Below are 144,179 nucleotides of genomic sequence, written 5' to 3'. Positions count from 1 at the left end.
TTTTAAATTCTATAACCCACAGATCTATAGGTAAAATCACAACAATCCCAGAGGCCCTTAAGACTGTTGTTTCATTGGAGAGAGGCAATTGGTGATGGTTTAACCTGAGGGTTACCATACCTCTGGTGAGGGAAGAGGTCGAGAAGGTGGAAACTTCACAGTGATCTTAGCTGGTACAGAACTGAACCTGTACTATTGACATCACTCTGCATCACCAACCAACAGAGCTAACCAACACCCCTGCAAGTCTATAGACAAAGAATTGGAAAGTGGGAATAAGCTGTAAAGCTCATTTCGCTGGCACAGAAAGGATGAGTACAAGTGTCAACTTCCTGTGCTATAAATAATTTATGTTCCTTCAGAATGATTCAGAATGGTCCATTGGTACATAGCATGTTGCATGAATAGCTATTGTATCAGTAAAAATACATTCCTTATTCTTGTGAAGTGAGCCAATATGTTAAACATAGAACATTACAGCGCAGTACAGGCCCTTCGGCCCTTGATGTTGTGCCGATCTGTCATACCAATCTGAAGCCCGTCTAACCTATACTATTCCATGTACATCCATATGCTTGTCCAATAACGACTTAAATGTACTTAAAATTGGCGAATCTACTACCATTGCAGGCAAAGCACTCCATACCCTTACTACTCTCTGAGTAAAGAAACTACCTCTGACATCTGTCCAATATCTATCACCCCTCAATTTAAAGCTATGCCCCCCCACCGTGCTCGCCGTCCCCATACTTGGAAAAAGGCTCTCCCTGACCACCCTATCTAACCCTCTGATTATCTTGTATGTCTCTATTAAGTCACCTCTCAACCACCTTCTCTCTAACGAAAACAGCTTCAGGTCCCTCAGCCTTTTTTCATAAGACCTTCCCTCCATACCAGGCACCATCCTAGTAAATCTCCTCTGCACCCTTTCCAAAGCTTCCACATCCTTCTTATAATGCAGTGACCAGAACTGTACACAATACTCCAAGTGTGGCCGTACCAAAGTTTTGTACAGCTGCAGCATAACCTCATGGTTCCAGAACTCGATCCCTCTATTAATAAAGGCCAAAACACTGTATGCCTTCTTAACAACTCTGTCAACCTGGGTGGCAACTTTCAAGGATCTGTGCACATGGAATCGAGATCTCTCTGCTCATCTACACTACCAAGAATCTTACTATTAGCCCAGTACTTTGCATTCCGGTTACTCCAACCAAAGTGAATCACCTCACACTTGTCCGCATTAAACTCCATTTGCCACTCTCAGCCCAGCTCTGCAGCTTATCTATGTCTGTCAGTAATCTACAACATCCTTCATCGCTATCCACAACTCCACCGACTTTAGTGTCGTCTGCAAATTGTACCCTCATCCAGGTCATTTATAAAAATGACAAACAGCAGTGGACCCAACACCCACCCTTGTGGTACACCACTGGTAACTGGACTCCAAGTTGAACATTTCCCATCAGCCACCACCCTCTGTCTTCTTTCAGCAAGTGAACTACTGATCCAAACTGCTTTTTCTCTCACAATCCCATTCCTCCACATTTTGTACAATAGCCTACTGTGGGGAACTTTATCGAATGCCTTGCTGAATTCCATATACACCACATCAACCGGTTTACTCTCGTCTACCAAAGAAGGCACGACCTACCCTTCACAAAACAGTGCTGACTATCCCTAATCAAATTATTCTATTCTAGATGATTATAAATCCTATCTCTTATAACCTTTTCCAACACTTTACCAACAACTGAAGTAAGGCTCACTGGTCTATAATTACCAGGATTGTCTCTGCTCGTCTTCTTGAACAGGGGAACCAAATTTGATATCCTCCAGTCTTCCAGCACTATTCCAGTAGACAATGACAATTTAAAGATCAATGCCAAAGGATTGGCAATCTCCTCCCTGGCTTCCTAGAGGATCCTAGGATAAATTCCATCCGGCCCAGGGGACTTATCTATTTTCACAGTCTGCAGGATTTCCAAAACCTCTTCCTTGTGAACCTCAATCCCACCTAGTCTAGTAGCCTGTATCTCCGTATTCTCCTCGACGACATTATCGTTTTCTAGAGTGAATAATGTTGAAAAATATTCATTTAGTACTTCCCCTATCTCCTCTGACTCTACTACTATCCCTGATTGGCTCTAATCTTACTCTCGTCATTGTTTTATTCCTTAAATACCTATAGAAAGCCTTAGGGTTTACCCTGGTCCTATCCACCAACAATATCTCATGTCCCCTCCTGGCTCTTCTGAGCGCTCTCTTTTAGGTCTTTCGTGGCTACTTTGTAACCCTCAAGTGCCCTAGCTGGGCCTTCACATCTCATCCTAACATAAGCTGCCTTCTTCCTCTTGACCAGAGATTCCACTTCCTTCATAAACCACAGCTCCCGCGCTCTACAGCTTCCTTCCTGCCTGACAGGTATATACTTATCTAGGACACATAGGAGCTTTTCCTTGAATAAGCTCCACATTTCTAATGTGCCCATCTCCTGCAGTTTCCTTCCCCATCCTATGCTTTCTAAATCTTGCCTCATCGCATTGTAATTGCCTTTCCCCCAGCTGTACCTCTTGCCCAGTGGTAACTCCTATCCCTTTCTATCACTAAATAACAGAATTATGATCGTTATCACCAAAGTGCTCACTTACTTCCAAGTCTAACACCTGGCTGGGCTCATTACCCAGTACCAAATCTAATGTGGCTTCGCCCCTTGTCGGCTTGTCTACATACTGTGTCAGGAAGTCCTCCTGCACACACTGGACAAAAACTGACCCATCTATCGTACTCTTACTATAGTGTTCCCAGCCAATATTTGGAAAATTGAAGTCCCCCATGACAACTACCCTGTCTCTCACTCCTATTGATAATCATCTTTGCTATCCTATCCTCTACATCTCTGGAAATATTCGGAGGCCTATAGAAAACTCCCAACAGGGTGTGACCTCCTTTCCTGTTTCTAACCTCAGCCCATACTACCTCAGTTGACGAGTCCCCAAACCTCCTTTCTGCATCTGTAATACTGTTCTTGACCAACAATGCCATACCTCCCCCTCTTTTACCATCTTCTCTGTTCTCACTGAAACATCTAAATCCTGGAACCTGCAACAACCATTCCTGTCCCTGCTCTATCCATGTCTCCGAAATGGCCATGACATCGAAGTCCCAGTTAGTTTCTTAACTCCACAATATTGAAATCCTCTGTTAGTTGATCAGTATTGTCACACTGTGAAATAGTGTTAGAACATAAGAATTAAGAACAGCAGGATGCCATTTGTCCCTTTGACTTTACTCTTCCATTGAGTCAGTTCATCGCTTCCATTTTCCTGCCAGTCCCCATTCTCGTTGACTCCCCTTTCATTCAAAGGTCTATCTAGCTCTTCCTTGAATATATTCAACAACCCAGTTTCCAACTTTTCTTTTGGGGGGAGAAAATTCCAAAGTCTCTCAACTGTCTGAGAGAAAAAAAAAGTCCTTTCCATCTCGATCTCAATTGGTAGACTCTTTATTTTGAAACTGTGTCTCCAAGTTTTAAGTTCCCCAGCAGTGAAAGCATCCTCACAGCATCTACTGTGTCAAACTTCTCAGAATCTTAACTGTTTCAATAACCTGACCATTTACCTCTTTAAAACATTATCAAAACAAAACACTATTTTGAGCACTTTTATATTCTGGACATCTGATGGACCGTACAGCAAGTTCATTGTTTGGATACTAATATTGCTTTTTGATGTCAAAAATATCTCTAGGATGGTTAACACCTTGTAATAAACTATTGGTGTCAGGAAATTAACTAAAAACTAAATATAGTTGAACATTTCTGTTGAAATATAGGCACAGATTGTCAGGTCACTGTGAAAAACTCTTTTTTTTTTCAGTCTAGACTTATGATCCTGGCTGTGTTAGCTGACCTGTTAACATTGGGAGATAGGGCAAATTGGGGTTTGTTTTACGTATGCTGTGGGTTAATTTGTTTAGACTGTTTTAGAATGTTGTGTCTGAACTGTGGTGCAATTTACCATGGTTATAAAAGTGTGGGCTGTTTTCAGAGGAGGTTGTTTAATATGGATTGGTAAGGGGTTCCTCAGTGAGATGGGAGCTCTCATTTTGAAAAAAATGCTTTCCTTTTCAGTTTTTTAGTTAAAAGCAGACAGGGAAGTCCCTCAAGGAGCAGCTGTATAATTGTAATTAACACATCCTGGTGGAGTCATGCATTCCATTCAGTGCTCTCTTCATTTGTTTATAGATGAGCCTTGACTAGAACTTGGCATTGCAGTCCAATTGCAAAACCGTTCACAGTTAACCCTAATCATACTCTGGCCTAACATTTACAATCAAAATCTTCTGATCAGAATTCTCCACCCGAACCAGGGGGATAATTTTAGTATCAGTGCTGTTGTCTGGTTGTGATCATGTGTTTCAGCACAATCCCAAACTTTCTGATCTATTTTAGCTCCATGTATACTGATGTATCAGTTGGTATAGCTGATCATTAAAACAAAAGACATAAATCAGAACAAAGAGATCAGCTGTCACACTGCTACAGTTCGTACAGATTACAAGTGTCACAATAATATTAGAAGGAGCAGTCAAAGCATTGCTATTTTGATTCAGTTCCAGCATATAGATGTACTAAATATCAACAGTGAGGGAAGCATTAGCAAAGCAGCAATTACCAGCAGCACCCTAAAGACTCAAAAATCATAAGAGATCAGATTTTCCAGTTTTAGTACATGGCTTGCAGACTCCTCAAAGGAAGAATATCTTTCCTTACAGTCAAACAAAAAATGCTGTTTATTTATAATTCACTCACATGTGTGTGTTAACTGCTTACTAGGTGGCATTTACTACTTGGTGTGAAGTTCATAGTTAAAAACAGGGATAGCCTTATTGGTGTGACCTTCTTTCCAAAGGTGGCTTGTGTCTCTTTGTTTAGGGTATTGGTTGCAACTATTTTAACAGAGCGTGTCTGGTAGCCTGCAGAATACTTTGTTTCCATGGCAAAGAGAAGTCAGCTACTATCCTTGTTGAGTTATGAAAATTACAGAATTTTATCCTAGTTGTACATGTTAGAAAATTTGTATTTACGGTCAGTTTTCAGGTCAGTGGTTATACACAGGAAAAGACAAAGAATGAGACGCTATTTATTCCCAAGCTCCTAAGGAAAGGCTGTTTTCTCTTAACCTTGGTTTAATCCAGAGCAGTGGAGAAAATGATTTATATTCGAGTGATATTGATACTTGCAGCAAGTGTGCTTTGAATGAAACATTATTACAGACAAGCAGTTTAATTAAATCTAATTCTAAACTTTTTTGAGGCATGAACTGATTTAAAGCAACATTTGCCATAAACTCAGGGGACAATGCTTAGGTCAGACCTTCATAATAAAAAGTAAGTACATCCTCGACTGATTTGAGAGTATAAATAAGGTGTCATATTCAACAAAGTTCAACAGGATCATTCATTCAGCACAGAAGAGACTGCTGATAGCTTTTAGGAAAAAGCACTTGGTGATGCATTAAATTGGCTAGAAGAGGGATTGCAGTTAAAATCTCTCGGTACCTATTCGTGAGAAAAAGGGAGTTTAGATATTATTTGGGTCAATTAGTACAGTTTTGCACATTACATAACCTTTCTTCTGCAAAGCTTATTCATAATGTTGTTTGTGTAAATATTGCTTTCATTAATAATGCATGCTGAAGAACTACACAAATTATCAATAAATGTTAAGAGGCAGAGCAATTTACTAATTAGCATCCTTTAGATAAGTGCAGAGTGAGGAATAATGTCTGTTTAATCCAGAATGACATGTCATAGTTTTAGATAAGGGGTAGCAGATTTAAAACTGAGACAAGGAGAAATTACTTCTCTCAAAAGGTCATGAATCTATGGAAGTGACTACTCCACACTGTGGTGGATGCTGGAATATTGAGTAAATTTAAGTTAGAAATAGGCAGATTTTTAATGACTAATGGGTTGAAGGGTTACAGAGAGCAGGCAGGAAAATGGAGTTGAGGCTGAGATTAGGCTCAAGGGGCTCAATTGCCTCCTTCTGTTTCTAGTCTTTAATGTTCTATGTAACCAAACTAATATGAAATAAATTCCTGCTACTTTTATACTTCACTTGCTTCTCTTACCAAAAGAGCAGAAACCTTTGGCATTATTCTTACATGAACTATAAATGCCTTGAAAAAAGGCACAAAAATTGGCTTTGCAAGTGATGATGCAGCCCATTGTGGCCATTCTCGGCACGACAAACTTTGGAGATGAAGGCAACATCGTAGTTTAGCTTTTCTAGCAGTCTCATTTTTTGAGTAAAAATAGAAATTTCTCTGCATCTGCTGTCATCATCACAATGATAGTCACGTCCACAGGAACTTTATAAAAAGAGGACATGGTGATCATATTGAGGATTTCCAAATCTCTTTGAAATTGAGAAACATCTCAGTCTTGTGTTTCCCCACCTTGTCGTGCCTGAGCTCGGTATCGTGCACACACTGATTTTATCAACAGGCTAACCACCTGCTCAGAAAATCCAAATACAGTCAATATACGTCAATAGGAGAAAGATGTAAAACAGATTAAAATGCTGAGTTGACAGCCACACAAGTTAAAACTGACTGTGTAGAATATCTGATGAATAGTCAAATTGGAAATCTAGTCATATATTACTTTGGAACCACATACATACATAGAACTTTCCTGTGAAGGATTTTTTAATGAGTATATGTGTGCATATTTATAGTGTTTTCTTGACTTTGATGTTCCAAAGTGCCTCACAGGCAATGAGATTCTTTTTTGAGGTACAGTCAATATTACAATTTAGGAAACAAGTAAAAATATAAAGGACCTGCGCATACAGAAGCCTCTTCACGTCATCTAGAAGCTGAGTGTATATTCTGAGAGAATAAAACAAAACTGGACAATGACATGGCCAATTTTCAACTTTCTTTCTGTTCCACCTCTAGATACTGTTATCTAAAAATCAATGTATGACATTAGTTTAACATAAAGCAATCTATACTCATTCTGCTATTGACTTTATCAGATGCTTCACATCTATGAATTGCAGCAGACATTCCAAAAAGCAAATGGGTTGATAAATCTGGCAATCCGCCAATCTATACTTTAACATGAGGGCATTCAGTTCTTAAAGGAGCAACGTCTCAATAATTGAGGAGACACCAAATGGCACAACTATGTCATTTGGAAACTAATGGCCATAACAACAGCAACTTGTGATATTGTTGTGTTTAGAAACATGTTTCTTTGGGATTTATGTCATCATCTCATAGTGCCTGAGAAACTGGCACTGAAATTCTGAAATAAAGACAGAAAATACCCAACATGTCTGGCAGTACCTATGGAAACCGAAACAATTGAAGTTAGTTTCTTTCAACGGAGCAATAGTGAGAAACGTTTAAAGCACGATTGGGTAAAGGAGGAAAGAACAGAAGTGAGTATGTGATAAGGTGGAGGATGGGTGGTAATCAGTGACAGTAGGGATGATGATGCCTGAGAATAAGGTAGCAGTGATTATGCAGTGAAATTGATAACTTGATTTTGATTAGGAGACAAAGGACATAAATCGAGGTTTGTGGAGCAATTAACATGAAAACCATTCCTCTTCAAAGAAAGGCCACATTCTTCCGCGGTATTTTATTGAGTCCTTTGTTTCACTCTAGTAGCTGTTTCTTTGGCTTTAAATGACCTTTATTTCATCTCTTTGTGAGTGAAGGAATTATTTTAGATATTCAGCTGCTAAAAGTGCAATACCACGGTGCTGCTCAATCCTGAGTCTGGTAATGGTCTTTTATGATCACTTTGCTTCTTTTTCTTGGGTTTATTGTGACATGTCTAACTTCACCTTCAAAATTGCTGCAAGTTTTGTGATAATTTTTAATTTGAATCCAGTGCATGTTCCCAAAACCTATGAATTTCAGCTGTTCTCTGCATAATAATTGCAGTGTAAAGTAGTGTAATGACCTAATTTGAGGAAATCTGCTTATTTAAGAGACCTCCATTCCTGTCATTATTAGCAGCAAGCATCAGCATAAATTTTTCATTCCCTAAGTGGTTATTGAGATGCCAGTCAAGAGTGTTATTTTATCTCAAGAAACTTTGGCTGGGATTCAAGGCATTTTTCAGTGCCTGTACCAAAACCTCAAATATATGTTTTTTTTTAAAAGTTTACTGCCAGTTAGGAAATGTTCAAGCATAATCTTTCACCCTACAGTCATTGGAGAAGCTCTCCTGCTCCTCTTGGCCTCAGCAGGTCTCCTCTGACCCTAAACCTCTTCACTATCAAGTTAGTCTGACAAAACAGTTACTTTCTGTTGACTTCAAATTGCAGTTACGTTCTGGTGACATCGTCAGGATCCAAAACATTTTTGATTGCTGTCCAGACTGCCTGCTCAGAATAACAGAGCTATTGAGGACCCGAGTCTGTCAGCTGCAGTAGATCTGTGGTGGTTTGCTAATGCCTGAAATTAACATGACACTCCATTCAGTTTCAAGTAGGTAAACAAGATGAGAATAAAGTCAAAAAAATCACATGACACCATGTTATAATCCAGCAGGTTTATTTGAAACCACAAACGTTAGAAGCACCCCACTATTCCCCCAAGGCAGCCTGAGGAAGAAGCTGGGGCTCCGAAACTCGGCGGTTCCAAATAAACCTGTTGGACTATAACCCGGAGCCGTGTGGTTTTTGACTTTGTCTACTCCAGTCCAACACCGGCACCTCCAGATTAAGATGAGAATAGTCACTTTTTTTGTTCCTGAAAGTATGCTGCAGTTTCCCTTTGAAATGCAAACGTAATAAACCTCATTGCAATTGGATAGTAGACTTCAACTGGCAAATATTTATTGGAGACAAGTCTGTTAATGTTGTGGAAAGAAAAGTTCCAGATAAATATATTTCGACGTTTGTACTTAGAACCATAGACAGACCGTACACAAAAAAAAGACCATTCGGCCCATTGTGTTTGACCAGCTGAATAAACTAGCTATCCATTCAAATCCCACCTTGCTTATAAACTTGCAGGTTGCAGTGTTTCAAGTGCAGATTCAACTTCTTTTGAAATGAGTTCAGGGCTTTCGCCTCAACCACCAATCCTTTTTAGAGAATTCCAAACAGCCACCACACTCTAGGTGAAAAACATTTTCCTCGCGTCCCCCTCAAATCCTTTTCCCGATCACCTTAAATTTTTGCCCCTTAGGAATTGAATGATTTATTTATTTATTGTCACTTGCAATTTACAGTGAAAGTATAGTAAAATACAGTGCAAAGCTTCAGCAGTTACCACAATCTGGTGCCATTTTGAATAGTGTAAGAACAAAGAGGATTGTGAACCCTGAGCTGGCTCACCAATGATACCTGCCCCACCACCCTTCTCCACCCGCTCTTTGCCGCCAGCACCACTCCCACCAATGTAGGAGTTGCCAATCTTTAGGTGCCATTTCTTTGCCATTGGGCCCACCTGTGCTGGACCAACACTTTCCTGGCAATAAGGAGTCCCTGGCTCTTCTGCCACCTCAATGACGCCAGGGGTCCCATGCTGTCACCTCACCAACACCAAGAATCCCACTCCGATCACCCGCTTCCAAGATGTTGCCTTACTGGTGCCGCCATCTTGAAATGTCCGCAGCTGCTGCCATCTCCAGTCACTGGAGGAGCTTTGCCACCATCCCCAAATGCCAGAAGGATGTCCCTGCTGCCACCACTGCCTGCAGTTACTATGAGGAGACTCATCTGCTGTTGCCTCCCACTGCTGAGAGGTGCTGCTATTTTGCGCATGGCCACTGTAGATACCAGGATGGTTTTGCGACTAGTCCACTGCAAAAGGCTCCAAAGAGAAGAGAAATGAAAAGAAATGAAGAAAAAAAGAGCAGAAGCAAAAAGAAAGAACAACGAAGGAAAGCATGCAGGATTGGATGAGCTCGAGAGATGCCCAGCTGCTCCACTGCCATCTTTAATTGACACCTCTGCTAGGGAAATGGGCCCCTCATTCTATTCAAGTCACTTGTTATTTTGTATATTTCATTAATATATCCATTGGCTTCCTCTGGTGTAACTTTACAAGCCCTAGCCTATGCAATCTTTCCTCATAGCAGCATACTGGTCTAACATAACTATAATATTTCTAGCATTACATCCCTGCCCTTGCACGACACCTGATAAAGGAAAACAACCCATTTACCATCTTTCCCATCTTGGCTACGTGTCCTGGCACCTTCAGGAACCTGTGGACATGCACTCCAAGATTTCTCATTTCCTTTGCCCCTCTCAATATACTCCTGTTTTTATGTATTCCCTTCTTGTTTGCCCTCCCTAAATGCAGAACCTTGAACATCTCCAGATTTGTGTCATCAAATTTCCCAATTATGCTGCCAGCATTTAAGTCAAAATCATTAATATATTCCACAAACAGAATGGGAAGCATAATTGAATCCTGTGGAACACCAGATTATACCGCATTCCACTTGCAAAATCATTTGTCAATCATTACATTTTGTTTTCTGTCAGTGAGCCAATTTTGAATCCAACTTGCCACATTCGATTGTATTGTGCAGGCTTGAATTTTTCTTCATGATCTGCTACATGAGACCTTGCAAAATACTTTACAGAATCCATGGAGACATCATCCACTGTAAGAGCTGAAAATGTGTTGCTGGTTAAAGCACAGCAAGCCAGGCAGCATCCAAGGAATAGGATTCCTTGGATGCTGCCTGACCTGCTGTGCTTTAACCAGCAACACATTTTCAGCTGTGATCTCCATCTGCAGACCTCATTTTTTACCCATCATCCACTGTAAGACCATCATCAACCCTTGTTATTTCTGCAAAAAAAATCAGTTAAACCAACAACACGCGAGGTTCCTTAACAAACCGTGCAGACTCTCCCAGGTTAATCCGTGCCATTTAATTCTGTCTCTCAATATGGCTCTCAATACAGTGATGTCAGACCGACTGGCATTTAATTATTTGTTCTATCTAGTTGCAGTGGTTTGCAGACCTCCAGTCCTCTGGTACCTCACCTGTATCTAGTAAAAATTAGAAAATGACCCTAAGAGCATCCAATACTTCCTTTCTGGTTTCCTTTTACAGCCTAGAATAGAATTCATCAAACGCTGATGTTTTATCCACCTTCATGTAGTTCAGTCCCTCTGAGACTTCCCTTATCTTTAAGCTTGTGTTATCTAACATTTCACAGTCCTTTTCTTTGATTACAATATCTGCAACCTCTGTCTCCTTTGTGAAGACAGAAAAAAAAACTCATTTAGCATCCTACATCTCTATGACTCCATGTTCTATGCATTGCTGACCTCATAGGTCCAACCTTTCCACAGTCATCTTTTTGCTCCAATGTACTGAAAAACATCTTTGAATTGTCTTTAATTTTATGGGCCAAGATTTTTTCATATCCTTTGAATCCTTTCCTAATTTCCTTTTCTTTTACTTCAATCCTATCTTTTTAAAATCTTTTGAGCTCCTAAAAAAAACTGGTTTTTGGAAATGCTCATTAGCTGTATTTTTCTGCTTTCCTCTGTTTGCTTCTGGGTGACCAGAGGACTTGATTTGGCAGCATCACCTTTTTCTTTGTGATATAAGTCTACACTGAGCCTGTAGAACTCTTAGTTTTGAATGTTTCCACCGACTTATCACTGACTTTCCTTCAAGTAGCAATAACCACTTTTGCCAAATCATCAGTTTTGTGAAGATTGTCTTCCTCCAAATTGCAACTTTTATTCCTGTTCCCTTTTGTTCTTTTTCATAACAATGCTAAATCTAACTGTATTATGATCACTATCTCCAAAATTGTCACCCACTGCTACTTCATGTGTTAACCCAGCTTCATTTCCTAAGATTAAATCTAGAATTGTGCCATGACTCTTCGGGCTCATGTGTTGACTGATAAAGTTCTCTAGAATGCAGTTCAACGATTTGTGCTATTTGAGCCTTTCACACCGTTTTAATACTCTGAAGTGGGAGTTGACGTGGGGCATGCTGCCACAGGGCACGCAGATACAAGATGGCCGCTGAGCAATAAGTTGGTCACTTAGCAGACAAGATGGTCATGGAGCCATTACGTGGAGAAGTATAGCGAAACATACACAGATACTGCCTGTGGCCAACAGGATGCCTGTACAATAGACACAAAACATAGATAATTAATTTAAGGCAGGTGGGGGAGAGAGTACACACCAGTAATGTCTACTGCCTGCCGAAGTGTCTTAGTCCAGTCACCACCTTCAACAGAAATGTTAACTACCTGAGACTGCTTGTATACAAGTGTTAATACCTTAGATTTGCAGTAATGGAAATGATCTTCCTTCTCAGGAAGAATGATCACAGCCAACGACTGCAGCAATGGACTTCTGCATAGCTGCCGAAACTGACAATGACCCTGTAATGTTTTCTGTAAACAAACCATGCTGCATAAACAAAGGCTTGATATCTGGACCATTTTACCATTAAATGTATAAAATATTGTGACATGTGCTCTGAGGAGGAGAGAAGGCTCACTGCTGATAGCCATGCTGCCGGACATCTCTCTCTCTCTCTCTCTCTCTCTCTCTCTCCCCGGAGCTCTGGATTCTTTGTACAATAAACTCTGTCGTTCAATCCCGATTCTGACGCCAAGACTGGTGATTTTCCCTACAACACTGCCAAGTTTCTCTGTTGTAAATTTTTAACGTCTGCTTCCTCTGTTTTTCAGAATCACTCACTCTGTTTCTGCCTCCTGTTCGTTGCTTTGAATTTTCCCTCCGGTTTCCATCTCACCAGGATTTTGAGTTTAAATCCTCCCAACAGCACTTGCAAACCTGCATGTGAAAGCATTTATTCCACTTCTCTCCAGGTGTATCCAATCTGTACAGGGTCCACAGGACCAGTCCCAAGGCTCACTCCCCTCCACCAGCTTTTCAGCCACATGTTCAATCATTCCATTCTCCTAATTCCATGCATGCTGCATGTGGGACTGGGATTTATCCTAAGCCTATTGTTTCAGGTGTCATGTCATTCGCGTGCAACTTAGCTCTCTGAAATCTGCTTTCAAACTCTCACCCCTATTCTTACCAACATTGACCATGACCTCTGGCTGATTACTTTCCCCAGATCATCCTTGACCCTGGCACCAGGGAGCCAACATGCCATCCCAGTGTCAAGTTGGCAGTTGCAGAAACATATGTCTGATCCCCTGGGTATGGAGTCCTCTATTACTATGGCTGGTTCGTTCTGCCCTCACCCACCATACTCTCTCCCCATTACCTGTACAGCTGGACAACACTTTATGCCAAGGTGCCAGTGACTTGGCTTTGGTATACTTTCCTGAGGAACCATCATCCTCCTCTGTATACAAAATGCATTGTTGATTAAACTCCTGAGATGCTTATCTGATTCTCTTAGATTGCCTGGCAGTCACCCATTTCCTCATTGGCTGTACGCTTCTAACCATGTAGTGTGGCCACCTCCCCAAACATGTAGCCATGTCATCCTCATGGATGCACAAAAGTGAGTCCAGCCACTTCTCAAGTACTGAGATCCAGCATGTGCTGCAGGTGACACATCCTGTGGATCCCAGCTGAGTAAGTGTCTCTACATAGGGTGCATTGATGTAGGATCAAAGCTGTAACTGACTTGTATGTTAAATTTATAAACATTTAAAGAAGAATTAATTTTATTTATAAGTTTACAATAGTTTCCTTCTGGAGAGTGATCAAGCAAATTGAAGTACCCCTAATTAATGTCAAAACTGAGATCAGCTAGTTATAGTATCTGGGACATGAATATCTGTAGTTCAGCTGCACTCTACCATTATTGTGTCATTAAAGTAGTTAAACAGTTTGATTCCTGAATTCCACAGTCACAGATACTTAAGGTCAGCACAGTGAAATGTAGAGATACACTATAGCTTCTACAAATGATTAAAGTAGTTGGAGAGTGAAATGATTCATTTGAGTGATTTCAGAGTTGGAGTTTTATATTTAATTTTCCTTGCTTGTTTTGCAGCCATTCCAGCAGGGGTACAGGGTCCGAATAAAGAACGATATTAAATCTGAGAATAAACACAGCGTTATTTACTCACCGTTCCACGGCTGCCACGGTGGACTCTTCCAATCACTTGAGGCTAGTGGAAGCCAAATCGAACCAGTCGATCTTTCGTTGAACAAAAGACACTCTCCACATATGTCAAGCTCCCCGTCGTCCCCCTATTCAATGACTATGCTAACTTCTGCATCTCCTACGATGAGCAAATCACATTGCAGTTCACCCAATAAGAGGTCACCTCAGCCTCCTATCAGCATGCCATTAACCATCCCTACAGTTCTCAGTGGTCCATTGTTATCCCGCTCTGGAATCCCAGGCTCGGGCTTGTATCCGGTTATTCATCCAGTAGTCGTACAGCCTGTTGTGTACACGCAACCCATCATGGTGCCCACTATGATAAAGGATGAAATGAGAAATAATCAACAAGGTAAGTGCACTCGTTGGGGAAGACATTGTAATATCTGAGGAGGCCATACAATAAGTGAAATTTGCCTTTTTCTATGTTGCTGTGTGCACTAATGAATTCATTGCAGCCTGAAACAGATTATTATTGAAATATTTAAAGTGAAGAAAGAACTTATACCTTTCATTATTCAGTATATCATAATCATTCTCCCACTCGGCGCATTTTAAATAAAATAAAGTTGATAGGGTTGTTAAGAAGGTGTAGGGCGTGTTGGCTTTCATTCATCGGGAGATTCAGGTTAAGAGCCGTGAGGTTATGCTGCAGCTCTATAAAGCCCTGTTAGATCACATTTGGAATATTTTGTTCAGTTCTGGTTGCCCCACTAAAAGATGGATATGCAAGTTTTAGAGAGGGTGCAGAAGAGATTTACCAGGATGTTGCCTGTACTGGAGGGCGTGCCTATTTAGAAAGTTCGAAGGAGAAAAAGGTAGGAGTGAAGAAGGACGAGAGGTGACTTGATAGAGGTGTACAAGACGATGAGAGGCATAGTTAGTGGATGGCCAGGGTGGAAATGCCTATCATGGAGAGGCACAATTTTGAGGTGATTGGAGGAAGGTTTAGGGTAGAGGTGGGGAACCTTTTCATGTTGGAAGGCCGCATTATGTTAGTTGTAATCTAATAAGGCCTCATCCAAGAAACTTCAATTATATATTCTTCAAAATTCACATTATTTTGTAAAAGTCTAACTACTATGTACTAACTAACTAAAAAAAGGAAAAAAAATGTAAATTCTAAAGTTAACTAATCTTTTAATGACTTTGTTGTGACTGCTTTTTGTAGGAAAGTATGTGAATATCTGGTTGCAGCATGGAGGTCTGCAGTTTTAGCTGATCCTCGAGATGAATATCTGTCATTTGTGACCTTAAGGGCGTCTTGATTTTGGTTAAGTAGGAGAATGCAGATTTGCAGCAATAAGTGGGGATTATTTCGATGAAGTTTCTTTTACTCGCTGGTATTTTAAATACATTCATTTTAAGATTAAAATAAAAATAATAAAGGACAAAAAAATTAATAAAAAATAAAAGATTTGTTCTGCAAAATTTTGATCCATTCAAAAGGCCACACACAATGGCCGAGAAGGCTGCATGTGGCCTTAAGGCTGCAGGTTCCCCACCCATGGTTTAGGGGATATGTCAGAGGTAGGTTCTTTACACAGAGAGTGGTGGGTGGTGGAATGCGCTGCCAGCGGTGATAGTAGAGTCAGATACATTAGGGACATTTAAGCCACACTTGGATAGGCACATGGATGATAGTACAATGAAGGGTACGTAGGTTAGTTTGATCTTAAATTAGGTTAAAAGGTCAACATAACATCGAGAGCTGAAGGCCCTATACTGTGTTATACTGTTCTTTGTTCTATATCCCAAAGAACTTTTACCAACAATATGACTGTTGTTATTCAGTAAACATGGCAGGAACTTTGCGCAGTGTAGGTCTCTCAAGTAGCAATAAGACAGGGAAACCCATAAATGTGGTCTAATGATCTTGGTTGAGGGAAGAATGATTGCTAGGATATTCCAGGAAATCTGTTTTTCTTCAAATATTGGCATGAGTTATTTCTGTTCACCCAGTGAGGTCTTGGTTTAGCTTTGTATCTGAGAGAAGGCACGTCAGACAAGATGGAATACTCTAACTACTGCACTGAGGTGTTGCACGTGATTGGTCAAGTCTGAGGGTTTGATAACCAGTGGCTCAGAGTTGAGTGTGCTACCACTGAACCGAAATAGCAATTGAATAGATAACTTTTTCAAAGTACTAATTTAATATTGTTTCATTTCCCAAAAATTTTGAAAACTTTCTTAAATGCAGTTACAGTTTGGCTTGGATTTTCCTTCAGATGGAAGATGTTGGATGGACATTAGAGTAAGGTAGGGGCAGGATTAAAGTGCTGCTGGAAAAGCACAGCAGGTCAGCATCATCCGAGGAGCAGGAAAGTCGACATTTCGGGCTAAAGCCCTTCATCATCAGCCCTCCTGATGAAGGGCTTTTGCCTGAAACGTCGATTTTCCTGCTTCTCTGATGCTGCCTTACCTGTTGTGCTTTTCCAGCACCATTCTAATCTTGATTCTGATCTCCAGCATCTGCAGTCCTCCCTTTCACCTAATCAGAGTAAGGTAGACCTCCTGCATTCATCTTTGGTTTCTCCCATAAGCTTCACCCAGTTACTGTATCTAATTTATAGGCCAATGAGATTCCTGGAGCAGAATGGAGGCTACAATGGTTAAAAAGGAGATTTTGAGCAGTGCTGCTATGGGTAGACTTTGACAGCATCAGTGAGTTAAAGTCCCTTCTTGAAGGAAGGAGTTGCATACTTTTAAGTCTTAGAGACAGACACATCCTGCAAAAGGAGAAAGATTGCAAGACACGAGGCTTTACCCGGGTCTTTCCCCACAAGGCCTACAGTGGCAAAGTGGTTAGCACTGCTGCCTCACAGCGCCAGAGACCTGGGTTCAATTCCCGCCTCAGGCGACTGACTGTGTGGAGTTTGCACGTTCTCCCCGTGTCTGCGTGGGTTTCCACAGTCCAAAGATGTGCAGGTCAGGTGAATTGGCCATGCTAAATTGCCCGCAGTGTTAGGTAAGGGGCAAATGTAGGGATAACGAAAAGGGGCGGCACGGTGACACAATGGTTAGCACTGCTGCCTCACAGCGCCAGAGACCCGGGTTCAATTCCCGCCTCAGGCGACTGACTATGTGGAGTTTGCACGTTCTCCCCGTGTCTGTGTGGGTTTCCTCCGGGTGCTCCGGTTTCCTCCCACTGTCCAAAGATGTGCGGGTCAGGTGAATTGGCCATGCTAAAATTGCCCGTAGTGTTGGGTAAATGTAGGGGTATGGGTGAGTTGCGCTTCAGCAGGTCGGTGTGGACTTGTTAGGCCGAAGGGCCTGTTTCCACACTGTAAGTAATCTAATCTAATGATGGTCTGCACCTCATGCTAGACAATCTGCTAGACAATCCCAACATGCAGAAGTAATAGGAATGGATTGAAAGGCAGGTCCTTAAGCAGTCCCCACCCACAGCCCTGCCTGTGTTTACCTATAATGGGTAGTGAAGGAGTGGCAGTTGTTTTGGACAGTGGGAATGAAATAGAGGTTGCTAGGAAATGATGGTAGACCTCTACACTGCATTTTGCCACTATTTTCACCACTATCTTACCTGCTTTGGGATGGGACAGCAGAGAAATCAGCCTAATATTCTCTATAATGTCCTGGAAATAAATATTCAAATGTGATTCGCCATTTGTTTTATTGAATACTTCAACTTTTTAAATATATTTTTCCCTCCCCAGATGCTCTTATGCAATGTGCAATTTCTGGTGCTCGACATATTTCCAGGCAACAGCACATGCAACTTTGTAACCATCCACGTGGAGGTAAATATGAATGACACCACCTTGGAAATAAATTTTGTTGGTCCTTTACTGTCACCAAATTACAGAAACTAGCGTTAAAATGAGAATGGGGGTGATACAGTTTACCTTTTCTTCATAGAATCCGTAGAACCCCTAGTGTGAAAGTGAGCCATTTGACCCATTGAGTCCACACTGACCCTCTGGAGAGCAGACCAGGCCCTGCCCCGCCCTGCACCACACCCATTCCTATATCCTTGAATTTACCATGGCTAATCCACCTAGGCTGTACATCCCAGGACACTATGGGCAATTTAGCATGGCCAATACACCTAATCTAATGAGCTGATGAAGGAGCAGCGCTCTGAAAGCTAGGCTTCTAATTAAACCTGTTGGACTATAAACTGGTGTTGTGTGAGTTTTAACTTTGTACACCCCAGTCCAACACTGGCATCTCCCAATCATGACACCTAACCTACAGGTCTTTGGATTGTGAAAGGAAACTGGAACACCCAGAGGAAATGCATGCAGTCATGGGGAGAATGTGCAAACTCCTAACAGACAGTTGCCCAAGGCTGGAATCGAACCCAGGTCCCTGGTGCTGTGAGGCACCAGTACTAACCACTGAGCCTATCGTACTGCCCTCTTTCCAATTCCCATTCTCTCTGGATTCATGTGTAATGTGTTACCACATGACTTTAAAAATCTTGTTTTTAATGGATATTTCCTTTTTGTTTTCTATTGGCTAGGTCAACTGCTTCATTCTGGTGAACAAGATCCCATGATGATGAAAGTGATAAAATGTGAGCAAGAATTTGATTCAGATAGCTGCATCAATGAGGTATCTTCTTCAGCCCTCAGTCCTATGCAGTCAATTAGGTCACATGAGTAAGTACTTTGTACAGCTTTTGTATTTTACACATTAATATAAACGTACAAGAATATAAATGATCTGTGTGAGTGATCTTAGGAAAGGAAGGAAGATCTCTTTCCAATTGCCCTTCTCTCCGGATTCTATCATTCCTGCTACACCATATACTTCTGTAAAGTACTGGTTCACTGAGCCACCTGACTTGCCTTTCATTGCATTTATACGAGTGACATATGCCTCAAAGGAATGTAGGCTTGCCGGTTGTTGGAAGTTTACTATTTCTTGGGAAGGCCAATGAAACTTTGCCATGTGGCTCAATAGGTTTATTGGAAGTCCTCCGTGTCGGTACAGTAATGCTGTGGTGTACTGGATCAAGGGTTGTTGTAAAGACAGTCCTAGAATTTTGATTTATTGTACTTTTATTTGCTGTGACTGAATATTGTACTGGAGTCAAGTTATCAGATGGAATTATTAGTTATCCATTGCCAAACTTTGGCAGGCCTGAAATTTCAGCTCTCCATTTCTAAACCTCACTTTCTTCCCTTAAGATACTTAGTAAAACCTTTTTTTTTTCAGTCATGCTTTTGGACATTGACTCCTATCTCCTTTGATGATTTCATGTAATATTTTGTCTTGACGTTTCTGTGATGGGCCATGGATTTTTATAACAACCTGATAGGGATCATGGAGCTTTCCTTTTCCTGACACAAGACTTTCATTTCTGAGTTTGTTTGAACTAAATTCAGGTTGACAAACAACTGTGGTGAGGTCATTGACTCATGCGCTGCTTTGAGTCCAGTATTTTGGAATATTAGTTCTGTAATATATCTGCAGTGTTACAATAACCTGTCCTATAAGCAAAAGCTTAAAGATACAAAGCAAACAACAACTGTAAGCTAGTTAAAAATGGATGAACACCATTGCTAAAATAGCAGGAAGTGAAGTTTTAGAGGGTCATGTATCCAATTTGTAACACTATTATTTCATTAGAATCACAGTTTACAGCACAGAACAAGTCTATTTGGCTTAGCATGTCTGTGCCAAGCAAAGAGCAAACTACCCAGCCTAATCTCACCTTCTGGCGATTTGTGTAACCCTGCACATAACTACATGTGGGGTGCACACTCAGACACCTTTCAAATAAATTGAAGGTTACTGCCCTACATATTTCAGACAGGGTTTCAGACCCATTCTACCCTCAGGATGAAAATAAATAATATTTTCTCATCTCATGTCTCTAATCTTTTTACCAATAATTTTAACTCTGTGCTTTATTGTCACGTATCCCTCTTCTAAGATAAATAGGCCTTTCCCATCCATTTGTCCAGCCCCTCTCAGTTTTGTACATCACAATTAAATCTCCTTTCAGTCCTCTGTGCTCCAAGAAGAACAATTTCAATCTTTCTCATGCCTGCATTTTTATTTGCAACATTCTTGCAAATACAAATCTGGAATTCAAAAGTAATTGGTAACCATGTAACCCTGTCAATTGTCATAAAAAACCCTATCTGGTTCACAAACATCACAGAAAATCTGCCCGTCTTACATGGTCTAGTCTACAGTTGACCTTAAAACCACAGATTCTTAACCACCCTGTGAATAATTATTGATGGGCAATAAATGTTGGCCTAGTCACTGACACCCACATCCCATGAATGAATGAAAAATAAAATCTCCTATACTGAGATGATCAGACTTACATTCAAGCTGTGGCCTGACTAATGATATAAACAGTTTCTACATTACTTCTCTGCTCCTAAGATTTTGGCTAATAAAGGAAAGGATTTCAAATGCTTTCTGAACCACCTTTGTCAACCTGTCCTACCACCTTCAAAAATCTATGGATATATACCCAATATTCCTTTTTTCCTTTATGCATCATTGCAATTTCAAATCAAAGGTGTTATGATTCTTGGGTGGCACGGTGGCTCAGTGGTTATCACTGCTGCCTCACAGCGCCATGGTCCTGGGTTCGATTCCCGCCTGTCTGTGTGGAGTTTGCACATTCACCCTGTGTCTGCGTGGGTTTCCTCCGGGTGCTCCGGTTTCCTCCCACAGTCCAAAGATGTGCAGGTCAGGTGAATTGGTCATGCTAAATTGGCCACAGTGTTAAGTGTGTTAGTCGGGGTAAATGGGTTTGGGTGGGTTTCCCTTCGGAGGGGCAGTGTGAACTTGTTGGGTCAAAGGGCCTGTTTCCACGCTGTAGAGAAACTAATCTAATTGTCGTTATTGTTATCGTTTTGTTTTTGAAGGTTGTTCTGAGGGAGGTGTTGCAAATGCATTCCTACAAATGCATTAAGTCCATCAGTTGGAAATTATCCAAACATTTGCTTGTGGAGAATGGACAGCTTCTCTAAATTGTGTTGTATCTTACTTTTAGTCGGTCACTATGGTACCTTTATAGTATTGTTACATGTCACTGCAGTAATGTGCTAGAAATCAAGTCAAGAAGTACAACATCCCTAACTGGACACAAGTTCTCAGGAAACTTGCAACAGGTCTCTGTACTTAATATAAATTAAATTTTGTGAGAAGATTTGTTGCTCGGGTGCTCGTTGTTGTGATTCTGTTCGTCGAGCTGGGAATTTGTGTTGCTGACTTTTCATCCCCTGTCTGGGTGACATCCTCAGTGCTTGGGAGCCTCCTATGAAGCGCTTCTGTGATGTTTCCTCCCGCATTTATAGAGGTTTGTCTCTGCCGCTTCCGGTTGTCAGTTCCAGCTGTCCGCTGCAGTGGTCGGTATATTGGGTCCAGGTCAGGGACAGAGAACAGCCAGGGAATTCCTAGAGGCATGGCACTCATCCACAGATTCAATCAATAAGCACATCGACCTGGACCCAATATACCGACCACTGCAATGGACAGCTGGAACTGACAACCGGAAGGGGCAGAGACAAACCACTACAAATGCTGGAGGAAAGATCACAGGAGGCTCCCAAGCAATGAGGATGTCACCTAGACAAGGGACGAAACGTCTGCAACACAAATTCCCTTAATACAAATTAATATCTATTACAAATAAGTAGATTCTAACTACAGCTAAACAACTATGAACAGTTGACATATAACCCAAACCCTTTTAAAACTCCCTGCATACACACAACACCAATTTTTATTGTCTGTCTCTTGTAGTGTCAGATGCGGGTATTGGCATAGTGGTTAGTGCCAGGGGTCTGGATTCGATTCCACCCTCGAATGACTGTGGAGTTTGCAGATTTTACCTGTGTCTGTCTGTGTGGGTTTCCTCCTACAGTCCAGAGATGTGCAGGTTAGGTGGATTGGCGATGCTAAATTGCCCGTAGGGTCCATGGATGTGCAAAATAGGTGAATTAGCCATCGGGAATGCAGGATTATGGCGTTAGGGTGGGGGGATGGGTCTGGATGGGATGCGCTTCGGAGGGTTGGTGTGTACTTGATGGGCCAAATGGCCTGCTTCCACACTGTAGGGGTTCTATGAATCTGTGATTCCACATGATCCAATGGAATGGTTCCTTCAGTTTCCCAAATCTTTCAGTTCTTCTACTTCTTTTCAGTTGGCAAAGAGTGATTGGTTCACAAATTATAAAGGCCCTGACACATTAGTTGAAAGTGACAGTTTACAGTAACTCATGTTAGAAAATATCTGTCTTTGTTTAGGCTTTAAAATTTTCCTGTATAGAGAGAGAGAGAGAGACACAGACACACACACACACACACACACACACACACACACACACACACACACACACACACACTTTGCTATATAGAAGACAATTGGATAGCTGTTGTCAGACTAATGGACTTTGTAATTCTGTAATCACAACTTCACAAACCAATGAGCAGCGTGTTGCTGGTCCAAACTCACTTTGTTTACAGACTCCCTGACCCTGAGCTGGACTGTTACACGTCTTCTCCTACTGCTTGAACAAAGCAGCAGCGTAAACACCATGCCACAAGGGTTATAATACAGCAATTCCTTCCTCATTCCTCTATTCTTGTTCCAGTTCAGCCTAGAACTAAAAATAAAGTAGAATAAAAATATATGGTCTTTACAGTATGTCAATTATATTCCATATGGACTGCATGTGAGGTAATGAATGTTTACTGGTAATAGATGTTGCACAATTTCAAATAATGACATATTGCGGGTAACTCCAGATTCATGAATGGTAGCGTTCCTTTCAGATGCTATGAGTTAAAATTGACAGTTAAAGGACTAATTATGATAGAGTTATTTGATGTCATACATCAAGCTCGTTTGGCAAGAAGTCACAGAACTTGCAAATGTTACATTTATGTTTGGTAATAATTTCCGACAATGGAAAATGTCAGATCCATTAGCTAATGATTGCAGGACCACAAATATCCACAAATCCCCAAAAACAAGGACAAGGATTTAGCCTGGAGTCACATGGTCTTTATTGAGTAGCTACTTTGTGAAGCTTCAAGAGACTAGCAAAATTGGTATACAATACATTTATATCTCTAATGCTTTCTGTACACAGTTTCTTGTTGGTACTATTACAATTTAATGAGTTGTTTTGTGAACTTTGATAAGTATTTTACTTGTATTAACACAGCCCCATGTTTACCCTTTGCTCATTTGCTAATTAAACATATTCATATAACTTTGGAAACTTTTACAGTTGAAGATTTGTTTTTCCCCAAAATGAATAAAGCTAGCAGTAACCTAGTGAATTTGATATTAAACATTAGTTCATGGCTCATACCCGAAACATCAATTCTTCTGCTCCTCTGATGTCACCTGACCTGCTGTGCTTCTCCAGCACCACATTCTCGACATCATTAGTTCAGATCCCACCATGGCAGGTTATTAATTTGGGTTTAATAAAACCAGTAAATTATGGGTCATGATGAAATTTGCTACATTAATGCAGAAGTTTGATTGGCTCGGTAAGGTTCTTCAGTGAAAGGAATTGCTATTTTTACCACATCTCGTCTTCATTCGACCCCTGCCCCAGCTGTGAGTTCACTTACATATTCTCAGAGAAACCAAGGATGAGCAACAAATACCGCCTTGTCAATGTTGCCTAATTCTCTGGAAGAAATTTAAAACAAATTTATTTTTAGTTATCACAAATTTGAACATGTCCGTGGACAGTAGCTGAAAATATACATGGCCCGTTTGGTACAATCAAACTCCATTTTGGCAAGACCGCAATGAAGAAACTGATAATGAGCACTGAGAAAGCTTCAGTCAGAGAATCTGTACTCTCTTGAGAACTGCTTTATCCTTCACCCTCTCACAAGGGACAGAGATCAATGGAAGTGGCACGCAAACATTGGAAATGTCCTTGATTCTAGCCCTCAAAGAGATCTAGTATATCAGGCTGTCACAGATTTAGAGTATCTGACTGACAAATTCTTGTACTGGGGCAATTTTATCTCCTTCATCAACAATGATGGTAATGCATTGCTGTAATGTCCTAAACATAGTAAAATATTTCAAGGCACTTCTTCCAGAAGCATTATCAAACAATATTTGACAGCAAGTCACATTTAAAAATAAATGACCAAAAGATTGACAGAAAGAGAGAGGTTTTAAAGTGCATCTTAAAGGAGAAGAGAGGTGGAGATTCTTGGGTGAATTCCAGAGGCAACATCTAGGCAACAAAATGGGATGGATGCCAATGGTGGGGTAATTAAATTTGGGAATGCAATCGAGGTATATGTTGCAGGATTTCAGAGATTGTACGTTCAAAGAGGTTATACCATGTTAAAAGGCAAACTATAGAAAAATCGAATAATAATGAGAATTCTAAAATAAAGGCTTTACTTAATGAGGACCCAATGTGGGTCAGCAAGCAGCAGGTTTGTAGTTGATCTGGTTGGCATCAGCTTCCATACGGGCTGCAGAGGTTTGAATGAATTCAAGTTCATATTTCTCTTTAGAGTTGGCCATTCCAGTGATCATCCTATATTCTATCCTCCATGAAACTTCCGGTCATCTGTGTTTGTGTCCATGTCCTTACTTTCACCAAATCCCGTAAATCCACCTCCTTAATGACTGTTGATCTACATTGGTTCCCAATTAAGCAGAGATTTTTTTCAAAATTCTCATCCTTGTTCTCCATGCCCTTATTCTCCTCAGACCCACAATCCTTTAAGGTATCTGTACTCCTGGGATTTTGACGTCTCAAGTATTCCCAATTTTAAAACCACACCATTGGTAGCTGTGCCTTCAGCTGCCTCAGTCATAAGCTCTGGAAATCCCTCCATAAATTTCTCCACTTCTTTACTACTTTAAACTACTCCTTATAAACAAACTTTGCCTTAATATTTCCAGATGTGGCTTAACGTCAAGATCTGTTTAGTAACATTCCTATGAAGCAACTTGAGACATATATAAATATAAATTCTTGTTTTTGAAGAGTAGAAGATGAAGGAATTGTAATACAATCTGTCTGGTCTTTGGTGTGACAAAGTACTGTGTTTCTGTCAGCTTTGTGATTACTACATTTTGTTCAAATTGTTACTAATTTATAATGCAATAACTAGTTAGGGTAATTGAAGATTTGCAATGTACACAAACAATTTAGTAATTCTTTTGTTTTGAAGTAAAATATGCTGTAAAATGCCCCACAAAAAACGCATTGATAAAAAGTTTCTTAAGCAATTTTTGATAATCAGGAGTGTTATGACAATGTACAATCATCATTTCTATTTTCATGTGTATCTGAAAGGTAAAATTCCCATTCAAACTAATTTTAACAATATAATTTTGCATACAAATCTCTGCTTCCTGCAAACTTGTATCAATTTCTTTTTAGCAAATACAGGCATTTTATCTTAAAGTCTACTTAAACACCTTTTCTGTTAAATACCAGGCTAACAAAAATATCTTTTGGAAATTTGTTTGTGAGGTGGTAACTTTGGTAGCAGACATCCTGTGGGTGGGATCTCCAGCTGCTTTTAGATGTTGACATCAGTGTTTGACAGCAACCACACCCTACAGGCAATATCAAAACAACAGGAAACAGTTAATAACACATTGAAGGAGTGGCTTTAACAGAAAAAAAAAATCCAGAGTTCTATGCTTTTGCAGACAAAATTAATGAAGGAGAATTTTATACAATCTAAAATACTAATTGCCTCAAAGTGTAAGAGCTATATATAATAGTCGTGTTCACCCACATAAGCTTGATGTGACACTTGAAACTAGTGTGCTGTCCAGTCCTATCATTTTGATGCTTTGAATAAAGAATATTTTCACATCATATCAAAAATTATCTTTTCTGGAAACTATATTTTTCATGAAGTAAAACATTGAACTGCAGTGTTATTTCATTAAAAAGAATTGAAATTGCCTTGTAATTATTACAGTAAAATCATGACGATATAAAACCCTTTGAATTTTTGGTGACCTTTATAATCTTGCCCATACCATCACGGAAAGGCACTATGTTGGCACTCCCTCATTTGTCGATAGCTGTAAAAATGGATTCTGTGGAACAGGGAACTGGGTGGTGCCGTGTGTTTGAACTTTTCACTTTCCTGTCCAGTGAAACTGGCTGAAAGCAACCCTTCACTGACAACAATGGAGGCTCCTAACTGAAATTAGCTTGAGTCAGAACATCCAACATGTTGTGGTTCTGTTCGCCGAGCTGGGAATTTGTGTTGCAGATATTTTGTCCCGTGTCTAGGTGACATCCTCAGTCCTTGGGAGCCTCCTGTGAAGTGCTTCTGTGATTTTCCCTCTGGCATTTGTAGTGGTTTGAATCTGCCACTTCTGGTTGTCAGTTCCAGCTGTCTGTTGCCGTGGTCGGTGTATTGGGTATCAAACCACTACAAATGCCGGAGGAAAGATCACAGAAGCGCTTCACAGGAGGCTCCGAAGCACTGAGGATGTCACCTAGACAGGGGACGAAACATCTGCAACACAAATTCCCAGCTCGGCGAACAGAACCACAACAACGAGCACCCAAGCTACAAATCTTCTCACAAACTTTGAAAATCCAACATGTATGAAATCATGGAATCATCCTTCAGTTTAATGCAAGTAGTTAACAGACTGCAACTGGCTAAGAAACACTTGGGACTGAACCATATGAGGTGATACAGAGGGAGAAGCTCTTTTGAAATTACCATTTAAATGCATCAGGCTTACTATAATATAATCTGATTTGTTCTACATTCACTTTTGTCACTTGAGGCAGAAAATTGGCATAGGGTTAGGTTTGTATTATTAATATCATGTTTGTCTCATCCATGGCATAGCTGAGATTGACAGTTTCTGTGGAAACAAAGGGGAAAATCCCTTATTCAATAGAATTCTTACCATTTAAGCATAAAAGACAGTGTCAAAAGGATAAATTAAAAAACTAATCCACTTGTACAATGTAACTTGGAATATCTTAATCCATTTTAATCAGTAAATGTTAGAATTCTACATCATTGTATTTATTGATCTATCATGGGTTATCATTTCTGCTTCCACCTCATCCTTTGATCAATTTCAGTGGGTTTTGTTTGAAATTTAGAGCTTCTTCCTGGAGTTTCCATTGGGACCAAAATCTGGCAGTGGAATAAGCAGTAGGGATTTGAGAAGCTCAGAGAGCTACTAGGTTCGGGATACTGAGAGTTGACACTTGGTGAAGCACACTTCCTTTAAAGCTTATTATCATTATATTGAGATTGGAAAATCTAACAACCAGGAATAAATATAAGGAATCACAGGAAGGTTTCACATCATGTAGTCTTGCATTTCCTTATATCCATATGGATACGTTAGTAATAGGTTAATAGTTCCAAGTATAAACCTGACTTTTAGATTGATTAAAACATATTTGAGTTTCATCTGACGGTATTGATGATATATTATTTTCTTACTACAGTCATTCATGATACAAACATACTTCTAATTAAATAGTCGATTTAACAAAGCTCTTTCTGGCTTTCTTAACAAACTCCTATCAAATAGCCTGGTTTTCCACATGCAAATAGCAACTGTTGGCACAATTTATAAAATGAAAGTTGCCTTTAATTCCACTCCTTCCCCTTTAATTTTACGATTGGAGGAGCAGCTATTGAAAAAGGAGAAAGCTTGGTTTGAGGTTATCCATGTGGATTGGTGAAGCAAGAACGGGATAATTTTATCTCAAGGAGTTGACGTCTTAGATAAGCCAGAATTTTAGTTACAATAGGTCAGACAAAACCTGTAATTTTTTTTTTAACCAATGTATTTATTTTGGGGGCAGTGTTATTGTATAAATTATAAAAGTCTATTTCTCTTAAACATAGGTTGATCTTACATCATACATTAATGGTATTAAAAGATTTGAATCACAAACAAGTTGGCCAAATTCAAGACCCATCAATGCTGAATGATCATAATCTGGTTGCCAATTCAACATATATATCACAAAAACATCAGTCCACAGTTAACATCTCCGATATAATTAGTTTATCCAGCAACATAAAATCATTATCTACTTCACATTTGCACACGACCGCCAGCACCTCCACTTCCAGCATTTAATTTGTTTTGGATTGTATGCATTCATAAAAAGTACTCATTGAGTTCACAAAAATTGCCAGGAATTGAAATTACCTTTATGGAGAGTCCACACCAATTAAAAATGCACAGCCAAATGTATCAAGGAGTAACTTGAATTTCTGTCAGACCAAAGGATGCAGGTGCAGAAGGAGGCCATTCAGCCCATTGAGCCTGCTTTAACATTGAATGAGATCAAACCTTAATCCTTACCTCTACTTTCCTGCCTTCTTCCCATAACTGTTGATTCCTTTACAGATAAAAATTCTGTTTATCTTGGTGTTGAATATACTTCACAACCCAGCCTTGACAGCCCTCTGCAGTAAAGAATTCTACAGACTGACTACTTTCTGACAGAAAAAAATGCCCCCATCGTTCTCTGTATTAAATGGATGACCCCTGAGATTGTGCCCTCTTGTCCTAGACTCATGGACAAGAGAAATCAACTTCCTCACATCTCTCCTTTCAATCACCTTAAGAACCTTTTTATGTTTCTATAGTCCCTGTCATTCTTCTAAATGCCAATAAATACAGGCCCAACCTGCTCAACCTCTTTTCATAAGAGCATCTTTCCTTTCCCAAAACAACCTAGTGAACCTTCTCTAAATGCCTCCAGTGCCTGTATACCACTCTATTTAGATAAAGGAACCAAAACAGTTCATACTATTCCAGGTGTGGTCTGACTCATACATTATATAGCTTTAACAAGTCTTCCCTATTTTTATACACCTTTCTCTTTGAAAAGAAGGCCAACCTTCTTACCTTCCCTATTACATGCTGAACTTAGATGTGAGATTTTTGTGATTCATGTACAAAGACACCTCTCTCGTGACCACTATTCACTAATTTATAAAGTAATTGGTTTTTGTAGAATCCTGTTGATGGAAATCAGTCTAAGCTTGACGTGAAAGCCTTTAAACTATTAGATTGGCAGATGCAGATAATTTTCTTGCAGCAGAAATACAGCTGATATTTATTCTGTTTTTATTTGGAGATCTATAAGTTAACAAGACAAATGTAAAGCATCACTGCATGAACTGATTTGCTGCCCCAGAAAAAGCTAGGAAATTGTAATTCTTCTTTTGACTTAACTCTTGCACCAGTTTCACCAGGGTGTAGATACCGGATTCAGAACCAATCAGGAATGACCGGTAGCTGCAATGAGAGATTGAGGAGTAAAAGGTGCCTCTATAATGTGAGTGCAAGGATAAGGTTGGAGAGACAGCATGGCTCTATGGAGGAGAGAGAATAAATGTAGAGGCAATTGTGGGTTGTGATGATCTTATTGATTTCACTTGGGAAACAAATTATTTGCTCATTTATATAATTATTGTTTGTGGGACCTCATTATATTGTTATTTGTCTGGTGTGTTTCTCTATATTGATTAAACTTCAAAAATATTGAGTTGGTTATAAAGAGCTTTGAGCAAGTGGCTATGTAAATGCTTGCCGTTTCTTTTTATGATCATGCTGATTTCTCCAATTTGTTTAGCAAATTGGTTTAAATGTGATTTTTGCATTACATTACAAAAGTGTTAAGTGAGTCAAGAGATCTGATTTTTTTAAAAATAAGTAGAATCAAGTCATTGACTTCTGGGAATCACTCGTGAAAGAATTTCTTTAATGTATTAATTCCAAGCTATGTTTCCAATGTTGGTAAATGTGTCTGTAAAAGAGCTATAAAGAAATGAGAATAAGATGAGGTTTGCTAGTGACAAAGAATTTCTGTTTTTATCATTTAGAATTATCAGCCAGACAAGTGTCAGTAAGGATAATGCAACAATATAATTTTTCACTGATAAAGCCTGGCTCGGAGGGAATACTTAACAGTAGAATCAGAGAGTCACAGATATGTACAGCATGGAAACAGACCCTTCGGTCCAACCCTTCGATGCCGACCAGATATCCTAATCCAATCTAGTCCCATCTGCCAGCACCCAGCCCATATCCCTCCAAACCCTTCCTATTCATATACCCAACCAAATGCCTCTTAAATGTTGCAATTGTACCAGCCTCCTCCACATCCTCTGGCAGCTCATTCCATACACGTACCACCCTCTGTGTGAAAAGAATTGCCCCTTAGATCTCTTTTATATCTTTCCCCTCTCACCCTAAACCTATGCCCTCTAGTTCTGGACTCCCCGAACCCAGGGAAAAGACTTTGCCTATTTATCCTATCCATGCCCCTTATAATTTTGTAAAACTCTAAGGTCACCCCTCAGCCTCCAACGCTCCAGGGAAAACAGCCCCAGCCTGTTCAGTCTCTTCCTATAGCTCAAATCCTCCAACCCTTGGCAACATCCTTGTGAATCTTTTCTGAACCCTTTCAAGTTTCACAACATCTTTTCAATAGGAAGGAGACCAGAATTGCATGGAATATTCCAAAAGTGGCCTTACCAATGTCCTGTACTGCTGCAATATGGCCTCCCAACTCCTGTACTCAATACTCTGATCAATAAAAGAAAGCATACCAAACGCCTTCTTCACTATCCTATCTACCTGCGACGCCACTTTCAAGGAGCTATGAACCTGACCTCTAAGGTCTCTTTGTTCAGCAACACTATCTAGGACCTTACCATTAAGTGTATATGTCCTGCTAAGATTTGCTTTCCCAAAACGCAACACCTTGCATTTATCTGAGTTAAACTCCATCTGCCACCTGCAGATGCATTGCTGCAGGGTGACACAGTAACACCAAGGCAAGTTCACTTCCATCTTTTCAGCCAGGTTTAACAATTCTACCAAATGTGAACCTGTGGAAATGAAAGGGGATAGAAATGACCTTTGCATAAGAATCATACAAACAAATGATAGTAATAGTACAAATCAATGCAGATCTTTCTGAAATATAAATGGAATGAGAAAGATTCAGCATAAATCCTTGAGACCATGCATTTTGAGCTTGTTAATGCTTTGCCCAGTCTGTGGATTCTGATAGAATATCCAAGCCACCACATGCAAAACTGTCAGAAATATTGTTAGAAGAGCAACCCTCTCACTGAGTTTTAAGAGTAAAAGATGTATTAGTAGAATCTTGGAGTGCTTGGTCAGAGGTCTTCTACAAAGAAATGGTCTGTTCACACCAATGGGAAATAAATCTCCAAAACCAAAGTTAGTCAAACCAATCCACACTCCTGAGTATTAAATGATAGTCAGTAGGAACAATCTCTTTTTTGGGGGGGGGGGGATGGGCGGGGAGGGTTGCAAATACATATGTCTGCACAAAACACCTCTGAACAGCTTTGAATCAGCATGTCAAAACATAGAAATTCAAAATGCATCTGATACTGGAAATCTGAATTAAAAACAGAAATGCTGGAGATATGAGTCATTGGATCTGAAACTCACTAATTCAGTTTCTCTCTTGACAGATGCTACTAGACCTGTTAAGTTCCTCAAGAAATTTTTTTGGTTTTGTTGCAAAAACATAAATGTTTTTCATATTTCTACTCAACAAATTCTACTCTCTCATTTGAAATCCAGCTCATAAATGTCCAGAACAAGTAGAACAGTATCATCAATACAGGAGTATCCATTGTTGGTTGAACAGATGAAATGTTATGAAACCTTATTTTTGTTCTGTCAGGAGCCATAAACCTTCCGTAATCGTGCACGCTGTATCAAGACCGCACCCAGTTGAATCCCCAGACACACAGAAGAAGCGTCGCATACACAGGTGTGACTTTGATGGATGCAACAAAGTTTACACAAAGAGCTCACACCTCAAGGCACACAGACGGACGCACACAGGTAAGAGAATTCTAGAGTATTGTCATTCCCCAAGAGCCCAAATGCTTTATAATGGAGCTATTAAGTTCCTGTCAGTGCAAAAGTCCTCTGGGACTAGTTATGTTCTCTGATAATTTTAATCAGGTTTAAAGAGCCCTAGTTGTGATTTCTTTTTTGCAGCATTCACCTGTTCTAGTTTCAACAGATCATCAGTAAAAATCCCAATTTTACATTCCCCTACCCATAAAATTCCTCTGCTGACCTGCCCTAACCTGTGTTTGTAGTGAGACAAGTGAGGGCTGCTGTTCAAGCCCTTAAGTGATCAATTACAATCAACCACACAAGCACTACTCCCACCCCGACCTGAATTTTCAGACTACCAAAAGGAATTTTTTTCCTTGGCCCCAACCAAATACTGCCCTCTGTGGATCCTCCCTCCCTTCCTGCCTTTCCGACAGCTTCACTCCCTCTTCTCATTTTGCTCACCCACATGACCTCATGCATCACTGAGAACCCACGCTTACATAGTCCTGGACTTGGCCATGGATTTAGACTTTAATTTTCACTGGGGAGCATGAAGAGATGAGGAATTTTCCCTGGGAGGCAGGTCAGTCAAAGCCAGAATGAGAGCAGAGGCTGTCAGCTATGGTTGCAGACTCTGTGGTCCAGAGCTGTGTAGAAGATATTAATAAAAATTCATGAAACCATAATCAGTCATCCCACACCATCCAAACTCATTCATCTAATGCCCTTTACCACAATCACATATCCCCACACCTCTGTGCCAACTCATGCCCCTGTACCCACCTTCCTAGCCCCTTTGCATCCCCAATGCCAATCTTTGGGTAGCATGGTGGCTCAGTGGTTAGTGCTGTCACTTCATAGTGCCAGGAACCTGGGTTCAATTCCAGCTTTGGGCAACTGTCTGTGTGGAGTTTGCACATTCTCCCCATGTCTGTGTGGGTTGGCTATGGGAAATGCAGGGTTACAGGACTACAGTACGCGAGAGTCTGGGTAGGATGCTCTTCAGAGAGTCAGTTTGGACTTGTTGGGCTGAATGGCCTGTTTCCACACTGTAGGGATTCTATGTCCTTTGTTCATCTATATGGCAGCCTATGCCCAGTTCATCCCCATGGGCATTTATAACTCCCATCCACCATCATTACCATTCCCTCTCCATGACAACTGACCTGGTATCCACCATGGACACAATATGGAGTTGTACATTACAGTTGTGTCTGATGATAACTTCAATATTTAGGGAAAAAAAACTCCCATTTATATTTTTAAAAAGTCAATAAATTAAATTTTTGTCAGCTAATCTCTTATGAATTAAATATTTCATTTAAGTACTTAAAGTACTTATAAAAACAAACATTTCTATTTAATAAACATTTGAATGCGAGAATGAATTGCTCACTTAGCAGCCAATGTTTAATGGTGACACCAGGTCATTCCGACAGTGCTTGTGGGCAGACTGAAACTGATTCTGTTTGTGTAAGCAATTGTTTTACTTTTTGATGTTTATGTGAAAATAAGTCTACGTTTCAAGGAATATTTCTTAAAGTTTTGAATCTGATTGCCTTCCCAACAGTAAATTAAATGAGTAATTAGTTATAATTATGAATGACCTTTATTCTAAACTAATCTAAGCTATTCTAAACTAATCCACCCCACCAACCTCCAGATACATCGTATCATCTTTCGACATTTCCGCCACCTCCAAACAGACCCCACCACCAAGAATATATTTCCATCCCCTCCCGTATCAGTGTTCCGGAAAGACCACTCCATCCGCGACTCCCTCATCAGGTCCACACCCCCACCAACCTAACCTCCACTCCCGGCACCTTCCCCTGCAAATGCAAGAAATGCAAAACTTGCGTCCACACCTCCCCCCTCACTTCCCTCCAAGGCCCCAAGGGATCCTTCCATATCCGTCACAAGTTCACCTGCACCTCCACACACATCATTTACTGCATCTGCTGCACCCGATGTGGCCTCCTCTACATTGGCGAGACGGCGATTCTCCTGCTCCTTGGATGCTGCCTGACCTGCTGCGCTTTTCCAGCAACACATTTTTCAGCTCTGATCTCCAGCATCTGCAGTCCTCACTTTCTCCTAAACTAATCAAAGCCCAATTTTCATAATATTATATCTAGACTCAAATCTTTGGTCTAAATTTTCATTCATGATGTACGACGGTTAAACATAAGAACCTTTGCAATAACTTCAAAATATTTGTTATGGTTGAACTTGCATTTTCCTTTTTCCTGCAGGTGAGAAGCCCTACAAATGTACTTGGGATGGTTGCACGTGGAAATTTGCCCGCTCAGATGAATTAACCCGGCACTATCGCAAGCATACCGGTATCAAGCCTTTCCAGTGCCCTGACTGTGATCGCAGCTTTTCCCGTTCAGACCATCTCGCCCTGCACAGAAAGCGACACATGCTGGTCTGAGCCTGTCATCTTTCACTGTGTAAGCCAGGCAGGATGCAACTAAACTCTTCCCTTTACTTAACCAAGCTTCAGCTGGGCTGAATCCTTCAACAAATGAACTCTCTCTCATGTAGTCAGTATCTGATGTACAAACAAAACTCTTTTTCTTGTTATATGCAGGACTTATGTTTTAACAATATGAATGTCTTTATGTTGATGCATAGCATTCTCCATTGTATGTATGGACTGAGTAATTTTTTTAGGTATAAAATTACACACTTCTGTCATCCGATTTGTTTGTTAAAATTGTCGGTGTATCAGTTGATTAATAAGCCTTTATAGTCTTGCCAGTGTAGAATGCTGCTGTATGCCATTTCCTTCGTCAAAACCACACCTCATTCAAAATGTTTGGTTTTTTTTTGCAAAACGTGATTGATATTTTTTCATTATTCAGACAAATTTGGAAAGCAAATTACATTTTAGTTGTGAGGTTGGAGGCCTCCAGGAAATTCCTGTGCAAACAACTGTGAAAGAAGGAAAGGCACTAATCTGGATTTGGAGGAACTTGCCAATTTTGACCGACCTTTTTGACACATTTCGGCATTGCACTCACGTCCTTTTTCTCAAATATCATTTGTCTGCTCTTCAGTGTTGATAGTCTGTAGGTCCATCTCTTCTGCAGTGATGTCAACGTTTCAGTATCAACAAGTTAATGAAGTTAAGCACAAAGGTTCACCAACAATGGCTTCTCTTTATATCATTGCACCATTGCAACTTTGTTTTATTACTGACTTATTTATTGGAAATTCTCTCGTTCAAGCAATGTTCTTTTTCCTAAGTGCAAGTTTCATACTTTCACTAGTGGAGCTCAACCCATCCTGGAAGTCAACCTGTCAAGTTCCCTAGAGTTCATAAAAATGAGGTTTGGATACATAATCATTGCTCTGAACTATACTCCATTTTCTTTCATTTGTGGTCAAGTTACCTTTTGTAATTTGATTGGACTTGTGACCAACTTAAGAAGTAAATTAAGAGTTTTTCCACCTAAATTAATTCAAATTACAAAAGTCCTCTTAAAGAATCTGTCTCTTTATTGGACAAACATTATCAAACACACAAAATGGTCAGAAATTGAAAACATTAATATTTTATTTAAAGAATTGATTATATTTTGTCAGATAATAATTTGACTCCTTACTGGGAGAATTAGATAACAGGAATATTGTGAATTGAATTGACAACTTCTAAACGTGATTATATGTTTTCCATTCGCCAATGAATCATATTATCATTGTTGTCTCTATTTCGGATAATAGTCATAAAATGACCCAACCATAACAAAATTCATTAATTATCTGTGAGAAAGGAATCAGCTTCAAAGAATTCTGCTCCACCCTTTCATCCATATACCCTTATACCAAGAGCTTCCTAATCTATAATTATACCAGGGCACTTGACATATGCCTTTGGCATGTAGACGTAAATTCATTGATATATTGTTGGCTTCATAATATATAAAATGACACAAAAGATGCTGTCTCAAATCATGCTTAGGAAACCCTAAAATGATCATTGGGAATGAAGAATTCAAGAATTTGTGTGCGAAAATGTATTCCGCCAAATAAGGTACTTTGTCAAAGCTCAATTGTTTTCACTTATTGCAATGGCTATAACATTTAATTTTAGTTACTTTAAGGTATTTGGGGCTAGTTATATTAAGCTGCTTAAAAAAAAATCATCTTTTAAACTTTGGTGTAAATATTTTTATTGCTGGTTTATTGCATCCGGTTGGTAAGTTTTTAACATATTTACGTATATCCAATTGAACGAGCATAGTAACCTAAGGCTGATACAGGCCTTGCCCTGTGTAAAGTTATACTACCGGCCATTGGAAAACATTCTGTAATGTGGTTCATTAGATTCCAATTTTATTAATTTGTGCAAATGTTGAAAAGCAAAGTTCAATTGCCATGGCTGTAACTTTTCAAATATATCATTTACCAACTCTCCAATAGTTCTCGGTAGAACTTTTAAAGCAACACAAAATATTTTAAGTGAACAGCAAATCAAAATGTTAGCCTAAGCCCCAGCATGGCTTCTGTGAACACAGGCTGTAAATCTCTGTAAATCACAGGCTGATGCCATATACATGTATAAATCACCTTGACCTTACAAATCTATAATGTAAATAGACAAATAGTAGACCAAGCTACATTCCATGTTCACACTTTGTAATATGGATTAATGACCACTGCAGCCAATTTGAATATGTATTTAGATTAATAATGCACTTTAATGCGTACCAAACATTATAGATCACGTTCAGATCCTTTGATATAATTTGGAGTGCAATGTTTATTTCTGCAGATCATCTAATGGCTCAGCTGGTGAAAATTTTAATTAGTTTGGAATTGAGCCACACAAAACCAGCGAAAGCGCAAATTCAAACACAAGACATAAAGAATTAATTCATCTCACCACAGGTAGCAGTAGAGATGCTCTAGTTAGCCTCAATATCTTTGAATAAATTGGAAAAACAATCAAAGCAGAATTGACTGAAGCTGTGACATATATGTAAGGGTAGATGTCAAGTGACATCAGAATTGAGTTTGACTGTGGCCCACTGCCATTCACTGTCCACATTTGAATGGCTACTTCGGAAAGGAATTTAAGAGATGGAGGGGAGGAGGGGCAGAGTTGTGTAGTCATACAGAACAGCAACCCAGCAACTCAAACCTTTAAGGAAGAAGAATGAAAGAAACTTTGTTTTGTTTTAATGATTTCTGAAGACAGATAAATGTGTATTGGATCATCATAGTATGGTGACAAATAAATAGTAGCTCAATACTTTACCACATAGAAAATAATACCTCTGGAGTTTATCGTTTCAACTAGATTGAGAATGTTTAGTAAGATGTAAGTGTACTATGCACAACTTATTTCAGAGTCACGATCTGGGTGTGAGGCATACCTACAAGGAAGTGGAAGTGCATCACTGTAGGTGATGCTGTATATCATAAGCAAACGGTACAAAAATCTGTGTAATAGGATAAAAATGTTGAGGGCATCATATTCATATACATTTTAGAGAATTATTTTGGATAAACAAGGGGCTGTGGAATTGCTGAGATATGTGAACACAGCATTTTGAGGCAGCTGGCCTGCTTCATGAGTTGTAGTGATTCTTCAGATTTGTATAAGAGTGATGTGATTTTCTAGAAGATAGAGGTGTGGGGAACCTGCCTTAGAGTAGGACAACTTTCGAAGAATTTAAAATAAAATGCACTTCAAAATGAGTGCAATCAGGTAATAATCACAGCACAAATAATAAATGTTGTGAGTTTCTATGATTTTTTTTGTACAAAGAAAAGGTCTCTGCTTCTAAAGGTAAAATAATATTTTTTTAAGATTTGTAATAAGGGTGTGAAAAGACTGAAATGTCCTATTGTGTGTTGTGTCATATACTGAGGTGGGAAGTGGGATTTAGATGGCATACACATTTTGAATCAATTCTTCTCAGCTTAAATATTTAAAATGTGAATTTTAACACTTTTTGTGGGGGAAAACGCATTTTGGTTTAGAATATTGGTTTTGGGAATAATAACTAGGCAATGTTAACATCAAGAGGCTTTTAAGAAAACTCAAGATGCTGAGCAGATGAAAGAAACTGTAAATATGTTTGTTTTAGTTTCCTGATGATATACAGTAGCTATTACAGATAGAACCTTAAACTGATCCACAGAAATAATGTGTGATGTAATAGTCCAAATTGGAACTATTTTGCGTATTAGAATGATACTGACTGTGTATTACATGCAAATCCTAAATTAAATATTTATACTTCTTAAAATGTACTCTTTTCAACCCTGACATTATGATGGAGGCTTTCAAGACTTACAAAACTCTATGATAAAGAAATATTTGCAGTATTTCAAAACCAATCAGTCACAAAAAATTTGTCCCTCAGTATTTTTTCAACTGATCTGTGAATCTGGTAATGTTCAACAGAAGATGAAATTCACTTTTACCAGCAAGAATTCATAAAACAAAATGCTGTCACTATGTAACATTGTGACTTTATGGACTCCTTTCTATTAAAAATTACTCGTTATCCATTTTTTTAACAAAACACATGCAGAAATAATAAATGTAGGAATAATAGTCAAAAGATTGCATTTCAATTCGAACCTTTAGGAACACACCAGAGACTATACTTATTCCAGATATTGTTGAAAACAAATATTGGGATTAACCAGAAGTGCTACCTTGAGCTAGTTCAGCATGTAACTATTACTTGTGTATGATGAATTCAAACCAGAAGGTGATTGGACCTACCTATCATTTGAATTTTTCTTCCTCAGTTGGATGATTTCCATGAATTGGAAGTTCATGGAATTCCATGAACAATTCCGTAAGTTGGCACTGCAGTAGTAATAACAGTCATATAGGCCAACGTACTCTGTTTTCCATTTACCTCCACTTACTGCAAACCTTCCAACAACAGATGGACATAGGAGACACTTGCAAACTGAAAAAGAAAATCAGTTCTTTATAAATACTAAGATTTCCAAAGACACATTTAGAGTCTTGAAAAGTAATTACTGTAGATATTTTCTAATCGATCTGGTTAGGTATGTTATTAGACACCTCCAGAGCAGGTTAGATTTGAACTCAGGCCTCCGGGCTCATGTAGGGACACTACCACTGCACCATAAGTTCCTAAGACATTACTCTAAAATATTATATCCTATTGCCCTCAACTGTGAAGATAATCCCATCCATTATTTAGCACTTTTATGTCTCAATCTATAATTTTCTACTCTTTACTCGACTAGGATTATTTCACCTGCTCAGCATCTCTGAAGACTCAATTTGAATATTTCAGTTTATTGTTGAAAATTTAAGCAATAAATTGTGCTAAAAATGTAGAACAATATAGAACTATACTTCAAGGGATAATAAGACTAATTCGGGGTTTATATTCAGTCTTGTTAATTTTATTTAAGTCATACAATATTGTCTGCAGTCTATATAATTAAGATGTGAAATTATAAAGTTTTTTTATAACTATTTTGTCATTTCTAGATTGTCCCATGGGAGTTTAGTAATGACATTTTGTCATGTCAAACTGTGAACACAAATTTGTACTGTACAGTCTTACTCTATATTCAAATGTATATGTATTGTACATCTGTCAATAAAACTGTATAAACAAAAAAGGTCTCATGTTGATTAATCAGGCACTAATTACAGTAAGTCAGAATTCTGCACTCTACACTTCACCTCAATGTATTTTACTACAAATCACAATATAATCAAATATTAAGGAACAAGCTCCAGAGACCAATTGATGTTCCAGAACTATGAATATGGACAAGACCAATGAAAATTGATTCCACTGTTGGGAGCTGCTCAACATGGAAAACACTACCTGGACATTTGAAGGGAAACAAAGGGGGAATAAAAGCAATCCCTAAAATAACATGAGGCAAACCAGCAGCATGTGTGTCAGGCTATATACCTACTGTGGCTATTGTGGTATCACTTTTCTCCATATTGATTCAGAAAAGGTATAAAATGACAGGCAGGGCAAGTGGTGCAGTTGCCTGGATGGCGGTTTGCAATGTAGAATGATTTCAGTAGCACAGGTTCAGTTCCTTACTCTCTGAGGTTACTGTGAAGGACTCTCTTTCCTTAGCTTTTCCCCTTGTCTAATTGTGGTGACTCTCAGGTTAAACCACCAGCAGTTGTCTCCCTCTCTCTAATGAGACATTAGATCTATAGTCCACTGGAACTATGGCTACCTTACCTGAATTTACTTTTATAAAATGACACTCAGATTTTTCAGGTGCAGAGGTACTTGTAACTATCTAAAGAAGGGTGTGATAAATTATATCCTAGTCAAATTTAAACGGAATAATTAAAGAAGATTCATAAAGCCTTCATAAAAACACAACAGTGCACATTAAGCAATAATAGTTTTCTATTAATAGAACTGTGAATGTTAGCAGATGTTGTCCATTCGTCTCTACATCCTCCTTCTCTGTTGCAGACTGTGTAGAGATAAAAGCAAAATGTTACAGATGCTGAAAATCTGAAAAATAAAGAATGAGTTGAAAATATCCAACCGCTCTGCCTCAGGAAAGGGTTAACATTTCTGGTTGATGAACTTTCAGCAGACCCACTTGTGAAGGCATTTACAACTGAACCCTCTGTCAGTGTAGTAAAGACACAACACTGTTCTATTTCTCATTTAGCACTTAGATACCACATTTCAATCGAACCTAGTTGACAAATCAAAAATTAAGGACAGCTAATTTCAATATTCTCCAAAGTGAAAGAGAGGAGAGGTTTTATTACCTTTTAAACTCAGTAAAAATAAGGAATAAGAAAATGTGACATTAGACATGTATGACAAGTGGATGTCGCCAAAAACCAAAGGATCACAGACTGTTGACTTATTACGGGGATTGTTGGATTTAACCTGAGGGTCACCGTTACACACATGAAGGTGAAGTTTGAGAAGGCAAAGCCTTCATAGTGACCTCAGTCATATATACAAAAACCAGAAATAATCTTTTATAAAGGGACTAAGGAGAATATTTGGTTAAGGAGAATCCAAAGGGTTTTTACAAATACATTAAGGACAAAAAGGTAACTAGGGAGAGAATAGGGCCCCTCAAAGATCAGCAAGGCGGATTTTGTGTGGAGCAGCAGGAGATGGGGAGATGCTAAACGAGTATTTTGCATCAGTATTTACTGTGGAAAAGGACATGGAAGATATAGAATGTAGAGAAACAAATGATGACATCTTGAAAAATGTCCATATTACAGAGGAGGAAGTGCTGGATGTCTTGAAACACATAAAAGTAGATAAATTCTCAAGACCTGATCAGTGTACCCTAGAACCCTAAATGGGAAGCTACGGAAGTGATTGCTGGGCCTCTTACTTAAATGTTTAGAGTCATGGAGTCATAGAGATGTACAGCATGGAAACAGACCGTTCGGTCCAACCCATCCATGCCGACCAGATATCCTAACCCAATCTAGTCCCACCTGCCAGTCCAAACCCTTCCTATTCATATACCCAACCAAATGCCTCTTAAATGTTGCAATTGTACCAGCCCCAGTCACTTACCAGCAGCTCATTCCATACACGTACCACCCTCGGCATGAAAACGTTGCCCCTTAGGTCTCTTATATATTTCCCCACTCACTCTAAACCTATGCTTTTTCGTTCTGGACTCCCCCACCCCAGGGAAAAGACTTTGTCTATTTATCCTATCCATGCTCTTCACAATTTTATAAATCTCTATAAGGTCACCCCTCAGCTTGACACTCCTGGGACAACAGCCCCAGCCTGTTCAGCCTCTCCCTGTGGCTCAAATCCTCCAACCCTGGCAACATCCTTGTAAATCTTTTCTGAACCCTTTCAAATTTCACAACATCCTTCCAATAGGAAGGAGACCAGAATTGCACACAATATTCCAACAGTGGACTAAACAATGTCCTGTACAGCTGCAACATGACCTCCCAACTCCTGCACTCAGTACTCTGACCGATAAAGGAAAGCATACCAAATGCCTTCTTCACTATCCTATCTACCTGCGACTCCATTTTCACGGAGCTATGAACCTGCACTCCAAGGTCTCTTTGCTCAGCAACACTCCATAGGACCTTACTATTAAGTGTATAAGTCCTGCTAAGATTTGCTTTCCCAAAATGCAGCACCTCGCATTTATCAGAATTAAACTCCATCTGCCCCCTCTCAGCCCATTGGCCCATCTGATCAAGATACCTTTGTACACCAAAATTGGAGGTGTAGTGGACAGTGAAGAATGTTACCTCAGATTACAAAAAGATCTGATCAGATGGGCCAATGGGCTGAGATGTGGCAGATGGAATTTAATTCAGATAAATGCAAGGTGCTGCATTTTGGGAAAGCAAATCTTAGCAGGACTTATTCACTTAATGGTAAGATCCTAGGGAGTGTTGCTGAACAAAGAGACGTTGGAGTGCAGATTCATAGCTCCTTGAAAGTGGAATCACAGGATATTGAAGAAGAAGTTCGTTATGCTTTCCTTTATTCGTCAGGGCATTGAGTACAGGAGTTGGGAGTTCATTTTACAGCTGTACAGGACATTGGTTAGGCCACTGTTGGATTGTTGTGTGCAATTCTGGTCTCCTTCCTATTGGAAAAATGTTGTGAAAAAACTTGAAAGGGTTCAGAAACGATTTACAAGGATGTTGTCAGGGTTGGAGTATTTGAGCCAAAGAGAAAGGTTGAACAGGCTGGGTCTGTTTTCCCTGGAGCATCGGAGGCTGAGGGGTGACCTTATAGAGGTTTATAAAATCATGAGGATCATGGATAGGATAAATAGACAAAGTCTTTTCTCTGGGGTGGGGGAGTCCAGAATTAGAGGGTATAAGTTTAGAGCAAGAGGGGAAAGATATAAAAGAGACCTAAGAGGCAACGTTTTCACTCAGAGGGTGGTACATGTATGGAATGAGCTGCCAAAGGAAGTAGTGGAGGCTGGTACAATTGCAACATTCATGGATAGGTATATGAATAGGAAGGGTTTGGAGGGATATGGGCCAGGTGCTGGCAGGTGAGGCTAGATTGGATTGGGATATCTGGTTGGCATGGACGAGTTGGACCAAAGAGTCTGTTTCTGTGCTGTACATCGCTATGACTCCATGACTCTAACTGGGAAAGTGATAATAAAAACAAATGCCGGTACAGATCTTAAGAGTTCCTTGGGTTGCAAAAATGCAAAGACCTGGGTCCAACTCTTTTGCTGCTATCTTGTTTTCTTTTTACTGACAAAGCTGCAGATTTCCGGGAGATGGCAGTGAAAGGTTATTGTTCCAAGTTGCTTTTCATCGGCCAATTTCTGAAATGTAGAAATAGAGAAGGGAACTTTCAGTATTTTTTCTCTTATCAATCCATGTTGCATTTCTCTTTTTGTTGAGGCGATTATTGATATACCATTCGTTTACATAATATTTTATCTGTGTCATTGTTTAATTTCAAGCTGGATACTTTTAATGTGCAAATTTAATATGAGGAAACCAAAAGATGCAATTATCTTTATGCTTCGCTGAGTTTCAATGTTTCATGATTAAAGTGGTCATACCAATGCAGTTGGTTTCAAATGTACAGGGTGATCGCCGTATCCGTGGAGTCGATTTCCACGGTTTCAGTTACCCGCAGTTTACCACAGTCCAAACATAGTACTGGGAACATTCCAGAACCAGGGACTGGGGGTTGCCGGGAAGGTAAATTTCCGATTTAAATGAATGGGTTGACTCCTATTCCTGGTTTTGGGCTTCCAGGGTAGGTCTTGGAACATATCCGCTGTGGGGTATGGGGGCCTACTGTACCTTGTGGGTTGCCTGAGCATATAAAGTGATCACAGCAGCCATTTTAGGTCAGTAATTTTAAAACCATTTAAGACCTTTTTAGTCCACAAAAGTCTCAGGTATTAAAACCAAATGATTAAACTTGAACAAAGATAATTATATTTTCATGATAATTGTAACCAATACCAAATTTTAAATTACCACAGTAATTTATAATACTTGAGGAAAGAATATTGATTAATTGGCAAGTCAGCTTTAACTTGTTGAGGCATTGCAAAGTTAAAAAAAATTGGAGAATTAATTCAAAAAGCACGTGTTCTGTAATCAGAGACCATTTGTTGACCAATCCAGTATCAATATCTTTTTCTCCTTTAATATAAATTGATGCAATCATTTCAAATTTGGCATTCTTGAGTTTGTCTTGGTGATTAGTGGATGAAAGATTTTCACAACAAGTGTCTCTACTTGGTAATATTCAAATTCAATATTACCAAGCAACTACACCGTAAGTTCATGAAGTAAACAGATACTGATTTAAGGTAACAGGTGCTTGTTTGGTTTTCCAGTGTCCCTGGTCGGAGGCTACTCTTACAAGAAGGCTTTTCTTTAAGAAAAACATCTTGCATTTGTGCAGCACCTATCATGACTGCAGCATGTTTCAAAGCACTTTAGAGTCAATGCAACATTTTTGAAGTGTGGTCACTATTGACACAAGGAAAGACAGCAGCCAGCTTGAGTAGACCAAGGCACCATTGAGCATCAATGAGCTAATTACACATAATCTATTTCAGTAAAATCAGTTCGGGGATAAATTTTGACAAGGACTCCACTGCTCTTCTTCAAAAGAGTGTCTTAAGGTCTCACGCACTTCAAGGAGATCAATTAGGTCTTTATTTATATGTCAATTCAAGAGAGAGTTATTTTGACACTAATACACTCAATTTTGCACAACCTTTTTTGCACTCAGTTCTGCTGAGTAGGTTTTTAACATACAGAATACAATTTCCTTCTTCCTGGTGTGAGTAATGGCGAGAAAGTTGGGAAATTACAATGAAGATATCAGAATCTGATTGACGTCATACCTGGCACATAGGAAGATGGTCACGATGGAGGTCAGTGATCTCAGCACCAGGACATCTCTGCAGGAGGTCCTCAGGGTAGTGTCCTAGGGCCAGCCATCTTCAGTTGCTTGGTTAATGACCTTCCCTCCATCATAAGGTCTGATGTTCATTGATGATTGCACAATGTTCAGCAACATTCATAATTCCACAGATGTTAATGATATAGAAGATGGTATTAGCAATAACATTAGCAAATTTGCTGATGATACTAAGCTGAGTGGCAGGGTGAAATGCGAGGAGGATGTTAGGAGATTACAGGGTGACCTGGACAAATTAGGTGAGTGGTCAGATGCATGGCAGATGCAGTTTAATGTGGATAAATGTATGGTTATCCACTTTGGTGCCAACAACATGAAGGCGGATTACTACCTAAATGGAATCAATTTAGGTAAAGGGGCAGTACGGAGAGATCTGGGTGTTCTTGTACACCAGTCAATGAAGGTAAGCATGCAGGTACAGCAGGTAGTGAAGAAGGGTCATAGCATGCTGGCCTTCATAACAAGAGGGATTGAGTATAGAAGCAAAGAGGTTCTTCTGCAGCTGTACAGGGCCCTGGTGAGACCACACCTGGAGCATTGTGTGCAGTTCTAGTCTCCAAATTTGAGGAAAGATATTCTGGCTATTGAGGGAGTGCAGCATAGGTTCACGAGGTCAGTTCCTGGAAAGGCGGGATTACCTTACACTGAAAGACTGGAGCAACTGGGCTTGTATACCCTTGAGTTTAGAAGACTGAGAGGGGATCTGATTGAGACGTATTGGACACTCTGGAGGCAGGAAACATGTTTCCGCTGATGGGTGAGTGCCGAACCAGAGGACACAGTTTAAAAATATGGGGTAGACCATTTAGGACAGAGATGAGAAGAAACTTCTTCACCCAGAGAGTGGTGGCTGTGTGGAATGCTCTGCCCCACAGGGCAGTGGAGGCCCAGTCTCTGGATTCATTTATGATGCAATTAGGCAAGATTCATTTAGCATGCATAGGATGGGGAAGGAAACTGCAGGAGATGGGCACAACTGAAATGTGAAGCTTGTTCAAGGAACAGCTTCAGCGTGTCCTTGATAAGTATATACCTGTCAGGCAGGGAGGAAGTGGTCGAGCGAGGGAGCCGAGGTTTACTAAAGAAGTTGAATCTCATGTCAAGAGGAAGAAAGAACCTTATGTAAAGATGAGATGTGAAGGCTCAGTTAGGGTGCTTGAGAGTTACAAATTAGCCAGGAAGGACCTGAAGAGAGAGGTAAGAAGAGCCAGGAGGGGACATGAGAAGTCGTTGGCAGATAGAATCAAAGAAGACCCTAAATCTTTCTATAAGTATTTCAGGAATAAAAAAAATGATTAGAGTAAGATTAGGGTCAGTTAAGGACAATAGTGGGAAGTTGTGTGTGGAGTCTGAGGAGATCGGGGAAGCGCTAAATGAATATTTTTTGTCAGTATTCAAACTGGAAAATGACAATGTTGTTGAGGAGAATACTGAGATACCGGCTATTAGACTAGACGGGATTGAGGTTCATAAGGAGGAGGTGTTAACAATTTTGGAAAGTGTGAAAATAGATAAGTCCCCTGGGCCAGATGGGATTTATCTTAGGGTTCTCTTGGAAACTAGGGAGGAAATTGCAGAACCTTAGGCTTGGATCTTTGTGTCATCATTGTCCACAGGAATAATGCCAGAAGACTGCAAGATACAAACGTTGTCCCTTTGTTCAAGAAGGGGAGTAGTGACAACCCTAGTAATTATAGACCAGTGAGCCTTACTTCGGTTATGGGCAAAGTGTTGGAAAGGATTATAAGAGATAGGATTTATAATCATCTAGAAAGGAAAAATTTGATTAGGGACAGTCAACATGGTTTTGTGAAGGGTATATTATGCTTCACAACTTATTGAGTTCTTTGAAAAGGTGACCAAGCAGGCGGATGAAGATAAAGCTGTTGATGTTGTGTATATGGAATTCAATAAAACATTTGATAAGGTTCCCCACAGTAGGTTATTGTAGAAAATATGGAGGCATGGGATTAAGGATGATTTACTGGTTTGAATCAGAAATCGGCTAGCTGAAAGAAGACAGAAGGTGGTAGTTGATAGGAAATATTCATCCTGGAGTTCAGTTACTAGTAGGTACAGCAAGGATCTGTTTTGGGACCACTGTTGTTTCTCATTTTTACAAATGACCTGGATGAGGCCACAGAAGGATAGGGTAGTAAATTTGCAGATGATGGTAAGGTCGGTGGAGTTGTGGACAGTACGGAAGGATGTTACAGAGGGACATAGATAAGCAGCAGAGCTGGGCTGAGCAGTGGCAAATGGAGTTTAATGTGGAAAAGTGTGAGGTGATTTACTTTGGAAGGAATAACAGTAATACAGAGTACTGGGCTAATGGTAAGATACTTGGTGGTGTGGATGAGCAGAGAGATCTTGGTGACCATGTACATAGATCCCTGAAAGTTGCCACCCAGGTTGATAGGGTTGGTAACAAGGCATACGGTGTATTAGCTGTTATTGGTAGAGGGATTGCGTTTCGGAGCCATGAGGTCATGTTGCAGCTGTACAAAACTCTGGTGCAGCCGTACTTGGAGTATTGTGTATAGTTATGGTCGCTGCATTATAGGAAGGACGTGGAAGCATTGGAAAGGGTGCAGAGGAGATTTACCAGGATGTTGCCTGGTATGGAGGGAAGGTCTAATGAGGAAAGGCTGAGGAACTTGAGGCTGTTTTTGTTTGAGAGAAGAAGGTTGAGATGTGACTTAACAGACACATGCAAGATGATCAGAGCATTAGATAGAGTAGACAGTGAGAGCCTTTTTCCTTGGATGGTGATGTGGTGATGGCTAGTACAAGGGGGCATAGCTTTAAATTGAGGGGCAAAAGATATAGGACAGATGTCAGAGGTGGTTTCTTTACTCAGGGCATAGTAAGGGCGTGGAATGCCCTGCCTGCAATCGTAGTAGACTTGAAGGCTTTTGCCCAAAACGTCGATTCTCTTGCTCCGCGGATGCTACCTGACCTGCTGTGCTTTTCCAGCACCACATTCTCGACTCACCAACTTTTAGGGCATTTAAATGGTCATTAGATAAACATATGGATTATAATAGAATGGTATACGTTAGATGGACTTCAGATTGGTTCCACAGATCAGCTCAACATCTAGCGCGGAAGGGCCTATACTGCACTATAATGTTCTATGTTCTATGTTCTATGATCACAAATAGGAGACAATCTAACCACTGACTCTTGATAAGGTATGGCATCACTAAATTATCATCACTGAATCACTAAGATCAACGTCCTGTGGGTTACCATTGACCCAAAACTCAACTGGACTTGTCATATAAATACAGTGACGAGAACAGCAAGTCAGATTCTCAGAATCCTGCAGCAGGTAACTCATCTCCTGACACCCCTGTCCACCACCCACAAGGCACAAGTCAGGATTATGATGGAATACTCCCCGCTTGCCTCGATGAGTGCAGCTCCAACAGGACTCAAGAAACTTGACACTATTCAGGACAAAGCTGCCCACTTGATTGGCACCATATCCACAGCATCCACTCCCTCCATCACTGATGCTCAGTAGCGGCAGCATGTACTATATACATGATGCACTGGAGAAATTCACTAAAGATCCTTAGACATCATCTTCCAAACCCATGACCACTAATATCTAGAAGGACCCCAAGGCAACACATATATGGAAGGAACATCAGGTGGAAGCTTTGGGTGATGAAATGTCTCCTTATCCCAGTCCTAACTGGACTACTTCATATCCTTAAATTGTGATCCCTGGATCTGGCCTCCCTGATCATTGGGAACAACCTTTTTATGTTTGCCCTGTCTACTTCTGTTAGAATTTTATCGGTTTCTATGAGATTCCCCCTCATTCTTTGAAACTCCAGTGAATGGAGTGGAACTCCAGGATTCTCCCTATGTAGCCTGTCCCTGCCCTCTAAGAAGTTTGTACACATTAATCAAATCACCCATCAGCCTCCTCTACTCTAAGGAAAACAATCCAGCCTTTCCACTCTTTCATCATTGCTACTTCACTTCAGCCCAGTCAATATCCTCTTTAATCTCTTCTACACCCTATCTAGTGTAATTTCATCTAATCTCAAACAGAACCAAAACTATAGCTGTAGCCAAATTAACATTATATGAAACTTCATTGAATGCTACCTTTCTTTTTTTGTATTCAAAAGTTTAACTAATAAAAGCAAATATCCCAAATTCTTTCATAACCATCTTATGTGCCAGACTTGCTGCCTTCAAGATCTAAGGACATGCAACCCAAGTTCTCTCTGTTCCTCTGTACTTTCTAGGATTCTATATTCAACCAGTACTCTCTTGTTTTGTTAGTCCTTCCAAAATTGACCATTTGTTCCAAAATTAGTTGTTGCTTAAACAGTGGTTTCTTGACTTTAACAAATTTGACCTCTTTTTCCATTTGAAGTTGATTCAGGTCAAAACACGCATTCAGGATCAAGAGCGAGAGTTCTTGATTATTATTATGTATATGCTGTCTAGTATCTGTCACATTTCAGAGTTGTTTGTAGCATATATTTAATTTTAAATACTATAACTTCTGGATCATGTAGTTACACAGCTGTCGGCTATAAAGTTCTTTTTTCAACTGTGGTACCATCTCACCTCTTTTAAGGCTTAAATTAAGGAGTTTCAGTTGTCATAAATACTAGCTTGCCAAAAAACTAGGTCTAGATCGTCTATTTCCTCTTGGAATATCTTGGGATTTTCTTGGGTTGCAGATTGTTTTAAGTGTAAATAGATATTTGTCTTTTTGCGCCTTTGTGACTGTGTCCTATTTCGGCACGTTTTCTGAAAATGAACTACTGTCTTCCTGACAAAGTATTATGTTTTTCATAATAAACTCTTCTAACTGTATCCATAAGTCTCCTTGTTCCACAGCACTAACACTGACTGTGGTATTCATGCCTGTTTCTCTTATATAGCTTTTGGAGTTTTGTAATGAATTAAGAATTGAGCGGATCCAATGTTTTCCTGTGATAAAAACTGATCCTTTCTTCTTACGATTGCTGCTTCCAAGCTTCTACTTCACACACCTGGTTTTCCCAGAAATCAATTCTTCATTTGACTTGACATGTCTGACGAAATCTCAGCAGCAATTTCAACAATAGTTCTGTCGCTTGCAAATTCTGACTTTAAGGCTCCATAGTCACATCTTTTTATTAATTTGTACAAATCATTAATGAAATTATTCATGGATTCCTCTGGGTGCTGAAGTCTTTAATTAAAACTTGCTCTTTCAAGAATTTTATTTGTTTTAGGGTTAAATAACACCTTTGTTTAATGCCTTTTAATGTGAGCTGTAACATCAACAGCTATAGCCCAATGAAATGCAAACAATTACTTACCTCAAAGTTTGGGAGAAGATTTGTAGCTCAGGTGCTCATTGTTGTGGTTCTGTTTGCCGAGCTGGGAGTTTTTGTTGCAAACGTTTCGTCCCCTTTCTAGGTGACATCCTTAGTGCTTGGGAGCCTCCTGTGAACCGCTTCTGTGATGTTTCCTTTGGCATTTATAATGGTTTGTCTCTGCTGCTTCCAGTTGTCAGTTGTTGTCTGCTGCAGTGGCCGGTATATTGGGTCCAGGTCGATGTGTTCAGCTTCTGATTTAACATGGAGGTTAGGAGCAATTCTGTATCTTAAGAATTGTTGTCTCCAAATGTCTCTGTACTATTTGACCCACCTCTAAAATTAAAATTTCTTGGCAATATTATTTCTGCTGCCATACCTTCCTAATTTAATTATTTTCCTTGCTTTATAGGCTTTTAAGTCTGTGGTGTAGCAACGCTGCTACATTGTATTGCTGTACTGGAAACTTTTCCCAGAGTATTATCATCAAATTCCTACTTTTTCCAGATAAATTGGCTAATTCCGTGGGCTTCTCATCTTCTTCAGGGGGTAAAGGCATTGAGGCTGCGATATCTGCTGTGTCCATTTCAATGTTTCTTTGACACCAGACGGAGGGGGAGAACCCAAAGCTTCCAAAAGCCTTTCTGGTTGTTCTGAGGTGCTGAGTATATTTTGATCTTGCCCCGTTTGCAAGCTTGCAGCTTTCATGTGGTCATGTATTTGTTCAGAACCACCTCTGCTACCCGAACCTTGTATGTCATGGGACCTGACCTCATGTTGACCATGCCTCTTATCTCTGTGGGGCACTCCCATGTTTTCAACACCAAATTTCTTCCCTTGAAGTAAACTGTCAGTCTCACTTAGGGGAGTCTTCTGTACAGCATTAGATTCCTGATGCCATTTCACCCTCCGCCCCCCCACCCCCTCACCCCATCCCAGGTCCAAGAAGATCAGATTTAACCTGGTGTGCGGTCTTCTCCCCATTAGCAACTCTGCTGGAACTATTCCTGTAGCTACATGAGGGGTCGTCCAATAATCAAATAGAAATGATGACAGTTGGCATTGAGTGAAGCTGTAGGCTGTTTCTTTAAGTCTGTCTTCAAAGTTTAGACAGCTCTTTCTTTCAGACCATTGGACGATGGATGGTGTGGAGCTATCCTTATATACCAAATGCCATTTAGGAATTACCCAATTTCCCTGCTGATAAATAATGGCCCATTGTCTGTGACCACCACCTCCAGGAGCCTGTGTATTGCACTTAAGGTAAATGGCACTGGGCAGGCCTTGCAGAATCTTGGAATTGCTTCCTGGTCAACACATAAGGTGACCTTGACTCCTTTGATGGTCCCTAGACCTTCCTGAAAAACGTCCAATATTTAATTAAAACTTCAATCAGGCAGCCATCTTCTAATGAAAACATGTTGAGCCAAACCACAGTAAATCTTTCTCAACCAATTTCACCCCATTAGGCATGGGCCTAAGCCTTTTACTACAATCAGTGATAACTGAACCAGCTTCTCATAACAATGTGTGCAGTTTTTCTATCATGTTTGACAAATGAACTCTATGAATGTCCAACCACTTTGACTGAGTGTCCACAATGACTAAGAATGTTGAGCTCATGAAAAGGCTGGCATCGTCGATATATAACCAAGTCCAGGGTTTTGCCAGCCATTATCAAAAATGTTGGGGAGCTGCAGGCAGTAATGTTTGTCCTTGCTGGGCTCTGCACCTCCAATCTGGCTATGTCTGCATCTAATGTTGGCCACCAGATATAACTTCAGACTCTTTCAGTGGCAGCACTATCAGCAGTCAGTCTGCCAGTGGGACATGGCTCAAGGCATTCACATTTGCTACTTTGCTTCCCAACTTGTAATTGACATACTCAAAATGAGAACCCATCTCTGAATTCAACCTGAAGCTATAGGCAGCATTGCCTTGTCCCCTTTGAGTAGCCCTATTAGTGCTTTGTGCTCTGGTACTATTACAAATTTACATCTGTAAAGGTATTGGTGGAACTTTCTCATACCAAAGATCACCATTTAGCCTTCCTTCTCTATCTACTTGTTCTGTTGCCCTGCAGCAGCCAAAGTTGGGGAAGTATATACTATTAGGCATTCCCCGCCATTGGGCCATCTGTGAGCCAACAATACCCCAATACTGTACAAGGTGGTATTGCATGTCAGCACCAGATCTCGCTTGGGATCATAGGGTGCCGGTACCTGAGATAATGCCTCTTCACTTCCCTAAAATGCTATGACTTGGCAGTTCCAAGGCTTACACCTTTTCAGTAGCAGATGTAAGGGTTCCAGGATGGAACTTACATGTGAACTTTCAGTAATAATTCACCAATCCAAGGAAAGACCTAATGTAGAGATGTGAGAGCTGAGCATCTACAATCGCCCTCACTTTATCTTTCAACGGATGTAACCTGGTCTGTTGACTCTATATCCAGGTAGGTTACTTAGACTGCCTGGAACACACACTTTTCCCTTCTAAGGCATACGCCCACCTTGGAAAATGTCTGAGATCTATGTCCAAGTACTCTACGTGCTCCTCATTGATCTTCCCTGTTATTTCCTTGTCATCCAGATAAATGGCATCCTGGGATAGACCTTGTAAAATGTTCTCCATTGTCCACTGAAAAATGGCACAGACTGATGACACCCCAAATGGCAATCTGGTATATAGATGCAAACCTTAAGGGGTATTAATTGGAGCACACTTCTGGAAGTCTTCACCTAACTGCAATCGCAAATAAGCATAATTCATGTCCAGTTTTGTGAAGTATAGCCTGCCCAGCCCAGCCCAGCTTTGTGTATAAGTCTTGTTTGAAAGGGACTGGATATTTATCCAGTTGCAAGAAGTGGTTTACCGTTTATCCAAAGTCCCCATAAAGGTGAGTCGACCCATCAGGCTTCATAATCAGTATGACCATTTCGCAAACTGTACTGGTTTGATGATTCCTTTGCTTTCCAATCTCCTGATTTCTGCCTCTACTTTTGCACTTAAGGTAAATGGCACTGGGCAGGCCTTGCAGAATCTTGGAATTGCTTCCTGGTCAACACATAAGGTGACCTTGACTCCTTTGATGGTCCCTAGACCTTCCTGAAAAACGTCCAATATTTAATTAAAACTTCAATCAGGCAGCCATCTTCTAATGAAAACATGTTGAGCCAAACCACAGTAAATCTTTCTCAACCAATTTCACCCCATTAGGCATGGGCCTAAGCCTTTTACTACAATCAGTGATAACTGAACCAGCTTCTCATAACAAGACCGAGACCAAAGTTGTACCCTTAATTTGTAATGGTTCTATGGTATACGTTCTCAGTCTAGCCAAGGTCTTACACAAACTTAAGGGTTGGAATCTAGAGCGAATTTTGTCAAAGACTGTTTCTGCAATCACTGATAAAGCTGCATCAATATCATCCATTAGAACTGGGTGACCATTTAACCAAACAGTTATTTTGATTGGTTCTGATTTGGATATTGCTAAGGAATTTAACTGAACCAAGGCAGATGTATGTTGGCTTTCCAGGATGTGCACCCTCCTGGATACTGGCCTATGACTCCTCTTACTCAATTCAGACCTAGTTGGGACTTGTTTGCAGTCTCGGGTCTGCATACCAGCAGCAACTACAATGGTTTGCTGGCCTGGATCCTGAAGAAACTATTAACCATGTAGGCTTTGTTTTGGGATTTTGACCTGGAGTCCCTCTATTCAGGATATGTCCTGAGTGAGGTTATGCAATTGCTTTCACTCAAGTGATTTCCCCCAGCTCAATCAGTCTGGCTTGAGTGTCCACTTCTATGGAAGTCATGATTTGGAGACACTGATGTTGGACTAGCAGTACAAAGTTAAAAACCACACAACACCAGATTATGGTCCAACAGGTTTATTTGGAAGGACTAGCTTTCAGAGTGCTGCTCCTTCATTAAGTGGTTATGGAGAATAAGATTGTAAGACAGCAAAAGTTTACAGTGTGATGTAAATGAAATTATATATTGAAAAAGACATGGATTGTTTGTCAAGTTTTTCATCTTTTGGAATGTTAAAAATCACACAACACCAGGTTATAGTCCAACAGGTTTAATTGGAAGCAATAGCTTTCAGAGTGCTGCGTCTTTATCAGGTCGTTGTAGAGTGCACAATTGTAAGACGCAGAATTTATAGCAAAAGTTTACAGTGTGATGTAGCTAAAATTATACATTGAAAAATACCTTGATTGTTTATTAAGTCTCTCATCTGTTAGAATGACCACAATAATTTCACTTCTTTCATATGGAAAGTGTATCCGTGTATAGGAGCCGAGCAGATGCTGATAGCTAAGTTCGGTACCCATAGGGAGGGCCTCAACTGGGACCTTGGGTTCATGTTACATTATAGGTAACCACCATTGCACTGTACACACACCCACACACACTCCTACGCATGCACGTACACACACAGGCACTCCTATACACAGACACGAACACAGCCACACACACTCCTACACTCACACATGCATCCTCTCACATACTTAGACACTTGACACCCACATACACATATACACTCTCTCTCACAGACACTCACAACCCCCCGCCCCAGACACACACACACACACACACACACACGCTCAAAAATTGCATGAATCCATGTAAGACTCTGTTAACTCACTTTTTAGATTAGAATCAGTCTAATCTAATTCTGACACAGACAGGGAACACAGGGGGGCTAACACCTTCAACATCTCAACATCCTATCTGCGCTAACACCAATTGTGACAGTTAACCTGAGAATGTAACTTTTTTAAAAAAATGTTTTGCGATTTTCATATGAAAGAAGTGAAACTATCATGATCATTCTAACAGATGGGAGACTTAACAAACAATCAAGGTATTTTTCAATGTATAATTTCAGTTACATCACACTGTAAACTTTGCTATAAATTCTGTCTTACAATTGTGTACTCCACAACCACCTGATGAAGGAGTGGTGCTCCGAAAGCTAGTTTTGCAATTAAACCTGTTGGACTATTACCTGGTGTTGTGTGATTTTCAACTTTGTCCACCCCAGTCCAATACCGGAATTTCCAAATCTTTTAGAATGACCATGTTGGTTTCAGTTCTTTCATATGAAATCGCTAAATTTTTTTTAAAAGCGACATTCCCAAATGAACTCTAACAATTGGTGTTATGTCGGCCAAGATTATGTATTGAAAATGTTAGCTTCCCTGTGTGTGTCTCCACACAGCCCCACACAGAGATGCCAACACCTTCAATACATTATCTGGGCTGACATAAAGTTCACTTGGGAATGTAGCTTTTAAAAAAAACTTTGCGATTGACATATGAAAGAACTGAAACCAACATGGTCATTCTAAAAGATGAGAGACTTAACGAACAATCCAGGTCTTTTTCAATATATAATTTCAGTTATATCACACTGTAAACTTTAGCTATAAATTCTGTATCTTACAATCTTATCCTCCACAACCACAGTGATGAAGGAGCAGTGACTCGAAAGCTGGTGCTTCCAAATAAGCCTGTTGGAATCTAACCTGGTGTCGCGTGACTTTTAACTTATATGGAATACACTGTAACTCATATGCTCCACTTGTCACAATTATCTGTTTGAAGTCCAGCTGGACTTCAGCTAATCGACGCTTTTGTATGTTTACATCATTAATCCCACATACCAGCCTGTCTCTCAGCATCTCATTAAGAGATAAACAAAAGTCCCATGCCTCTGGCAGTTATCTTGACCTAGTCAAAAATCTCGACATGGATTTCCCTGGTTCTCGAACTGGTGAGTAAAACTGATAGCATCTCAGAATTAGAGGAGGCTTGGGGTCATAATAGTCCTTAACTAAATCCAAAATTCTTGACTGGTTTTAGTGTCCATACCATTAATAACCATAAAAGCTGTGGGTCCACAAGGTGTCAGGAGAATTACTCATTGTTTTTCATTGCCCCAATGTCATTTGCACAGAAAAAATAATGCATTCTTTCCACAGTCTCAATGGCAGGAGCTAACAAGTAAAGTATACCAAATAACGCATGATGCCAGAAATATTTATTACAGCTCAAATGCAATTGCTGGGAGCAAATTTCTTCAGGATCCTTTTTTTTCTCTCATTGCTATGAAAATAACTCCAGAGACTGGTATCCAGTCACCAAGTCATCACATATTTACACACGTGTAGTACTTGACATTGCTCCAGCTTCCTCAGAACCAGCTTCCTCAGAGTGATCAGAACCTCTGATATTCCTGTTCTTATCTGTCAGCCAGGGCTCCCTGATTGAACCAGGTTAACAGACCCAATCAGGGAACTCATATTCTACAATGGCTGACCTCATTACAATCACTGCACTGAGGTTTTCTTTCACTCACTCTTGGAATGTAGGTCTCACTGGTAGTCTAACAAGTAGAGATTATTGTTATTTATTGCCTGACTGTAACCAGGTACACATTACATTGGCATAATAGGTATTGTTACTGAGACTATGAGGGACTCCTCTACTGTTAGATTTTACTTCTTTGAAAACCAAAGCTGCTTCCCAGCCTGGGCCTATGACTGAGGTTGTTAATGCACTGCTTGCCATTATGCCTTTCAGATCCTTAAACCTTTTATACGACATTGTTGGTAAAGAATTAAAAGAAATGATCACAATATATATAAAATTACTGAAATAAAAATGGAAGCAACTTAGGTTAAAAAAGAAATAAGCATTTAAACAGAAATAATATTAGTCTGCTATTGTCAATTGCTCACTTAAGATGGACACATACATTAAAATCTACATTGACAAGAGAAATTCCATTAATCTTAGATTTCAGAATGACTTTAAGTATCTGAGGTGATAGAATCACTACGGACTTCAAATCAACCTCTAGAGACTTGTGTAGTTCTAATGTTTCAGTACAGTACTGAAGGATCACTGACCATTGGATTAGATTTTAATCCAAAATACTGTCTATCTTTTCAAATGAATATAAAAGATTCCACAACTGTACTCGAAGATAGAGAAGAGGGGTTCTCATAGCATCCTGGCTAATGTTGCCTCTACCAATACAGTAGATATTGTACGTACCTGCAAGCAGTAAGGGTAAATCAACTTTCAGCTTTGGGCTGATAAGTGGTAATTAACATTTATATAACACAAGAGGCATGCAATGACCACCTTCAACGGGGGTCTAAACACTTGCCATGACAAATAACAGCATTGTAATGATTAAATCTCTCATCATCAAGATCCTTGGGATTACCACTCAGCAGTAATTTAACTGGAACAGCCACAGTAATTGTGGAGCTAACAGAGCAACAAGTAACTTATCACTAGAGTTTTCGTATGCCTTAGAAGGGAAAAGTACCAATCCATGGTGCAAAAAATATTGTGGTCAGAACAATGCATTTGACCAGAATCAAGAACAGAAAGGGTTTAGAGAACATTATTTCACTATTTTCACAGTACTAGTTTAATACGAGTGTCTTCATCTGTAGTATAAAATTATAAGTAATTCCCAGAAGTGTTTATATGATTACATCAGATGTAACCAATCTGAAAGTCTACACTAATTTATTTTGTTATAATTTATGACTTCTAAAATTAAAAAGAAATTGTGTAAAAGCTAAAACAGAAAAGGAAAAATATTCACTCACTTGTGCTTTGTTTTGAGGAAGAAACTCAAGTTTTCATTTCTTTTAAAAGCTCACTATTCAATAACCTATTTTCCAGTATCAGTCAAAATTGCCCCACCCAAATATGGCCAACATTATGCTTTTCTCCTTTCCTCTTCCTTGCAGTAATTACTGCTCTTCAACTTGCTTGTTGTTATGAACATACTGATATATTTGTGTGCACTCATAAATGGGTGTGACTCACTACAGACTCATAAAACTGACAAAGATCGAGCAGTCACTGCACCCTCAGACAAGCAACACACAATAGTGATAGAGGCCAGACAAAGAGGAAAGAGGGAGACTGGAGGAAAGAAAGAGAACAGTCGCACACACGCATACATTAGGAAGAGTACCAGCACCAGGTTTTGTTAAGCTGGAGTTGTAAAAATGCCTGAGTTTAGAAGGTAGCTAGAGCCAACTGCTTTCTTATAGACTGAATTATCTGAATGTTGATATTAGTTCCTGTCCCCATATGAGTTAAAAATTATTACACAACTGTATCATTAGCTAGTGTCCCTTCTTAATTTGAACCTTTCTGTTTTTAAAATGTATTACCTGATATTTGAAAATCACACAACACCAGGTTATAGTCCAACAGGTTTAATTGGAAGCACAATAGCTTTCGGAGTGACGCTCCTTCATCAGGTGATTGTGGAGGTGTTGTGTGATTTTTAACTTTGTACACCCCAGTCTAACACCGGCATCTCCAAATCCTGATATTTGAGGCAGTCACGACAGGTATCCAACTTCAATTAAACAATTGCAAAGATTCAGTTTTTTCCAAAATGTAAAATCTGTAACCATTTCCCACTCATAGCATTCATAACATATTGAATTGTCTCTCTGGTTCAGCTCGAAACTCTGCCAGGATTAATAATAACTTCTCAATTAGATGACTAGAACCCCACACAGGATCAGATGAGCTCTTTATAAAACAACACAACAACATTGTTTTATACTCCGCCTATCAGTCAAAGGAAACCAATATCTTATTTTACATTAAGCAAAAGCAAAATATTTAGATGATGGAAAATTGATATTAAGATAGGCAATGATGGAAATAGAGTCTAGATTTGAGTGGTGCTGGAAAAACACAGCAGGTCAGGCAGTATCTGAGGAGCAGGAACGTCGGCGTTTCGGGCAAAAGCCCTTCATCAGGACTAAAGGCAGGGAGCCTCCAGGGTGGAGAGATAAATGGGAGCAGGGTGAAGCAGGATGGGGCTTGGAGATGGAAATACTCCACAGATCATGTGGACCATTAGAAAAGAGGAACAGTGTCAATTAGTTAAACTTTAAAAGTCCCATGGCCACTGGGAATGGAGACATCATCCAAGGACCATGTCAAGAAGGCTCCCTGACATTTCACTGCCAAGCAATTTTAAAAGCTGCAGGCAACCCACCAAGTCAGTATCTGACTGATTGCCAGACTTCACCCTCTCTCCACAATGCTACCTGGTCTGCTTTAGTGTTTATTAATTCTTTTTGACATTGAATCTATGAGAATGAAGAAACTGAAATCCCAAATCAGGAGAATGTGGGGCTTGGAAGATTTGGAAGCACTGTCAAAGCACTGAAACTTGTAATGGCACACACTCTCTCAGTACGCATCAACAGTGAGGGAAATGAATCTTGAAGGTGGTGAATGTGATGTTTGCCAAGGTACTAGATGGAGTGGAGTTTCTCCAGTATTGTTGAATGCAGACAAGTAGGATATTTCAATATACTTCCGACCTGTGCTTTGTGAATGCTGGACATGCTCAAAAGGTGTGTTCCATGCCATGGAATTTCGTAACTCTGATCCACCTTTATAGCTACAGTATTTATATGGTTGGCCCAGTTATGTTTCCAGTCAATATCATTCTCAGGCTCTTGATAATGGAGGGTTTAGTAAGTGTAATACTGTTGAACATCAAGGAACAATGGTTAGATTATATCTTGTTTGTAATAGTCATTGACTGGCATTTATGTGGCATGACTGCAGCTTTCCAATTATCACCACAAGCCTGGATGTTGTTCAGGTTTCTCACATCTACAACTATATTCTTCTGTTCTAGGCTTGGCTCTAACCAGTATAGTTATTTCCCCTGATTTCCACAGAAATCATTTTTGCTGGAGTTCCTTGTTGCCACTCAGTCAAATATTGTCTCAATGTCAAGGGCAATGATTCTCATCTAACCTCTGGAGTTCAACTCTTTTGTCAATGTCTGAAACAAGGTTATAATGAGATCAGGAACTGAATGGTCCACTGTATGTTTTGGCATCAGAAACTCTTAAAATAATTCCCTGTATTTGCAGATTCTAATGTGTTCTTGTGAATTACCTTTTGGACAAATTATTCAATACTTTTTGCAGCTGTTTATTTCCTTAACATTTTCTCGCACAAGATCCACATCGCTACATATTTTCTAATCAGTAACAATGAATTATAAACACACAAAATTGATTTATCTGCTACGTGAAGCTACAATTTAACAATTTACGTGAGAACAGAAAGGCGAAACCTCAGTGATCTTACATTGATCTTGCATAGCTAGATTTCCCTCTAGTGGCGAACAGTGTACACGATCTAAACAGAACAAAGGCTAGCAACTGTACTTCTGATTTTAAAAAATGGAGTAAGTCAATTTCACTGATAAGTGACCACTAATCCATTGCTGTCCTTTCATCATTTTTGAGTTATTTTTGCCCCCTTTTCCTCTCTTGAATGTGCTAAGCTGCTGGCTCCTCCAGAGTTTCACCCAACAATTCACTTTTTTGAATCCAAACTTTTCTAACAAGTTTTTTTTCCACTTGGGAAAAATCACAAACTTTGATGCTGGATGTTTAGCCCCTGCCACGGACAAGGATGAGGGCATCAGAATTCTGTACGACTGCTCTGCGTACTAATTCCCTGGGTCCACCCCATCGAGTCATTTTCCCAGAGGCACTTATGGAGGAGTTGGTCACAGAGCTACTGATGGGCAGCTAATACAGTGCTCAACCTACTCAGGTCTATTGTCAGAAACTGACTGGCACTTCACTGTTGGTTTCCAGGACCTCACGGTTAAAGGGGGCAGTGTAAGTCTTTGGAGGCAGCCCAGTGGCAGACTAGCTGACTAAGAAGCATTCAGCTGCAGCCTTAGACTGTATGGGCAAGGTCCCTCCTCTGGTTACACTCCATTCTGGAGATCTGGTTACAAAGGACATTTTATACTAAATTTTACAAAAGGTGGAACATCCATGTTGCTGTATTCGCTCCCTAATTTAGCTACTAATGGCTCAAGTCATTAGCATCCACAATTGGAGGGCCAGCCCTCCCTCTGGCCACTTTAAGAAAAGTCACTATGGATGGTAAATAGAGAGGAGGACAGCCTTAGATAATGGGAGGATATAAACAGGATCAAATGGGCTGACCAGCGGATAATGGAATTCAATCCAGGATGCACTTGGGCAGGACAAACAAGGCAAGGGAATGCACGATGAACAGTAGAATCTGGGAAGCACCAAGGAACAAGGGGGCCTTAGTATGCATACTCACCAGTCCCTTAAGGTAGTGGGACAGATAGATTAAGTGGTTAAAAATGGAGAAGGGATACGTGCCCTTTATCAGCTGCGGCATAGAGATTAAGAGCATGGAAGTTATGTTGGAACTGTGTAAAACGTTCATTCGGCCACAGCTAGAGTATTGTGTGCAGTTCTGGAATCCACTTTATAGGAGGGATGTAATTGCACTATAGAGAACGAGGAGGAGATTTACCATGGGCTGTTGCCGAACTGGAGAGCTTTAATGATGAAGAGGGATTGGATAGATTGCGGTTGTTTACCTTGGAGCAGAGGAGACTGAGAAGCGACATAAGTGAGATGCAAACAAATTATGAGGGGCATAGACAGGGTAGACAGTAAGGAACTTCATATACCCATAATTGATGACCGGGGCATTTATTTACAATAAGAGGCAAGAGATTAGAGAGGATGTGAGGAAACACTTCTTTTTACCCAGCAGGTGGTGAGAATCTGGAACTCACCACCTGTAAAGGGTGGCAGAGGCAGAAACCCTTGTAACATTATAGATTGTCACTTGTGATGCCAAGGTACATATGGCTGTGGGTCAAGTGCTGAAAAAATTGGATTAAAATACATTCAATTTTTAAAAATATAAAATTAAAATACATTAAATTTTAAAAATTTTGACCAGTGTACAGATTCAATGGGTCACAGGGCCTTTTTCTATGCTGTAGACCTCCATGCCTCTATAAGTTACTGTTTTGCCATAAAGTGCAGGCATCTAGCCCTCATTTGAGTCTAATGGTAAATTTAGAAGACCACAAGAACACAGATGCACACATTTGGATGCATACTCATCCATCCCCAGGAAGGACAACAGAAACAGGTGAATGTCTTTCCCCAAGTGGTAAGGCCATGAGGATCTCTCCTCTGGCTGAGGCTGACACCAATTATCTAAACATAAATTAAGAAGCAAATCTGGGAACTTTAAGACTTAGCAGACCAGACAAACTCATGAAGCCATCAAAAAGATTTTTGTATCATTTATTTATGATTTCATTTGAAGTGGGCATCTACAAAACCCATTTGCTTGATTGGTAATTGCTTGTTGCTTGCTTCCTGAATCACTACATCTTCTACTGTGCATCAAAATATTAGGTACGCAACCAATGTGCAGTTTAAATAAAGACCTGGACTTTGTTTCGTATAAATGTAATGCGTTTCTCAACTGGTTGTAATTACAATATCACTAATATATGAATTATTTTCTTCAAATCAAAATGTGATTGAGGACATGATAGTAGCTTGTAAAGAAAACTTAGACCACTTTTAAAAGCAAAGTGGTTTATTGTCAAATTACAATCGTACAACACTTATAAAGCATCATCATCAGTGTAAAAACTCAATAAACATTACTTTTAAGAAAAGTACCAAAGATGCCCTTATCATTATTCATGACCCGACTGAGGTATTGTAGGTGAATCAGGTGAGATAATAAAGTAAACAAGTTTGAATCAATCTTTGGCCTGTGGTCAAAGGTTCTGCTGAAGTATGTGGTTATCTTTAATAGCAAATTTACAGAACCAAATTTAGATACCCATAATGGTGGATTAAAGTCTGCAAATTTAGCTATCTAAAATTAAATGCAAATCATTAAAGCAGGTTTTGGTAGAATCTGAACCTTAAACAATTGTCCATGGCTGACTGATTATGTCCAAACGCCCTGGACCAATATCAATGGATGCTTTTGACTTATTGTGCTGGTACTCCCTGATGATTTTTTTGAGTACTATTCGCTTAGAGTTTGAGACCTGACTATTTAGTTGATGCACATGCATGTTTGCCATGTATTCTACTGGCACACGATGCAGGTGAGAGATTGGCATTGCACTGTGTCATAGAGCAACCTGTCCACCTCTTTAATTTATTATTTTTTATTGCAAAAATATATTTTATTCTTAAAAAAAATCTGTAAGTACATATAAAAGGTTTCTCATTCTGTACTATATGATCTTTCCAATGAGGAAAAAGAAACCCAAACAATATATTGGAATTTTACATCCCACCAAACTATTATGCAATTGCAAACAGCAAGGGCATTGTTAACTCATGCAGGAAGAAAGTATTTATATTTTGAGGTAATGAAAGGTTTGAGAACTGAACAGACCCTGTTATACTTTGACGGAAAGACCTCAGACAGTGCATCTTAGTGGCAGCTCCCTAAGCTTTAATGGTCTCTAACCACATAGTCTTGGACCTCGTAATGTGCCTGTCTGCAAAACTTAATTGAGGTTAACTCTTTGCACTGGAAGACCAACATGTTTCGAGCATACCAAAGAGCATCTTTCACTGAGTAGATGATCCAACAGGCACAGTCGATGTTTGTTCTCGGTGAGCGTCCCAGGGAACAGCCTGTGGAGCACAGAGTCCTGCATCATGCAGCTGATCAGGATGAATCCCAATAAAAACTCTCTCCAGACCTAGTTTGCAAAGGCACATTCCAGATGGAGATGTGTGACAGTCTCATCACTCTACAAATGCTTCGATGGTAGTGAGTGGTGACGCAGACAGACTGGTCATACGTGAAAAATCTGATGGGCAGTGCTCTCTCACTACCAGCCAAGCTACGTGTTGATGCTCGTTGGAAAGTTCTGATGATGAGGCATTCTGCCAAATGACTTTTGACAGTCTGCTCAGGGAACCACATGACAGGATCCAGCCTCTCCCTCTCCTGGAGGGTTTCGAGGACACTGTGCTGACCACTGCCAGATGGACTTGTGGTCAAAGGTATAGCCTTTTGCAAATTTTTCTATGAGGGACTGCTGAAATGGAACAGTCCAACTACTTGGAGCATCCTGCAGCAGTGAGGCCAGACCCATCCTTCATAATGCTGGGGAGAGGTAGAAACTCAGTATGTAGTGACACTTGGCATTTGCATACTGAAGGTCTACGCGCACCCTGATGCAGCCACAGCTGTATATGGGCAACCATATCCCCGAGGAATGCAAAGCTCCCTGATATATTCCTGCCTGGTACAGCACAGGTTTGTTTGGGATGAATCTTATCACAGACCTGACCCGAATGGGGATGACCGTAGGCAGGATTTTGTTAATATACATTCAACAGTGAAATTGATCACCAATTTCTAATTTCCCCCTTCTCCCTCTCCTGCTTGTGGATGAGGGTAATAATAAGATTTCATCATGGATTCTCACTTGGTTCTGGGCAAACGCATACTGTCATACACTTCCAGCAGTTCCAGGCCAATTAAGTCCCACAGAGCTGAATGCAATTCATCCAATAAGTCATCACTTCCAGGAGTTTTATCCTTCTTAGAGGACTTGAAGGCCCATGGGTGCTGGGTATCTCATTGAGAGATAATAGATGGTCCAGTCTCTCCCAGGTATATCATCTAAGACCGCCATGATAGAGGACAGGAACAACTGGGAAACTGTCTGTGGCTTCCTGTTGTACAGTCCAGCATTAAAGGATTGGCTGATCCTCAGGATGTCAGACTGAGATGATGTTACTGAGTCATCCTGTTTGTCAGGCTGCTGATCACAGAGCTCCATCTGTGCAGCTTTTGTAAGAAGAAATGTGTAAAAATCTTCGAGTAAAAAGATGAAGGGCTTATGCTCGAAACGTCGAATTCTCTATTTCTGAGATGCTGCCTGACCTGCTGTGCTTTGACCAGCAACACATTTGCAGCTAAGAAGAAATGTGAACATGTCTTATCCTGCTCCACGATGTAGACCCTGGTCCTTTTTGGAGGCCTCTGAGGCAAAGAGCAAGGTTTGCTGACTCTTCACCGCCTGGAGATTCTCCTTGACATAAACTTCCATTGTCTACAGGAGTAGGTTCTTTATATGTCTCTGACATTTGGACAGCTTTTCTCAACTGTAGTGCCATAGCTTAGTTGGTTAAGGCACCTACCTAGTGAATAGTATGTCCTGTTTTTTTTATATAGGAGTTGGGAGATCATGTTGCGGCTGAACAGGGGATTCTCAGCCACTTTTGGAATATTGCGTTCAATTTTGGTCTTCCTACTATAGGAAAGGTATGATGAAACTTGAAAGGGTTCAGAAAAGATTTACAAGGATGCTGTCAGGGTTGGAGGGTTTGAGCTACAAGGAGGGGCTGAATGGGCTGGGGCTACTTTCCCTGGAGCGTACGAGGCTGAGGGGTGACCTTAGAAAAGTTTATAAAATCATGAGGGGCATAGATAGGGTGAATTGTCAAGGTATTTTCCACAGGATAGGGTAGTCTGAAATTAGAGGGAATACATTTAAGGCAAGAGGAGAAAGATTTAAAAGGGACCCAAGGGGAATTTTTTTCATGCAGAGGGTGGAGCATATATAGAATGAACTCCCAGAAGAACTAGTGGAGTCTGGTACAATTACAACATTTGAAAGGCACCCGAATGGGTATATAAATGGGTTGGGATTAGAGGGATATGGGTCAAATGCTAGTAAATGAGACTAGATTGGCATCACAGTGGCTCAATGGCTAGCACTGCTACCACACAGCACCAGGAACCTGGGTTTGATTCCAACCTTGGCCCACTGCCTGTGTGAAGTTTGCACATTCTCTCTGCGTCTGTGTGGGTTTCCTCCCACGATCCAAAGATGTGTAGGTTAGGCGGACTGGCCATGCTAAATTGCCTATAGCGTTAGGATGCCTAGATTAGGTGCATGAGTCAAGGGTAACTGTAGAGTAATAGTTTTTTTTTAGATTACTTACAGTGTGGAAACAGGCCCTTCGGCCCAACAAGTCCACACCGACCCGCCGAAGCACAACCCACCCATACCCCTACATATACCCCTTACCTAACACTATGGGCAATTTAGCATGGCCAATTCACCTGACCCGCACATCTTTGGACTGTGGGAGGAAACTGCAAACTCCACACAGTCAGTCGCCTGAGGCGGGAATTGAACCCAGGTCCCTGGCGCTGTGAGGCAGCAGTGCTAACCACAGTGTAGGGGAATAGGTCTTGGAGGGTCGGTGTGGACTTGTTGGGTCAAATGGCCTGTTTCCACACTGCAGGGATTCTAAAATTAATGCAGAATATCTGGTTGACCTGTAAGAGTTTGACAGAAGGGTTTGTTTCTGTGCTGTATATCCCTATCACTCTATTAGGAGAAATTATGTTGCAGATAGCCCTCTCACCACTCATTAGTGAGAATCTTATTTCAGTGTTTAATACTTTTTTGGAAAATAAGGCCCTTTTGCTCTCAATGTCAAGAAGCTCTTTGCTGACCATTTCACATGATTTTCCCAATTTTTTTTCACCAGTGCGCATATTGTTCAGTGTCTGGAAAGATTCCACTCTAAATGTCTCACTAACCAGTACTGGATTGTCTCTTGGGGGTATATCGCATGTTAGTCACACTTCATGAAATTGCCAAGAAATCTACGAGTAGAGAAATGACATTTATCCATTATCCTGAAAAGTCTCTCAAAAACATTCAGACACACCATAGTGTTATGAAGATGTGGGTGTACTGTACCATTAAGATAGGTGAAAATTAGCAGTGACAACACCAATTGTTTTCTCAATAAGATATAATATAAACATGTGGTCTAGCTACTGGTAGTTAGTTGCTGGGAAACAAAAATAGATTTGAATTAGGCCAATCAATTTAAATATACCCCAAAACAAATACCAGCTTAGATTTGGTATATTGAATTTTAAAAGCCAATGACATAATTCGATCTTTTAGGGTATAAGACCTGGAAAAATTGAACAATTTGGAGGAGAACTGCCGAGCCATCAGCATGTGAAAAGACTGCCCAAAAAATTGCTCTCTTGAAGGTACCTTTATTGATCAGTAACCTGTGAAGCAGAATCCCCAAGAAAAAAGACCGAAATACAGAGAAGAACTGAAAGCTACCTGATTTTGAGGCAAGTTTTATTTTGTAAATCGTAATTGGGAGTTTTATCGGATTAGTATTATTGAAGGGAAGGCAAAAGATAGGTTAGAGGAATGAGTTGTAAATAGCTATTAATTAATTATTCTCTGTTATACTTTAAGAAATAAAGTTGTTAATTTAACTAGGTCTTGGCCTATCAAATTTTCACAAATTACTGCACGGGATAAATCTTTTCTGTGTCACTAGTTTTAAATTAAACAGGAGAATTTACCATGTGTCATAACAATAGTGATAATGTATAGACCATTGGTGGCTAGAAGGTGAAATCATGGCCAGATTTATTTTTTAATTTTACCTTTTTCTATTTGAGGACAATACTTTCATGGTCTATAATTGCTGTTCCTATTCCTCTCATGGATGATGTGGAGGGGAAAATGCATTTAAAATTGAGCTTGATCTGAGACACCAGATAGATTGCAACCAATCTCATGTGGTTCTGAGGATGTGATTGCACAGTTTAGACAATTGTCTTTGGAGTCAAAGATATATCGACCAATCCAATACAAAGTATCTAACCATGATCCTGTGAAGACCAGTGATGAGTATGTTCCTGATTCCTAGTGGTTAAACTGATGGCATGGATTATGTTCGATTGCAGTTCTGCATTGACTTTGATGATCAAAATTGGATTTCAGCTTTCTGAATTTTATTGCTTGATGTAGAAGTTGAGTTAAAGGTTAACTTCTCATCTATTATCCAATCTTTGATAGAAAAGATTTAACCATCAGTTGATTCCTCTGAAATAATTCTCACATGATTTAATTGCAGTTTTCGATTTAATAATGATGTTACACTTTATCTGAACATCATTCCCGCTTAAATCATTAATTTCACATATTTTACTTCTCATAGAAAGTAATGGGTTATGAAAATGGATTTCCATAATATTGCCTTAACAAAAGCTTGTTGATCCTCGAACAACAACACAGGCAAAATTCAGACAAAGCAGTTTATTTAACAATAGGTTTTAACAAATAATGGCTCAACAATGTTTCTTAACATGATCTTTCAAATTTCACTAAGCAGTAAGCAAGAAAATGACAATGATCCAACCTGGTTCCTTGGTTTCAGATAAGGTGCCCACACTGATGCTGACTTTTGACCATTTTGAGAGTTGACAGCTCAAGATGAACTGTTTATATCGCATCTTAATCATCTCAATATCTTACCTCTATCTCACAAACTTGGTCTTTATACTCAGGAATGCAAAGGCCAACATTTGTCAGCGTATAGGTTTCAATATGGCCTTCAAGTACTGATATCATAGCTGTCTTTCAAAACCAATATTAAGTTACCGTACATGTTGAGTTATCTAGACACCTTAGAAATTGTAGTCCTTATCTAGGTACTAAATTCTCTTGACCTGGGTGTAACCATTGCTTTGAAATTGCAGAATTGTGACTTTTAGGTTCAAAACTGTCTGATTTGTTTACACATAGGGACAAAGTGCATCTGCCCATTGTTTCATCAGGAGGTCCCCTATCTCTGGTTTCAAGTCCCATGTCAAGACTTATTGGTCAAAGAAAGAGGCTCAAGACATGGTTCCACGAGCTGATAACCTCACTATTTTCACAATATTGCACAATGGGGGGTGGGAGAGGAGATGCATTGGACACGTAGCATGTGAACATACTTGGCAGAGTTTGCCCAGCAGTCCAAACTCTTTCCTCACATTTGGTATCTGGTTAATATGCTGGAGAATATGGAGATGCAACACTTTATTTCCTTAGATTTGCCTAATTCATAAAATAATCTAACATTTGTTCCTTTTGAACTTGAGTTGATCCACATTAGGTCATTTTTCACGTTGCACTTCACTTTACTCTCTAGCCTTGCCTGAATCAACAATAGCCAATATTACATCCGAATAACACATATCATATATATGTTTTGCCCCAGGGGTTTTCTCAGTTTATTAATCATTCTTTCAATTCTTGAAACTTCATATTTGGTGGAGCTCTCCTCTAACCAGGCTCTCTCTCTCCCTTTTTGATATTTATGGGCTTCTCTAAGCCATACGTACATCATAACTAAGCTTAATTTGGTCAATATTAAACATCATAACAGTGACAAAATCTTAATTCATTATAAATAAAGTTATTGTGTATCTTATTGCCAAAAAATCTTGGATTTACAAGTTTTCCCTGTCACACATGCATCCTGATCAATTCTTGTCACATTCTTTTTTCCTCTTTCTCTCTGATTCCACTTTCATGGTTAACTCTAAAGGAATTCTAGTTCTTTTTGCTTTATCTATGTTTGTACAATTGTGTTTGACTATATTCTGATTATTTCAGTTAGCTTCTCCAAAGAGAAACATTTTTCTATAGTATATATCAGTGCATTTGATTAGAAACTTTTCTCATTCTTGTAAACAGAAATTAATCATCTCATTGCACTTCGGGCATTTGGTGCATGCCAGTTTGTTCCAGTTTGAAAACCCGATCATTATGCTTCTGGTCTCAATCATTCATATATTAGGAAACTGAAAAACAACCCTCCATCACCACGCTCTGTCTTCTACCTTTGAGCCAGTTCTGTATCCAAATAGCTAGTTCTCCCTGTATTTAGTTTTTTTTAGATTAGATTAGATTATTTACAGTGTGGAAACAGGCCCTTCGGCCCAACAAGTTCTCCCAAAAAAAAGGATTCTAGGTAATCCAAGATGGAGGACGGGAAACATTTTTGACTGTAACAGCTGCTCCTTTTTTTGAGGTATTTTAGGTGTTGGAGGTGATTTCCCCAAATTCCAGGAGCAGCAATTACTGTTTTATATGCTGTTGCACTGTTTTGTAACTTTGGAAAAACAAGTCAAAACAACAGCAGTTTTAAAAGGGAGAAGAAAAGACAATGGAAGCACATGGTGGAGTCAATGCAGGAGAGAGAGAAAGAAAGAAACTGACACTGCCTTTGCTGTTTGAATTCATGTATCGCTGGACATTGGAGTGCATCTGGGAAAATTAACATACAGTGAAATTCACAACTGATCTTGGAGGAACTGTTTGGGTGAAGTTCACAGCACAGAAGCAGATAAATGCATTGTTGTTTTAAATGTGACCTACAGAAAGTCTGCAGTAGTGAGTAGAGTGGGTTCTAACAGGGAAGGCAGATGACCTCAGGGCATGGTTAGGAACTTGGGACTAGGATATCATAGCAATTACAAAAAGATAGCTCAGGGATGAGTAGGACTGGCAGTTTGATGTTCCAGGATACAAATACTATAAGAAGGATAGAAAGGGATGCAAGAGAGGAGGGGAGAGGTGTTTTTAATAAGGGATAGCATTACAGCTGTGTTGAGGGAGGATATTCCTGGAAATACATCCAGGGAAGTTATTTGGGTGGAACTGAGAAATAAGAAAGGGATGATCACCTTATTGAGGTTGTATTATTTACTGTGGAAAAAAGATATGGAAGATATAGAAAGTAGAGAAATAGATGGTGACGCCTTGCAAAATGTCCAAATTACAGAGGAGGAAGTGCTGGATGTCTTGAAACACATAAAGGTGGATAAATCCGCAGGACCTGATCAGGTGTACCAGAGAACTCTGTGGGAAGCTAGAGAAATGATTGCTGGCCTCTTGCTGAGATATTTGTATCATTGATAGTCACAGGTGAGGTGCCGGAAGACTGGAGGTTGGCAAACGTGGTGTCACTGTTTAAGAAGGGTAGTAAGGACAAGCCAGGGAATTATAGACCAGTGAGCCTGATGTCGATAGTGGGCACGTTGTTGGAAAGAATCCTGAGAGACAGGATGTTCATGTATTTGGAAAGACAAGGACTGATTAGGGATAGTCAACATGGCTTTGTGCATGGGAAATCATGTCTCACAAACTTGATTGAGTTTTTTGAGGAAGTAACAAAGAGGATTGATGAGGGCAGAGTGTTAGATGTGAACTATATGGATTTCAGTAAGGCGTTTGACAAGGTTTCCCATGAGAGATTAATTGGCAAGGTTAGATCTCACTGAATACAGGGAGAACTAGCCATTTGGATACAGAACTGGCTCAAAGGTAGAAGACAGAGGGTGGTGATGGAGGGTTGTTTTTCAGACTGGAGGCCTGTGACCAGTGGAGTGCCACAAGGATTAGTGCTGGGTCCTCTACTTTTTCGTCATTTACATAAATGATTTGGATGTGAGCATAAGAGGTACAGTTAGCAAGTTTGCAGATGCCACACCAAAATTGGAGGTATAGTGGGCAGCGAAGAAGGTTACCTCAGATTACAATAGGATCTTGACCAGATGGGCCAATGGGCAGAGATGTGGCAGATGGAGTTTAATTCAGATAAATGCATTTTGGGAAAGCAAATCTTAGCAGGACTTATACACTTAATGGTAAGGTCCTAGGGAGTGTAGCTGAACAAAAACACCTTGGACTGCAGATTCATAGATCCTTGAAAGTGGAATCGCAAGTAAATAGGATAGTGAAGAAGGCATTTGGTATGCTTTCCTTTATTGGTCAGAGTATTGAGTACAGGAGTTGGGAGGTCATGTTGCGGTTGTACAGGACATTGGTTGGGCCACTGTTGGAATATTGCATGCAATTCCGGTCTCCTTTCTATCGGAAAGATGTTGTGAAACTTGAAAGGGTTCAGAAAAGATTTACAAGGATGTTGGACAATTTGAGCTATAAGGAGAGGCTGAACAGGCTGGGGCTGTTTTCCCTGGAGCATCGGAGGCTGAGGGGTGACCTTACAGAGGTTTACAAAATCATGAGGGGCATGGAGAGGATAAATAAACAGTCTTTTCCCTGCTGTTAGGGAGTCCAGAACTAGAGGGCAGAGGTTTAGGGTGAGAGGAGAAAGAGGTAAAAGAGACCTGAGGGGCAACCTTTTCACTCACGGGTGGTACATGTATGGAATGAGCTGCCAGAGAAAGTGGTGGAGGCAGGTACAATTGCAACATTTAAGAGGCATTTGGATGGGTATATGAATAGGAAGGGTTTGGAGGGATATGGGTCGGGTGCTGGCAGGTGAGACAAGATTGTGTTGGGATATCTGGTTGGCATGGACGGGTTGGACAGAAGGATCTGTTTCCATGCTGTACATCTCTATAACCTCTTTCCATGAAATATCACGGGCCTCTGCATCTTGTTGATAAATGAACTTGCTTCCTATGGGATATATTGTGTCTTATTTAAGTAATTAAAACTTGCTTCCAACCTCTCATGTGCAATGACTTGATTTTAAAGCTTCCTTCCTCATTTTCAAAACTTGCTGTGCCCTCAGCTTTCCCTATCTCTGTAAACTCCTCCAACATCACATCGTTTTGAGATATCTGCTCTCATCCACATCCAATTCTTTGAGATCCCCCAATTTTAATTACAAAAACAGAAATTGCTGGCAAAACTTAGCAGATTAGGCAGCATCTTTGGGGAGGAAGCAAAGCTAACATTTTGAGTCTGGTGACTGTTCATTCAATTTTTGTATTTGTTTCGGATCTCTAGCATCTGCAGTTGTTTGTTTTATCCCAATGTCAATTACCCTACACTCGATGGTTATGCCTTAATCCTAACATGTGGAATTACTTCCCTAACCTATCTATCCTCTACCTCACTTTCTTCCTTTAAGATACTCCTTTTTGACTTTTTTTTTTGCCCATTTGTCCTAAAATGTGGTTGAGAATCTAATGTTCCTTTCCAATATTCCTATCAAGCATTTGGGGTGTCTACTACATTAAAAATGTTATATAAATACAAGTTGTTGCTACTGTTGTCAGTGAGAAATCTGCTAGGTCTCAGGCATAGTCAGTTCCCTATTATTATTTAAAGACCCCATTTCAGGTACAGCAGAGATTATCCCACACTTCAGCAAAGCGCAACTACAATGTGGCACTTGTAACAGGCTTTACCCTTCTCGAATCTTTTTCAGCCATCAAAAGAAGTGCAATAGGTAATCTCATCTGTCCTCACCTAAGTTCTGAGGCCGTATTCCAATCATCTGAGAGAGGAAAGGATGCCAACCAGATACTTAAGGTACTGATTAACCCAACCAGCTTTTCTCCCACATTCTATTTAAACCCTTGCTCAGATTTACATGTTACCAATTACCTAACTTTATTTGTGCTTTCAGCCAATGTTCTATTGAATGAGGCTTTTTCTAAAATAAACATTCTAATTTAGTATAATCCAAAACGTTATAATCTTATAAAGTGAACACACTGATAGAACATATGTATACTATGAAGATTGAAGTGATGCAACTCAGAATACAATTAATCACTGTGTACAGAAATAACATCCTCTCATGGAGCAGTCAGACTTATTCCTATGGCTGCTTGGAGATTGGCCCAAAATAGTCTCTGTTTGTTTTTGTCATTAGGCCACTCTAAGTAGGTCTTCTTTGCCATAAGTGACTTAAGTTTATAATATTTTGATGGAATTAGGTACTGAGGGATTGGCTCCAAGACAATTAGAATCAAGTTCTCAGTCTGTTCACTTAACACTTGGTGCTGTGCAAAGTAAAGCTCATAGTGACACCATTCACTCTGAATGAAATTAGGCGATAAAACAAAAATCGATTTGTAACTTTTCTCTATACAGTTAATTATGTTTTCAATAATACCTTTGCCTGGAATAAAGTCTCTTTCATGATGACAGATTCGTAAATTCCTCTCTTCTAGGTTTGATAGTAGCTGTTCCTTCACCCAACTGTAGTCACGTTGGTTGTAGGACACAAAAGCATGGTAGACCAAATTTTCAGATAACTGGTAGGAGTCAGTCTTCATTGTTCTTTGTTTCATCTGGGTCCATTGCCATATCATTCTCAAGTACCAAGGCAAGTCCAAAAAATGGCACATTAACCCAATTAGAATTGCTAATACAAACATAGTACCAAGTACAATTACCAATAAGAGGGTTGTACTGCATGTCACTTCGGATAAATGGAAATCCTTCAGCAATGTTCCTTTAAGGATATCTGGATAGGCACAACGATAGGACTTTGGCCACCCTATCATCTCTATTTGGGTGTTTTTATTCATTGTGCTAAAGTCTCTTAAATTACAGGTACATGTAAATGGATTGGAGGCAGCATTCAGCACAGTCAGTCTTTGGCAACTTTGAAGAAAAATGCTTGAAGGTTCATGAAATGAGTTCGCCTCGACAAACAAAATCTCAAGATTTCTAAATTTGCTGCAGTCAGGTGGATTAGCTAACTTATTAGCACCAAGGTATAATTCTTTCAAATTGTTCAAGTCCTTCAATACTTTTGGAACAGTATAAATGTTATTTTTCTGCAAGTCAAGGATTTCTAGATTGCTGGGTAAACATGTGAAAACAGAATCTGTAAGTCTGTTTGAAGATAGGTTCAGCTTTATCAAGCTGTTGGTCCAAGGGCAAACTCTAATCTCATCAAAAATAAGTTGGTTTTGACTCACATCCAAGTGCTTCAGAGATGACATGTATGTAGTCATGTTACTCACTTTAAATAACTGGCCAAATCTATTTTGCTTTAAAATAAAAGTCTCCAAAGATTTTAGGGTGTTGCAGTCTTGAAGAAAAAAATCACTGGTAAATGAATTATCTGAAATGTCAATGAGTTTGTATGTGTTTCCTTCTTTTGGACAAGTCAGGAAAATCATTCCTGATTCATAAATTGCCAGATTTTCAACTTTAAGGTCTTCAAAGACATTATATATATTCGCTTGATTGAAATAGAATGGCAAGAACTCTATTTGTCTGAGAGTAAATGTCTTCAATTCTTTTTGAAAATGAAGCGAAGACAAGAGTTGTTTAACTTGGCATATCTTCATGTTAGAAATGCTGAGATTTTCAACTGAAGAATCCCAAATAATTTTTAATATCTGCGTGGAAGTTTCCCAGTCCACCTTTAAATGTTGTAAAGATAGATTCTGGACTCTTGAGTAGTTTCCCAGTACTTTAAAACTTTCAATATAATGGCTGCAATCACTGCAGCATTGGCTTACGATATCTCTTTTGCTGCAAACTTCACAACAGTCAACACTCAACAATTGGTTGCAATTTTGGCAGCATTCAATGTTTGATAATGTTAAAATGTAAGATGTATTGAAGGCATCATCTAAGATATCTTTTAAAAAATTGAAGTTTGTAATAGATGGCAAAACAATGTGGAGTTTTGCTGTTCTTAAAATCGTTAAGGCACTATGGCCATACTCCGACAATAGTTTTATGTTGATCAAAACTTCCTCCAACTGCTTCCCTGAAATTTCTTTTAGGTCATCTTTTTGAAACTTTATTGTTTTTCTGCTTCCTAAACTTAAATATTCCAAATCTTGCAGAAAGCTAAATGCCTTCCCAAGTGTCAGACTAAGAAAATTATTTTCGGAAATATCCAAATATTTAAGAGAGGTAGCATTATACAAGAAGTGACACTCTATATTTGAGAGTTGATTTTTGGAAAGATCTAAACATTCCAGCTTTTGATTAGACTTGAAAACAGCAGGTGCTAAATTGCTAATTTTATTGGAGGACAAATTCAAATATTTCAACTGGTGGAGGGGGACAAAATCCTGCAAATGAATCTCAGTAATATTGTTCTGTGATAAATCCAGTATCTGAGAGAGATTTGGTAGGTTCTTTGGCACAGTGGACAAGGAGGAAGATGAATAGTTTATGACAATATCATTTGCTACAGGAAAGCAAAGACTGTGGCAGAATTGAAACATTATAATCCACAGAAAGAAGGAGAAAATGTTGACCATGGTGGGGTGCTTTCTTGTATTTCTTTCTCGCAGTTGAACACTGATGTATTTCTCTTTTGTGGAATCTACTTTGCTTAATGAGGATACTGAAACATAAACAAAACATGAATATTACCACTATGTTTCAAGTAATGGTAATTTGAAAATAAAACATGCAATTAAGTGACACATTCCAAAATATCAGACAAAAAAATGTTATCTGAGAAATACTAACAAAAATGTAAATATCTAACACAATTTAACGCAATAGTTAATAGTCAATATCCAGTACATTTCAAATCAGTGAGAGCTGTTGTGTACATTATTGTTATTACCACTGATTAAAGTAAGTTTCAGAGAGAAGACTTTGAAAGCTTTCATGAACATATTTCAATGAAGTCAGTATAATAAGGTGGCTGCACCTGATATCCCATTTTTATTCCTTCTCAGATACTAAAGTGCAATTTCTCTGTATACTTAAAACACAAAGGAATTTTCGTCATTTGGAATTTAATTTAATCCAGCACTCTGAGCAGGAAGCAGCTTTCTCAGGAAGCTGGTTGCAAAGTACTTTGACTTATCATCCACTGTAATTAATAGTTAGTGTATCATTCTACATCAATCTCACAAGGACATGTTAAGTACGCAGTTCAATCACAATGCCCCAGGAAAATGAATTTTCCATTTTTCTCTTCAATGATATGGCAACCACATTAGAATTATTGCCTGGCAATGATGAGGTTTAGGAATGAGCAACCTACTTTGTGACTCCAGGTTTTCAACTTTCCTCTCAAACATATGTTTGGCAGCAGTGGTCACTGTACCTGTGCTCACACTCAGAAAATCTCTCTACTGATAAGAGTATGGTAGTTTCCTTATGCTTCAGATAGTTGGAGCTAATAAGACTTAACACACTACGTTATTTTGTTCAAGTGTCATTTGATCTTAACTCCCTCTTGGCCATCTCTATCCCCATTCTATACCAAATGACTAGAGCAATATGCCTAAAATACCATTTGCTCTTTTTTTAATTTAAATATGTAAACTCGTTGGTCCAGCAGGAATTACTGACATTGTTATAGCTAATATTTCTTTGTAGAAAACTCCTTACATTCACTCACACAATACAGGTAAAGGCACTTTCAATGTTTATATTTTCTTAAACATCTATCATCATTCTCTACTCTCTTGAACATTTGCATCTTTCTCTGAAGCTTGTGAAAGGATGGGAGGCAATGAGAAGATTTCCAATAACTGCACAATCCCTTCAAGCAACGAAACAATTCCAGACTTCCTTGGTGGAAAGAAAACAATTTTTAGGAACCTACTTTTTTTTAAAAGGTGTATTAACACAGTAAAGTTCTCTGTGGTTTGTGTACACATGCATTGAAAATAAATTTATTTTAAAAGCATTATTATGGGTTAAAGCTTAATGCATACTCCATTACACTGAGTCACCTTCATGTACCATGGCACTTCATCGGGTATACCTGCAAACAAAGAATGGTTGGAAGGCAAGCTCCAGGATATATATGCAGCAGCAGAATAAAGTGTTGAGCCAGATATCCAGGTCTCAGCTGCTCAGGAGGTGGGTATGACACACTAGAACAAGTTGATTAAAAGTATCTATAACTCCAAGTTGGAATGGCAAGTGGCTTGGAGGGAAACTATTGGGTGATAGCATTCCAATGCACCTGTTGTCTTTGTCTTTCTTGATGAAAAAAATCACAGGTCTGGACAAATAATTTCAACAGAGGTTTACGTTGCTAATGCTGCACATTGCTTCCACGTGCCCTGGTTGTGAAAAGAATGAACAGTTAAGATAATGGATTGGGATAACACTGAATACTTTGGGCTGGAGGAGTGGGGATGGAGGTCTTATCAAGACCCATAAGTGTTGTGGAGTGGATGTATTCTGCATCAAAACATAATTGCAGTGGGGTCAGGGGAAATTGCCCACTGGATTTAATGACCCATTCACCTTCAATTTAATCTGCAGGGAGCGTCAAATTTGTGGCATAGTGACATTCATCACTAATAGGATGCTGTCATCAAGCCAAAAAGACAACCTGTCAATCACACAAAGGAGTAATGGGATATATCAAATTCTGTGCCAGTGTGATCCAGACTATACATTTCAAAGACTGGAGGATTCATCAAACAGCTCACAACAAGAAAAGTACTGACTATATTCAACCAGTGTTCACTTATAAAATTCTCAACAATGTCTAACATTAGCTATGATTTTGAAATTGGATTCAATTTGCTGGATAATCCTGAGTGTGCAAAGAATTACTCTGATGGCCCATTTATGATCATCTGTCACGCATGCACGGTGATGAACTTTACATACTGAAAGCTTTACATATAATTTCACAAGGCCCTGTCATTTGTAGATAGAAAAAATATGTGCATATACAGTGCTATTTCAACTCAATAAAATGATTCACGGCCATTCATTGGCCATTTCTCAGGCCAATGTCTTGACCAATTAGAGTCAATTTGGCTAGTTCATAATTTAAACAAAGCCTGGCAGGTAACTGCCAATCGGCACGGTGGCTCAGTGGTTAGCACTGCTGCCTCACAGCGCCAGGGACCAGAGTTTGATTCCGGCCTTGGATGACGGGCTGTGTGGAGTTTGCACATTCTCCTCGTGTCTGCGTTGGTTTCCTCCAGATTCTCCGGTTTCCTCCCACAGTCCAAAGATGTGCAGGTTAGGTGAATTGGCCATGCTAAATTGCCCATAGTGTCCAAGGATACATAGGTTATGTACATTAGTCAGGGGTAAATGTAGGGGAATGGGTCTGGGTGGGTTACTGCTCAGAGGGTCGGTGTGGGCTTGTTGGGCTGAAGGACCTGTTTCCACACTGTCAGGATTCTGTGGCACTGTTAGTTGGTGTATTCACTAGGTCAACGTTATTTGCCGAACAGTCAGCACTCACCTCTCATGCAGCATAGATGCTGGTTTTCCTTTTAAATTGGTATTCTTGCAAATGGTCCTGATGAATGCAAAATGAAAAACTTCGGCTTTTTTTTCTAGCAATGCTTGTGTTCTGTACTGCCAAAAGACTATTTGAAAACCACAATACAAATACAGAAATTTTATACAAAACAATATTTCCAGACTGTCTACTTTGAAGGTTTTTTTTTCCAGTTTATCAGACCTAAATACAGTTCTAATCTACAAAATTAACTTTTCTCTCTGAAGCTTTTTCAGAATAAACATGCAAAAATAAGTTTCTATCTGTAAAGCAGAAATTTCAAGCTTCACCATATCAAATTGATAAATAAAATTTGAAACAATTATAAAATATTTACTTTCAAAAATATTCCTTTATTTGAAACCTGTCAAATATCCAGTACATAGATAAATGCTTAACTGAAAAATGTTTAGCAACCTGTCACAGGTATTCAGAAAATTATAAGTAAGCTGGAATTGTGTTAACAATGTAAGTAACTTCCTCTTTCTTGTTAGATATGCTCGGTGCAGAAACTTTATTAAAATCAATCAGAGACCAAAACACTATTTTGCAAGATGGTAATATTTATGTGTATATTACTCTATTAATTTAGTTTATTGATATAATGCCATATTAAATGATACATTAACACATTTTCATTTGTATCACACAGTTACAGGAGGTGACATAGTAAAAGGAGTAACAACAAAGCAAGGAAGGAGTGAGTGAGTGGTAATTGGTGAGGTGGGTAATTGCAGGGGAGTAATAGGGTCCAATAAGTGAGTAAAAGTCAGGTGGGGGTGCACTAATCACAGGAGGAACCAAAGGAGTTAGCAACAGGAACTAGTGAGGAGAAGTGAGGGGTATACTAGCAGGAGGAAGCAACAAATGGAGCAGAGTGTATGGAGGAACAAACAGCATGCAGTGGGGTACCAAAACAAATAATGTGTGCTTTTTTTCTGCCTTAGTTTGCATCATCATTGACACAAGCAGCTGCCTTGGAAGTCACTGGCTTTGATGTTCAGGCAAAGAGATGTTTGCAATTAGAGCATTTACCGACAACTTGGGACACTGATAAACAGATCATCATCTAATTTCATCTACTTGAAATACTCTAAGGGTAAAAAATCTCATCACAATTTGTACTTGAGACATCAGTTTTTTCGAGCACTTGTAGAATGAGGACTGCTTGCCCAAATTGTGAAGTGACAGTGCTACTGAGCTAAGTCAGACACAAGAGATTCTAGTTCATTCAAAACCACCTTCCTGCACAACATTAAATTTAGGTCCCAAGATACTTCATGGAGGGATTACAAAAGTATAACAGATACTGAGTTTTTAAAGCCAGGCTAGAGTGGTTTTAGGAGAAATTCTAATCAATTGGGGCCAGGTAGCTTTAATAGACTCCAGAATCAACAAAAGTAGTACACTCTAACCAGTGCCACTCTGTTCACCCTCTCCAGCCATTTATCTTCTGAAGTCATGAGGACAGACTTAAGTTCCCTACAAGACATATTCTAATTCTACTCTAAACCTTTCAATATCATGCACAAGTGGGATGAAAGTTGACTGTTTCAATTTGCATTTGGTCCAAGAAAGAAGTATCTGAGATCGACTGAGTCTCCTGAAGTACTTGCTGCGAAATAGAGTTTGTGAAATCTGTTTATTCTCCACCCATTGTCATATATATTTTAATCACTGTCAGGCTACGGCAGTTACTGTCAATTCAGTCACTTACTACTGACTCCTAATTGTCTTTGAAAAGATGGTGATGGGTCTTCAATTGAACCACGGCAATCCAATAACACTTTCACAAACAATTAAACTTTTGCAAACATGTTAACTGAAATAAAATTGAATTTTCAATGATTTATAAAGGAGAGGCTATGATAAATTGATTGACAATTTCCAGCTCATTAAAAAGCTTTCTACTGGTAATCACATACACCAATTGAAATCTGGAACGCCAATTTTCTTTTTACAAAAAATTACATATTTGAAATTAATTGTTAAAGTGAAAATGTACTAAAAATGTGGATTCTTACCTCTGCAAATGGACATAGTCTCTGCAACAACATCTGCAAAGCAGTAAAAAAAACAGCTCCTCTGTTACTACATATACAAAATGGCATCGCTGGCAAGAAAATTTTCTTTTGAATACAGCAATATGCAGGCTAAAAGAAGGCACATAACAGTTCAACAGATCTGAAGCTGATGTCCTGTAACTATTTGGATTAGTTGCAGCTACATACTTTGGACATTATTTGGCGGCATGTTGTAGAAAGATAGCTAAATACATGAAACACACTGATAAAAACGTTAACATTTGCTCGTTTCTCAGTGCAGTAAGCTTTGGCTGGAAGGTCAAAAGCAGAAGTGAAACTTTCAGTAATTACAAAACCAGATGTGGTGAAGGGAAGGGGAAACAGCTATAAACGAGGGAATACAGACCAGTGTACGTCTGGAGAGTGTGTTAATTTTTATAAGATTCAAACAGTGAATGTCAGCATTAATAACTTGGGGACCCAATTTTCTACTTAAGCTGATAAAATTTCATTGAATACAGTAATTTGGAGTTACTGAGTTGAACAGTGTGGTTCTGGAAAAGCACAGCCGGTCAGGCAGCATCCGAGGAGCAGGAGAATTGATATTTCAAACGTGAGCTCTTAATCAGGAAACGCTTCCAACAATATTACAGAAAATACTGAGACCACTCAACAGGTCTGATGACAACATGGATAGGACTAACAAGTTAACAAAGATCCATCTTCAAAGCCTAAAATAGAAGCCAGATTTGTGTATTTCGTTTTCTTTCTGAATTTCATTAAAGGTTTAGAAAATATATCATCCAAACAGCTAACAAGCAGGTGGCTGATGTGTTGATCAAAAATGGTCAAGACTTTTATTTACTGCTGAATATCAACAGAAGTGTAGCACACTGTCCAATCTTACAGCACTATTTAATTTTCAAATATACAGGAGAAGCCATTATGTGGCCATGCTGATGCCCATTTTGTTTATCAGTATTAACCACAAAGCTGAAAAATGGTAGTAATCCTGGTTCATTAAGACCTTTACCCCAGTAAATCAGACAGGTATATAGCAGTAGGACTGCAAATTGTCATTTGCAAATATGATCTACTACAGTAGCAGGTTCCTTGGCTTCCTGCCCAAAATGTGCCATCTGTGTCAGAACTTGTCACAGCAAACTTATTAACCTGCACCTATGGGACCAGCAGCTCTCTGTTTGATCAAATATTCCTGTTGATCAAGAGATTCACATAACCAACAAAAATATTAACTAATCAAAATTTACTGCTTTTGATGCTTTATTTGCAGCATAGATCAATTAAATAATAATGCAATATTGTCTCAAAAAAATCATATCGGCAGACAGCCTTCTCACTTAATGCGAATCCTCTTACAAGGATGCCTTCCTTGAAGAAGCTCTCTTCCTCCCTCTACAAGGATTTCAGTGTGCGAATCCTCTTGCAAGGATGCCTTCCTTGAAGAAGCTCTCTTCCTCTCTCTACAAGGATTTCAGTGCTCATTCCTGATGAAGGGCTTGTGCCCGAAACGTCGAATTTCCTGTTCCTTGGATGCTGCCCGACCTGCTGTGCTTTAACCAGCAACACATTTTCAGCCTTCTCACTTACCCTTAAGTGACTACTCTGCCACTGCGGAGATCACAAAAATGCAGTAAACTTCTGGTATTTCAGGTACCTCATATGTTAAGCTTTTCATTCCTAGGACATTCTCATGAATCTCCTCTGAACACACTCTAAGGCAAGTACATCCTTCCTAAAATATGAGGCCTAGAACTGCACACAATACTCCAAATGTGATCTGACCTGCTTTATATTCAAGTCCTTTCAAAATAAATGCCATCATTGCATTTGCCTTCCTAACTACTGACTCAACCTTTAAGTTTACCTTGAGAGAATCCTGGACGAGAACTCCCAGTTTCTTTGCAATTCAGACTTCTAAATTTTCGCCCCATTTAGAACATAGTCCATGCCTCTATTCTTCCTACCAAGGTGCATGATCTCACACTTTCCCACATTATACTCCATCTGCCACCTCTTTGCCCACTCTTCTAACCTGTCCAAATCCTCCTCAATTCTACCTGTCCCTATACCCATCTTTGTATCGTGTGCAAACTTAGCCAGAATGCCCCCAGAATCTTGTCATTTCAGTCAAGAACGTTACAAAGTTCTATTCCTGAGATGCTGCCTGGCCTGCTGTGCTTTGACCAGCAACACATTTGCAGCTGTGATCTCCAGCATCTGCAGACCTCATTTTTTACTCAACGTTACAAAGTAAACCACAACAAAGGGAATTGAAACTAAATGTCTGTAATCTGTCCTAAAAATGTATCCCTCTAAATTCTAGCATCATCCTAGTATATCTGAGCTACATTCTTTCCACTATCAACATAGCATTTGAGTTCCCGTTGGCAAATCTGAAATGCAGTACTTCAGATGGGGTCTGACTAAATATCTCTGAAAGCAAAGCAGAACGTCGTCCCTCGGTATTCAGTCCCTTGTTATAAAGTTAAAAATCACACAACACCAACAGGTTTAATTGGAAGCACTAGCTTTCAATTTATAGCAAAAGTTTACAGTGATGTAATTGAAATTATACATTGATAAATACCTTGATTGGTTGTTAAGTCTCTCATCTGTTAGAATGACAATGATAGTTTCACTTCTTTCATATGTAAATCACAAAACTTTTTTAAAAGAGTTACATTCTCAGGTTAGCTGTAACAATTGGTGTCAGCCCAGATAAGATGTTGAAGGTGTTCGCCCCCTGTGTGCTGTTGTCTGTGCCATAATGTTTAGACTGTATACATGTGTGCGTGAGTGTAAAGAGGTCTACGTTTGTGACAGGGTGGGTGCACGTGAGTGTGTGTGTGTCTGTCTGTCTAAGTGTTTGGGGTGGGGGGGTATGGTCTAAGTCAGCACTCAAAACCAACAACTGCTAATCTCTGAACACTGTCCTACATCTCATCCGCTGTATCCTCAGTCACAACGTCTTCACTTTTGACAACCAGTTCTTCATCTAGATATATGGAACTGCCATGGGGACCAAATTTGCACCCCAATATCCCAACATCTTCATGCACAGGTTTGAACAAGACTTCTCTACGCAGGACTTCCAACCAACATTATACATCAGGTACACTGACGACATTTTCTTCCTTTGGACCCATGGCGAGGAGTCAGTGACATCAACAGGTTTCATCCCACCATCAACCTCACCATAGACTACTCTCTACTATCGGTCTCATTCTTGAACACATGCATCTCCAAAAAGGATGGATATCTCAGCACCACACTCTACTACAAACCCACAGACAACCTAACAATGCTACACTTCTCCAGCTTCCACCCAAACATATCAAAACAGCCATTCCCAATGGACAAGCCCGACACGTACACCAGTTCTGTTCAGATGAGGAGGAATGTAATGGACACCTGGAGGTACTCAGGGATGCCCTCATAAGAATAGGATATGATGCTCAATTCATCGACTGCCAGTTCCAACGTGCCACATCAAGGAACTGTAATGATCTCCTCAGGCGACAGACATGCTGCAACCAACAGGGTACCCTTTGTTGTCCAGTACTTCCCAGGAGAAGAAAAACTATGCATGGTCTTCGCAGTCTGCAACACATTATCAATGAGGATAAGCACCTTCCTCACACCTCCACTGCTTGCCTTTAAACAACTGCCAAACCTCAAACAAATCACTGTCCGTAGTAAACTGCCTGGCTTTCAAGACAACTCCATACAACCCTGTCATGGTAGGCACTACAAGACGTGTCAGAGTGTGAATATAGATACCAACATTATGCGTGAGGACACCTCTCACCATGTATGTGGCAGGTACTCTTGCGACTCAGCCAACATTGTCTATCTCATACGCCACAGGCAAGGATGCCCTGAGGCATGGTACATTGGTGAAGCCGAGCAAAGGCTACAGCAAAGGATGAATGGGCACCACACAACAATCAACAGACAGCACACTCTCTCACAGACACAACCCCCACCCCAGACACACACACAAAACCCACATGCACATGTACACATTTGTGGGGCGAATTTGTACTTACAGAGTTACATTGTACTTTGCTCAAAAAGTGCATGAATCCATGTAAGACTCTGCTAACTCACTTTTTAGATTAGAATCAGTCTAAACATTATGACACAGACAGGGAACACAGGGGGCTAACACCTTCAACATCTTAACGTCCTATCTGCGCTAACACCAATTGTTAACCTGAGAATGTAACTTACAAAAAAGGTTTTGTGATTTACATATGAAAGAAGTGAAACTATCATGGTCATTTGAACAGATGAGAGACTTAACAAGCAAGGTATTTTTCAATGTATAATTTCAGTTATATCACACTGTAAACTTTGCTATAAATTCTGTGTCTTACAATTGTATACTCCACAACCACCTGAAGGAGCGGTGCTCCGAAAGCTAGTTCTTGCAATTAAACCTGTTGGACTACAATCTGGTGTTGTGTGTTTTTTTGTAACTTTGTACACCCCAGTCCAACACCGGCATATCCAAACCTTGCTATAAAGACTAACTTCCATTAGCATTTTCAAATGCTTGTTGAACCTAACTCTTAGGGATTCGTAGACTTAACAATCAACTCTTTCCGTAAAATATTCGAGCGCTAAAATTTACCTTGTGTATTATTTGAAATAAGTTTTGCATGCATCAGTGGAAACTTCTGCTTGGCATTGTGGATATTGATCTTTCTTCAATGCTGCACTTAAAACAATGTATTTGTGTTGAGAGTAAATGATGAGGGCTTATTAGTCCCTGCTAATAATGAGGAAGTTGCCTGTGCAAGGAGATAACCACGATCAAGTCAGGACAACAAGCATGACTTATTCAGAATTAAAATACTCAGGGGTACTGACAGCGTTGGTGCAGGAACTTCGCATACAGAATTAGAACCGGAATTCTGCACTCAACACGGGTGCAACGCCAAACCAATTCCCCCATGGGCTGGATGTTGGGTGGGATGTTCCTTTCCGGTGGGTCTCGCCTCACTAAGTACAAGGTTCCGGATCCAGGATGGATCCATATGTTGCCGACGTGGCGGCGACGCGAAGGGCGGGGATTAAGAGTCAGCGAGCGAGAGAGAGAGTTGGGTGAAGTGGTGCGCGTGGACAGGTGAGTCTCGAGCTATCCTCCCCGGGTTTAAATTGCAACGGACGCGGGGTGGAGAGGGTGGTAAAGCTCTCGAGCGGTCATTGTCGGAATCAGAGCCGGGCTGGAGCAATGCACACTGCAACTGGGGGGAGGGGAGGCGAGGCGAGGCAGGAGCAGTCAGGGGGAAGCTTCTATCTCCCCCGGGTATCGCACACCTGAGTGATAGTGAGTGATCGTGGACAGACTTTGTATTACAGTTAGACGTATCACAGAACCCGTAAGGAGCTTATTCGGCCCCTTGTGCTTGCACTGGCTCCTGAACTTTTTGACTTGTTGCCAATCTCCTGCCTTTCTCTGTAACCCTGAGCATTGCTATTTAAATAACCATCCTCGTGCCCTCTTGAATGCATCATTTGAACCTGTCTCCACCACACTTCAAGGCAATGCATTCCAGACCCTACGCGAAAAAGTTTTTTTTTCTCTCTCACTTCACATTTGCTTATTGTGTGAAACGCTTCACCATTAGTGCCATTCTTTATTTCAAGAGTGGGAACAGTTTCTCCCCATCTACTTAATCCAGGACTATCATCACTTTAAAACTGCTATCAAATCACCTCTTGTATTCTTATCTTGAAGGAAAACAATCCCAATTTCTCCAGGAAAAAAACAACTGTGGAGGCTGGAAGTCAGACATAAAAACAGAAGCACCTGAAGAAGGATCAGTGGACCTAAAATGTTAACTTTACTTTCTTTCCACAGATGCTCCCAAACCTGCTGAGTTTTTCCAGCAACTTCTGTTTTTGTTTCTAATGTCTCCAATCCATTCTATTAATTGAAATGTCTCATCCCTGCAGATCACAGATTGAGGCCATACAGCATATTTTATCTGCACCAGTTCTCTGAATGGATATCATGACTTAGTACCATCACCTCATCCTTTCCCTTAACACTACATGTTATTTCTATTTAAATGTCAGATATTGTTCTTTTTAACTGACATGACTGAACCTGCCGCACCACAGTTCCAAGCAATGTATTCCAGATCTGAATCACATAGAGTCACAGATGTACAGCATGGAAACAGACCTTTTGGTCCAACTCGTCCATACTGACCAGATATTATAACTTAATCTAGTCCATTTGCCAGCACTTGGCCCATATCCCTCCATATACCCATCCGGATACCTTTTTAAATGTTGTAATTGTACCAGTCTCTGCCATTGCCACTGGCAGCTCATTGCATGCATGCATGCATGCATGCACAACCCTTTGTGTGAAAAACTTGCCCTTTAGTCCCTTTAAATCTTTCTCCTCTCATCGTAAACCTATGTCCTCGAATTCTGGACTTCCCCTACCCCAGAAGAAGACTTTGTCAAGTTACTCTATCCATGCCCCTCATGATGTGCTCTGTCAAAGCTTTTTTTTTGTTGCATCTTATTTTATTCTTTTGCAACTTTAAATTTGTGGCTTCTTATTCTTGGAAGTATTACACTCACTATAACCAATCTCCAGTAGCTTTGTTTATTATGTCCTATCTAACATGAGGAACACTGAGAAATAGAATATGTCCTGGGTATCCATTCATTGTGTCCTGGATGTTCATTCATTCTCAGGATCGAGTGAGTCCCTAGAAGAATATAAGGCTGTAGGAGTGTACTTGAGGGAAGTCAAGGTGGGCAAAAAGAGGTCATGAGCTAGCTTTGGCAGATCGGTTAAGGAGAATCCAAAGGGGTCCTACAAATACTTTAAAGACAAAAAAGAAACAAGGGAGAGAATCGGACCCCTTAAAGATCAGCAAGGCCACCTATGTATGGAACTTCAGGAGATGAGTGAGATTCTAAATGAGTATTTTGCATCAGTGTTTACTGTAGAGAAGGATATGGAAGCTAGACAACTTGGGGAAATAAGTACTGATATCTTGAAATGTATCCATGTTACAGAGAAAGAGGTGCTGGACACCTTTAAACAAATAAAGGTGCATAAATCCTGGGACCTGATCTGGTTTACTCAAGAACCTTGTGGGAAGCTATGGAAATGATTGCTGGGCCCCTTGCAGAGAAACATGCATCATCGATAGACAATGATAAGATGCCAAAAGATGGAGGTTGACTAATGTAATGCCATTGTTTAAGAAAAGTGATAAGGAAAAATCAGGGAACGATAGACCAGTGAGCTTCATGTCAGTGGTGAGTAAGTTGTTGGAGAAGATTCTGAGGGACAGCATTTACATTTATTTGGAAAGGCAGGGACTGATTAGTCACCATGGCTTTGTGTGTGGGAAATTGTGTCTCACTAACTTGATTGAGTTTTTTGAAGCAGTAACAAAGAGGTTTAATGAGGGCAGAGTAGTCGATGTTGTCTACGTGGACTTCAGGAAGGCGTTCAACAAGGTTCCTCAAGGTAGACTGGTTAGCAAGGTTAGATAACAGAGAGATCTAGCCATTTGGATACAAGATTGACTAGAATGTAGTGGACAGGGTGATGGTGGAGGGTTGCTTTTTAGACTGGAAGTCTGTGGCCAGCCTGTGATCGGTGCTGAGTCCACTGCTTTTTGTCATTTCATATAAATGATTTGGATGTGAATACAAGACGTATGGTTAGTAAGTTTGTAGATGACATCAAAATTAGTGGTGTAGTGGACAGCAAAGAAGGTTACATCAGAGTACAACAGGATCTTGAACAGATGAGCAAATGGGCTGTGGAGTGGCATATGGAGTTTAGTTTATATATATGTAAGGTACTGCATTTTAGAAAAGCAAATCAGAGCAGGACTTTACACTTAATGGTAAGATCCTGGGGAGCGCTGTCGAACAAAGAGTCCTTTGGGTACAAATCATGGTTCCTTGAAAACGGAATCACAGGCAGACAGGGGACATGAAGAAGGCATTTGGTACACTTGTCTTTATTTGTCAATGCATTCAGTATAGGAGTTGGGAGGTCATATTGTGGCTGTACAGGACATTGGTTAGGCTGCTTTTGGAATATTGTGTTCAGTTTTATAGGAAGGATGTTGTGAAACCTGAAATGGTTCAGAAAAGATTTACAAGGATGTTGCCAGGGTTGGAGGTTTGAACTATAGGGAGAAGTTGAATGGACTTGGGCTGTTTTCCTTGGAGCATCAGAGGTTGTGGGATGAGTTTATAGAAATCTATGAAATCATGAGGGGCATGTATAGGGCGAATAGTCAAGATCTTTATACAGAGTAGGGGAGTCCAAAACTAGAGGGCATGGGTTTAAGGTGAGAAGGGAAAGATTTAAAAGGGAGCTGAGGGGCAATGTTTTCTGCATAGGGTTGTGTGTATAAATGAGCTACCAGAGGAGGTGGTGAAGGCTGGTACAATTATAACATTTAAAAATTATCTGGATGGGTATATAAATAGGAAGGTTTAAAGGATATGGGCCAAATGCTGGCAAATGGAACTAGATTAATTTAGGATATCCGGTTGGCATGGACGAGTTGGACCGAAGAGTCTGTTTGTGTGTCGTACATCTCTGACTCTTAAGTTTTCTTTTTGAAAACCTTAACTTGTATAAATGCCTTCTGGGGCGCAAGATGTACCGGGAAGTAGATAGTGCATGTCAGAAAGGCAAGGTCACAGTGATCACGGGGCACTTCAATATGCAGGTGGACTGGATGAATAATGTTGCCGATGGATCCAAAGAAAGGGAATTCATGGAATGCTTACAGGATGGCTTTTTGGAACAGCTTTTGATGGAGCTCACAAGGGAGCAGGCTCTTCTGGACTTAGTGCTCTGTAATGAGCTAGACTTTATAAAAGATCTTAAACTAAGGGAACACTTAGGAGGCAGTGACTATAATATGGTTAATATAATATGATCATAATATGAGTTAATAAGAAAGAAGGCAAAATCAGATGTAATGGTATTAACAGTTAAATAAAGGTAATTGCAGCAGCTTGAGAGAGGAACTGACAAAAATCGACTGGAAGCAGAGCCTAACAGGGAAGTCAGTAGAGCAACAATGGCAGGAGTTTCTGGGTGTAATTGAGGGCGCAGTACAGCGGTTCATTCCAAAGATAAGAAAGATTATCCAGGGGAGGGGGAGTGGATTAGACAACCATGGCTGACAAAGGAAGTCAGGAAATGTATAAAAGTAAAAAGAGAGCCTATAAAGTGGCCAAGAACCCTGAGAAATCAGAAGATTGGGATCAGAGGATAACAAAAACACAAATAAGGAAGGAGAGAATCAAATATGAAGGTAAGCTAGCCGATAATATTAGAATTGATAGTAAAAGTTTCTTTCAATACATAAGAAACAAACCAGAGGCAAAAGTAGAGATTGGGCTGCTCCAAGTTGATGCTGGAAGGCTAGTGATGGGAGATAAGGAATAGCTGAAGAACTTAATAAGTACTTTGTGTCAATCTTCACAGTGGAAGACGAGTAATATCCCAACAATTAGGGAGAGTCAGTGGCAGAGTTGAATATGGTAGCCATTACAAAAGAGAAAGTGCTAGAAAAGCTAAAAAATCTAAAAATTGTAAATCTCCTGGCCCAGATGGATTGCATCCTAGAGATCTGACGGTGGTGGATGAGGAAATAGCGGAGGCATTGGTTGTGATCTTTCAAAAGTCACTGGAGTCAGGGAAAGTCCCAGATGATTGGAAAATCGCTGTTGTAACCCCCTTGTTCAAGAAAGGATCAAGACAAAAGGTGGAAAATTATAGGCCAATTAGCCTAACCTTGGTTGTTGGTAAAGTTCTAGAATCCATCATTAATGATGAGATTTCTAAATTCTTGGAAGTGCAGGGTTAGATTAGAACAAGTCAGCATGGATTTAGTAAGGGGAGATTGTTCCTGACAAACCTGTTAGAGTTCTTTGAAGAGGTAACAAGTAGGTTAGACTGGGGAAACCCAGTGGATGATATCTATCTAGACTCACAAAAGACCCTTGATAAGGTGCCACACAGGAGGCTGCTGAGGAAGATGAGGACCCATAGTGTTCGAGGTGAGCTACTGGCATAGATTGAGGATTGGCTGTCTGACAGAAGGCATAGAGTTGGGATAAAGGTTCTTTTTCGGAATGGCAGCCAGTGACAAGTGGTGTCCTGAAGGATTCAGTGTGTTCAGCTGTTCACTTTATATATTAATGATCTGGATGAAGGGACTGGGGGCATTTTGGCGAAGTTTGCTGATGATACAAAGTTAGGCGGACACGCAGGTTGTTCTGAGGTGGTGGGGAAGCTGCAGGAAGATTTAGACAGTTTAGAAGAGTGGTCCAAGAAATGGCTGATGAAATTCAATGTGAACAAATGCAAGATCTTGCACTTTGGAAAAAAGAATACAAGCATGGACTATTTTCTAAATGGTGAGAAAATTCATAAAGCCGAAGTACAAAGGGATCTGGGAGTGCTAGTCCAGGATTCTGTAAAGGTTAACTTGCAAGTTCAGTCTGTAATTAAGAAAGCGAATGTAATGTTGTCATTTATATCAAGAGGGTTGTAATATAAAAGCAGTGATGTGCTTCTGAGACTTTATAAAGCTCTGGTTAGGCCCCATTTAGAATACTGAGGCCAGTTTTGGGCCCCACACCTCAAGAAAGACATATTGGCACTGGAGTGTGTCCAGTGGAGAGTCGCAGAGATGATCCCTGAATGGTATTCCTTACATACGATGAATGCCTGAGAATCCTGGGATTGTATTCATTAGAGTTTAGAAGGTTGAGGGGAGATCTAATAGAAACTTACAATATAATACATGGCTTAGAAGGGTAGCCACTGGGAAGTTGTTTCCATTAGGTGGGGAAACTAGGACCCAAGGGCACAGCCTTAGAATTAGAGGGGATCAATTTAGAATGGAAATGAGGAGACATTTCTTCAGCCAGAAAGTGGTGTGCCTGTGGAATTCATTGCCAAGGAGCACAGTGGAGGCCAGGACTTTAAGTGTCTTCAAGGCAAAGATTGATAAACTCTTGGAATTAAGGGTTACGGAGAGAGTGCAGGGTAAGTGGAGTTGAAATGCCCATCAGCAATGATTAAATGGCAGAGTGAACTCAATGGGTCAAATGGTCTTACTTCCACCACTATGTCTTATGGTCTTATATAACGCCCCTCCAAGGTCCTTCTCGGAAACATTATCAAACAAAATTTGACAGTAAGCCATACAAGGAGATACCAGAAAGTTATTAATGAGCATCTTAGAGGAACAAAGTGAAAACTCGATGTTTCAAGAGAAAATGTCAGTGTTTACCACCTAGACAACTGAAGGCATAATCCCAACACTATTAATTCAAATCATACTCAAGATCAGAAATGGAGGAGCGCAGTTTTGTTTGTTTTTATGGCACGTTGGCATGCTTGTCAATACTGTATTTGTTGTCCATTCTTTATTGTGCTTGAGAAGCTGTCCAACAAGAAATTATAGATTATGATGGAATACAATTCTGCTTCTGCTGATGGTCCATAGTACCTGGTAAATGTCTTTTTATAAGCTGATAGATCTGTTCTGGATCTGGCTTATTTAGTACAATAGTATACCACAAAATACAATAGTGTGCATTCTCACTGTTAAAGTGGGACGTGTCTTCACAAGGACTGTGTCATAGTCACTCCTGCCAATACTGTCATGGATAGATGCAAGTGTAGTTGTTGCAGGTGTGTCATCTCAGCTGTAGGACATTGTTTAGGAGTTCTTTAGGGTAGTGTCCTGGGTCCAACCAGCTTCAGCTGCTTCATTAATGTCCGTCGTGAGGTCAGAAGTGGGATATTCATTGGTGATTGCACAAAGTTCATCACCATTCTCATTTCCTCAAACGTGCATTGAAAGAGTTTGTGCCTAAACGCTTTAAAACCTGGCTAACTTTCAGGTTTGGATTATGAATGTCCTGAAGGTTGCCATCGACCAGAAACTTAACTGAGCCAGACACACAAATACGATAACTGTGAGAGCGGGTCAGAGGCTGGGAATTCTGTTGTGAGTAGTTCATCTCCTATATTTCCAAAGGCTGTCTACCATCCACAAAGCGCAAATCAGGTATGTGGTGAAGTATCCTCCACTTGATTGGATGTCTGCAGTTCAAACAGTATTCAAGTAGTTTGACCATCATTCAGGGCATAGCAGCAACATTCATCACCTTAAGCATTCACTTCCTCTGCCACTGACAGAATACTGAGTGTGTACTGAGTGAGCCTTTAGGGAGCTTGTGTTGGCAGCGATTGTAGGTCCAGTGGTGAGTGATAGTTCTGGAGCACAGCATCTTTGCTGTTGGTTGGCCCAGTGCAGTTTCAATTACAGAAACATGGCTCAGGGCTGGACAGGACTGGCAGCTTAATGTTTAGGATACAAATGCTACAGGACAGAGAGAAAGGGAGGCAAGAGAGGAGGGGGAGTGACTTTTTGATAGGGGATAACGTTACAACTGTACTGAGGGAGGATAATCCCGGAAATACATCCAGGGAAGTTATTTGGGTGGAACTGAGCAATAAGAAAGGGGTGATCACCTTATTGGGATTGTATTATAGACTCCCTAATAGTCAGAAGGAAATTGAGAAACAAATTTGGAAGGGGATTTCAGTTACCTGTAAGAATTGTAGGGTGGTTATGGTAGGGGATTTTAACTTTCCAAACATAGACTGGGACTGAGCTGAAAATGTGTTGCTGGTTAAAGCTCAGCAGGTCAGACAGCATCCAAGGAACAGGGAATTCGACGTTTCGGGCAAAAGCCCTTCATCAGGATTTAACCAGCAACACATGTTCAGCTCTGATCTCCAGCATCTGCAGACCTCACTTTTTACTCATAGACTGGGACTGCCATAGTGTTTAGAGTTTACATGGAGAGGAATTTGCTAAGCATGTACAAGACAATTTTCTGGTTCGTTCTGTGGAGGTACCTACTAGAGAAGGTGCAAAACTTGACCTACTCTTGGGAAATAAGGCAGGGCAGGAGACTGAGGTGTTAATGGGGGAGCACTTTGGGGCCAGCGAGCATAATTCTGAGGTTTAAAATAGTGATGGAAAAGGATCGACCAGATCTAAAAGTTGAAGTTCTAAATTTAGAGGAAGGCCAATTTTGACAGTATTAGGCAAGAACTTTCAAAAGCTGATTGGGTGCAGACATTCGCAGGCAAAGGGACAGCTGGAAAATGGGAAGCCTTCAGAAATGAGATAATGAGAGTTCAGAGAAAGTATATTCCTGTTAGGGTGAAAGGAAAGGTATAGGGAATACTCGATGACTAAAGAAATTGAGAGTTTGGTTAAGAAGAAGAAGGAAGCATATGTCAGGTTGAGACAGGAGAGATTGAGTGAATCCTTAGAACAATATAAAGGCAGTAGGAGTACACTTAAGAGAGAAATCAGGAGCGCAAAAGGGGGACATGAGATAGTTTTGGCAAATACAGTTAAGGAGAATCTAAATGGTTTGTACAAATAGATTAAAGACAAAAGGATAACTAGGGAGAGAATAGGGCCCGTCAAAGTTCAGCAAGGCAGCCTTTGTGTGGAGCCGCAGAAGGTGGGGAAGATACTAAACAAGTATTTTGCATCAGTATTTACTGTGGAAAAGGACATGGAAGATATAGAATGTAGGGAAATAGATAATGACATCTTGAAAAATGTCCATATTACAGAGGAAGAAGTGCTGGATGAAACCATAAAGGTGGATACATCCCCACGACCTGATCAGGTTTAACCTAGAACTCTGCTGGAAGCTAGAGAAGTGATTGCTGGGCCTCTTTCTGACATATTTGTATCATCGATAGTCACAGGTGAGGTTCTGGAAGACTGGAGGTGTTTAACGTAGTGTCACTATTTAAGAAGGGTGGTAAGGATAAGCCAGGGAACTATAGACCAGTGAGCCCAACGTCGGTGGTGGGCAAGTTGTTGGAGGGAATCTTGAGGAACAGGATGTACATGTATTTGGATCTGATTAGGGATTGTCAGCATGGCTTTGTGTGGGGGAAATCATGTCTCTCAAACTTGATGATTGAGTTTTTTGAAGAAGTAACAAAGAGGATTGATAAGGGAAGAGTGGTAGATGTGATCTATATGGACTTCAGTAAGGTGTTCGACAAGGTTCCCCTTGAGAGACTGGTTAGCAAGGTTAGATCTCATGGAATACAGGGAGCACTCGCCATTTGGATACAGAACTGGCTCAAAGGTAGAAGACAGAAGGTGGTGATAGAGGGTTGTTTTTCAGACTGGAAGCCTGTGACCAGTGGAGTGCCACAAGGATCGGTGCTGGGTTCACTACTTTTCATCATTTATAAAAACGATTTGGATGTGAGCTTAAGAGGTGTAGTTAATTAATTTGCTGATGACACCAAGATTGGAAGTGTATATACAGCAAAGAAAGTTACCTCAGATTACAATGGGACATTGATCAGATGGACCAGTGAGCTGAGGAGTGGCAGATGGAGTTTAATTTAGATAAATGTGAGGTGCTGCATTTTTGGAAAGCAAATCTTAGCAGCACTTGTACACTTAATGGTAAGGTCCTAGGGAGGGTTGCTGAACAAAGAGACCTTGGATTGCAGGTTCATAGCTCCTTGAAAGTGGACTCGCAGGTAGGTAGGATAATGACAAAGATGTTTGGTATGCTTTCCTTTATTCGTCAGAATGTTGAGTACAGGAGTTGGGAGGTCATGTTACAGCTGTACAGGACATTGGTTAGGCCACTGTTGGAATATTGCATGCAGTTCTGGTCTCCTTCTTATCGAAAGGATGTTGTGAAACTTGGAAGGGTTCAGAAAAGATTTACGAGCATGTTGCCAGGGTTGGAGGATTTGAGCTATAGGGAGAGGCTAAACAGACTGGGGCTGTTTTCCCTGGAGTATCGGAGGCTGAAGGGTGACCTTATGGTGGTTTATAAAATTATGAGGGGCATGGATAGGATAAATAGACAAAATATTTTCCCTGGGGTCGGGGAGTCCAGAACTAGAGGGCATAGCTTTAGGGTGAGGAGGGGCAAAATATAAAAGAGATCTAAGGAGCAACATTTTCACTCAGAGAGTGGTACGTATATAGAATGAGCTGCCAGAGGAAGTGGTGGAGACTAATACAGTTGCAGCATTTAAAAGGCATTTAGATGGGTATATGAATAGGAAGGGTTTGGAGGGATATGGGCCAGGTGCTGGCAGGTGGGACTAGATTGGGTTGGGATATCTGGTTAGCATGGACGGGTTGGACCGAAGGGTCTGTTTCCATGCTGTACGTCTCTATGACTGAGTATTCAAGGATGTGGCACCAACATCAGTTTTCAATGGCCGAGTGGCATCTACGGTTGGCATTGGTCAGCTGCGGCAACGTGGTATGCCTGACTAACTACTGTTGGTGGATCAACAGGAGTGGCAGTTGCTTTGGCACCAGAGTGGTAGGCCACAATGGAATGGACTATGTGAGGAAAGCATGAGAAAGCGGAGGAGATCAAACTCCTGTAGGAAATGTGGTCCCAGCGTCACTAAGCACTTTCAAAAGATTGTAATGTTTGACTTTTAGCTTTATTTCTTTATTTTTGTACTTAATATTAGGAATTACTGTACTGGTTAACTTTTAACTTTGTTCTTTCTACCTTGTTCTTATGATTATGTATCTCGGTGCTTGTACCTAAGACGGCACCTTGCGTGGCGACATTATACAACCTTCACTAACTAGAGAAAACAGTCTCACTGTCACAGAGTCACAGTCATTGGCTGTGGTGTCCACACATGCTCCATCATTCCAACAGTTTTGGTCAGCTTTATCACAGGTTGTCATTTGTGACTTTAATAAGGTCTGTGTCAGTGCTATGACAGATGCAGAAAGCTGATTGCAGAGATTCAAACATGGTGTCACTCAGATAGTGACCCAGTGTGTGTTGATATGGCTGCAATGAAGGAAACAAAAAGAAGAAAGTCACCCTCACTTTATTATATCCAAGTAATTTCTAAGCATGCACAAAGTTAGGGAACAACAGCCTTGTTGATACTTCAGTTAATTAACAGAGAATGGTACTTCGGTTTGGGAAGATATCCATGAGTTAGACTAGACAGCTAAGCAATACGTGCAAAGGCAGACATTGTCAACAAAATAATATTCTGGAATTAGTGTAAGCCATCAAAATGGGAAAACCTGTCAAACATCCCTGAATTAGGTGAAAAGCCATAAGGAGCTGACATGATATTCATGGCTGCTAAAGGTAGGCTGTTAGTTATGCTCAATAGTGAGCCAATTGATGCCCATTATCCCTACCAAAACTTAATGGTGGTTCATGGATTAAATAGGTGCTCCACTACTTTCCTGTGTATTCAATAAGCAGCCCAGCATATCTTCTGGCAACCTATAGGAGAGGGAACTTTATGGTCCCTTGTAGTCAAATTCATTGACCTTGGACCTGGCATCAGGCAGTGATGTCACCATCACTGTTACTTATTACCCTTGGGTTTCTGCTGTGAAATTGATGGGGTTTCCTGTTGGTCCTCTCACCAGTATTCAGCCTGATAGGGGTCTTGCCTAAATTCCAACCGTTGACACACACTTGTAATTTTTTAAAAATCCTTGTTTATTTGTGTTTTAAATGGTTCAACTGTCTTCATTTTTTTGAGTCAAGGCAATAAATGTAAGCAGTGATAATTAAACATTTTATTGACAGATATGATTTGCAATGTCTGAGACAGAGGATGGCGAAAGGAGTGATATTTCAGCTGCTGTGGCAAAGTTGTCTGTGGAAGATGAGTTCAGTGTACAATCTGGAAATGATGCTGAAGTTCCAACAATTGCAGTGTCTTCACAAGTGGGTGATTCTTTAGAGCCTAAGTCCAATCCAGTGTCAGTTGGGAATAAGAGCTCCATCCAACAAGAGATTGTTTGCCACACTGAGGCTGAGGATGAACATAAGCCAAGTGATCCATTAGAAGATCATGCAGCAACTGATTCTGTGTTGGCAGAAGAAACAATTAACCTATCTGCTGAGTGCAAGGAAGCAGTAAGTCTTGAACAAGAATCCATCAGATTTCAGGCATTGGATGAACATGCATCAACAGAGGAAAATGTTGTTGAGGTATGTGGTGCCTTTTGAAAGTTAGTTTTGAATAACCGGAATAATTTTATTCTTCATTTAACTGTAAGTCTCTAACTTCAACCTCCATTGAGGTCACTTTACAGACAAAGTATTATGCTTGAATTATTCTTGCTTCTTTTCCTTGTGAGAAGCATGTTTCATGACAGCTCGAATGGTATCGTACCATTGATGATTGAATAGAATATAAACTGGAGCAGTATAATTATTTCATAATAAATGATTGGAATGTTTTCAGAAGTCATCAATTGGTTTGATTACAATTTACATTGAACAACTTTCTAAAAAGGCTAAACAAATTTTTAACTAATAAAGGCTTTCCATCTGACAATAATGTTATATGTATAATGGCAAGCAGTTGATTATGCATTACAAAATTCTGATTGCCTTTCGTCTGTTTCAATCCAGTCTAAAATTTTATAGATGCTCCAAATTAACAAAGAATCGCTTGCACATTAGGGATTGAATATATAGTGATAGTACTGCACAGATTGGAAACAGACCATTCGGTCCAACTTGTCCATGCCAATCAGATATCCTCAATACACCTAGTCCCATTTGCCAGCATTTGGTTCATATCTCTTCCTATTTATATACCCATGCAGTTGCCTTTTAAAAGTTGTAAAAGCTTTCTCTGGTAGCTCATTTCATACACATGTTTCATACTCTTGTGAAAAAGTTGTATTTTTAGGTCCCTTTTTAAATCTTCCCCTCTCACCTTAAACCTATGCCTTATAGTTTTGGACTTCCCACCCCAAGGATAAGACCTTGGCTATTCACCCTATCACGTCCCTCATGATATTATAAACCTTTAAAAGGTCACCCCTCAGCATCCGACGCTCCAGGAGTTTGCATTTAATTTAGCATTATCCAGCTGAATTACTTGATTGTGATCAGAATTGAGAACTCTGGCTTTCACCCTTTTTCACTGGCATACACGTGATGAGGCTAATTAGGTTCCCTAATGCTAAGTGATTAAATTTCATTTTCCCAAGATAACAAAATATTCTGCAAGTTAGTTATTACCATTTCATTATGGAGTGTGTGATCAGTGTTTTCTATTTGGATTAAATTATAAAGCCTTCCTATTATTATTTAACACCCTGTTGAAACATCGACAGTTGTATCTACTTTATTGATGATAAGTAACAAAGAATCACTCTTTAATTTTTAACAAAGTAAGACATCCATTCTGTGATGCAGCTATAATGATGTAACAAACTGGTTTTAGAAGGCAGGTATCAAATCTTCGATGATTAAAATATTTTAATTATGCAGCATGACATTTACATTGGTTGTGCCCTTGTTCCTGTCACCCCGCCATCTTTTCTTATGTAGAACTCTAAAAATAGCCTGGCCACTCTCCCAACCTCATGGTCATACTAACTGTATTAAAATTATTTTTAAATAACTAGTTTGAGTATGTTATGACACCTCTGGGCAAGTAGGACTTGAACCTGGATGTTCTGTCTTGGATTCAGGGATAGTATCATTGAGTCACTAGAGGCCTTGGCATTTATACTGTGCTGAGGCAATATATTATTCAAATCAGCAGGCTTGTTAATAAGTCCAATCAGTTTCTACATATTTAAATATGTTGGGTTTATGGCCAATTCCACCTCGCATATTATGGAGTGAGCAGGACTCAAGTGGGCTAACCACTCAATTTGCTGCGCTTGGTTACCCACCCCCAGGAGAACATATGCAGCAGGAGCACATGAAATCCATGCCCAAATCTTCAGAACCATAGCAGATTATCCTTGGGGCTAAATTCAAGTTGAGTCAAATTGTTTGAATGCTGGCATCTATAGTGGTGCAGAGCAAGATTTGCCCTTGGCAGTTCTGCATTAAGAACATACATTAGAAACTTATGTGTAGAGTTTTCTGTCAATCTCTTAGCCAGAATTCCTGCTATGAAATTAAATGCAGTCTAATTTGTAAAATCAATAAAGTGTAATTATTATCTGTCTATTATTACTAATAGCCATTTTATGAAATTAGATGTTAGTTACACTGTGTATTGTGAAAGAACCCCAATTGGCTTCTGCTGTTAAATAAATCTAAGATGGTTAGCTTAGTTAGCTTGATGGCTAAGGTGCAGAATAATGCATACAAGTTTAAGTTCAGTTTTGTTCCAGCTGAGGTAAACTTGGAACTTGTCTCCACACTAGCCCCTGAGAGTGGCATGCAGTTGAAAACTGCCACTATCAAAAACTGCTGAGAAGTCCATTCAGGATTAAGCATCAGAAGTAACAAGCCAAAGATCCGCCTCCTGACAAAGCGTATTTGATAAGTTTTAATAAAAATGTTTTCCATGAATTCTACAGGAATCAACTTCTGACAAAAGAAAAGCCTGGGGATCCTGGGGAACCTGGGGGAAATCATTGCTCTCCACTGCAACAGCAACTGTTGGTAAGTTCAGCTAGTGAAGTGTCTGCAAGAACTAAGTGTGTCAACTCGCGGGAAGTCTAGTCGCTTTACAGGTTACCATATTAATCCTGTGGCTCTGAAATTACTAGTGACAGATGAGGTGCTGTTCTGATGTTGGGAAATATGGAAAAATTGGGTCTTGCAATTTCTCAGAATTTGACAGCAGAACCTGGTTAATATCTTTTGCTTCTATTTCAGTGTATTCAGAGGGTAGGGTTGGCTGTAGGGTAGGAAGCATTCAGGCTTTGTACCCATATGCTCCCACTCTCACTCACCTGACTGGCTGCATTCTTCAATGTTCTTTATTTTGCTGTTTATTTTGTTTCTTTATTTCTGTTTTGTATCAAAGTTCACCTTTCCTTTTTTTCTGCGGTTGCGATGGAGAAAGGTAGTTATGAGAGCCTGTACAGCACCAGCGGTTTGGTGGATCCGAATGTCCATTCCCTGTGGCCATAGTGGCTATCACTTTATCGATGGCTTCATCATTGGAGGGTCTGATCTGTTTCTCCTGACAGTGGTGTGACGGTGTCAACAGTGGCAGCATTGTGTTTCCAGTTCATTCCTTGTGGCTATGGCAGCAATGTTACAGCTTTGGGTGGCAACTGAAGTGGCAGTGGCTTGAGTGACAGCTTCAGTGTTGGAGGTTTGGTGGATCTGGTCTGTCCCTCCTTGCATTAGCAGCAATGCAGTAGTTTCAGTGTCAGCTTTGACAATGGCAGCGTGGTGGGTCGAGTCCGGAAACCCTTGTTTTGGCAGCCTTGGGCAGCATCCTGTAACCATTCCATAAACCCAGGATCCATGGAGGGAAAAAAAAATTAACTTTGTCTTAATTATTTCATTTTGTATTCCTGTAATTAAAACGGTGTTGAATTGTGGTGACATATACACATCGCTGTATTTTCATAAATACAAATGACAATAAATTGCGATACTATTCTATTCTAAAGAATGGTAGTGGAATGGAAAGGGGAGAGCACATAAACAGAAGGATCACAGAATGCTGCTATATCAAGAGAGGGAAGAGATCAGAAGGACCTTGAGGAGAGAAAGATCAGAGGCCATAGCTAAGGAAGGATTGGTTAGGAGATCACTGGAGGCAGAACACAGTGCTGGTCTAACAGTGAGTTGTAGTGGGTAATATGTAGTTTATTAGTTGCTGTACCAAGCAATTCCTACTTTAGCTGCCAGGTTTCTTTGGAACAGAGGAAAGCAGCCAGCCAGAGTTAAACTTTAAACAAGTGTTAAATCTGAAGTATCAGGATCACATTATCATATTTAAATAATCAACCTACTGCATGCTTCTTTGTTCTTTGTCCCACCTCTATTAAAACTAAAAGTGAACATGCTCGACATAGGTTTGTGTTTGAAAACGTTAACATTTTTAAATGCCACCCATTATTTGAGGAATTAATGTTATGTTTGATGTTTTCAAAGTGGTAACAATTGACATGGCACTTCAGGTTCTGCAGGCAATGAGGTTGATCATAAGATTTTAGGAGGCTCAGAGCTGGCAGTATAGGACAGTCCAAGTTTGGGGATGGATAATTCTAGTTCTTTGACAGTCTTCCATAAGAGTAATATTCAGAGGATCCTGGCAGTTGGTATGCTAATGATTAAGATTAATTACATTAGTCTGCCACACTAAATTTCTATTTGAAATAATCAGAAAACCAGTTTATAACTGGTAAGAGATTTTGAAACTTCTTTTCAGTAACATTTGATACATGGAACATAATGGTTCTTTTTTCTTTTGTGTAGAGAGAATATTATCTGTATCTTAAACAAACTAATACTTGGAATTTCAATTGCAGGTCATGGGCTGAGCACTGTAATGGAGAAAGCAGAAGCATCCCTCAAAATTCATAGTTCCCAAACATCTGAGGAGAGTTCACTGCCTGAGCCAAATGAAGTTACAAAGTTATCAGGTATCTGCAAAGAAAGTTGCCTTTTTTTCCTGTCTGTTTTCTCCTTTCTCGTTTTCGTAAGGCACTGGCTCCTTGTTTTGATTACTTCAAGTGCTATTTTACATTTTCTGGTGGTCTCATTACAAGTATTTTGTCTTTGTGATTTTTTTTCAGCAGTGATTCCTGGGGGATTCTTTTAGGTATCATTGACTGTCTTGCCCTCATACAATCATACAGCATCACCAACAGCTGATCATAGCAAATATTTAAATTATTGTAAATATTTCAATGCTGTACCTGTTGAATAGCCTCTGACCTCACTCACTTGGACGTTAGCCTTTCATTAATGCCATCCAGCTTACATCAGTTTGTCAGACCTCTGACTTTAAGTTTAGAATCTTCCATATGTTGTCTCTTCTGTCATTTCAAAGCATAGCTATCTAGATATAGCATGTAACTGTGTGTTTATATAATTTAATTTTCCTGCATCCTTTTGTGAGCATTTTTTTGCAACTGCTCTGGATTCAAGCCTATATCGTTTGTTTCTCCCTCTTCAATTCCCCTTCTTTTTAAGGCTTCTTATCATCATGATTCTCTATCATTAAGTTGCAACCCACATACACTAATTATACAGCTTTCATCTTTCCTATTCTCCTGCTGTTATAACTGGCTTGAATTCCTCCTGAATTACCTTACACTTCCGCATGGGCCTCCCTTGATATCTTTTAGAAAGCCTAGCAAGGCACAAGTCACAACTTCCTAACATGAAGCAATGCCATTTACACCATTTTACTGACTCCTTAACCTGATCAGCTTGCCATTCTCCTTCCCATCTTAAGATCATACTTCTGTCTGTCTCCTACCCCTTCTACCATAATTCCTTCTCCTTTAAACATCTCACCTTGTTTCACCCTTCATACCTTTCATTTAAAGTTCTTCCGCACTATCCATGCATGCATTATGCCAATTTTCTCTCCACGTTAACTTCTCTTTCTCTAGCATTTTCTCCAGTGTCGGTATTATTAGATTGCTTGTCTGCCTTTCAGACTTGATAAGTGAAACTTTCTCCAGTACTGTTATCTTAATTTTCCAGCTGAATTATTTTCGGTGACATCCAATCCCATGCTGCTGCTTGGCAAAGACCTAAGTCTGAACCATACTTTTCACAGTCTTGATATCAGACTTGACAACAATTCATTATCATCATGAAGACCACCTATCCAACCTTTGCAACATTGCCTGATTCATTCCATGTCTCGGTTTACCTGCTTGGTTCTCATCCATGACTTTGTTCCTTCTGACTATTTTCAAACACTAATGCAAAAGCAAAATGCTGCAGAAGCTGGCGATCAGAAATAAAAACATGAAATGCTGAAAGCACTCAGCAGGTCAGACAGCATCTGTAGAGGAGCAAGTGGTTTAACATTTTAAGGTCTGTGACGTTTCTTTGAAACCTACTCTTTCTTTAGTTATCCTGTTGATCATTATATATTTATAAAACATCTTGCAGCTTCTCTTGATTTTACTTGTCAATATAGTTTCATGCTTTTTCTTTGCTTTCTTAATTTCTTTCTTAACATCCTCAGGCACTTTCTATGCTCTTATAGATTTTCTGCAGTGTGAGCTATTGATATCTGTTATGTGTTTCTCCTTTTTTTTAACTTTGTCCTATTGACTATTCTCTGACACTGGGGAGAAAGGGAAAATTTCAGGTCGGATGGTCTCCCCTTTCTCTAAGTAGATTAATATTTGCTCTGAACCCCTCTATATCCTCTTTTCCTCCAACTACTGGCATAGCTTTACCTGCAAATGGCTGTTTCTAGTTCACTTTTGCCAAATCAAACCTCAACATTTAATAACTCTTTTCCCAAATGAGAATTTTTTATTTTTTGTCCAACATAGTCATTTCCTAAATGTAACCTAAGTATGGTAACAACTATTAAAATGACGTTCCATCCATATGCCAGTTTCTTTCCCACAAATGTATTTGAGGTCCCACTTTTCAGTTTCCTAGCTTCCTTAACTCTGTCTGCAGGAGCTCATCAGCAGATGGTCCTTTTGGGGATGATGGAGCAGGACATGATGTCATCTTAACTTTAGATATGTGGTAATGGCTTATTTTGAGAGGATAATCACATTTTTTCATTTTGAAGTAAGTTGCTGTCAAATGATATGAACCAAATTTTTTAAAAAATTAAACATTGTCAAGTCCTTTTAAATCTTAACAATACCTGTATAGTTTGAACCTATTCTCTGTATCAAGCTCTGTAGGGACTGATATATGATGAAAAGGATTAGGAAATAATTTCCCTTTATCTGCTAGATTTATTGTAGACAATAGTTTAAATAAATTGATGGAATTGTGCAGCTTCAAGTTTTGTAATTATTGAGAAATCTTGTGCCTTTCCTGAACAGATCCACAAGAAGAAATCGATTCTGTAACTGTTCCATCCTCTTCCCCCACTGCTGGATCTCGTGGCATGCTTTCAACAATTTCGAATGTTGTTCAAAGCACAGTAAGTGAAATAAGGCAAGCTGTTTCGCATGCGAATCAAGTACTACAATTTCCATGCAAGACTTTTTTTCTTGATCACTTACTTTTGGTTGGGCTTATTTAGTTAAAAGGGATTAATATGCGTTTGCATAGTAATTTTCGAGCTCACTGGAAAAAAGGCAGTCGTACTCAAACACTCGGATAATATTAGCTTTCAGAATAAAGGCAAAATATGGCAAATGCTGGAAATCTGAAATAAAATCAAAGTGCTGGAGAAATTCAACAGATCTGGCAGCATTTGTGGAGAGTTCCAAATACTGGCTTCCACATAGCAAGCTTATGCATCAATTTTTCTAGAAATAAATCCATTTATAGTATTGGATTCTAATCAGTAATCGATTTGATGAAACACAATCAGGAATTGCTGGAAAAGTTCAGCAAGTCTGGCAGTATCTGTGGAGAGATATCAGAGCGAACATTTTGGGTCCAGTGACCCTTCCTCAGAACATACTCATTCTGATGAAGGATGACTAGACCTGAAACCTTAACTCTGATTTCTCTCCACAGATGCTGCCAGACCTGCTGAGCTTTTCCAGCAATTTCTGTTTTTGGATGCTAGAAATCAGAAACAAAGTTGCTTTGGTTTTTATCAGTCTGATGAATGTGTCTAATATACTCACTCTTGAATTATCAACTGTAAAAATGGTGAATAATGATACATACTACTTGTTGCTTTCCATGGTTTCTGTTAAGGGTAAGACTGTGATCACAGGTGGCTTGGACGCACTAGAATTTATCGGCAAGAAGACAATGAATGTCCTTGCAGAAAGTGACCCTGGATTCAAGAAAACAAAAATATTAATACATCGAACTGCCACTTTGTCCCAGGTATTGAGAATGCCTCTCAATAGTTGCGTTTTAATAAAACCAACAGGAGTATTATTAAACAGGATTAAATAACTTTACTTTTCATTATTCTCATTAGGGAGTTTGCCATCAGTTCAGTAACATGCCATTGCTTTAGTACTCATATCTAAGTTAGTATGAGTTAATCATGCTATAAAATTGAACACTGCACAGTTGGTTCTAGAGTGTTCAGGACATACTGTTCCCCACACTGATGCAACAACCTTCTGTACCAATGGTTCCATTGTTGATTTTGACAATTGCTCAGAGCTAGTAATTGGCTCAGCTATTCATGACCTTTTTAGAATATGAGTCATGAAAGCAGATCATCCCAATTGTTAGCTTAGATATTGGTGTTAGATGATGCAACAACATAAGAAAAGTGAAGGCTTCCCTCTTTTAAGAAAGCAAAGAGCTTGTTCATTTGTATCTTTACACCTCTCAACTGTAGCTAGATTCTCAATTTTTTAGTAGTATCCAATTTAACAAGACATTTAAATGACAGCCTAAGAGTTAAGTAGCTACTGTCCACATCCCATCATTACAGATCACTTTAATTTCATAATTAGCAAGAGAGCTAGGAGCTATGTGAGGATAAATATCTTTACTCAGATAATTGTTAAGATTTTGAATGTGGTGCCTGGGAAAATGGTAGAGGTGGATTCCATATGAGCTTTCGAAACTAATACATTTAGAGGGTTGTGGAAATAGGACTGTAGAATAGGACTAATGAGGTCCTTTGGGAGCCTGTGCAGACACAATGGGTTGAATGGTCTCCTTGTGTACCATAAACTCTACGATTCTAGATTAATATTATTTGAGATATTACAAATAATGACCCTTTTATTTCATACACACCTGAGTGTACTGTTGGGGTCTGGGTTTAGTATTTTATGTAGAACGTAGAAACATTGAGACCTTCTCTTAGAATATAAGAAAGCTGCAGTGTGGAACAGGTCATTTGGCCATTCTAGTCCACATTGACACTCCAAAGAGCATCCTACCCCCCCCCCCCCCCCCCCCTTACCCCAAATCCTTGTTGTATTTCCCATGGCTAATCCACCCAGCCTGCACATCCCTGGACACTGTGGGTAATTTAGCACAGCCTGTACAGCTAACCTGTACATCTTTGGAATATGGAAGGAACCGGACCACCCAAAGGAAACCCTTGCAGGCACTATGGGAGAATGTGCAAACTCCACACAGTCACCCGAGGGTGGAATTGAATCTGGGTTTCTAATGCTTCTACAGTCCACCTTTATTTCATATTTGCATTCAAAATCTTCTTTACCTTTCCTTGGTCATTCTTTGCTGGTTTCTCAATAGCTTCCAGACTTCATACTTTTTTTGTTTTCCAGGATTCTGATAAGCCATTTCCTTTGATTTAATGCCAATGCTTAACTTCCATTGTTATCCTCCATTGATTTCCTGTTGGTGTATGTGCCTCAAAGAAATTGCTTAACTTAGTATTGTCAGTTCAATCTTGCATTTTTCATAACGGCTTCAGAATGCAGTTACACACCACATGATGAAGTGTGCATATTTCACTTGACATTGACATTTGATTTGTATTATATGAATCAAAAACTCTGATACTTTTAATTCTTGTCTTTTTCTTTTTCCCAAATAGATATTAAGGGAAGCAAAAGAGAAGGAGAAACAAAGAACTACTGTTGAGAAGACTGCTCACTATGGGATGTTGTTTGATGACTTTCAAGGTCTATCACATTTGGAAGCTTTGGAAATTCTGTCCAATGAAAGTGAAATAAAAGTGAGTATTAAAGAGTTCACAGTCCTATTCTTGCTTTTGTAACAATTTCTTCATTTGATTCTCTCTCTTTTTTTTTCTCTGAGCTCCCTCTCCCTTTTCGCGCGCTGTCCGTCTCGTCTTCTCTCTCCCTCTCGCCTTCTCTCTCCCTCTCGCTCGGTCTCTCTCTCTCTCTCTCTCTCTCTCTCTCCCCCCCCCCCCCCCCCCCCCCCCCCTCTCTCTCTCTCTCTCTCTCTCTCTCTCTCTCTCTCTCTCTCTCTCTTTCTCTCTTTCTTTCTCTCTCTCTCTCTCTCTCTCTCTCTCTCTCTCTCTCTCTCTCTCTCTCTCTCTCTCTTTTTCTCTCTCGCCCCCTCTCTCTGATTCTTTAACCTCACCTTAATGTAAATTACACATTGTTATATTAATGATTTTGAGATTAACATATCCAAGTTTAGTAATGAACCAAAGCTGGATGGAACAATTCGCTTTTAAGATCAACACAGAGGGTGCAAAGACAAATAGACTGTTAAGAGGTCAATAGAGAGACATAAAATATTGTGTGAGAAATAAAAATTGCTTAATTGGAATTATACTATTGTAGAATATTTTTTTAAATTGTGAATAGGGGTTGGCATAAAGAGATCTTGCTAAAACTGTACAGTGTTTTTGTGAAATCACATGTGGATAATTGTGCATAATTTTGGTTTCCTTATCTAAGGAATACTTGCCACTGAGATGGTGCAGTAACGATTTACTCGTGATTTCTGGAATGAAAGGTTGAGTAGATTGGGTCTTTACTCTCTGGAAATTAAAAGAAAAAAATGAAACTTGACGGGAATTGATGTTTCGGGCATAAGCCCTTCATCAGGAATTGATCCTTGAAGAAAGGTCAATGCCTGAAACTTTGACTCTCCTGCTCCTCAGATGCTGCCGGACCTGCTGTGCTTTTCCAGCACTGCACTCTCTATTTTGATCTCCAGCATCTGCAGTTCTCACTTTTCCTTAAATTGCCCATAGTGTCCATGGGATGTGGGTTTGGTGAATTAGCAATGGGAAGTATAGGATTGGGGGGTGGGGGGGGGGGGGGGATGCTGTTGGGAGGGTTGATGTGGACTTGGTGGGCCAAATGGCTTGTTTCCATACTGTAGGGATTCTATTAAGCTTGGTGGTGGAGAGTGTCATTCTTTGTTTTTTTTCTAATTTACTGAAATCTTTTTGTTACAAAGTTAGGAAGTTGTAGAAACATGAAAATATAGCATCCTAACATCAGAAACAATAAACCAACTACTATACCTTTCTGCAAAAGAAATCAAAACTATACTTATTACAAATCAACAAATAAATAAATAACGCCGCTCAGCGCAACAAGACTATAGCTCTCAACCTTTGAGAGCATCAGTTATTAAACCTAATCTGAGAGGGGTACAGCTGAGAACAGAAGCGAGTCAAACAGTCAGGGCAGGCAGGGACATGGTATGACTAATAAATTAAACTGCATTTATTTCAATGCAAGGTGTCTAACAGGGAAGGCAGATGAACTCATGGCATAGTTAGGAACATGGGATTGGGATATCATAGCAGTTACAGAAACATGGCTCATGGATGGGCAGAATGTTCCAGAATACAAATGCTACAGAAAGGATAGAAAGGGAGGCAAGAGAGGAGAGGGAGTGGCATTTTTGGTAAGGGATAGCATTACAGCTGTGCTGAGGGAGGATCTTCCCTGGATGCATTTCCGGGAATTTATTTGGGTGGAACTGACAAATAAGAAAGGGATGATCACCTTATTGGGATTGTATTATAGACTCCCTAATATTCAGAGGGAAATTGAGAAACAAACTTGTAAGGAGATCTCAGCTAGCTGTAAGAATAATTGGGTGGTTATGGTAGGGGATTTTAATTTTCCAAACATAGACTGGGACTGCCATAGTGTTAAGGGTTTAGATGGAGAGGAACTTGTTAAGTGTGTACAAGACAATTTTCTGATTCAGTATGTGGATGTATCTACTAGAGAAGGTGCAAACCTTGACCTACACTTGGGAAATAAGACAGCGCAGGTGACTGAGGTGTCAGTGGGGGAGCACTTTGGGGCCAGCGACCATAATTCTATTAGTTTTAAAATAGTGATGGAAAAGGATAGACCAGATCTAAAAGTTGAAATTCTAAATTGGAGAAACATCAATTTTGACGGCATTAGGCAAGAACTTTCAAAAGCTGATTGGAGGCAGACGTTCGCAGGTAAAGGGATGGCTGGAAAATGGGACACCTTCAGAAATGAGGTAACGAGAATCCATAAAAAATATATTCCTGTTTGGGTGAAAGGAAAGGCTGTTAGGTAAAGGGAATCCTGGATGACTAAAGAAATTGGGGCTTTGGTTAAGGAAAAGAAGGAAGCATATGTCAGGTATAGACAAGATAGATTGAGCAAATCCTTAAAGGAGGTAGGAGTATACTTTAGAAGGAAATCAGGAGGGCAAAAAGGAGATAGCTTTGGCAAATAGAATTAAGGAGAATCCAAAGGGTTTTTACAAATACATTAAGGACAAAAGGGTAGCTAGGGAGAGAATAGGGCCCCTCAAAGATCAGCAAGGCGGCCTTTGTGTGGAGTCACAGAAAATGTGGGAGATACTAAATAAGTATTTTGCATCAGTATTTACTGTGAAAAACGTTATGGAAGTTATAGACTGTAGGGAAATAGATGGTGACATCTTGCAAAATGTCCAGATTACAGAGGAGGAAGTGCTTAATGTCTTGAAACGAGTAAAGGTGAATAAATCCCCAGGACCTGATCAGGTGTACCCGAGAACTCTGTGGGAAGCTAGAGAACTGATTATTGGGCCTCTTGCTGAGATATTTGTATCATCGATAGTCATAGGTGAGGTGCCGGAAGACTGGAGGTTGGCAAAAATGGTGCCACTGCTTAAGAAGGGCGGTAAAGACAAGCCAGGGAACTATAGGCCAATGAGCCTGATGTCAGTGGTGAGCCTGACCTCGGTGGTGAGCAAGTTGTTGGAGGAAATCCTGAGGGACAGGATGTGCATGTATTTGGAAAGGCAAGGACTGATTAGGGATAGTCAACATGGCTTTGTGCATGGGAAATCATGTCTCACAAACTTGATTGAGTTTTTTGAAGAAGTAACAAGGAGAATTGATTAGGGTAGAGCAGTAGATGTGATCTGTATGGACTTCAGTAAGGTGTTCAACAAGGTTCCCCATGGGAGATTGATTAGCAAGGTTAGATCTCCTGGAATACAGGGAGAACTAGCCATTTGGATACAGAACTGGCTCAAAGGTAGAAGACAGAGGGTGGTGGTGGAAGGTTGTTTTTCAGACTGGAGGCCTGTGACCAGTAGAGTGCCACAAGGATCGGTGCTGGTCCTCTACTTTTTGTCATTTACATAAATGATTTGGATGTGAGCATAAGAGGTACAGTTAGTAAGTTTGCAGATGACATCAAAATTGGAGATGTCGTGGACAGCGAAGAGGGCTATCTCAAATTACAACAGGAATTTGACCAGATGGGCCAATGGGCTGAGATGTGGCAGATGGAGTTTAATTCCGATAAATGCAAGGTGTGCTGCATTTTGGGAAAGCAAATCTTAGTAGGACTTATATACTTAATGATAAGGTCCTAGGCAGGGTTACTGAACAAAGAGACCTTGGAGTGCAGATTCATAGCTCCTTGAAAGTGGAGTCGCAGGTAAATAGGATAGTGAAGAAGGCCTTTGATATGCATTCCTTTATTGGTTAGAGTATTGAGTACAGGAGTTGGGAGGTCATGTTGCGGCTGTACAGGACACTGGTTAGGCCACTGTTAGAATATTGCGTGCAGCTCTGGTCTCCTTCCTACAAGGAGAAAAGATCTACAAGGATCTTGCCAGGCTTGGAGGATCTGAGCTACAGGGAGAGGCTGAACAGGCTGGGGCTGTTTTATCTGGAGTGTCAGAGACTGAGGAGTGACCTTATAGAGGTTTACAAAATTGAGGGGCATGGATAGGGTAAATTGGCAAAGTATTTTCCCTGTGATGGGGATGTCCAGAACTAGAGGGCATAGGTTTAGGGTGAGAGGGGAAAGATATAAAAGAGACCTAAGGGGCAGCTTTTTCACATAGAAGGTGGTATGTGTATGGAATGAGCTGCCAGAGGAAGTGGTGGAGGCTGGTACAATTGCAACATTTAAGAGGCATTTGGATGGGTATATGAACAGGAAGGGTTTAGACGGATATTGGTCGGGTGCTGGCAGGTGGGACTAGATTGGGTTGGGATATCTGGTCAGCATGGACGGGTTGGACAGAAGGGTCTGTTTCCATGCTGTACATCTCTATGACACTAAATAGGAATTTAAATTCCTCCAAGCTAGTCGAGTGGAATCAGTGGGCATACTGCCAGTTTTGGAGGTGTATGTCAGGTCCATGCCCTCCAAATTCCATTTAATATCCTTAAATCATAATATCGAAGGTTTTTGTTGTTTTTCCAGGTTCAGTCGGTTTTGATGTCTCTCACAGGGGAAGAATTGGAGACTCTGAAGAAGGATTTGATCAGTATTAAAGAGGTTTTCTTACTCAAAGAATTAAATACAGAGGAAGAACACGAGGACAAGCAAGGTATCCTAATGTGATATTAGTGTCTTTCTCCTCAGTTTCTCAAAAAATGACATGAAGAATTAACACTTGAAAGCTGTACAGAAATAACAGTTGTGATTTAATGACAAGCGAAGGATTTTAGTTTTTGTTTTCTTAGAAAATTTTAATCGTCAGACTAATTAGTTTAGGAACTCTGGATTCATTGAGCTCTAGTTATCCAAGTTGTATGCAATGTGTCTCTGCAAATAATTTGAGTTCAGTTCAATTCAAGACATGAATGCATCTATTGATTAAAATCCAATTTGTGTTATTTATGATAGACAACAAAGCAACAACTTTTCATATGAGCTTTTTTTTTACCATGCCATTACCTCACCTGAAAACAGAACAGATCATTACAATAAAGCCATCTCCATAGCAGATGATTATGGTCGTTCATATCCTACATACAAAGAGAAAAGATTGGGCCATTTAATCTTTGGAGCTGATTTCCCCATGCATCGCACTCATGATTAGTTTGCGACCTAATTGTTTATACCTGCCTTTGAGCATATGCCTTAATCACTCTGAATAATAAAACTTTAACAACCTCAGATTTAAAATTAATGATTAGATTAGATTAGATTCCCTACAGTGTGAAATCAGGCCCTTCTGCCCAACAAGTCCACACCGACCCTCCGAAGTGTAACCCACCCAGACCCACCCAGAATTGATGTACTTAAATTCCCATTGGTTGGAATCCCAAACTTCAAACACCCTTTGTATATTGAAGCCTATACTATTTTCACTCCTGAAAGTTCTGGCTCTAATATTTAAACTCTAATGTTCTAGAATTTGCAACGAGCAGACATAGGCCTGAGTTTTTGGTCCTCTCTTTGGAGTGTGGAATCTGACAATTGCTCTGCAAACCCAACCCAGAAAAAGGTGTCTCAGATGACTGAATTTTCAAATTAAAAATTTGCAGGTGAAATGAGAATTGGACCCACCATTCCAAGAAGGAGTTCAGAAGCAGCCACGTGGACAGTTGGTTGTCGAGGCAGGCTGAATAAGGCCAACTCAGTACTTCAGAACAATGAAAAACACCTTTTAAAAAAAAACGCCTTTAATGCTTATTTCAGCCCATCCCAACACACTTCTCAACCATGTCAACTTATGCCCATACCAACCCTTCATATCCTCCATGCCAATCTCTGCCCCTCCATCCACTCTCCATATTGCCATACCCTCTGTGTCATTCTGCTACTCTACCCAGTCCATATTGTCTTTTGAAATCTATGGACCAACTCAGTTCCAACTTATCCTAACCTTTGCCCTTATAACCTCCATGGTCAGACCTCAGCACCCATGCTGAGATGAAATAAAGTTCACAAGTGTCTACTTTTTATGAATATGGATGAAAGACAGAAAACCAAAGTGGAGTACCAGAATCAGCTTGAAAGAGTGAATGGCTTACTTGTGCTTCTTCGAGAGTGAGACGTATCAAATTCACTATAGGAAGATGCAAATTTTCATTGATTTTAGCAATGTGAAGAGCTATTCTAATGTATAGCTATTGTGAGAAGCATGCTACCATGGTCTATGCCATTTGATAAATAATGTATTGTCAAAGGATCAAAAAGTACAACACTTAAGCCCAATTTAAACAAAATGTACCAGTTGCCTTTAAACGTGCCAGAACTGAATTCTCCAGTTGCGCAAATCCAAATATCTTTAACCAACATATCAGATTAACATGTTACAGAATTTACATTTCCCAATTAATTCTACATTCTTCCCAAAATAAATTCCTTGTGAATGGGAACATGTACTATGCAATCAGACAAAATAATTTACTACTACTACTATTACTACTACAAGTAAAGATTGGAAGTATGGTTATCTTGCTTGAATGTTGTAGCACCTTAAGGTAACTTACAAAGCTGTAGAAAAAAATCATTATGGGCTGTTATTTTAATTAACCTGAAAGTGGTGCAAAAAGTGCTGTAAAAGGATTAACTGCTATTTTGTTTCTGGCAGGTGATGATAATGAGTTTGTATACATGCTAACTGAGCTGCTATTTGAGTTGCACGTAGCTGCTACTCCAGACAAGCTTAACAAGGCAAGTAGATTTTGTAAATAATTGTACATTTACGATGTGCATTGAGGAATGGTGATGGTGTGTGTGGCAGTGGAGTGGGGATGGGAATGGAGGCTAGGAGTGTTGGGGTGTTTCTTGATGTAATGTTTTTGCATATAAGAGATCACATTTTAAAGACTGTAATTCTTCCCTGAATTAGAATGTAATGCTTTATATTGCATAGATTTATTCTCAAATAGTTTGATTTGAAGGATCATTAAGTTTCACTCGCCATCTGAAGCAAGTGAGGTGAGGTGATATAGGGGAATGCTTTGTCTCTTGTCTGGCAGCATTTTCAAAAGGATCAGTAGCCATGTGGGAATTGGGGAAAAGAATTTAGAGTGAGACTGATTCTCTGCATGTTGGTTCTTGCTGATTTCTTATTGGGCTGCTATTTGAGTCTGCAATAGATCAGAAAAGTAACCTGTCTTTGTGGAGTTTACCTTTTGCCCTGCATTACTATAAAACACAAGCAACATATTTAAACCTCCAAAGCATGATTTCTTGTCTATTTTGAAAATGTTGAGGTGAGGGAATTGAGAAAAGTCTTACTTTTGACTGCCCCACAGGATGACGGCACCTGAGTCTTTTCAGATGATAGCAGATTGGGCTGTATTTGGGGCTTGCTGTCACCAAACCCTACCATACTCTGCTAAGTTTGTATCAGTGGTCAGGAACTTTGCAATTGGAACTGCACTTGTTCAAGGTCTACATATCGGATGTGTCCTCTGACATTATCGCTGCCACTTGTGACTACTTAGGTATATCTTTGGAGGTTGGTGTGAGGCTGGCTTGTTAGTGCAGAATTAATAAATAGCTTAAGGGGTAACTGCAAGTCATTGTGTCTGCCCTTTTCATAGAACCATAGAATCCCTACAGTGTGGAAACAGGCCATTTGGCCCAAGTCCACACCAATCCTTCAAAGAGTAACCCACCCAGACCCATTCCATTACCCTATTACTCTACATTTCCCCTGACTAATGCATCTGACCTACACATCCCTAAATACTAAAGGCAATTTAGCATGACCAGCTCACCTAATCTGCACATATTTGGACTTGTGGGAGGAAACCAGAGCACCCGGAGAAAACTCACAAACATGGGGGAAAAGTGCAAACTCCATAGAGTTTCCCCAAGGCTGGAATTGAACCCTAGTTGCTAATGCTGTGAGGCAACAGTGCTAACCACTGAGCAACAGTGTCTGCCATCCTTTCTTACCTATGTTTAAATCACTTTTGTTATTTTTAAATTATAAAGATATTGCAACCTTGCAAGTAGCAGTCAGTAGTTGAAGAGGTTTTCATTGTGATCTGACACCAATTTGTTGTGTCTCTCTTTCCCTATGATTGCGTCAGCTGATTCTTTCTTCCTCTGTTGGCATAATTTATCACTACCTTAGCTTGTGATAATCATGGTTTAACAGAAGAATGTTTGTATATTTAAATTAAAAGCCCAGATTAAAATACAGCCTTTTCAGCTGGAGCCTGAGTTGTTTTATATTACAGTCAGAACTAACTTGAAACTTGCAATGATGAAGTACTTGTGATGAGGTGTACGAGGTAATTTGGCTGAAAGAAGAGACTATCACAGAGTTCTTGTGGTAGAATTATACTGGGCGGGATCTACTGCCCTTCATCATTGGCAAAGCCAGCATTTGATGTCTTTCAGAAAATTATGATCTGTTACCTTGAATTTCTGTTGCCAATACAGTGAAGGGGCTTCTGTAATCAAAACAAAGTACTGGAAGTACTCAGCAGATCAGGCAGTATCTGTGAAGCAAAAGACAGGATTCATGTTTGAAATCAATGATAACTTGAGAGCACTCAAACTCTAATGAAGGGTTAATTCAAGAGTTCCAGACTACTGGCCCTGGTGACAAGAAACATCACCTTGGGTTTCCTTTCCTTTGTTGTCAGCTGTTGTCTTGAGCTAGTCCTACAACAATGTGATTACTTACCTATAATGTGGTGCAGCAAGCTATACTGACATGCCAGAAGCACTAAAAACCCCCCAACACCTCAGGGACTTTTATAATAATGGTTTTTTTGAACAATTCATAAGTTGACTCAAAGCATCTTGTTGCCAGAATGCAAATACATCATTTATCCATTATCCAGATTTCTAATCATTAATAATGTCTAATAATCATAATCAGCATTTTGTAGCTCAGACATTCTCAGGTCAATCATAGTGAAGTAACTCAACCGTTTTTTTTAACTAAAGCTAACTACAAAAAAAGTGGGTCAAATTTCAGTTGTTCCTTTGTCATGTCACAATTATTGTTCAGTATGTTGCATCTCATAGTTTTTAGTCAACCATCAGAGGATTTTGACTTTTTAAGGAAATATCAGCTTTGAAAAATAAATATTTTGTGAAGTCACCCAGCAGACAACCTTCTAGTGCTTTAATAGAAGCAAAATACTGTGGATTCTGGAAATCTGAAAAACAGAAAATGCAACAGAAACACATAGATTTGACAGGATCTGTGGAGAGAAAGTTAATATTTTGAGACCATTATGGCTGTTCTCTAGAATGTATTAACAGCTCAATTTCCTCCGTTATTATCCTGCCCCTGCCATTGTATAGTTGGCATGGTCAAGCAGGAGTCAGCAGCCAACTTTGTTTTAGATTACTTAGTGTGGAAACAGGCCCTTCAGCCCAACAAGTCCACACCGACCCGCCGAAGCGCAACCTATCCGTACCCCTACATTTACCCTTTACCTAACACTACGGGCAATTTAGCATGGCCAATTCACCTGACCTGCACATCTTTGGACTGTGGGAGGAAACCGAAGCACCCGGAGGAAATCCACGCAGACACGGGGAGAACGTGCAAACTCCACACAGTCAGTCACCTGAGGCGGGAATTGAACCCGGGTCTCTGGCGCTGTGAGGCAGCAGTGCTAACCACTGTGCCACCGTGCCACCCACTAAAATGTTTTTAGTAAGATCGGGAAGGAAGGGGAGTACTATCTTTGCACAGTGCCTTTTGTGTATTGTACCCCTCCAGAAGATGGTAACTGCTTTCTGCCTTCCTTCTCTTGCGGACATTAAAACGTCACATTAATGTCTCTTCCCCAGCCCTTTCCTACAACCCTCCACTCACCCCTCTGTTCCATACCTGGGTCTGAGATCACATTGACACCTTCTTCATGGGGCTACTTACAGTCTCTTCAGTGCGCAGTACTGAGCTCTACCTAACCAGATGTTTTTCCCCTGGGTTGATGGGAGGGGATGGGCAAGCAGTTCCTCACCACACTTGCAGCACCCATAATATTCTGCCCATGGTTTTAACAAAGCTTTCAATTAAATTAACATTGGTAATGCAAGCACATAATTTTTTTATTCTAATATCAATTTCATATATTAAAATTGTTATTTGATGATCTGAGCTACTACTTCCTTATATAAATTGTAGTATTGCAGTACCTTGTATCTGTCCTGACTGGTTTTGAATCTGTATAGAGCCGCGGAGTATATTTTCCGTTTTGATTTATGATTTCTGAGTTTAATTAACGTTGTACCCAGTCAGTTTTTTATGCAATAGGCACTATTTCAAAAGTAACTGCAAATAATATCTTCTAAAATGAATCATTGTCACACCAGTGTAATCACATTCTTGAAACTGCTGTCATTGAGACATTTTCCTTATTACTATTCAGATATGGTCTACTGATTTGATTCAATTTTGAAACAAACAAGATAATGAATTCAAATGGTGACATTGCTTGCCAATTTATCCCTTTATGTTCTGCAAGGAATACAAGCACTTGGATTAAATATATAAATTAGATTTTAAAAATTTCTAATAAACAACAATCTTTATAATCAAGTTGCGTACCCTTCTAACAGTAAAAGTAGTTAATTAAATGGTAATAAATGTGTTTTTGATTTCATGATGTTGAAAATCATGAAGGCCTGTATTTTTGATGAGTTCAGATGACTCAGTTGTTGAAAAAAAAATGGCATGTAGGCCTTGATTCCAAGATTTCTGAACCAATTCCTGTGCTTTCCAATTTTTACCAGGGCATTTTTTAAGAATGCAGACTAATTCAGCTCATGAGCCCGCACCTGCCACCCCCAGCCTGACTGACCCGATGGCCCCATGAATTGTTCCTGCACAATTTTCATGGAGACAGGCCAGGTTGCTAAAGATAGTTGGTCCACAACCTATCCTAGGTGTGCTGAACAGAAGTCTACATGAAGGACATTTTATAAGTTCAAACATTTCTCATGCACATAATTCCCCCCACCCTTTAGCCAGGGTATGCCAATCCACTCAATCCCTTATAAACAAAAAGTCAAGCTAGGGCAATTCTTAAGGTTATTCAAGCTATGTACTATATAGAAACAGTGCATTTTATGACAGTTATATGTGTAAAAATAACATGTCAAAAACAGACTTCTTTTCTCTACAGTCCAATAAAGTGACAACGATCCAGAGCTTTCAAATAACTAAAACTACACCCATTTGAAACTTTTAAAATGTTATATAAATAAACAGTGTAAAATTAATAGCAGAGAACAAGCAGGGGCTCAGGTATTTCAAGAGAGTAAATGGGTGCATAGGCCTCAGCCAAGGGCTAGCCTCATTAGAATTCCTGTTCTATTTTTAATCTGTTGTGATTATATCACACATATGATAACATACTTAAAATACTATTTAAAGAAGAGAGTCACATAGTGATCCAAAATATTGAAAGTCAACTAATATCTTAAATTGACAATTATTTTTCCAGGCAAGGAGAAAGGCTTATGACTGGGTGAAAGAGACCAATGCTTTGCTTGCAGAAGAAGATAAAGAACTGGGATCAGAAAAAAATAATGAAAAAGAGAATGAAGAAGAGAAACTAAAATACAAAGCAAGTCAGAAGGACAAAATATCTGTAGAGGTAAGGATTTTCTAAGCTGTAAACCAGATGCCTCTGCTAAAATTAAAAGATGTTCTCAAAATTGTTAATACTAAGTTCTGTTATTCAAATGTACAAAGCCTGTTTTTTCAGCTATAATGTCCAGCAGCTATCTAATTTTGCAAAGCTCACAAAATGTACCACTCAGTTTCAATATAAAGGCTGCATCTTGTCATTTTGTTTTGGATGAAATACTGTACTGTGGATAATTCGGGACAAATAAACTTTATGTGGACTCTGTGAATTTAGAAGATTACATGAAAAAATGTAGATGAATTGATCATTCATTTCAGTATTCCTCAACATATTTTGGTGTGTGCACAATGTCTACCATATTTTGTTTATTAATTTAATGGGATGTAGGTTTTTGCAGAGTAGGTTTTTAAGTGAGTATTTATTGTTCATCCTGACTTGCTTAGAGGGCAGTTCAGAGTTAGACACATTGCTGCAGTTCGGACTCGAACATACTTGGCTAAATTAGTAAGGATGGCATATTTCCTTTCCTAAAGGACATTAGTGAATCAAGTAGGGTTTAATGGCAATTAACAATGACTACTTAGTCGCCATTATTCTGGTGCTTTATTCCAGATTTTTATTACAGTCAAATTTCACCATCTGTTGCAATATGACATGAACCAATGATCTCTGTGTAGCATCGGAGGTTCTGGATTATTAATCCAAGAGAAAACCACGACACCACTGTTAGTAGATAAACCAGTCACCAGCAAGTACCTCTCCAGGCCAATTTGTTCTTCTCACCACCTTCCTATGAAAGTCCACAAAAAGGGAGGTTAGGAATGGCAATAAATGCTAGCCAGCTGGCGAATCCTATGTCCCACAAATGAACAAAAATTGCCATTTGGGCCAGATGATGGATTACTGGTAACTGCAGTGTGCCATTCCAGCAAGGAGAATGGAATAAAAATTATGGAGAAAAATATTTATTTGTAAAGAAAATGTATCTGTGATTTCAATGCAGGATGTTTTGATGTTATCAATTGAGAGTCTGGCTGAGATAACAGCTCGCTGCATTGAGCAACTCCATAAAGTGGCTGAGTTAATCCTCCATGGACAGGATGTGGAGAAGTCAGCATTGGATCAGTCTAAAATCCTCACTAAGTAAGATTTAAAACTATATTGATGTTCATTTGGGATTGTTTATTTGACATATTCAAAAACATGTATTCAATATACCATGATTAGAAAAACAGACAATATTATTTTATGGTTCCTTGTTATTAAAATTAGGAAATAAAAGAAAACATCCCTCAAGTGCTGAACTAATGGATTTATGTTACAATAGGTACAAAAAATTCTAACAAAGGCAATTTTCTGTAGATGATAGCATTTGCTGCCAATATTTGCTTTCAAAATTTTCTCTTTTAACAACATGCTGTCCCCACTTAGCGCACAATCTAAAGAAGTGTGCATATAGCTTATCCCAGTTTTCTGTTTCATTTCAACTGACTACAGAAATATTTTCCAAATGTTCAAATTATCTTCACTATTCATGCACTAAATCTATTTAGATCTCCACATGAAGATGACTGTTATTTTCTTCGCATGTTATGCTGATGCAATGTGAGTCAGAGATTGATGCAGCATAGAAATTGGCCCTTCAGCCCACCACGTCTATATCAACCAAACTCCACTAATCCCACTTACTTGTACTTATGCCAGAGTGTACTGTGCCCTAGCAATTAATGTACTCATCCTCCATGCTTCTTAAATGTTTCAAAAGTACCTGCCTCCACCACGCTCTCAGGTAGCACGTTCTATATATCAACTACGCTCTATGGGTGAAAAACTTTTTCCAGAGATCTCCTCTAAACCACTTACTCCTCACCCTAGCTTATGTTCTCTGGTCTTAGACGCATCTACCATAGGAAGAGATATCACAATCTTCTGTCTAAGCCTGTCATAATTTTGTATACCTCAATCAGATCTCCAAGAGATTTCTCTGCTACAGAGAAAGCAAATCCGGCTTATCCAGTCTCTCTTTATAACGAAGAATTTTCATCCCAGGAAATATCCTGGTGAATCTCCTCTGCGCCCTCTCTATTGCAGTACATCCTTCCGATAGTATGGTAACCAGAGCTGCACACAGTATTCCATCTGTGGTGTAAATGATGTTTATAAAGTTGTAACAAGACTGCCTTGCCTCCATATTCTAAACCCAGGCATATAAAGGCATGCAGCCGATATGCTTTCCTCACCACTCTGTCTACCTATGCTGAAGAAGGGCTTATGTCCGAAATAACGATTCTCCTGCTCCTCAGATGCTGCCTGGCCTGCTGTGTTTTTCCAGCACCACAGTTTTCAACTCTGGTCTCCAGCATCTGCAGTCCTCACTTGCTCCTAACTCAGGGATCTGTAGACTTGTACACAAATGTCAAGTTTCTCCTCAGTATTCCCTAGGGACCTACCATTCACTGTTTTATCCTTCCCTTATAAAACCTCCCAAAATATATCTCCTCGTACCTATCAGACTGTAGCCAGTGCCATCTGCCTCACTATCAACACCACCACTAATTCTCATGTCATCTGCAGCTTACCAATTAAACCTTCTAGTATTCACATCCAAACAGTTAATGTCCATGACAAAAAGCAAGGATCCTAGCTCCAATCCTTGTGGTACATCATCAGTCACAGACTTTTAATTGCAAAAACAATGCTTCACTTTTTATAGGTCAATTTTTGATCCAGTTTGCCAGCTTGCCTTGGCTCCCATGGGTTCGTCCTGTTGGGACCTTGTCAAAGGTGTTACTGAAGTCCATGTCTACCATATCAACTGCAGTATCCTCATCAATATATTTAGTTATCTTTACAAAAAAAACTTAATTAAATTAGGAAGACAGGATCTCCCTCTTAACAACTGACTCTCCCTGATCAATCCCTACCTTTCCAAGTATTGGTTAATCCTGTCATTCAGAATTGTCTTCAATAATTTCCCTACCACTGACATCAGACTAACTAATATGTAATTACCTGTCCTATCTCTGCTCCTCTTTTTGAACAAAGGAACTACATTAGCTATTCTTGAGTCATCTGGCACTTCACCTGTAGCCAACAAAGTATTAAATAAATCCACCAGCAATTTTCTTCCCTGCCACTCATAGCAACTTGGGATATGTCTCATCAGACCCTTAGGATATATGCATCTAAATGCCTACTAAAACATTTAAAATCTCCTCCATATTAATCTTTACATGTTCCAGAATCTCACCATCCCAACTGATGTCCCCTGCTACAATTGTGGATATAGATGAGAAGTATTCATTTAAGACTTCACCCACATGTACTGGCTCCATACATAGAGTTGCCCCTTTAGTTTCTAACAGATCCCATTCTTCCTGTGGTAATCTTCTTGCTGTAAATATACTTATAAAAAGCCTTGGGATTTTCCTTGATCCCATTTCTCGGCCTCTTTTTGCCTTTCTAGCTTTCTTTTTAAGCAATCTCCTATACTATCTATACTTTTAGACTACTATGTAATTCTGGTCGCCCTATTATACTATTAAGTTGGAAAGGGTTCAGAAAAGATTTACCGGGATGTTGCTGGGACTAGAGGTTTTGATTAATAAGGAGAGGCTGGATAGATTTAGGCTTCTTTCACTGGAGCATAGGAGGTTGAGGGGTGACATTATGGAGATTTATAAAATCATGAAGAACATAGATAAGGTAAATAGTAAAGATCTTTTCCCTAAGGTGGGAGAATTCACAACCAAGGGGCATATTTTTAAGGTGAGAGGAGAAAGATTTAAAAGGGATCTGGATGCAACATTTTCATACACAGGGTGGTGTGTGGGACTGATTTAGTCTGAAAAGCTTGGTCGGCATGGATGAGTTGGACTGCAGGGTCTGTTTCCATGGTATGGGACTCTGTGACTTTTGAAGGGCTCCCCTTATTTTTAACATGCTGTACCTGAAGCATGTTTCTCTCTTTTATTTTATCAAACTCTCAATATCCGTTGATATTCCTGCACTTGCCCTTAATTTTTAGAGGAAAACTTTGGCCCTGAATTCTCATGATACTACTTTTAAAAAAAATTCCCACTTTCAAAATGTAGATTTACATGCAAGTAGCTGCTCCCAGACTATATTTGCCAGATCTTGTCTGATGATACTAAAGTAGGCCTTACCTCAATTTATCTCTTAACGTCTGCACTATCCTTATCCCTGACTTTGAAACTTATAGTCATGGTCACCATCTCCAAAACGCTTGCTGTCTGAAACTTCAACCATTTAACCAGTTTCCCTAGGATTAGGTCTAACACTAGTAGGCAAAAGTAAGGACTACAGATGTTGGAGATCAGAGTCTAGATTAGAGTGGTGCTGGCAAAGCACAGCAGGTCAGGCAGCATCCGAGGAGGAGGAAAATCAGGGAGCCTTCATTCCTGATGAAGGGCTTTTGCCTGAAACGTCGCTTTTCCTGCTCCTCAGATGCTGCCTGACCTGCTTTTCCAGCACCACTCTAACACTAGTAGGCCTATCTACTGGCAAGAAAAGTTCTCCTGGATGTGATCTTCAGTTCTTCTCTGAAAAAAAAAGGTAGATGTTAAATGCTCCATGGCTTTGGTATTAGTATGTTCAGAGTGTGAATTGGTCAGCTAACCAGCCATCAACTTCCCTAAGTGCAACCCCATTTTAAAAAAAGAGGAAGAGTGGGTGCCAGGATCAACGGCCCACCCATGACATCTGTGTAAATAAGTAAGTATCTATTCAGCTTTTAATAAGCTCTTTTAACCCTGAAAACATGCTACCCATATCAAACTGCAGTTGGCATGCACTGTTGGACCAAAGCAGGCATGCTGTTTTTAGACACCTTGTTTGGGAGGTGCCTTGTGTTTATTGAAGTAACTTCCAAAATGCCAATAGTAACTTCAACTACCAGACAGAATCTAGCCCCTCCACCACTGTCTACCCATTCCCTGGGTCTAGGATCTCTCCCACCATGAAACCCATGATTTACTTTCTTGGGGCAGCCACGTTCCTTTTCTGGCACTGCCAGGAAAGATGGAGCCGGCAATCAATCAGATGATGCAGCAACACCTGAAGGTGAGATTTCCTTCTGAATGAGAGGTAAAAGTCTCACTTTGCCAGTTTAGCCTGCCTGCAGCATAGCAGTGGGGACAGGCATACAAGGAGCATGTTAGCTTACAGTCAGATTTCCATCTGGACTGTAATCTGATGTTGAGTGATCTGATCCTCCCTTCTGCAAATTTCTACTCAGTCATTTTTGAAATAGCTCTACAGAGGCCTGTATTCTGTCACCAAGTCACCCTTTATTTACACGTGCATTGTACCTGACACTGCTCTAGCTTCGTCAGACCCATCTCATGGAGTGAACAGAACGTCTGACGATCTTGTTTTCTCTCAGGCAGGGCTCCCTGATTAGAACAGATTAACAGCCCCAGTCAGGGAACTCATATTCTATGAGGTCCACCTGACTGATCTTGTTATAATCAGTACAACTTTACATACTGACAGTAGTTCAGCCCTGTTTAACTATCTTGGAAATGGTTGTGAAAGTTTTCAGGTAACTCTCTCACCAAGCCTTTAAGCAAATTTGATGATTTCCATTTTGTTTTGTAATCTCAATTTCTCACCAGGTTTTATTTCCTTCTGATCCAGGTTAACTGTTGCAATGTGTACAGAAGTGTCCTCATTGTCTAAGAAATTTGTTTCCTGTTTGACTCGAGCAGGGGTAAGTTCTTGTAGTTATTCACAATCATTTTTACTGCCATAAATTTGTGGATGATACCTGCTTCAAACTGTTGCATGGACTTCAGGGTGCCAATTGGGCGAAACAATGATTTCACAATTCACAAAAAGTTCAATATGGTCTGGGTTTGGAGAATTTATTGAAGCAGTACAGGTTAAAATGTTCCATCAAGTAAGAAAGTACGTTGCTGAAATACATTCTAAACAAAATATGCAAAGATAATTTTCTCAATGTACATTCATGGTTTTTTTTTGTAACAGAAACAGGATATGAATAGTTCTGGAATTCCTCCCATATTTTGAACAGTTGGCCAATTTAACATAAGGCTTTTGTGGACACATGCTGTTCAGCAATTCATGCACATTGCCACAAAACCTTTTGCTATTTAATCTCTCCAGCCCTAGCCACATACCTTTCCCATTGTTCTTCCTCCCCTTTCCCACTTATCACTTACTCAAAATCTATTGCATTTCAATCTTTCCTCAGTTCTGGTAAAAAGTCAACATCAACCTGGAATCTTAAATCTGTCTGACCTGATGAGTATTTCAGTTTTCTGGCAGTAGTTTGTAACCTATGACAGATTTGGTTTAATTGCATTTGTGAAATGTTCTACGCATTATTTTTACAGGCTAAAAAGAAAGCAGAGGTTTTAAATCCACAAATAAATACTATATTATTTGAGGTGAGCTTTACATTTTTTGTAATAATGCCTATACAATATTCTACTATATATTGCCTTGCTTTATTTGGGGTAATATATCTTACCTGCAGTTTGTATTTGCTTAAACATTAAGGTATTTAATTTTCAGAATACAGAAAGCTGTTTTTATGCTTATCTGGTGTATTGACTGAAGGTCAATTATGGAATATTTGTCTAATTTCATGCTGTAGAATTAACAGATTGTGTGCTTTCAAGCTCTAAGACAGTATGAATTTGCTAATACAGCTATCTATGTTGTTCCATTCCTCTGCATTTTTTCTGTACTCATTTTTTAAAAAGGTTGATTTTTCAAATATTGATCTATTCTTTTCAAAGCTATTGTGGATCTTTTTCCATGAATGGATTTTTTTGAAGTTGCCTTGTGAGTAATAAGGTGCTTTCAAGAAAGAGCCAGTTTAGGTACAGATTAGATACATTTCTATAAAAAGGAAAGGAATGGCATCCAAAGCTGGAGTTTCCAGGATGACTAAAGATATAAAGAGCTAAATGAAACTGAAAATGGTTTATTTTAGGTGTCAGCTCATAATTCAGCATACAGTTTCAGAAACATGGTAGAACTGCAATGAGAAGTAAGAAAAATGAAGTGAATGTTCAAAAATCAGTTAATGGGTATCATAAAGAGGAAACACTGAAATATTTTTTATTAATGTCCAAGTAGTAAAGAAAATGACCAAATTGGGGAAAAATCGATTTGCTTTTATATAATGTAGTTCACAGCCACAAAGCACTTTACCTCCGACAAAGACTGACGTTCCATTGCAGTCCTGTCAGGGGTGTGGTGTTTCAGATGAGGTACCATGTGCTTGCTCAGGTTGATGTGCAAGATTCCATTGTACTATACATTTCTTCTTTCATTGTCACTGGGTCAAATTCCTGGAATTCCTTCCCTAAGGGCATTGTGGGTTAACATACAGCATGTGGATTAGATTAGATTTCGTACAGTGTGGAAACAGGCCATTTGGCCCAACCAGTCCACACTGACGCTCCAAAGAGTAATCCACCCAGACCGATTTCCCTCTGACTAATGCACCTGACACTATGGGCAACTTAGCATGGCCAGTTCACCTGACCTGCACATCTTTGGACTGTGGGAGGAAACTGGAGCATCCAGAGGAAACCCACGCAGACACAGGGAGAATGTGCAAACTCCACACAGACAGACGCCCTAGGCTAGAATCGAACCCAGGTCACTGGTGCTGTGAGGCAGCAGTGCTAACCACTGAGCCACCATGCCACCCCTGATTGCACCTGTTCAAAAAGGCAGCTCACCACCAGCTTCTAAAGGGCAACTAGGGATAGGTAATAAATGCTGGCCAACCAATGATGCACATGTACCACGAGTGGACAAATAACAACTTTAAAGAACTATTTTAAAGTAGAATTTATTCCCAAAGCCATGACCAATATTTATTCCTCAATCTATATTTTATATTGATTATCTGCTTCTTATAATGTTTGTGAGAATTAGCTGTTGACGACTGCATCTGCTTCATTACAACAGTCTCTATGCTTCCAAAAAGTGCTTCATTGGCTGTAGATGCCTTTGAGTGGTCAAGAAAAGAATTATACAAGTACTTCTTCCTTTGGGCAATCAACTGTGAAAACCTTGGAATGGTTGTTTCAGAGGCTTAGATATTCATTTCAGAGGATGCTGTGCTGATTTAGGAATAGAGACAGGTTATATTACTGTTGGAGCAGCAAAGTGCCAAAGTGGATCGATTTGAAATCTGCTTTGGGTTTCTGGGACTTCATGTCATTTGTATTAAAGGCTGTTAGGCTCTTTAGTCCTCACTCCTCACTCTGTCCAGCCACTCTCCATGCCACCTTATGACATTCCATGAGCATTTATTCAACATTGAATTTGTGGGCGGCACGGTGGCACAGTAGTTAGCACTGCTGTCTCACTGCGCCTGAGACCCGGGTTCAATTCCCGACTCAGGCGACTGTGTGGAGTTTGCACGTTCTCCCCGTATCTGCGTGGGTTTCCTCCGGGGGCTCCGGTTTCCTCCCACAGTCCAAAGATGTGCGGGTCAGGTGAATTGGCCATGCTAAATTGCCTGTAGTGTTAGGTAAGGGGTAAATGTAGGGGTATGGGTGGGTTGCGCTTCGGCGGGTCGGTGTGGACTTGTTGGGCCAAAGGGCCTGTTTCCACACTGTAAGTATTCTAATCTGTAAGTAATCTAATTGAGTCATATGGTACAGAAGAGGCCCTTCACCCATTGAGTCTCTACCACCAAAAATAAGAAATACCCTAAATTTACACCAGACTCACTTGCCAGCACCAAGCCTTGAATATTATGACACTTCAAGTGTGCATCCAAGTACTTTTTAAAGATTGTGAGGTTACCTACCTCAACTACCCTCCCATACTCTTGAGTGAAAGAATTTTTCCTCAAGACTTCTGTAAACCTTCTGTCTTTCACATTAAAAGTGTACCGCTGTTGTTAACTCTTCAAGTAATATATATTGTGTACAGATCTAATGAGCCATTTGGTGGCACAAACATGTACAGAGCTGCTCAGAAGAAAAGAACCCATTCATAAACCTGATTTGGAAAAAATCTATTGTTTCTATAACTATAAAAGTGTCAATCAGACCATTAAAGTTTCAACAATAGAGGCTTCAAACATTTCACCTCTTAATTTTTGGAAATAAATTGAATTATTGCCAAAAATCTTCAAATAACTTAATGATGTCAATGATCCTTTCCAATTGTCAAAACAGAATCCACTGGTGAAATAATGTTTTTGGATCACCTTTCAACCAAGCATGCATAATGAGACATGTATGTTTACTGAGTTCTTATACCAGTCCTCATGTTCTGTACCTGGTACAAATTGAGTGATTGAGTATGGAGGTTCAATTGTTGCTTTAGAAGGTGCCAAGGACTATGAACATGGATGGAGCACATAAGTTGGCAACGAGTTGTATTGGGGAGTGCATGGAAAAGACCTTTTAAGATTGCCCTTCCAAAGGTTCAGGACATGGTTCCCCATTCTCTGAGGGCCTATGACCAACTAGTCATAGTGAAGCTAACCCAAATAGATAAAAATAACATCTCAGAGAATTTACCCAGCATTGGAACCAGCCGTGTTTGAAGTGCACTATGTGGGCTTGCTACTTGCACTTTTATCCTGCACCAGGGAGCTTTGAAAGTACAGGGAATGGGATGGGAATCCTGGAATTGGTCCCCACCTACCATTTTAAAGGTTTCCAGAATCATTCTGATTCCACAAAGGTTCCAGCCCTTATGTTGTGAACAGTCTGGATCATTCCTGGAAAATTAGGGGAATCAATACTTTGACAAAGGTGCAAGATTTGTGGTGGGGATCAAAGTTAATGACTTCAGTCACCTCCACGTTTAGCTGGAGGAAATTCTAGCTCATGCAAGTTGAATGAGGTGATGGAGAAAGCACCATGTATGCTTTTTCCACTTGTTTAAGTTCATTGTACAGCACTAAGAAAATATTTTCTCAAAATGCAGGGTATCTTCCTCTGCTGTGATTGATGCATTTGTTGACCATCTCTTCTGTCAACATTTTTTTCCCCCAGCCTTACGGAAAGAGCATACTTAGCTTCCAATTTTCATTTCTAACACAGGCAATGCAACAGCAACATTGTAGCCCATCCTCCCTTTATAGATTTTTATAAATGATCAGTGTTTTATCTCTTATTTCCGATTGCCATCATTTACAGTTTTCTATTTTTACTTTCTTGGGGCATAAGCTTGTGATCATATTGTATCTTTTGTTGGATGGTTAGGTCTAAGTCCCATTACTTTTTTCAATGAACTAGAAATACAATCAAACCATAGATGTAACCAATAACTCCTTATCTATGCTGCTGACTGAAATGTTGCTGTAAGCTGTGTAATGCTTTGGGCTGGATTTTACAAGATATGGTATGGTGATTCACTATTTGCCACTCAGTTATTCATTGCTGAGAAAATTGTACAAACACCTAGTATAATTTATCTGCTTGGAGAATTCCATTCTGTGTCAGTCCCTTTTGAAAGTGAGCCAATTTCTTATTGGGTTTGGTTATGAAGAGTATGAACTTATGTCAAAAAATTGTTAACATTTAAAGGAACTAATGTGCCTTCATCTTTACAGGGCTCTAACAGTACAACCTACATTCAAGGTGCATTTCAGTTACTGCTTCCAATTCTTCAGATTTGCCACCTGCAGTCCAACATCAACAAAGTGGACAACTAGAAAACTCTGTGACTATCTTTGCATTTATTAATATAAGATTTTGAATTGCAGAATTTTGGACAGCCAGCTGCAAAGTTGGCAGGAGCCTGGTTCTGCTCTGAAAGGTTTACACTAAAATTGTAGAAAAGAAATATTAGTAGAATTTGTTAATTTTGTAAGCATAATTATAACACCAATTGCCTTAATTCTTGGCAGATCTGAAATAATGCAATGAAATGAGTATATTCTGTGGTGTACCATACTCTTTGAATAGCAATGAATACTAACAGTACATATATCAAATTTCTTAACTCCAGTGCCTGAGACATCTGAGGGTGTAACTCATGCATTAACTTTTACAGTATTTGAAAATCTTTTCAATTTCAAATTACCTTTTATTCACAGTGAAAAACACTATTTGTGATAATAATTAAATCACAGCATTGATACAAGAATTTAGCTTCTACTCACTTGAGAGTGAAGATGCACTTTTTTATTTTAGTAACAGTAAACACTAGACAACCGTCGGTAATATTTTTGCATCATTATAATAATTTCTTTAGTGTTGCAAGGAAATAATGTTTTGATTCAGGATGAGAAACAAGAGTGTTATTTATTGTAGGGATTGTAGGGAATCACTACAATGCTTTAGATGCAATAAATGAATAAAGAGTGAAGGTTAAATGTTACTGTATATTTTAAATTTCTTGTTGAAAATTTCTGCTGAATAGCCATTATTAAAAATATTATTGATATAACTTACACTAACCTGAAATGAACAAAAATAAATGCTTGTTGGTTAAACACATAAGCATTGACCTCCCACAGAGCTGTCCTAATCTCCCATTGAAGCTTCAGTGAGAGTCCAACAGAATCTTAGAGAATAAATGCAAAAGTGGCAATTTCACTAGTATCTCTGCTTATCACCAGTGAAGTTGTCACACTTTTTGGAAATTTGATCTTGTATTTCAAATTTTTTTTCCTTTAACCATGCATTATATATTAGAATACTCTCCTTCTTGTAATCCAAGTTGCAGTTTTCTCAAGATTTGGAGAAGTTTTAAGTCATGTTTTAATTTATATAAAGTAATTTGAGAAGTTAAACAGTCAGAAATGAGTGAAGATTTGAGGTTGAACTTATAGCCCCCACTATGCTGGGAGCAGAGACTGATCACCATTAAAAATTGTGCCATTGGTATTGTATCAGAGCCCCTGCTTCATTCTCCCAGATCAGGATAGTGAGAGCAACAGGTATACCTACCTGCTTGTGTAGGATGACCAATTAAACTGGTTGGTGACCAATTGAAAAACATTGATTGGGATTTTCCATTTGGCTTACAATTTCCTGTCTGTGATGGGGAGTGGTTTTCAGTGCTCCAGGCAGACATGAAGACCTCTCCCATTTGCCAGGGCATAGCACCAATTGCAGATCACAGCATCAATAGGCTTCTTTCCTATCCCCCTTAGCTGTGACCCAGCTGCAAGGACCATTTTTAATATTTAGAAACATTGTATCTAGGGCCCCTGCATGTTGGGGGCAGCCTCACTTTCACTTTAATGTCACAGCATCCAGCTGCTGCTGCTTCTTAGCTGGTAGGCTGTGACTATAGCCTTAATTTTATAGTGAGCTTACCTTCTGACCCATAATCAGCTGCTCCATCAGAAAGTCCACTAAGTGCTTGTTTCCCACACAGCACAATCTTCTGACCCCTAAACAAAGCAGAGGGCAGGTCCCACAGCCTAACAGGAAAATCCTACACGTTTTTATGATGTTTTGATTTGTGTTAAATTAACAAAAAACAAAATATCTGTGGTTTAATATAGTAAATAAATAGACTTTTGTCTAGATTTTGTTTGTTTAGTCATATATAGCATAAAATGGACAATCATTCAGCTGTAAAGTCATGGGCACAATAGATCTGCACTTGGCATTTGTTGTGAAACAGGAGAGGCAGGTACATATCTAATTCGTCTAAGAGATGGACAACGACTATAAAACTAAAGAGAAAACTGGGCTGACTTTGTCACAGGCCCATATTTATTTCCATAATCTTTGCCAGAAGTTTGCGTTCATCTCATTTTGATTATGTTGTCTATGTATTGGCTGGCGTGTTCACAAAAAGGAAGTGCAGTCTAAACACAACACCTGAGACTAACAGAATTGAAAAGCACAATATTTGTAAAAGAAGTTCAGGAAAACTTTTGTAACATCAAGTTCCTCTTTCTAAAGATATTAGTACCAAATTAAGTACAATACTTGTTTTTATTAATGGTTCAGATACCAAAGGTGATATCGCTGAGTTGAACGTCTCAGTGAAAAGTCCCACCTTCAGTTTCCGGCCTCTTAGAGGTGCTAGTGTTGGCCTCAGCATCCGAGGCTGCTGCTTCCAGTTGTTATTCAGTAACTCCTAATGGAGATGGCAATCTTTGAGAAGATATTCAGGCAGTGATTGAATAACTAGTCATCAATTGATACCAAGGCTCACAGATGATGAATGGCTATTTGGATACAATAGCGGGGTCAGCCAGTGCACATGGAGCCACATTCAAGGAGTCTAAATGTTTCCAGTTTTGTTTTAAAATGCAAATGGTATATGACTATTATATACAGCTGTATAAACTTTACAAACTGTTATTGAAAAATTGATGAATTATTTATTGTTTAAATCGCATTCAGAGTACAAAATGTCTAACCATCGTCATGATGTAGCAGGAGTGAGATGATCACATACAGATCTTAGCAAATGTTACATGGAACTGATACACATTCCATTGCTGTTCAGTCAGTTGAAGTTCTATTCAAGTTAGCAGAGGAAGTAATTAGGCCATCAGATTTTCATGGGTTTTTTTTCTGTTAATTTGTCAAAAAACAAAGCAAAATCATGTTCAATCAATGTCTTTTTTAGGTTATAACGTTCTTTGCAATCAGAAAAATTACTTTTATAAAAACTTATTCATCAAAGCAGGTATGTTTGGAAGAAGCAAATATTTCCCTGAAAATTATTGGTGAGAGCCAGTATCCGATTTAATCAGACCTAACCTTAAACTTAGAAAGGAATAAATCAACAAGTTGTCCTCTGTTTTGTTTTCATTTGTGCTTTATCCAAATAACAGAAAGAATATTCAGCAAGAGTGCAACGTTGAAACCTTTCTCGAAGGCATTAACATTTCTCTGTAAAAGAAATGATAACTGTTGTTTTATGTTTTTTATGTTTACTCAACCTTCGTAGTCTTGAAAATGCTATTGATAATGGCATGCATCTGCTTTTCTATGGAAAAAAAATGCACTAAACAACTTTACAATAGAGGTTAGTTAACATCGTCAAAGTTTGGCTGTCTCATTGTTAAAATTAATTCCTATGATAATATAAATCCAGAAGTTTACAGTTTGTTTTTCTGTATATCACATTGTAGTTCTCATATGAAGGAGGCCAGTTGGAGTTCATATGGGGCAATAGTTCAAAACGTGAAAAAATATTAAGCATTCAATTGACTCTTAATATTTAGACCTGAAACACTCTGTACTGCAAATGATAATTAAGTTAGTGAATAGATTTATAGTAAATTTAGTGAGCAGTTATTCTGCTCAATAGATTCCTCCTTCATTTTTTGTTAACCATTTTGGCTTGAATAAATATTACTGAGGGAAATTGTGTTTCATTTGTATTGTGTTTCATTATAGTACACTACACTATGTCCATTGCAACAGAATTTCTTTTCCTCCCACTCAAAAAAAAGATTTAATATACTTTTAATGTTTTGATTTGAAAAAATTAGTATCTAAAATGATAATTAACATTGCTCAGAACAAGGCAATGTCTCAATACCTTTCTTTACTTGCACTGAGGGTTGCTTAATAGTTGCTCCCAAGCTGTGACCTTCAATGCAAACTAGTTCACACACGAGCATGTCATTAACAGATACAGGCCAGCAGGCTTTTAACCTTGTTTTATGTATATTCCTGGAAGGCTAGATGAACTTTATGGGCGGCACGGTGGCACAGTGGTTAGCACTGCTGCCTCACAGCGCCTGCAGACCCGGGTTCAATTCCCGACTCAGGCGACTGACTGTGTGGAGTTTGCATGTTCTCCCCGTGTCTGCGTGGGTTTCCTCCGGGTGCTCCGGTTTCCTCCCACAGTCCAAAGATGTGCGGGTCAGGTGAATTGGCCAAGCTAAATTGCCCGTAGTGTTAGGTAAGGGGTAAATGTAGGGGTATGGGTGGGTTGCGCTTCGGCGGGTCGGTGTGGACTTGTTGGGCCGAAGGGCCTGTTTCCACACTGTAAGTCTAATCTAATCTAAAAAAAAACGTGTATTTGCAGGAGTTGGCTTTCTGCAGAGAATAATGTGTATTCAGGTAGGATTAAAAAGCGATCTCAAGGTAAGTAGCGTCTAGGGTTAGTAATCGAAATGTGGTAGTATTTCAGATTGAGAGAGATCAACTTGGGTATCAAACCAGTGTCCTGAATTTAAATAATTATATAGGTATGAAGAAAATGTTCTTTAAAATGACCAAGAAAATGCCAGTAGATGAACAGTAGTAAATATTTAAGCAAATGTTTAATAATTCTCAGCAAAAAATTTATTTCAGTCAAAAAGAAAGACTCGATGTGGAGGATGAACCACCTATGGTTAACAAAGGTGGTAACCGAGAGGATCTAATAAAATTAAGGCAAACAAAGTGGCTAAAGCTAATGGTAGACCAGGAGATTGGGAATTTATTAGGATTCAACTATTTAAATGACTAAAATGCAAATAAAAGGAGAGAGAGCTGATTCCAAAGATAAATTGGCAAGAAATATAAAAACACAGTAGGTGCTTCTACAAGTATATAAAAAGAAAGACTAGCTCAAGTTAGTGGGGGACCCTTGGAAGATGTGACTGGAAAGTTAACAGGGAACAGATTTAAACCGACAAGGTTTTATTAGTGTACCTGGTAAAGAACACTGAAAACACTGATATCCCACAGATATCAAACAATTGCTAATGGCAGGAAAGGTCTTGGAACAGATTATATTGTGAGAGAGAAGATATTTGATAAATTAATGGGACTAAAGGCAGGCAGGGTGCTATGATGTGATGGTCTATCTGCAAGGAAATGGCTGCAGAGATAGTGGTTATTGGTCAAAATATTCCAGAACTCACTAGACTTTTGGAGCATTCCAGCAGATTGGAAAACGACCACTGTGACACTCCTGTTAAAGAAGGGAGGGAGACTGAAAGCAGGAACTATGGGCCAGTTAACCTAATATCTGTGCAAAAATTCTAGAATCTGTTATTACAGAAGGAATAACAGGGCATGTAGAAAAGCTTAACTCAATCAACAGAGTTAACATGGCTTTGTAGAAAGGAAATTTTATATAACAAATTTGTTAGATTTCTTTGAGGATATAGCAAGCAAAGTTAATGAAGGGCAACCAGATGTAGGATATTTGGATTTCAAGGAAGCATTTGATAAGGTACCATTTTAAAAGTTATTGTGAAATAGATGCTCACTATTTTTGGAGTAATGTAATAGAATAAATTGAGGGTTGGTTTACACACAAGAGTGCGGATTAATGGGTCTTTTTCAAATTAGAAAGGCATAACTGATGGAGTGACTAAAGGATCAGTCCCAGGGCATCAATTATTTACTAGCTGTATTAATGATTTGGATGAGTAGGCAGAGTGTAATGTAAACACATTTTCTGATAGAAGAGTAGATGGGAGGGCAAGTTATGATGAAGATGGAAGGAATCTGTAAGATGATAGATAAGTTTTTGCCCAATCAGTGGAGTTCAAGTAGGATAGTGTGCAGTCATGCACTTTGGTGAGAAGAATCAAAAGGCAGACAATTATTTAAATGGAGAGAGACTACAAAAAAAAGTACAGAAGATCTGGGTGTTCTTCAGCAAATGGAATATTTCCCAATATTGCTGGGGTGTTGATGTTAAAGATAGGGAAGCACTGTTGCAACTCAGTAGGAGATGTACTAAACTAGTGTCCATTTGTCAGGACAGCAAACTATGGTTGACCACAGGTGTGCTGTGAGTATCATAGCGTTGGTAATACACAAAAGCTGTAAAGAAATAGCTATGAGCAAGCTGGCCTGAGGTGAAGACTGAGAGTTAAGAATCCCTTCAGAGAAAACAAGAGGTGAAAGGTCAACTGACTTTAGTGTAGTAGACATAACGCACTTGTGATGTTTGCCAGTGCTCAGGCAAGCAATCACTGAAGCCTGGACAGTATCAAGGATTGATCGTGCAGGCTGTGTGTACGAGCAGGACAATAAGAGAATCTGCCTCAGGGCAATAGCTAACAAGCTCAGAAATTGGAGTCATCCTGACTGGCGATTTGGATGAAGGAGGACGATCAAATGTTTCAGTCGAATCCTCAGACAAGTCAATATAAACTGGTTCATGTGTGAATGGAAGCATTATAAGTTAAGCTTGTGAGGTATATCTATTATGGCAATATTTTGGAGTTGCCTTGTTTCAATAAAGAACAGTTAGGTATGCCTGGTGTTGGGACTGCTTTGGGTTATTGATATCCAGAGTAAACCCATATACCAGCGATGTAGGAATACAAGCCTATAGGGGAGATTCTCTAACCAGGAGACATAGTTGGCGAATACGTGGACATAATTTAAAACAAATTCAAAGGTATTTCTTCTCTGACGGTCATAATTGTCTGGAATTCTCTCGCCCAGAGAGCTTTGGAGGGTAAGAGGAGTGGGTAGTTTTTGGACATATCGCGGAGTTGAAGAGCTGACAGCAAAGATGATAAGAGGCCTGAGGCAAATCGACCATGATTTCATAGACTGGTAAGGCAGGCTTGAGGGCCTGAATGGAGAAAGTGAGGACTGCAGATGCTGGAGATCAGAGCTGAAAATGTGTTGCTGGAAAAGCGCAGCAGGTCAGGCAGCATCCAAGGAACAGGAGATTCAACGTTTTGGGCATAAGCCCTTCTTCAGAAAAGATACCTGAAGAAGGGCTTATGCCCGAAACGTCGAATTTCCTGTTCCTTGGATGCTGCCTGACCTGCTGCGCTTTTCCAGCAACACATTTTCAGCTTTGAGGGCCTGAATGCCCAACTTCTGCTCCTTTTTCTTAAGTTCGTAAATTGTGTATTTGTGAAGTGTTGTTCAACTCTTTGATTTTCTGATCAGACTACATCTGGGGTATTGTGCTTAGTTCTGGGCATAGACACTAGTAAAATATTCAGGTTCTTGTCACAGTCCAGAGAAGAACCAATATGAAAATAACTTTGCATGTATGCACTGTAACTCCAAGACTTAGGGCCACTAATATACTGGAAAACATAACGCCCCGTGTTCGTTGGAGCATTATTAATGAAGCTGTTCAAGTGAATTTGACACTGGATGTGAGGGAAATCAGTATCATACCCAGAAAGATAATGCTTGCCATTAAGCTCCAAATTGCATCTATGGACCTGATTCATTTATCTTGCAATGACAAGGGACAACTATCTCAGCAGATTGTGGTTTAACAAGAGAAGAGATCTGAACTATCTATTAGATAGCATCTTGCAGCCAACTTCCAAAATTTGATTGTTAGCGCACATCAAAATCATCAGGAATTTTCGGAATTGATCACTACTGGATAGTCTTGCAGTGTATCTAACTTTCCAAGTTCACACTCACAATAACTAGCTTCACGTGCAAACAATGCAGTTCATGTTTGCTGATTCTCCATTAACTTCAATGGATGAAAAGTTATGGACAGCATACTTCCCAAATGCACAGCTGATGATCCGCTCCTCTAGCTTATCTCTCCCTTTTTCAGGCTCTCTGCCTTTATTCCTGATGAAGGGCTTTTGCCCGAAACATCGATTTCGCTGCTCCTTGGATGCTGCCTGAACTGCTGTGCTCTTCCAGCCCCACTAATCCAGAATCTGGTTTCCAGCATCTGCAGTCATTGTTTTTACCTCGTCAACTTCCCACTGTCAGTGCAAACTTGGAAAATGACCTTATGGATTACATCATGGCTGAACACTAGCTTATGCAGGAGTGAGGCTATTTCACAAGCTGTGGAGGCAACTCCTACAAAGTGATAATGCCTTAACCTAGTGGTTATTTCACTACACCAGAAGCTTTCAGGTTAATCTCATGTTGCCACCAGAATAAATAGTGAAAGGTAGTTTAATAAAATTTGCACTATAAGAACATCATCATGAACTGTATGTCACTCCAGTCTCATTCAAAGTATCTGACTCTTAAGACATTCAGGGATGAAAATTGATATTTTCACCCTGCTAAAATAAATTGTATAAATAGAAAAAATACATTTTATAATTTTGTAGCACTTTTAATAGTAACGTTTCCTGAGGAATAAAAGATGCTGAGCAAAGAACTTTGAAACTTAATCAAAGATGTGAAGTTAAAGAATGAAAGGTGGCTGAAATTATACAGGGAGGAACTTATTAAAGGCAATGATGAATTTAAACACAAGGATGAGAATTTTAAATTGGATATATTGAAGACTTGGTGATTGACAAGGACAATTAAGGGTTTCAGATGAGCTGATGTTCATTAAGGGTGATGAATAGCTGACTGGAATGACATTGGAATAATCAAGCCTGGATATCACAAGAACATGATAAAACTTTCAACTGCATTTATAGTGTGGTAGGAGTTGTAGCAAATTATTTTACAGAGCTGGAATTCAGAAAACATTTAAAAAGAAGAGGACATGGAGCTGCAGTCTCAGCTCATTGCGACATAGAACATTGAAGTTGTAAACAATGTAACAATGCAGACCAGGCGGAGGGTTGGAATCAATGGCAAGGGCAGTAAGGTGAGGGCAATCTACCAGAAATCCTTGACTCTGTCAACCAAAACGTCATGTGTTCATCCTCCTCTATTAGAACAGTACTCAGAAATTTGCCACCACTCCACAATGACATGTAGGCTGTGTTGCTGACCAATGAACCCATTACAGTCCCTGTGGACACTCAGCTCAAGCAAGGCTGAAGAAACCATGAATCTGCAATTCACCGGCAGCAAATTTCCCCAGGTGGGTGGGGGTGGGGAGCAGAAATGAGGAAGAAGTTTTTTGCTCAGAGAGTACTGAATCTGTGAAATTCTCTACTGCAGGTTGAGGTCAGACTGCTCTTTAATCAGTAAGGGAATCATTGATTATAAGGAAAAGGCAAGAAAGTGGAGTTGAGAATTATCAGATTAGCCATGATCTCATTGAATGGTGGAGTGAACTTGATGGGCTAAATGGTTTACTTCCGACCCTATGTCTTAAGGTCTTGTGGATCATAAACTATGGGAAAATTGAACTCCTTTGCCCATGCATTTTTAACAGGGAACTATATAGCTCATGTTCTGTAAATTGCTGCCCAGACTGTTGTCCTGCCTTACTCTTAATAAAGCTGCTTAATACCTGAAGTTTTACTGTCATATCTGATCCAGTGCTAGCAAGGGGTTAAATACTTAACAGACCAGATACCAAAAAGCCAAAAGCTAGTATAGAGGTTATGAAGAAGTTATGAGAAATTGGCAGATGAGATTTGAAATTATCAATGTATGTATGGAAACTAATCAATGTCTATGGATGAGGTGCAATATGAGGATGGGAAAGAGGAGGAGGGTAAAAATGGATTTTTGCTGCATTTTAAGCGTAGGAAGAGATGCATTGGATGCTGCCTATTAGGTAAGAGTGAAATCAAATGAGGATAAGTTATAAAATGGAGGGCAACGGTGTAGTTAATGGTGTCAAAGACTGGAGAAAATGTGAGGAGAAAAAGAAGAGAAAATATATCATGGCCAGAGACTAATAATCCAGAACATCAGACTAAGGTCCTCAGGATCATATCCCATGATGGCAGATGGTGAAATTTGAATTTAATAAATATGTTGAATATTAAATATGCTCATCCTATAGTCACGATGTAACCACTGTCAATTGTCATAAAAACTCATCCGTTTCATGAATGCCATTTAGGAAAGAAAATCTGCTTTCCTAACCTGGTTTGGCCTAATGTGACACCAAACCATAGCAATGTGCCCAATTCTTAACTGCTCTTTGGCCAATTAAGGATGGATAATAAATGCTGCCCCAGCCAGTGATGCCTACATCCATGAAAAAATAAAATAAATACAATGTGTAAGTTTGAATAATGCTGTATGAGGAGTTGAAACCTAACTGAAAGGAGTTAAAACAGGGCATGAGAGGAGAGAGAGGTACAGATAATGACAATGTTTCCATCAATGTTGGGAAGGAAAGGGAGATCTGTGGGTCATTGAAGTTAATAATGTCAAAAGAGGTTAAAAACCATAAATTGCCACCCACTAGTCTAAATGTTCTCAGAGCCTGAGATGTTCCTGTGCGGGAATTGAAAAGAGCCAGCCTGTCTCCAATTGATAGGTCATCACCGGGACTACTATCTAATTGAGGACTTTAACCTGCCTTTACCAATGCTTTCACCAGGAACCACTCAGCTCAACAGCTTCAGTAGCACTGAACATCATTGAGTCTGCAGCATGAAAATCACCTGGACCAAATGGACCACACCTCAGAATTCTGAAGGAAGTAGCTGAGGAGATTGTAGAGCATTGATCGTGATCTTTCAGGAATCACTAGAGTCAGGGAGGGTCCCGGAGGACTGGAGAATGGCCAATGTGACAACCCTGTTTAAGAAGGGAGGGGGATAGGAGACAGGAAACTATAGGCCAGTCGCCTGACCCTTGTTGTTTGCAAGATTTTGAGGTCCATTATTAAGGATGTGATTGTGGGGTCCTTGGAATTGCATGGTAAAATAGGGCTGTTTCTACAAGGGGAGGTCATGCTTGACATTCTGATAGAATTCTTCAAGGAGGCAACAAGCAAGTTAAACAAAGAAGAGCCAGTAGACATGATCTATTTGGATTTCCAGAAGGCCTTCAACAAGGTGTTGCATAGGAGGCTGTTAAATAAGGTGCGAGCCCATGGTGTTAGGAGCAAAGTACTGGCATGGTTAGAGGATTGGCTGACTGGCAGAAGGCAGAGAGTGCAGATATAGAGACTTTTTCGTGGTAGCTAATGACTAGGGCCACCTCTATCGCCAAATTCTAGCCACCTGATGCCTGGAGGAAGAATGCCTCATCTTCCACCCTTGACCCTCCAACTACACAGGATCAGTGTTGATGTCACCAGTTTCCTCATCTCCCTTATCCTCATGTTATCCCAGATCCAACCCTCCAACTTGGCACCACCCTCTTGACCTGTCCTATCTGTCCATCTTCCTTCCCACCTCTCTGCTCCACCCTCTGCTCCAATCTATCAGCATCATCCCCACCTTCATCTACCTATCACATTTCCAGCTGCCTTCCCCCCAGTTCCACACTCCTCCCATTTATCTCTCAGCCCCCTTGCCCCCATAACCCCGCCTCCAACATTCCTGATGAAGAGCTTATGCTCAAAACATTGACTCTCCTGCTCCTCGGATGCTACCTGACTGGCTGTGCTTTTCTAGCATGGCGCTTTTCGCCTCTGATCTCTAGCATCTGCAATCCTTTCTTTCTCCCAGAATATTGAGAGACCTGGTTACGGTAAACATCAAGAAAATGTTTCCACTGGTAGCAGAGAGTAAGACCAAGGGTTTTGTTACAAGTGAGAATTTTGGAACTGAAGTAAGGAGACATTCTTTCCTTCAGCCACTGCACATTCTTTCCTTCAGCAACAGGATGATGAATGTGTGAAACTGATTGCCACAGAAGGCTGTGGAGACTAGGTCATTCAGTGTATTTCAGACAGAGATAGATATGTTCTTGATTAGTGAGGGGATCAAAGATTACAGGGAGAAGGCAGGAGACTGGGGTTGAGAAACATCAGCCATGATCAAATGGCAGCAAAGACTCAAGAGGCTGAATGGCCTATTTCTATCCTATATTTTATGATCGGATAGTGTAATGAAACAGAGGGCACCTAAAAAACGTTGAACAAATAGTGTGTTGTATGGAGCACTCCAAGGCCTAGAAGACCACACTTTAGTGAGTTGGGTTGGGAATCGGACAAGCTTCTTCATTTGACTATTAACACCTTTCATGCCATGTTGTTGTGGGGCTGCTCAGTAATCCCTGGAGCAGCCACAAAACAGGACTCTTAAGAAGCCTTTGGAGGCCACTAGGGTTTACCTGGCAACTTGGTAATTTCTCCAGAGATCAGTGGGCCCTGTTGGTGCTGGCAAAGCGCTGTTAGAGATAGCAGTCTTAAGTGGCTGTATTGGTCACCCAATAGCATGTCATAGAGTCATAGAGATGCACAGCATGGAAACAGACCCTTCGGTCTAACCCATCCATGTCGACCAGATATCCCAACCCAATCTAGTCCCACCTGCCAGCACCCAGCCCATATCCCTCCAAACCCTTCCTATTCATATACCCATCCAAATGCCTCTTAAATGTTGCAATTGTACCAGCCTCCGCCACATCCTCTGGCAGCTCATTCCATACACACACCACCGCCTGCGTGAAAAAAATTGCCCATTAGGTCTCTTTTATATCTTTTCTCTCTCACCCTAAACCTATGCTCTTTAGTTCTGGATTCCCCCACCCCTGGGAAGGTTTGGGTTATTGTCTAATCTTTTCATTATTTTATCCTTTAGTTTTACTTTGGTGCTTGCCTGTAGCTGGTTGTTGAGAACTATGGTTCCTATGTTTATTTGCACCGTCCTTTACTGCCACCAGGATGGTTTTTCAATAAGCTGAATATATCAATCTATTTCTTATCACGGTTGTGTACAAAACATTTGTACAAATTTTCAGGTCATGGTTTGAAACAAAATGCTTGGTTTCTTACAGGTTAACTTTGTATAATTTCAGTATTCTTGTTCATCTCAGTCACTCCCCTGAACAGCCTACAGAGAGCAGCAAATACAAGTCTGGAACAAGCTTTCCACACAACTCTTACAGTCATGTTGGACAGGCATTTTCTCTTTAAATAGCAACTGCATTGCATCTTAAAATTGTCCTTGCGTTTGCCTTGGTTTTCTTCATACGTGTGTTTTTACCACCACTTCAATAGCAAAAGGAGATGCACGTGGTGAGGGGGGAGCTAATAAGCATATTGATATTAGGATGTTGAAATAAATGTATTCATATTTTGGAAATACTTTTATTATGGTTACCTATTACAATGAATAAGTGTAGTAAATGCTCAGCTACAGATATTCACTATTGAAATGGCTTTATTATAATCGCCCCTAGAGAGAGGACAATACATCAAAATGCCCAGCTGGGTCGGTTAGACCTTGCAGTACAGTACGTGTGTTAGTGCCACAGTTCATTTCACCGAGAAGTGCAGTCCTGGATTTTCATTGTACTATCACAGTTTTGTACTCAAGAAAACAAATTGCATTGCTGAATTGCGATTCTGAATGGTTAGAAATTTTTCAGTTGGACGTTGTGATGTTGACAGAGTTGGTTGAAGACTGGGGCAAGCAACCAGCACGCTGCAGCTGGCAGGCTACCCACTCTGCCTTTCCTGCCAGGCATTTACACTGTCCGGTTTCTCTGGGAATGAATAGGTGGGAGTTACTTCCAGGCCTCCTAGCCATAGTCAGGATGTAGGCCAGAAAATAAATCAGGAGATAGAAAGAGAATATTAGAAAGGCACAGTAATCATAGGGGCTTCATAATGTGCATGTGGGCTGGGACAATCAGTTTGGTAACAGATCTCAAGAAAAGGAATTCATCAGACGTGACAGTTCTGCAATTGAGTGAGAATAAATACAAAGACATGAGAGAGGAATGTTGATTGGAACGGGAGCTTAGGAGGGAAGTCGGTGGAGCAACAATGGCAGGGGTTTCTGGGGCCAATTTGGGAGGCACAGCCGAAATTCATCCCAAGGAAAACAAAGCATATTAAAGGGAGGGCAAGACAACCATGGCTGACAAGGGAAGTCACAGAGACCATAAAAGCAAAAATATACAACGTGGTGAAGATTAGTGGGAAACCCAGGGATTTGGAAGCCTTAAAAATCCAGCAGGGGATAACTAAAAAAAAAATCAGTGAGTAGGGAGAAGATGAAATATGAAAGTGAGCCAGCTACTAACGTATATAAAGTTTTTTAGATACATAAAAAGTAAAGAGAGGCAAGAGAGGACTTTAGACTGCTGGAAAGTGAGGCTGGAGAAGTAGTAATAGGGAACAAAGAAATGGCAGAGCATCAGTTTTTAAGGAAGAAGACATCAGCAGCATACCAGAACTTAAACAGAATCAGGGCCAGAGGTGAGGCCATCACTAAGGAAAAAGGTACTGAAAGGTCTGAAGGTGAATAAATCACCTGGACCAGATGGACTACAGCCCAGAGTTCGGAAGG

At 39.7% G+C, this 144,179-nt stretch overlaps 3 protein-coding genes across 7 annotated transcripts in view; 2 read left to right on the top strand and 1 right to left on the bottom strand.

Moving 5' to 3' along the window:
* The window catches only part of LOC132815763 (Krueppel-like factor 3), a 108,660-nt gene extending 69,077 nt beyond the window's left edge, over positions 1–39,583 (top strand). For all 5 annotated transcript variants that reach the window (XM_060824958.1, XM_060824930.1, XM_060824948.1 and 2 more), the window contains exons 4-8: positions 14,014–14,479; positions 17,805–17,888; positions 18,614–18,752; positions 31,815–31,978; positions 34,237–39,583. In XM_060824958.1, coding sequence (XP_060680941.1) covers positions 14,014–14,479; positions 17,805–17,888; positions 18,614–18,752; positions 31,815–31,978; positions 34,237–34,418 — 1,035 coding nt within the window. In that variant the 3' untranslated portion in view covers positions 34,419–39,583. The remainder of the gene's footprint in view (positions 1–14,013; positions 14,480–17,804; positions 17,889–18,613; positions 18,753–31,814; positions 31,979–34,236) is intronic.
* Positions 39,584–73,538: 33,955 nt separating this feature from the next.
* Positions 73,539–85,929, bottom strand: tlr1 (toll-like receptor 1). The gene is made up of 3 exons (XM_060825664.1): positions 85,664–85,929; positions 81,004–81,036; positions 73,539–76,105 (listed from the first exon to the last, which is right to left on the bottom strand). Exons 1-3 carry the CDS (start codon positions 85,695–85,697, stop codon positions 73,581–73,583), a joined length of 2,592 nt encoding a protein of 863 aa, XP_060681647.1. The 5' UTR covers positions 85,698–85,929; the 3' UTR covers positions 73,539–73,580.
* Positions 85,930–86,056: 127 nt separating this feature from the next.
* fam114a1 (family with sequence similarity 114 member A1) lies at positions 86,057–133,530 on the top strand. Its single transcript, XM_060824916.1, has 14 exons — positions 86,057–86,158; positions 97,720–98,127; positions 100,473–100,557; positions 102,387–102,500; positions 104,895–104,995; positions 105,727–105,861; positions 107,510–107,650; positions 112,104–112,230; positions 114,226–114,308; positions 119,066–119,218; positions 120,216–120,355; positions 124,871–124,943; positions 125,590–125,643; positions 129,795–133,530. Exons 2-14 carry the CDS (start codon positions 97,732–97,734, stop codon positions 129,894–129,896), a joined length of 1,704 nt encoding a protein of 567 aa, XP_060680899.1. The 5' UTR covers positions 86,057–86,158; positions 97,720–97,731; the 3' UTR covers positions 129,897–133,530.
* The last annotated feature ends 10,649 nt before the right edge of the window (positions 133,531–144,179 follow it).

This window comes from Hemiscyllium ocellatum, chromosome 1, assembly GCF_020745735.1.
Source record: "Hemiscyllium ocellatum isolate sHemOce1 chromosome 1, sHemOce1.pat.X.cur, whole genome shotgun sequence".
Classification (NCBI taxonomy): Eukaryota; Metazoa; Chordata; class Chondrichthyes; order Orectolobiformes; family Hemiscylliidae; genus Hemiscyllium; species Hemiscyllium ocellatum.
Note: the sequence above shows the minus strand (reverse complement) of the source record. Positions and strands in the feature narration are given on the sequence as shown.

Excerpts from the sequence above, each read along its gene's own strand:
- fam114a1 (XM_060824916.1), top strand. The coding sequence starts at position 97,732 with ATGTCTGAGACAGAGGATGGCGAAAGGAGTGATATTTCAGCTGCTGTG. Across the intron at positions 98,128-100,472 it reads CAGAGGAAAATGTTGTTGAG|GAATCAACTTCTGACAAAAG; the intron begins GTATGTGGTGCC and ends TGAATTCTACAG. Across the intron at positions 100,558-102,386 it reads CACTGCAACAGCAACTGTTG|GTCATGGGCTGAGCACTGTA; the intron begins GTAAGTTCAGCT and ends TTTCAATTGCAG.
- tlr1 (XM_060825664.1), bottom strand. The coding sequence starts at position 85,697 with ATGCATGCAAAACTTATTTCAAATAATACACAAG. Across the intron at positions 81,037-85,663 it reads TATTTCAAATAATACACAAG|ATGTTGTTGCAGAGACTATG; the intron begins GTAAATTTTAGC and ends ACTGCTTTGCAG. Across the intron at positions 76,106-81,003 it reads GACTATGTCCATTTGCAGAG|TATCCTCATTAAGCAAAGTA; the intron begins GTAAGAATCCAC and ends TTTATGTTTCAG.